The following is a 144179-nucleotide window of genomic DNA, read 5'->3' as shown; positions in this document are numbered from 1 at the left end:
GACTGTGATCAGGAGCAGGAACCCTGGCTGATTTCACCTCTCTCCTTAACCCAGGAGTCACTGGACAGTGATCAGGAGCAGGAACCCTGTCTGATTTCCCCTCTCTCTAACCCAGGGGTCAATGGACAATGAGCAGGAGCACGAACCCTGGCTGTTTTCCCCTCTCTCTCTAACCCAGTGGTCACTGGACAGTGATCAGGAGCAGGAACTCTGGCTGATTTCCCCTCTCTCTAACTCAGGGGTCACTGGATAGTGATCAGGAGCAGGAACCCTGGCTGATTTCCCCTATATCTCTAACCCAGAGGTCACTGGGCAGTGATCAGGAGCAGGAACCCTGGCTGATTTCCCCTCTCTCTAACCCAGGGGTCACTGGACTGTGATCAGTAGCATGAACCCTGGCTGATTTCCCCTCTCTCTCTAACCCAGGGGTCACTGGATTGTGATCAGGAGCAGGAACCCTGGCTGATTTCACCTGTCTCTCTAACCCAGGGGTCACTGGACTGTGATCAGGAGCAGGAACCCTGGCTGATTTCACCTCTCTCTCTAACCCAGGGGTCACTGGACAGTGATCAGAAGCATGAACCCTGGCTGATCTCCCCTCTCTCTAACCCAGGGGTCACTGGACAGTGATCAGGAGCAGGAACCCTGGCTGGTTCCCGCTCTCTAACTCAGGGGTCACTGGATAGTGATCAGGAGCTGGAACCCGGGCTGATTTCCCCTCTCTCTAACACAGGGGTCACTGGACATTGATCAGAAGCACGAACCCTGGCTGATTTCCCCTCTCTAACCCAGGGGTCACTGGACAGCGATCAGGTGCAGGAACCCTGGCTGATTCCCCCTCTCTCTAACCCAGGGGTCACTGGACAGTGATCAGGAGCATGAATCATGGCTGATTTCCCTCTCTCTCTAACCCAGGGATCACTGGGCAGTGACCAGGAGTAGGAACCCTGGCTGATTTCCCCTCTCTCTAACCCAGGGGTCACTGGATAGTGATCAGGAGCAGGAACCCTGGCCGATTTCCCCTCTCTCTAACCTAGGGGTCACTGGATAGTGATCAGGAGCATGAAACCTGGCTGATTTCCCCTCTCTCTAACCCAGGGGTCACTGGACTGTGATCAGGAGCAGGAACCCTGGCTGATCTCACCTCTCTCTCTAACCCAGGGGTCAATGGACAGTGATCAGGACCACGAACCCTGGCTGATTTCCCCTCTCTCTAACCCAGGGGTCATTGGGCAGTGATCAGGAGCAGGAACCCTGTCTGATTTCCCCTCTCTCTAACCCAGGGGTCACTGGACAATGATCAGGAGCACGAACCCTGGCTGTTTTCCCCTCTCTCTCTAAACCAGTGGTCACTGGACAGTGATCAGGAGCACGAACCCTGGCTGATTTCCCATCTCTCTAACCCAGGGGTCACTGGACAGTGATCAGGAGCAGGTACCCTGGCTGATTTCCCCTCTCTCTAACCCAGGATTCACTGGACAGTGATCAGGAGCAGGAATCCTGGCTGATTTCCCATCTCTCTAACACAGAGATCACTGGACAGTGATCAGGAGCAGGAACTCTGGCTGATTTCCCCTCTCTCTAACTCAGGGGTCACTGGATAGTGATCAGGAGCAGGAACCCTGGCTGATTTCCCCTATATCTCTAACCCAGAGGTCACTGGGCAGTGATCAGGAGCAGGAACCCTGGCTGATTTCCCCTCTCTCTAACCCAGGGTTCACTGGACTGTGATCAGTAGCATGAACCCTGGCTGATTTCCCCTCTCTCTCTAACCCAGGGGTCACTGGATTGTGATCAGGAGCAGGAACCCTGGCTGATTTCACCTGTCTCTCTAACCCAGGGGTCACTGGACTGTGATCAGGAGCAGGAACCCTGGCTGATTTCACCTCTCTCTCTAACCCAGGTGTCACTGGACAGTGATCAGGAGCACGAACCCTGGCTGATCTCCCCTCTCTCTAACCCAGGGGTCATTGGACAATGATCAGGAGCAGGAACCCTGGCTGGTTCCCCCTCTGTAACTCAGGGCTCACTGGATAGTGATCAGGAGCTGGAACTCGGGCTGATTTCCCCTCTCTCTAACACAGGGGTCACTGGACATTGATCAGAAGCACGAACCCTGGCTGATTTCCCCTCTCTAACCCAGGGGTCACTGGACAGCGATCAGGTGCAGGAACCCTGGCTGATTCCCCCTCTCTCTAACCCAGGGGTCACTGGACAGTGATCAGGAGCATGAATCATGGCTGATTTCCCTCTCTCTCTAACCCAGGGATCACTGGGCAGTGACCAGGAGTAGGAACCCTGGCTGATTTCCCCTCTCTCTAACCCAGGGGTCACTGGATAGTGATCAGGAGCAGGAACCCTGGCCGATTTCCCCTCTCTCTAACCTAGGGGTCACTGGATAGTGATCAGGAGCATGAAACCTGGCTGATTTCCCCTCTCTCTAACCCAGGGGTCACTGGACTGTGATCAGGAGCAGGAACCCTGGCTGATCTCACCTCTCTCTCTAACCCAGGGGTCAATGGACAGTGATCAGGACCACGAACCCTGGCTGATTTCCCCTCTCTCTAACCCAGGGGTCATTGGGCAGTGATCAGGAGCAGGAACCCTGGCTGATTTCCCCTCTCTCTAACCCAGGATTCACTGGACAGTGATCAGGAGCAGGAATCCTGGCTGATTTCCCATCTCTCTAACACAGAGGTCACTGGACAGTGATCAGGAGCAGGAACTCTGGCTGATTTCCCCTCTCTCTAAATCAGGGGTCACTGGATAGTGATCAGGAGCAGGAACCCTGGCTGATTTCCCCTATATCTCTAACCCAGAGGTCACTGGGCAGTGATCAGGAGCAGGAACTCTGGCTGATTTCCCCTCTCTCTAACCCAGGGATCACTGGGCAGTGACCAGGAGTAGGAACCCTGGCTGATTTCCCCTCTCTCTAACCCAGGGGTCACTGGATAGTGATCAGGAGCAGGAACCCTGGCCGATTTCCCCTCTCTCTAACCTAGGGGTCACTGGATAGTGATCAGGAGCATGAAACCTGGCTGATTTCCCCTCTCTCTAACCCAGGGGTCACGGGACTGTGATCAGGAGCAGGAACCCTGGCTGATTTCACCTCTCTCTCTAACCCAGTGGTCACTGGACTGTGATCAGTAGCATGAACCCTGGCTGATTTCCCCTCTCTCTCTAACCCAGGGATCACTGGATTGTGATCAGGAGCAGGAACCCTGGCTGATTTCACCTGTCTCTCTAACCCAGGGGTCACTGGACTGTGATCAGGAGCAGGAACCCTGGCTGATTTCACCTCTCTCTCTAACCCAGGGGTCACTGGACAGTGATCAGGAGCACGAAACCTGGCTGATCTCCCCTCTCTCTAACCCAGGGGTCACTGGACAATGATCAGGAGCAGGAACCCTGGCTGGTTCCCCCTCTCTGACTCAGGGGTCACTGGATAGTGATCAGGAGCTGGACCCCGGGCTGATTTCCCCTCTCTCTAACACAGGGCTCACTGGACATTGATCAGAAGCACGAACCCTGGCTGATTTCCCATCTCTCTAACCCAGGGGTCACTGGACAGTGATCAGGAGCAGGTACCCTGGCTGATTTCCCCTCTCTCTAACCCAGGATTCACTGGACAGTGATCAGGAGCAGGAACTCTGGCTGATTTCACCTCTCTCTAACTCAGGGGTCACTGGATAGTGATCAGGAGCAGGAACCCTGGCTGATTTCCCCTATATCTCTAACCCAGAGGTCACTGGGCAGTGATCAGGAGCAGGAACCCTGGCTGATTTCCCCTCTCTCTAACCCAGGGGTCACTGGACTGTGATCAGTAGCATGAACCCTGGCTGATTTCCCCTCTCTCTCTAACCCAGGGGTCACTGGATTGTGATCAGGAGCAGGAACCCTGGCTGATTTCACCTGTCTCTCTAACGCAGGGGTCACTGGACTGTGATCAGGAGCAGGAACCCTGGCTGATTTCACCTCTCTCTCTAACCCAGGGGTCACTGGACAGTGATCAGGAGCACGAACCCTGGCTGATCTCCCCTCTCTCTAACCCAGGGGTCACTGGACAATGATCAGGATCAGGAACCCTGGCTGGTTCCCCCTCTCTAACTCAGGGGTCGCTGGATCGTGATCAGGAGCTGGAACCCGGGCTGATTTCCCCTCTCTCTAACACAGGGGTCACTGGACATTGATCAGAAGCACGAACCCTGGCTGATTTCCCCTCTCTAACCCAGGGGTCACTGGACAGCGATCAGGTGCAGGAACCCTGGCTGATTCCCCCTCTCTCTAACCCAGGGGTCACTGGACAGTGATCAGGAGCATGAATCATGGCTGATTTCCCTCTCTCTCTAACCCAGGGATCACTGGGCAGTGACCAGGAGTAGGAACCCTGGCTGATTTCCCCTCTCTCTAACCCAGGGGTCACTGGATAGTGATCAGGAGCAGGAACCCTGGCCGATTTCCCCTCTCTCTAACCTAGGGGTCACTGGATAGTGATCAGGAGCATGAAACCTGGCTGATTTCCCCTCTCTCTAACCCAGGGGTCACTGGACTGTGATCAGGAGCAGGAACCCTGGCTGATTTCACCACTCTCTCTAACCCAGTGGTCACTGGACTGTGATCAGTAGCATGAACCCTGGCTGATTTCCCCTCTCTCTCTAACCCAGGGGTCACTGGATTGTGATCAGGAGCAGGAACCCTGGCTGATTTCACCTGTCTCTCTAACCCAGGGGTCACTGGACTGTGATCAGGAGCAGGAACCCTGGCTGATTTAAACTCTCTAACCCAGGGGTCACTGGACAGTGATCAGGAGCACGAACGCTGGCTGATCTCCCCTCTCTCTAACCCAGGGGTCACTGGACAATGATCAGGAGCAGGAACCCTGGCTGATTTCCCCTCTCTAACCCAGGGGTCACTGGACAGCGATCAGGTGCAGGAACCCTGGCTGATTCCCCCTCTCTCTAACCCAGGGGTCACTGGACAGTGATCAGGAGCATGAACTCTGGCTGATTTCCCCTCTCTCTAACCCAGGGGTCACTGTATAGTGATCAGGAGCAGGAACCCTGGCCGATTTCCCCTCTCTCTAACCTAGGGATCACTGGATAGTGATCAGGAGAATGAAACCTGGCTGATTTCCCCTCTCTCTAACCCAGGGGTCACTGGACTGTGATCAGGAGCAGGAACCCTGGCTGATTTCACCTCTCTCTCTAACCCAGGGGTCAATGGACAGTGATCAGGAGCACAAACCCTGGCTGATTTCCCCTCTCTCTAACCCAGGGGTCATTGGGCAGCGATCAGGAGCAGGAACCCTGGCTGATTTCACCTCTCTCTCTAACCCAGGGGTCAATGGACAGTGATCAGGAGCACGAACCCTGGCTGATTTCCCCTCTCTAACCCAGGGGTCACTGGACAGCGACCAGGTGCAGGAACCCTGGCTGATTCCCCCTCTCTCTAACCCATGGGTCACTGGGCAGTGATCAGGAGCAGGAACCCTGGCTGATTTCCCCTCTCTCTAACCCAGGGGTTGCTGGATAGTGATCAGGAGCATGAACCCTGGCTGATTTCCCATCTCTCTCTAACCCAGGGGTCACTGGACTGTGATCAGGTGCAGGAACCCTGGCTGATTTCACCTCTCTCTCTAACACAGGTGTCACTGGACATTGATCAGGAGCACGAACCCTGGCTGATTTCCCCTCTCTCTAACCCAGGGGTCATTGGGCAGTGATCAGGAGCAGGAGCCCTGGCTGATTTCCCCTCTCTCTAACCCAGGGGTCACTGGATAGTGATCAGGAGCATGAACCCTGGCTGATTTCCCCTCTCTCTCTAACCCAGGGGTCACTGGACTATGATCAGGAGCAGGAACCCTGGCTGATTTCACCTCTCTCTCTAACCCAGGGGTCACTGGACAGTGATCAGGAGCAGGAACCCAGGCTGATTTCCCCTCTCTCTAACCCAGGGGTCACTGGACAGTGATCAGGAGCACGAACCCTGGCTGTTTTCCCCACTCTCTCTAACCCAGTGGTCACTGGACAGTGATCAGGAGCAGGAACTCTGGCTGATTTCCCCTCTCTCTAACCCAGGAGTCACTGGGCAGTGATCAGGAGCAGGAACCCTGGCTGATTTCCCCTCTCTCTAACCCAGGGATAACTTGACTGTGATCAGTAGCAGGAACCCTGGCTAATTTCCCCCACTCTAACCCAGGGGTCACTGGATAGTGATCAGGAGCATGAAACCTGGCTGATTTCCCCTCTCTCTCTAACCCAGGGGTCACTGGACTGTGATCAGGAGCAGGAACCCTGGCTGATTTCACCTCTCTCTCTAACCCAGAGGTCACTGGACTGTGATCAGGAGCAGGAACCCTGGCTGATTTCACCTCTCTCTCTCTAACCCAGGGGTCACTGGACTGTGATCAGGAGCAGGAACCCTGGCTGATATCACCTCTCTCTCTAACCCAGAGGTCACTGGATAGTGATCAGGAGCAGGAACCCAGGCTGATTTCCCCTCTCTCTAACCCAGGGGTCACTGGACAGTGATCAGGAGCACGAACCCTGGCTGTTTTCCCCTCTCTCTCTAACCCAGTGGTCACTGGACAGTGATCAGGAGCAGGAACTCTGGCTGATTTCCCCTCTCTCTAACCCAGGGGTAACTTGACTGTGATCAGTAGCAGGAACCCTGGCTGATTTCCCGTCTCTCTCTAACGCAGGGGTCACTGGACTGTGATCAGGAGCAGGAACCCTGGCTGATTTCACCTCTCTCTCTAACCCAGGGGTCACTGGACAATGATCAGGAGCAGGAACCCTGGCTGATTTTCCCCCCTCTAACCCAGGGGTCACTGGATAGTGATCAGGAGCATGAAACCTGGCTGATTTCCCCTCTCTCTCTAACACAGGGGTCACTGGACTGTGATCAGGAGCAGGAACCCTGGCTGATTTCACCTGTCTCTCTAAACTAGGGGTCACTGGACTGTGATCAGGAGCAGGAATCCTGGCTGATTTCCCCTCTTTCTCTAACCAAGGGGTCACTGGGCAGTGATCAGGAGCAGGAACCCAGGCTGATTTCCCCTCTCTCTAACCCAGGGGTCACTGCACAGTGATCAGGAGCATGAATCACGGCTGATTTCCCTCTCTCTCTAACCCAGGGTTCACTGGGCAGTGATCAGGAGCGGGAACCCTGGCTGATTTCCCCTCTCTCTAACCCAGGGGTCACTGGATAGTGATCAGGAGCATGAACCCTGGCTGACTTCCCCTCTCTCTCTAACCCAGGGGTCACTGGACTGTGATCAGGAGCAGGAACCCTGGCTGATTTCACCTCTCTCCTTAACCCAGGAGTCACTGGGCAGTGATCAGGAGCACGAACCCTGGCTGATTTCCCCTCTCTCTAACCCAGGGGTCACTGGACAATGATCAGGAGCACGAACCCTGGCTGTTTTCCCCTCTCTCTCTAACCCAGTGGTCACTGGACAGTGATCAGGAGCAGGAACTCTGGCTGATTTCCCCTATATCTCTAATCCAGAGGTCACTGGGCAGTGATCAGGAGCAGGAACCCTGGCTGATTTCCCCTCTCTCTAACCCAGGGATCACTGGACTGTGATCAGTAGCATGAACCCTGGCTGATTTCCCCTCTCTCTCTAACCCAGGGGTCACTGGATTGTGATCAGGAGCAGGAACCCTGGCTGATTTCACCTGTCTCTCTAACCCAGGGGTCACTGGACTGTGATCAGGAGCACGAACCCTGGCTGATCTCCCCTCTCTCTAACCCAGGGGTCACTGGACAGTGATCAGGAGCAGGAACCCTGGCTGGTTCCCCCTCTCTACCTCAGGGGTCACTGGATAGTGATCAGGAGCTGGAACCCGGGCTGATTTCCCCTCTCTCTAACACAGGGGTCACTGGACATTGATCAGAAGCACGAACACTGGCTGATTTCCCCTCTCTAACCCAGGGGTCACTGGACAGTGATCAGGTGCAGGAACCCTGGCTGATTCCCCCTCTCTCTAACCCAGGGGTCACTGGACAGTGATCAGGAGCATGAATCATGGCTGATTTCCCTCTCTCTCTAACCCAGGGATCACTGGGCAGTGACCAGGTGTAGGAACCCTGGCTGATTTCCCCTCTCTCTAACCCAGGGGTCACTGGATAGTGATCAAGAGCAGGAAACCTGGCCGATTTCCCCTCTCTCTAACCTAGGGGTCACTGGATAGTGATCAGGAGCATGAAACCTGGCTGATTTCCCCTCTCTCTAACCCAGGGGTCACTGGACTGTGATCAGGAGCAGGAACCCTGGCTGATTTCACCTCTCTCTCTAACCCAGGGGTCAATGGACAGTGATCAGGACCACGAACCCTGGCTGATTTCCCCTCTCTCTAACCCAGGGGTCATTGGGCAGCGATCAGGAGCAGGAACCCTGTCTGATTTCCCCTCTCTCTAACCCAGGGGTCACTGGACAATGATCAGGAGCACGAACCCTGGCTGTTTTCCCCTCTCTCTCTAAACCAGTGGTCACTGGACAGTGATCAGGAGCACGAACCCTGGCTGATTTCCCATCTCTCTAACCCAGGGGTCACTGGACAGTGATCAGGAGCAGGAATCCTGGCTGATTTCCCATCTCTCTAACACAGAGGTCACTGGACAGTGATCAGGAGCAGGAACTCTGGCTGATTTCCCCTCTCTCTAACTCAGGGGCCACTGGATAGTGATCAGGAGCAGGAACCCTGGCTGATTTCCCCTATATCTCTAACCCAGAGGTCACTGGGCAGTGATCAGTAGCAGGAACCCTGGCTGATTTCCCCTCTCTCTAACCCAGGGGTCACTGGACTGTGATCAGTAGCATGAACCCTGGCTGATTTCCCCTCTCTCTCTAACCCAGGGGTCACTGGATTGTGATCAGGAGCAGGAAACCTGGCTGATTTCACCTGTCTCTCTAACCCAGGGGTCACTGGACTGTGATCAGGAGCAGGAACCCTGGCTGATTTCACCTCTCTCTCTAACCCAGGGGTCACTGGACAGTGATCAGGAGCACGAACCCTGGCTGATCTCCCCTCTCTCTAACCCAGGGATCACTGGACAATGATCAGGAGCAGGAACCCTGGCTGGTTCCCCCTCTCTAACCCAGGGGTCACTGGACAGTGATCAGGAGCTGGAACCCGGGCTGATTTCCTCTCTCTCTAACCCAGGGGTCACTGGACAGCGATCAGGTGCAGGAACCCTGGCTGATTTCCCCTCTCTCTAACACAGGGGTCACTGCACAGTGATCAGAAGCACGAACCCTGGCTGATTTCCCCTCTCTAACCCAGGGGTCACTGGACAGTGATCAGGAGCAGGAACCCTGGCTGATTTCCTCTCTCTCTAACCCAGGGGTCACTGGACAGCGATCAGGTGCAGGAACCCTGGCTGATTCCCCCTCTCTCTAACCCAGGGGTCACTGGACAGTGATCAGGAGCATGAATCATGGCTGATTTCCCTCTCTCTCTAACCCAGGGATCACTGGGCAGTGACCAGGAGTAGGAACCCTGGCTGATTTCCCCTCTCTCTAACCCAGGGGTCACTGGATAGTGATCAGGAGCAGGAACCCTGGCCGATTTCCCCTCTCTCTAACCTAGAGGTCACTGGATAATGATCAGGAGCATGAAACCTGGCTGATTTCCCCTCTCTCTAACCCAGGGGTCACTGGGCTGTGATCAGGAGCACGAACCCTGGCTGATTTCCCCTCTCTCTAACCCAGGGGTCATTGGGCAGCGATCAGGAGCAGGAACCCTGGCTGATTTCACCTCTCTCTCTAACCCAGGGGTCAATGGACAGTGATCAGGAGCACGAACCCTTGCTGATTTCCCCTCTCTAACCCAGGGGTCACTGGACTGCGATCAGTTGCAGGAACCCTGGCTGATTCCCCCTCTCTCTAACACAGGAGTCACTGGGCTGTGATCAGTAGCAGGAACCCTGGCTGATTTCCTTCTCTCTCTAACCCAGGGGTCACTGGGCAGTGATCAGGAGCAGGAACCCTGGCTGATTTCCCCTCTCTCTAACCCAGGGGTTGCTGGATAGTGATCAGGAGCAAGAACCCTGGCTGATTTCCCATCTCTCTCTAACCCAGGGGTCACTGGACTGTGATCAGGTGCAGGAACCCTGGCTGATTTCACCTCTCTCTCTAACCCAGGGGTCACTGGACAGTGATCAGGAGCACGAACCCTGGCTGATTTCCCCTCTCTCTAAACCAGGGGTCATTGGGCAGTGATCAGGAGCAGGAGCCCTGGCTGATTTCCCCTCTCTCTAACCCAGGGATCACTGGATAGTGATCAGGAGCATGAACCGTGGCTGATTTCCCCTCTCTCTCTAACCCAGGGGTCACTGGACTATGATCAGGAGCAGGAACCCTGGCTGATTTCACCTCTCTCTCTAACCCAGGGGTCACTGGACAGTGATCAGGAGCAGGAACCCAGGCTGATTTCCCCTCTCTCTAACCCAGGGGTCACTGGACAGTGATCAGGAGCATGAACCCTGTCTGATTTCCCCTCTCTCTCTAACCCAGGGGTCACTGGACTATGATCAGGAGCAGGAACCCTGGCTGATTTCACCTCTCTCTCTAACCCAGGGGTCACTGGACAGTGATCAGGAGCATGAACCCTGTCTGATTTCCCCTCTCTCTCTAACCCAGGGGTCACTGGACTATGATCAGGAGCAGGAACCCTGGCTGATTTCACCTCTCTCTCTAACCCAGGGGTCACTGGACAGTGATCAGGAGCAGGAACCCTGTCTGATTTCCCCTCTCTCTAACCCAGGGGTCACTGAACAATGATCAGGAGCACGAACCCTGGCTGTTTTCCCCTCTCTCTCTAAACCAGTGGTCACTGGACAGTGATCAGGAGCACGAACCCTGGCTGATTTCCCATCTCTCTAACCCAGGGGTCACTGGACAGTGATCAGGAGCAGGTACCCTGGCTGATTTCCCCTCTCTCTAACCCAGGATTCACTGGACAGTGATCAGGAGCAGGAATCCTGGCTGATTTCCCATCTCTCTAACACGGAGGTCACTGGACAGTGATCAGGAGCAGGAACTCTGGCTGATTTCCCCTCTCTCGAACTCAGGGGTCACTGGATAGTGATCAGGAGCAGGAACCCTGGCTTATTTCCCCTATATCTCTAACCCAGAGGTCACTGTGCGGTGATCAGGAGCAGGAACCCTGGCTGATTTCCCCTCTCTCTAACCCAGGGGTCACTGGACTGTGATCAGTAGCATGAACCCTGGCTGATTTCCCCTCTCTCTCTAACCCAGGGGTCACTGGATTGTGATCAGGAGCAGGAACCCTGGTTGATTTCACCTGTCTCTAACCCAGCGGTCACTGGACAATGATCAGGAGCAGGAACCCTGGCTGGTTCCCCCTCTCTAACTCAGGGGTCACTGGATAGTGATCAGGAGCTGGAACCCGGGCTGATTTCCCCTCTCTCTAACACAGGGGTCACTGGACATTGATCAGAAGCACGAACCCTGGCTGTTTTCCCCTCTCTCTCACCCAGGATTCACTGGACAGTGATCAGGAGCAGGAATCCTGGCTGATTTCCCATCTCTCTAACACAGAGGTCACTGGATAGCGATCAGGAGCGGGATAAGCTTGGGATTGATCCGGGGCTATGGGGAGTGAGCGTGGCAGTGGGATTAGTTTGTGATTGATACAGGGCTAGTGGAGAGAGCGGTGCAGTGGGATTAGTTTGGATATAACACAGGGCTATGGGGAGAAAGCGGGGCAGTGGGCTTACATTGGGGATTGATACAGGGCTATGGGGAGAGAGCGGGGTAGTGGGATTTGTTTGGATATAACACACGGCTATGGGGAGAAAGCAGGGCAGTGGGCTTACGTTGGTGATTGATACAGGGCTTTGGGGGAGAGCGGGGCAGTGGCATTTGTTTGGATTGATACAGGGCTATGGGGAGAAAGTGGGGCAGTAGGATTAGTTTGGGGTTTGATACAGTGCTATGGGGAGAAAGCGGGGCAGTGGGATTAGTTTGGATATAACACAGGGCTATGGGGAGAAAGCGGGCAGTGGGATTTGTTTGGATATAACACAGGGCTATGGGGAGAAAGCAGGCAGTGGGCTTACGTTGGGGATTGATACAGGGCTATGGGGAGAGAGCAGGGCAGTGGAAATAGTTTGTGATTGATACAGGGCTATGGGGAGAAAGTGGGGCAGTGGGATTAGTTTGGTGATTGATACAGGGCTATGGGGAGAAAGCGGGGCAGTGGGATTAGGTTGGGGATTGATACAGGGCTTTGGGGAGAGAGCGGGCAGTGGGATTAGGTTGGGGATTGATACAGGGCTATGGGGAGAGAGCAGGGCAGTGGGATTAGTTTGGGACTGAGACAGAGGGGTGTCAAGTAGCTGTTCCCAGTCCACTTTGGACAGATCCTGCCGTATCATATTAAAATCGGCCTGTTGTTTGCTAAATTTCCCCACTGAACTCATTGTTAATCTGCTTTATCAAAACGTGCCTGGTTCTCCTGGTATATTTCAATACTGAACCTCGGTAGAATAAATAAAAGTGTTACCGTGATTTGATTTAAATGCAGAGGAGGGATTCACATGCGAATGAATGTTGGTCTGCAGATATCTGGGTACACCTTAGAAAAATGAAGCAAATAAAAGACAATTAAAGTCTGTTCTGGGTATTCTTACTGAGATTTGAATGAATTTTAGGCCATGAGACTCACTGTCTTATTCACAGGAGTGAAGGATTATATCAAACAAAGATAATGGCCCTGAAATCACGGTCTCCGTACCAACGACTTAGGCCTTGGTAGAGGCCCCGCAAGTTCCGTGTTTCTGTCTGCGCTGTGTATGCGCTGAATCCCCGGACTTGCAATCTGTCAAGGTTTACTACAGAATCGATAGAGTAAAGCTCTCTTTAAACCAGCCCATCAAAAACTCCCAGGGCAGGAACAACACGGGTTAGATACAGAGTGAAGCTCCCTCTACACTGTCCCATCAAACACTCCCAAGGCAGGTACAGCACGGGTTAGATACAGAGTAAAGCTCCCTCTAAATTGTCCCATCAAACACTCCCAAGGCAGGTACAGCACGGGTTAGATATAGAGTAATGCTCCCTCTACACTGTCCCATCAAACACTCCCAAGGCAGGTACCGCACGGGTTAGATACAGAGAAAAGCTCCCTCTACACTGTCCCATGAAACACTGCCAGGGCAGGTACAGCACGGGTTAGATACAGAGAAAAGCTCTCTCTACACTGCCCCATCAAACATTCCCAAGGCAGGTACTGCACGGGTTAGATATAGAGTAATGCTCCCTCTGCACTATCCCATCAAACACTCCCAGGGCTATGGGGAGAGAACGTGGCAGTGGGGTTAGTTTGGGAATGATGCAGGGCTATGGGCAGAGAGTGGGGCAGAGGGATTAGTTTGGAATTGATGCAGGGCTATCAGGAGAGAGAGAGGCATTGGGAAAAGTTTGGGATTGAGGCTATGGGGAGAGAGCGGGGCTGTGTGATTAGTTTGGGATTGATACAGGACTATGGGGAGAGAGCGGGGCAGTGGGATTAGTTTGGGGATTGTTACAGGGCTATGGGGAGAGAGCAGGGCAGTGGGATTAGTTTGGGATTGATACAGGGCTATCGGGAGAGATCGGGGCAGTGGGATTAGTTTGGGATTGATACAGGGCTATCGGGACGGAGCGAGGCATTGGGAAAAGTTTGGGATTGATACAGGGCTATCGGGAGAGAGCGGGGCAGTGGCATTAGTTTGGGATTGATACAGGGCTAGGGGATTAACCGGGGCATTGCGATTAGTTTGGGATTGCTCCAGGGCTATGGGGTTTTGTATATTCCACATGTCCTGTGCTTGAAATCTCTGACATTGGCCAGACATTGTTTAAGCATTTCATTGTCTTGGTCTGTTTACTATGAACACCTTTACCTGTTACTGATCTACACAGGATGCAACAGATCAGAAAAACCTCCATCAACAATGCGACTTCCTGTCTCTGCAAAGACATCATACTGTTCCACAATGCAGGAATGTCGCAAACAGCTTTTGATCCCATAAACTGAGATCAACTTTATCCATTCAAACCTTTCAGGTAAAGAAGCTTCTAGATTCCGAGCCACAAATTGAATCGTTTAAGACATAAAGAATGTCACAGAAATGTGATTTATTGCTGTTATTTTACAATTTACAAATATACACACAATTTGTGTCACTGAATTATAAACAAAAAAAGCAGGCAAAGCTATGACTTAACAGAAATAAACACTTGATTTTCTTCCTGGACAGCAAAATCAGTCAGACTGACTTGCAAATGTTTACTGATATGTTGACGTAAAGATTTATAATTTACCAATTTCACTTCTAATGTTTTTCTCTCAAACATTCTCCACAATATTAGTCCCTGCTCTTGTCACAAGGAGTGTTGAATTATTTTAGGTACTTCGCAATTAAAAGCAGGAAACAAACTTCATTATACTCACAAATTTTAATCTCCTATTTCAAACATTCAAACCAAATCGAATTGTACGTTATGACTTTAATCAAAGTATTTTCTGTGTCTCTCTCAATAAACAAAGAGTGGTTTCTTCTAAAGTAGCTTCCTGCAATTTTTATCCATCATTACATAACTCTTGCTTCAATTAACACTCCACTAAATGTATAAGAGGAAATCTATATTTACGTTATTCCTGCGACTTGTTAGGACTATCGAACGACAGACAGTATAAAATGGTTTGTGTTTTTCCCCTTTCTTGGTTCTCTTCCTAAATGTCTTAATGGTATATTTTTTAAAAGTCATGAAAAAGTAATATGTAACTCCTATAAATCCTCCCCTACCTTCCCCCTCCTCAACACCATGGTTGCATGTTTGTGTAAAGCTACTCACTTCAGTCAATCACTCAAAATCAAATCTTGAGATATTTCAATTTTAAAACATTTTAACAATTTCAGAGCTCTTTAAAAGCGGTTGGACTTCAAGACCTGGTTGAAACTTGTTTAGGTGAGGGGAAAATTGGCTTTTGCTTCAGTCTCTTCCAAAATCATGTTCGAAACTTCGGGGGAAAAAGTGTTTTTCACACTCATTTTTGGTGAAAAGTTCATCCAAAATCTTTAAATTCTTTCAAGTCTCACTGCAGCTTTGACAGAAGAAGTTGCTCCATGTTTCTCCTTCCCCCTTCAATGCTGTCGTTAAACATACGACAAAATAAAGTCAAATTCCAAACGGAGCTCCAATCAGAAAGTGAATAAAGTGGTTAAACTTCCTAAGAAGGCGGCGAGGTTATCTATCCCCAGCCTTGGCGATGAGTTGGGATCAGTTTTTGGAGATGTTGTTTCCTCTTTTTCTGTTGCCGTTCCCGCCGTCTCTCAGATTCTGAGGTACAAACGGGGGCGCAAACTATTTCCCTTTCTCGCAACATGATTTAAATAACCCTGAATGATTTCCCCTCTCTCTCTAACCCAGGGGTCACTGGGCAGTGATCAGGAGCAGGAACCCTGGCTGATTTCCCCTCTCTCTCTAACCCAGGGGTCACTGGATAGTGATCAGGAGCAGGAACCCTGGCTGATTTCACCTGTCTCTCTAACCCAGAGGTCACTGGGCAGTGATCAGGAGCAGGAACCCTGGCTGATTTCCCCTCTCTCTAACCCAGGGGTCACTGGATCGTGATCAGGAGCATGAACCCAGGCTGATTACCCTCTCTCTCTAACCCAGGGGTCATTGGATAGTGATCAGGAGCAGGAACCCTGGCTGATTTCCCCTCTCTCTCTAACCCAGGGGTCATTGGGCAGGGATCAGGAGCATGAACCCTGGCTGATTTCCCCTCTCTCTCTAACCCAGGGGTCACTGGGCAGTGATCAGGAGCAGGAACCCTGGCTGATTTCTCCTCTCTCTAACCCAGGGGTCACTGGGCAGTGATCAGGAGCAGGTACCCAGGCTGATTTCCCTTCTTTCTAACCCAGGGGTCACTGGATAGTGATCAGGAGCAGGAACCCTGGCTGATTTCCCCTCTCTCTCTAACCCAGAGGTCACTGGGCAGTGATCAGGAGCAGGAACCCTGGCTGATTTCCCCTCTCTCTAACCCAGGGGTCACTGGACTGTGATCAGTAGCAGGAACACTGGCTGATTTCCCCTGTCTCTCTAACCCAGGGTTCACTGAACTGTAATCAGGAGCAGGAACCCTGGCTGATTTCACCTCTCTCTCTAGCCCAGGGGTCAATGGACTGTGATCAGGAGCAGGAGCCCTGGCTGATTTCCCATCTCTCTCTAACCCACGGGTCACTGGACAGTGACCAGGAGCAGGAATCCTGGCTGATTTCTCCTCTCTCTAACACAGAGGTCAGTGGATAGTGATCAGGAGCGGGATAAGCGTGGGATTGATCCGGGGCTATGGGGAGCGAGTGTGGCAGTGGGATTAGTTTGGGATTGATACAGGGCTATGGGGAGAGAGCGGGGCAGTGGGATTAGTTTGGGATTGATACAGGGCTATGGGGAGAGAGCGGTGCAGTGGGATTAGTTTGGATATAACACAGGGCTATGGGGAGAAAGTGGGGCAGTTGGCTCACGTTGGGGATTGATAGAGGGCTATGGGGAGAGAGCGGGGCAGTGGGATTTGTTTGGATATAACACAGGGCTATGGGGAGAAAGCAGGGCAGTTGGATTACGTTGGGGATTGATACAGGGCTCTGGGGAGAGAACGGGCAGTGGGATTTGTTTGGGATTGATACAGGGCTATGGGGAGAAAGCGGGGCAGTGGGATTAATTTGGGGATTGATACAGGGCTATGGGGAGAAAGCAGGGCAGTGGGATTAGGTTGGATATAACACAGGGCTGTGGGGAGAAAGCAGGCAGTGGGATTTGTTTGGAATTGATACAGGGCTATTGGGAGAGATCGGGGCAGTGGGATTAGTTTGAGATTGATACAGGGCTATGGGGAGAGAGCGGGGCAGTGGGATTAGTTTGGAAATTGATACAGGGCTATGGGGTGAGAGCGGGTCAGTGTGATTTGTTTGGGATTGATACAGAGCTATGGGGAGTGAGCATGGCAGTGGGATTAGTTTGGGATTGATACAGGGCTATGGGGAGAGAGCGGGGCAGTGGGATTAGTTTGGGATTGATACAGAGCTATGGGGAGAGAGTGGGGCAGTGGGATTAGTTTGGGGATTGATACAGGGCTATGGGAAGAGCACGGGGCAGTGGCATTAGTTTGGGGATTGATACAGGGCTATGGGGTGAGAACAGGGCAGTCTGATTAGTTTGGGATTGATACAGGGTTATCGGGAGCGAGCGAGGGATTGGGAATAGTTTGGGATTGCTACAGGGCTATCGGGAGAGTTTGGGGCAGTGTCATTACTTTGGGATTGATACAGGGCTATGGGGAGAGAGTGGGGCTTTGGGATTAGTTTGGGATTGATACAGGGCTATCGGGAGTGAGCGGGGCAGTGGGATTAGTTTGGGGATTGTTACAGGGCTATGGGGAGTGAGCGGGGCAGTGGGATTAGTTTGGGATTGATACAGGGCTATGGGGAGAGAGCGGGGCAGCGGGATTAGTTTGGGATTGATACAGGGCTATGGGGAGAGAGCAGGGCAGTTGGATTAGTTTGGGATTGATGCAGGACTATGGGAAGAGAGCACGGCAGTGGGATTAGTTTAGGATTGATGTAGGGCTATGTTGGGAGAGCGGTGCAGTGGGATTAGTTTGGGGATTGATACAGGGCTATGGGGAGAGAGCGGGGCAGTGGGATTAGTTTGGGGATTGATACAGGGCTATGGGGAGAGCGCGGGGCAGTGGGATTAGTTTGGGGATTGATGCAGGGCTATGGGGTGAGAGCAGGGCAGTCTGATTAGTTGGGGATTGATACAGGGCTTTGGGGAGAGACGGGGGCAGTGGGATTAGTTTGGGATTGATGCAGGACTATGGGGAGCGAGCGAAGCATTGGGAATAGTTTGGGATTGATACAGGGCTATCGGGAGAGATCGGGGCAGTGTGATTAGTTTGGGATTGATTCAGGGCTATGGGGAGAGAGTGGGGCTTTGGGATTAGTTTGGGATTGATACAGGGATTGACAGAGTGAGCGGGGCAGTGGGATTAGTTTGGGATTGATACAGGGCTATGGGGAGAGAGCGGGGCAGTGGGATTAGTTTGGATATAACACAGGGCTATGTGGAGAAAGCGGGGCAGTGGGCTTACATTGGGGATTGAAACAGGGCTATGGGGAGAGAGCGGGGCATTGGGATTAGTTTGGGATTGATACAGGGCTATGGGGAGAGAGTGGGGCTTTGGGATTCGTTTTGGATTGATACAGGGCTATCGGGAGGGAGCGGGGAACTGGGATTAGTTTGGGATTGATACAGGGCTATGGGGAGTGAGCGGGGCAGTGGGATTAGTTTGCGGATTGGTACAGGACTATGGGGAGAGCGCGGGGCAGTGGGATTAGTTTGGGATTGATACAGGGCTATGGTGAGTGAGCGGGGCAGTGGGATTAGTTTGGGGATTGATGCAGGGCTATGGTGTGTGAGCGGGGCAGTGGGATTAGTTTGGGATTGATACAGGGCTATCGGGAGAGATCAGGGCAGTGGCATTAGTTTGGGATTGATACAGGGCTATCGGGAGAGGGCTAGGCATTGGGAAATATTTGGGATGGATACAGGGCTATCGGGAGAGAGCGAGGCAGTGGGAAAAGTTTGGGATTGATACAGGGCTATGGGGGGAGAGCGGGGCAGTGGGATTAGGTTGGGATTCATACAGGGCTATGGGGTTTTGTATATTGCACATGTCCTGTGCTTGAAGTCTCTGACATTGGCCAGACATTGTTTAAGCATTTCATTGTCTTGGTCTGTTTACTATGAACACCTTTACCTGTTTCTGATCTACACAGGATGCAACAGATCAGAAAAACCTCCATTCAACAATGCCATTTTCTGCCTCTGCAAAGACATCATGCTGTTCCACAAAGTTCATTAAAAATCTTTCAAGTCTCACTGCAGCTTTGACAGAAGAAGTTGCTCCAAGTTTCTCCTTCCCCCTTCAATGCTGTCATTAAACATCCGACAAAATAAAGTCTAATTCCAAACGGAGCTCCAATCAGAAAGTGAATAAAGTGGTTGGACTTCCTAAGAAGGCGGCGAGGTTATCTATCCCCAGCCTTGGCGATGAGTTGGGATCAGTTTTTGGAGATGTTGTTTCCTCTTTTTCTGTTGCCGTTCCCTCCGTCTCTCAGACTCTGAGGTACAAACGGGGGTGCAAACTATTTCCCTTTCTCGCAACATGATTTAAATAGCGCTGGCTGATTTGCCCTCTCTCTCTAACCCAGGGGTCACTGAGCACTGATCAGGAGCAGGAACCCTGGCTGATTTCCCCTCTCTCTAACCCAGGGGTCACTGGATAGTGATCAGGAGCAGGAACCCTGGCTGACTTCTCCTCTCTCTAACCCAGGGGTCACTGGACAGTAATCAGGAGCAGGAAGCCTGGCTGATTTCCCCTCTCTCTAAATCAGGGTTCACTGGACAGTGATAAGGAGCAGGAATCCTGGCTGATTTCCCCACTTTCTAACCCAGGCGTCACTGGACAGAGATCAGGAGCATGAAACCTGGCTGATTTCCCCTCTCTCTAACCCAGGTGTCACTGGACTGTGATCAGTAGCAGGAACCCTGGCTGATTTCAACTCTCTCTCTAACCCAGGGGTCACTGGACAGTGATCAGGAGCACGAACCCTGGCTAATTTCCCCTCTCTCTAACCCAGGGGTCATTGGACTGTGATCAGGAGCAGGAACCCTGGCTGTTTTCACCTCGCTCTCTAACACAGGGGTCACTCGACAGTGATCAGGAGCAGGAACCCTGGCTGGTTCCCCCTCTCTCTAACTCAGGGGTCACTGGATAGTGATCAGGAGCTGGAACCCGGGCTGATTTCCCCTCTCTCTATCCCAGGGGTCACTGGACAGTGATCAGGAGCACGAACCCTGGCTGATTTCACCTGTCTGTCCAACCCAGGGGTCACTGGACTGTGATCAGGAGCATGAACCCTCGCTGATTTCCCTCTCTCTCTAACCAGGGGTCACTGGGCTGTGATCAGGAGCAGGAACCCTGGCTGATTTCCTTCTCTCTCTAACCCAGGGGTCACTGGGCAGTGATCAGGAGCAGGAACCCTGGCTGATTTCCCCACTCTCTAACCCAGGGGTCGCTGGATAGTGATCAGGAGCATGAACCCTGGCTGATGTCCCATCTCTCTCTAACCCAGGGGTCACTGGACTGTGATCAGGTGCAGGAACCCTGGCTGATTTCACCTCTCTCTCTAACCCAGGGGTCACTGGACAGTGATCAGGAGCACGAACCCTGGCTGATTTCCCCTCTCTCTAACCCAGGGGTCATTGGGCAGTGATCAGGAGCAGGAGCCCTGGCTGATTTCCCCTCTCTCTAACCCAGGGGTCACTGGATAGTGATCAGGAGCATGAACCCTGGCTGATTTCCCCTCTCTCTCTAACCCACGGGTCACTGGACTGTGATCAGGAGCAGGAACCCTGGCTGATTTCACCTCTCTCTCTAACCCAGGGGTCACTGGACAGTGATCAGGAGCAGGAACCCAGGCTGATTTCCCCTCTCTCTAACCCAGGGGTCACTGGACAGTGATCAGGAGCAGGAACTCTGGCTGATTTCCCCTCTCTCTAACCCAGGAGTCACTGGGCAGTGATCAGTAGCAGGAACCCTGGCTGATTTCCCCCCCTCTAACCCAGGGGTCACTGGATAGTGATCAGGAGCATGAAACCTGGCTGATTTCCCCTCTCTCTCTAACCCAGGGGTCACTGGACTGTGATCAGGAGCAGGAACCCTGGCTGATTTCACCTCTCTCTCTAACCCAGAGGTCACTGGACAGTGATCAGGAGCAGGAACCCAGGCTGATTTCCCCTCTCTCTAACCCAGGGGTCACTGGACAGTGATCAGGAGCACGAACCCTGACTGTTTTCCCCTCTCTCTCTAACCCAGTGGTCACTGGACAGTGATCAGGAGCAGGAACTCTGGCTGATTTCCCCTCTCTCTAACCCAGGGTTCACTGGACAGAGATCAGGAGCAGGAACCCTGGCTGATTTCACCTCTCTCTCTAACCCAGGGGTCACTGGACAGTGATCAGGAGCACGAACCCTGGCTGATTTCACCTGTCTCTCTAACCCAGGGGTCACTGGACTGTGATCAGAAGCATGAACCCTCGCTGATTTCCCATCTCTCTCTAACCCATGGGTCACTGGACAATGATCAGGAGCAGGAACCCTGGCTGATTATCCCCCCTCTAACCCAGGGGTCACTGGATAGTGATCAGGAGCATGAAACCTGGCTGGTTTTCCCTCTCTCTCTAACACAGGGGTCACTGGACTGTGATCAGGAGCAGGAACCCTGGCTGATTTCACCTGTCTCTCTAACCTAGGGGTCACTGGACTCTGATCAGGAGCAGGAATCCTGGCTGATTTCCCCTCTCTCTAACCAAGGGGTCACTGGGCAGTGATCAGGAGCAGGAACCCAGGCTGATTTCCCCTCTCTCTAACCCAGGGGTCACTGCACAGTGATCAGGAGCATGAATCACGGCTGATTTCCCTCTCTCTCTAACCCAGGGGTCACTGGGCAGTGATCAGGAGTAGGAACCCTGGCTGATTTCCCCTCTCTCTAACCCAGCGGTCACTGGATAGTGATCAGGAGCAGGAATCCTGGCTGATTTCCCCCTCTCTCTAACCCAGGGGTCACTGGGCAGTGATTAGGAGCAGGAACCCAGGCTGATTTCCCTTCTCTCTAACCCACGTGTCACTGGATAGTGATCAGGAGCAGGAACCCTGGCTGATTTCCTCCTCTCTCTAACTCAGGGGTCACTGGATAGTGATCAGGAGCAGGAACCCTGGCTGATATCCCCTCTCTCTCTAACCCAGAGGTCACTGGGCAATGATCAGGAGCAGGAACCCTGGCTGATTTCCCCTCTCTCTCTAACCCAGGGGTCACTCGACAGTGATCAGGAGCAGGAACCCTGGCTGGTTCCCCCTCTCTCTAACTCAGGGGTCACTTGATAGTGATCAGGAGCTGGAACGGGCTGATTTCCCCTCTCTCTAACCCAGGGGTCACTGGACAGTGATCAGGAGCACGAACCCTGGCTTATTTCACCTGTCTGTCTAACCCAGGCGTCACTGGACTGTGATCAGGAGCATGAACCCTCGCTGATTTCCCTCTCTCTCTAACCAGTGGTCACTGGGCTGTGATCAGGAGCAGGAACCCTGGCTGATTTCCTTCTCTCTCTAACCCAGGGGTCACTGGGCAGTGATCAGGAGCGGGAACCCTGGCTGATTTCCCCTCTCTCTAACCCAGGGGTCACTGGGCAGTGATCAGGAGCAGGAACCCTGGCTGATTTCCCCTCTCTCTCCAACCCAGGGGTCACTGGACTGTGATCAGGTGCAGGAACCCTGGCTGATTTCTCCTCTCTCTCTAACCCAGCTATTCACAAAATATATTAATGATATAGACGAGGGAACTAGATGTAATAGCCCCAAGTTTGCAGATGACACAAAGCTGGGTGGGTGTGTGTGCTGTGAGGAGGATGCTGAGAAACTCCAGTATGATTTGGACAGGTTGGGTGATTGGGCAGAAGCATGGCAGATGCAATATAACGTGGATAAATGCGAGGTTATCCACTTTCGTGTCAAAAACAGGAAGGCAGATAATTATATGAATGGCAATAGAGTGGGAGAAGGGGAAGTGCAACGAGACCTGGCTGTCCTTGCGCACCAGTCGCTGAAGGTAAGCATGCAGGTGCAGCAGGCGTTTAAGAAGGCAAATGGTATGTTGGCCTTCGTAGCGAGAGGGTTCGAGTACAGGAACAAGGATGACTTGCTGCAGTTGTACAGGGCCTTGGTGAGACCACATCTTGAGTATTGTGTGCAGTTTTGGTCGCTTTATCTGAGGAAGGATGTTCTTGCCATGGAGGGAGTGCAGCGGAGATTCACCAGGCTGATACCTGGGATGGCAGGAATGACGTATGAGGAGACATTGGGTCGATTGTGCTTATACTCGCTGGAGTTTAGAAGAATGCGAGGGGATCTCATTGAAACTTATAAAATTCTAAAAAGACTAGACACACTAGATGCAGGAAGGATTTTCCTGATGGCCGGGGAGTCCAGAACCAGGGGTCACAGTATAAGGATAAGGGGTAAGCCATTTAGGACAGAGATGAGGAGGAATTTCTTCACCCTGTGAACCTGTGGAATTCTCTACCACAGAAGGCAGTAGCGGCCAATTCATTAAATATATTCAAGACGGAGTTCGATATATTTATTAAGGCTAAAGGGATCAAGGGATATGGGGAGAAAGCAGGGACCGGGTACTGAATTTGAATGATCAGCCATGATCTCATTGAATGGCGGAGCAGGCTTGAGGGGCCGAATGGCCTACTCCTGCTCCTATCTTCTGTGTATCTATGTATCGATGTATTCTCCGTGCCAGATTTACCTTCCGGTGCCCCGCTCAGGTGATACTTAACGTCCAAGCAGTAAAAGCAAAAACACATTTTACAACAATTTATTTAGAGCAGAATTAACTTCCTGGAGGACACTCCAGCAGTAAAGGAGATGGCAAAGATGCTCATGAAATTTCCTGATCTATTCTAATTTCCCTAAAGTGAGATCCGTTCTTTAATATGCAAGCTTAGTAAGAAGGTTCACTTTACTAAAAGTACCGCTTCTACCCTCCTGCTGCAAGGTGGGTCCAAAATTATTCGCAAAATTGACAGCCCCCAATCTCGTGGTTAATCGATTATACAAATTCATGGACTGGGGTCCAATTTTGCATTTTGCACCCGGATACGCAGAAGCAGCAGTTCAGTCACAATTATCTCATGGAACATGGTAAAACAGGTTGGAATTTAAACCTGAGTTGTACAAATCCTTGGGCAGACCCTGTCTGGAATACTGCGGACAGTTCTGGGCACCGCTCTTCAGGAAGGAGATATTGGCCTTGGAGGGGGTGCTGCGCAGATTCACCACAATGTTACCGGGGCTCAAATGGTTAAAGTGTGAGGATAGATTGGAGATATTGGCCTTGGAGTGGGTGCAGCGCAGATTCACCAGACTGTTACCGGGGCTCAGAGGGTTAAAGTGTGAGGATAGGTTGGAGATATTGGCCTTGGAGTGGGTGCAGCGCAGATTCACCAGACTGTTACCGGGGCTCAGAGGGTTAAAGTGTGAGGATAGGTTGGAGATATTGGCCTCGGAGGGGGTGCAGCGCAGATTCACCAGACTGTTACCGGGGCTCAGAGGGTTAAAGTGTGAGGATAGATTGGAGATATTGGCCTTGGAGGGGGTGCAGCGCAGATTCACCAGACTGTTACCGGGGCTCAGAGGGTTAAAGTGTGAGGATAGGTTGGAGATATTGGCCTTGGAGGGGGTGCAGCACAGATTCACCAGAATGTTACCGGGGCTCAGAGGGTTAAAGTGTGAGGATATGTTGCATTGACTTGGATTGTTTTCCCTTGAGTACAGGAGATTATTGTGTAAATTAATCAAGGTTATTAAAATGTTTAAACTCTCTGATAGGTTTGGATACAGGTGAACTATTTCTTCTGTTAATGAAATCTATAACAATGTACTTTTAAAATTAGAGGTAGGCCGCTCAGAAGCAAATTCAGGCAGCATATTTTTGCACAAAGTTTTGTATAAATTTAGAACTTGACCCGCAAAAAGGCTCTGTTTGCTGTGGGACAAGAGGTGATTTCGAGATTGGGATTGAAAAGTTTTGTTAGGTCAGGGTATCACAGAATTAGGTGGAATCTGGGTAAATGGAGTTTAGGTTCAGACCAACCAGGATCTCATTCCATAGTGAAGTCTCGAGGGGCTGAATGGCCTGCTGCTGTTCCAAAATAGTCGTTTAAATTACGCACAAAGTAAACTAAATACGAAGAGTGGGGTCGGACATTTCTCACATAATACATTTCTATAGATGGCTACTTGCAAACACAAAGTCTCTCTGAATAATATGTTAATGGGTGAAATGCTGATGACCATCACTTTGTCCGGCACTTTTGAGATGGACGTGCCTGGTGTTCTAGAGCTTCACCACTGTGTAGAGGATGGAGTCCTCACCGAGGGTTTAGACGGTGTCTCGCTGACGCTGAAATGAATGGTGCAAATGGTCAGAAAAGCAATCGAACATCTACACGCTGGTAACAGTTCAGCGAAATTCTATCAGCAGATGCTTCACGGCAGAAGCCGAAAAATGTCAAAAGCGGTGTTGTTCCAGTGAGCAGCAGTAAATGGGGAATATTGCGCTGCTCTAAAGGGTATTAACAGTCTGCTAACGGTTACATTTGCAGATGAAGTTATCACTTCAGGTAAAGCTGTTTGTTTAAAAGCAAGAATGGACTCTTGAGCAGCAGCAGGGCAACAGGACATGCTGGAAACAGAGAGCGGGAGGAACTTTCTACTTGATCAGAGGCGCTGGAGGGGCGATAAGGGTTCGGCCACCGATCACATTGACTTCGATGGAAAGGGACATCAGTAAGGTGTAAAATGGGCGGCTGAATCCAGGTCACTGTTTTACGCACACTCTAAGCCAAAAGTTCCAGCATCAGAAAATGAACGGACAACTTAACTTTCCAGGTGGGATACTAGGATGTTGTGTGTAAGACGTGGACACCGCACGTTGATTCAGTGGGAGAAATAGAAAAGTGTATTCCACAGATTAACCAACAGTTAAACTGTAACTGCTGTACACTGTCTAGACTCGGTTGTACAGGACAGTATTCCACACATTAACCAACAGTTAAACTGTAACTGCTGTACACTGTCTAGACTCGGGTGTACAGGACTGTATTCCACACATTAACCAACAGTTAAACTGTAACTGCTGTACACTGTCTAGACTCGGCTGTACAGGACTGTATTCCACAGATTAACCAACAGTTAAACTGTAACTGCTGTACACTGTCTAGACTCGGCTGTACAGGACTGTATTCCATACATTAACCAACAGTTAAACTGTAACTGCTGTACACTGTCTAGACTCGGCTGTACAGGACTGTATTCCATACATTAACCAACAGTTAAACTGTAACTGCTGTACACTGTCTAGACTCGGGTGTACAGGACTGTATTCCACACATTAACCAACAGTTAAACTGTAACTGCTGTACACTGTCTAGACTCGGCTGTACAGGACTGTATTCCACAGATTAACCAACAGTTAAACTGTAACTGCTGTACACTGTCTAGACTCGGCTGTACAGGACTGTATTCCATACATTAACCAACAGTTAAACTGTAACTGCTGTACACTGTCTAGATTCGGTTGTACAGGACTGTATTCCATACATTAACCAACAGTTAAACTGTAACTGCTGTACACTGTCTAGACTCGGCTGTACAGGACTGTATTCCATACATTAACCAACAGTTAAACTGTAACTGCTGTACACTGTCTAGACTCGGCTGTACAGGACTGTATTCCACACATTAACCAACAGTTAAACTGTAACTGCTGTACACTGTCTAGATTCGGTTGTACAGGACTGTATTCCACACATTAACCAACAGTTAAACTGTAACTGCTGTACACTGTCTAGACTCGGCTGTACAGGACTGTATTCCACACATTAACCAACAGTTAAACTGTAACTGCTGTACACTGTCTAGACTCGGGTGTACAGGACTGTATTCCACACATTAACCAACAGTTAAACTGTAACTGCTGTATACTGTCTAGATTCGGTTGTACAGGACTGTATTCCACACATTAACCAACAGTTAAACTGTAACTGCTGTACACTGTCTAGACTCGGCTGTACAGGACTGTATTCCACACATTAACCAACAGTTAAACTGTAACTGCTGTACACTGTCTAGATTCGGTTGTACAGGACTGTATTCCACACATTAACCAACAGTTAAACTGTAACTGCTGTACACTGTCTAGACTCGGGTGTACAGGACTGTATTCCACACATTAACCAACAGTTAAACTGTAACTGCTGTACACTGTCTAGATTCGGTTGTACAGGACTGTATTCCACACATTAACCAACAGTTAAACTGTAACTGCTGTACACTGTCTAGACTCGGCTGTACAGGACTGTATTCCACAGATTAACCAACAGTTAAACTGTAACTGCTGTACACTGTCTAGACTCAGCTGTACAGGACTGTATTCCACACATTAACCAACAGTTAAACTGTAACTGCTGTACACTGTCTAGATTCGGTTGTACAGGACAGTATTCCACACATTAACCAACAGTTAAACTGTAACTGCTGTACACTGTCTAGATTCGGTTGTACAGGACAGTATTCCACACATTAACCAACAGTTAAACTGTAACTGCTGTACACTGTCTAGATTCGGTTGTACAGGACAGTATTCCACACATTAACCAACAGTTAAACTGTAACTGCTGTACACTGTCTAGATTCGGTTGTACAGGACAGTATTCCACACATTAACCAACAGTTAAACTGTAACTGCTGTACACTGTCTAGATTCGGTTGTACAGGACTGTATTTGCAGCTTCATTCGTGGTAATTGAACTCTGTCATTTCCCTTCAGTTCCTATAGCGGGAGAACATCTACACCTCGCCCCTCAAAGATATGTGTTCTATTGGAAATACAATTGTTCAATCCGCTTCGACAAATAGAGATCCGTTATCTATTCTTTATTGGACATCTTTCTGTCGTCGTTTTAAGACATATTGAAGTTTGATCATAAACGTTTTTGGCCTCATGGATTTTAATTACTGGACAAGGCAAATGTGATATTTCAAAAGAACCAGAACTCTGTGAGAGAATGCAACAAAATATTTGGACACACCTTTATGGAGCTGGAATGGGCGTTTTAAAATTCAACATCAATGGAAAAAGTAAAATCGCAGTGCATCTGTAACTTACAGCGTTTACTCTCGGCAACGTTTGCAGGTTAAGAACAGCGTCTAAATAAAACAAGACACAAAAAATGGATTGATGCTTAAATACTAAGAGCATTTTCCTCTTATATTAAAGAGTTTTATGCCTATGGAGGTTTTGCTTATCATCATATGGATGTGACACCATCTCCACTCTCAATTTTGGGAACTAGCTGGTCATTGACAACCACCAGTGGGTATTTGTCTATCCACTCGGAAGTGAATGGGCCTCCTATGCTGAGCTTCCCTTCTCAGTTCCTCTCCGTCTCCAGGAAGTGGATGGGTTGGCCGAAGTTTCTCTCGACATGGGCAGTAGATTTGCACCGTATGACGTGATGTTTCTCGGACTATCACTGATGCAGCGATAGCTTGTCTAGTCTTGAGTTGTCCTGTGTTAAATGAATGCTAAACTGTATCGATTGTTCAATATTAATGCATTTGTATCCATGATAATAATTTTAGCAATTTCAATAAGGAAACAATTGATACCGAAATATTTACATGGCATTAACGTATTAATATCATACACGCATGTTGCTACCTGTCTAGAAAATCTTACTTCCTGTTGTAAAGATTCTGTCATCCATTTTGTTCAATCACTTCTCATTATAATAACCTATGTGAACCTTTATTCTGGAAACTTTCTATGTAAATTTCTCACACTGTTGTTACACCGTCTCACCACTGGCGGCACTAAAGCACATTAACCTATACTGTAGAGGAAGATCGATGCTCCACCCGACCTAATGAGTTAGCTTCACAACTTGGCAAGGGTTTTGCTATTTAACTTTAAATAACAATAAAATGTGAAGTATTGTATAAAAGGGAATGACTGCCAATATTGGAAGCTAATTATATCTGTGTACCCTGGTCCAGTAATCCACTATCCTACAATAGCAAAAAGTGGAAGGAGCACACGTCAACCCAAGCGATCCACCCACCCGCCCCTTCAACCAACGTCTGTAATACCTGTGACATAGAAACATAGAAGGTAGGAGCAGGAGTAGGCCATTCGGCCCCCCGAGCCTGCTCCAGCATTCAATGAGATCCTGCCTTCTCTCCATATCCCTTGATCCCTTTAGCCTTAAGAAATATATCCAACTCTTTCTTGAATATATTTAATGAATTGGCCTCTACTGCCTTCTGTGGCAGAGAATTCCACAGGTTCACCACTCTCTGGGTGAAGAAATTCCTCCTCATCTCTGTCCTAAACGGCTTACCCCTAATCCTTAGACTGTGGCCCCTGGTTCTGGACTCCACGACCAGCGGGAACATCCTTCCAGCATCTGGTCTGTCCATCCTGTTAGAATTTTATAAGTTTCGATAAGATCCCCTCTCATTCTTCTAAACTCCAGCGAGTACAAGCCCAATCGACACAATCTCTCCTCATACATCATTCCTGCAATCCCAGTTATCAGCCTGGTGAATCTTCGTTGCACTCCTTCCAATGCAAGAACCTCCTTCCTCAGATAAGGCGACCAAAACTGCACACAATACTCAAGGTGCGGTCTCACCAAGGCCCTGTACAACTGCAGCAACACACCCTTGCTCCTGTCCTCAAACTATCTCGCTACAAAGGCCAACATACCATTTGCCTTCTTAACCGCCTGCTGCACCTGCATGCTTACCTTCAGCGACTGGTGCACAAGGATGCCCATGTCTCGTTGCACTTCCCCTTCTCCCAATCTATTGCAATAAAGATAATAATCTGCCTTCCTGTTTTTGACACCAAAGTTGATAACCTCGCATTTATCCAGGTTATATTGCATCTGCCATGCATCTGCCCAATCACCCAACCTGTCCAAATCATGCTGAATGTTCTGAGCATTCTCCTCACAGCACACACGCCCAACCAGAGAATGTAGGTCCCGCATTGGACTCTTCATTCACCTGAGAACTCATTTTCAATGTGGAAGCAAGTCATCCTCGGTTCTGAGTGACTGCCTAAGAAGAAGAAGACCCTGCAATACTGCACTTGAAGAATCTACTTAGCCCAGACTCCACATGCCTAATGCACTGCGAATTCGATGAGCAATAAAATAAAAAATTTATTTGTGCTCTTTATAAAAACGCACTTCTGATTGCAATTGGTTGCTTCACATTGTCCATTATAAATTCCTCTGCTCTATTCATTGTAGAATCAAAATCTGCCGACAGTAATTTGCTATGCTGTAATTACAGCTATTCACCAGTGGTGGCGCGTTGCAGCTTCTCAGCATGTTTGCAAAAACCCGTGATGCTATCACCGACTCTACCTGCTTCAGCAATTGCCAATGATATACTATACTGTAAATGTATAAATATTTTGAACAACGCATGATCAGACTTCCTATTAAAAAAGATAAGCACAGTGGGTCGGAATTACAAAGGGGTTTGGTTTACATCTATGTGCCGGGTGCAACAATCTCTTTCTGACTATCCTCTCTGCATCTGTGACTACACGCGCTTATCGCTCCCTGTCTGAAACATCACTTTAATTGAATGATGAAAATATAAATTCAGAGTTTATTTTGATTCTTGGTCAGATTTACTAAATGTTTCAGATTGATTGACACTGTATGTCATTCACAGTTGTGTTGCTAAATACAGCAAAATTCTACAAACGATTACTAGAAATGTAGCAATAACATAAGTAAAGGAATATGTACATACATACATATACGTAAAGGAATATATACAGACATACATACATAATTACTTAAAAGAATATATTTCTGATGAAAAGTTTCTTTCTTAAAAATGTTGGAAATGTTACATTATTCATTTTAAAACAGTCATTTTCACATTTAATAAACACAGCAAATTCAATTAGGCCTTGCACACAGCCACAATTGCTCCTTATACCTACATTACTCAAAACCCGTTTTAAAAAAAAATTGAAGTTGCAAACTTACCTCAGACTTTCTTAAAATAACTTTTCTCCCTTTCCCAAGCAAAAATAGTGCCTTTCAGAAGCTCCACTGATGAAAGAGTTCTTCCTCCACAGCTTCTCGGGTGCTTTACTCCTGCTTTTTTTATGTGTAAGTTGTGAGGACTTACCCTCACTCAAACCATGAATGAAAACGCCGAATTTTACTGCGCACGCGCTGCCTGTGCAGTCCCACGCGTTCCGCCTCTTAACACCTTGGGTCAGAGGAAAGGAAATGCCGGTTTTCCCCGCATGCGCTGTGTACCCCGTCCGTACTCACGCGTTGGGACAGGAATTACTGGGCCATTGTGTTCCTTCCTTTTCGTTAACTGCAAAAAAAGCTAAATGCAAAGGAGAATTTTGGATGCACGATTACAGAACTGAACTTACATGTTAGGGTCTCACTGCTTTGGTCACCAGGAGGCGCTCTGTTCCTTTAAACAACATAAATCATCAAATAATCATTTTATTTGCGATGGCACAGGTCAATAAATTCTTGATACAGGAATTGATTGACTTTCAGACATGGATCGCGTGTTATATGTAAAAGTGAGAGAGACATCCTGGAACATGTGCTTATCCAACTGTTCCAGGCCAGGTTATTACTTGTTACCCTGGAACTAACGATTTGTTTGAAGCCTAGGGCGATTAATGACGACCGATCTCCTGCTCTCACAATGTGGAGCGGCAGCGTTAAATAGTTTGTTAATATTTCCTCCCGTTGGACCTTTTTGTCCAGCATAGTTTCCATATGGGCTAAAAATAAGAATTTCATCAAATCGTCACAAACGGATTCGCAATATCGTTTCAGTTTGCACACAGAGGGATTTCTTCTCTCATTGACCTGTCGCTAATATGTGATCCCCAGATGAGAAAGGCTATAGCTTAATGAGAGATTGAATAAAAACACATTTAAAGGGATATAGAGCAGGTGCAAGCAAAATTATTGAAGTAAGTGAAACCTGCCTGGATTAGTGTTTGAGTGTGTTTGAGTGTGTGTGATTGTGTGTGTGTTTGAGTGTCAGTGTTTGAGTTTTAATATGTGTGTGTGTTGAGTGTGTATTTGTTTTTATGTGTGTGTGTTTGAGTGCGAGTGTATGCTTTAGAATGAGTGTGTGTCTGTGTCTTTGACTGAACGTATGAGAAAATATATGTGTTCGTGTGCGTGAATGTTTGTGATTATGTATACAAGTCTGTGTGCATATGTATATGTATATGTATTTGTGAGTGTGTGTATGTATTGTGTGTTGGAGTGAGTGCGTGAGTGTGAGTGGGGGAGCTTCTTTCTGATATGTAAAGGAAGTGATGTATTCGGGGTACAATTTTTCCTGAACGTTTGCATCTGAGTTTTATCTTGGCCAGGTGTGGTTGAAATTGACAATTCAACAGTTAATGCTCTCACCTCATTTCTCTGCTGCTTCTCCACTTCCCTGAAAAGATAATGTAAGTGTTAGAAATCTGAGCCAAATACTGGATTGCAAAATAGGAATATGAGAAAAGTCAAAGAGCAGAAAATGTCTTTTAGACACAAAAACCTGTGCCCCAGCACCATTACTGTCCCGACACAACCACCAAATGTTTTATGAAGAAACATGAAGGGTGTAATTTTAACCTAACCCGCCGGTGGGAAACGGGCAAATCCGGCAGGACCTCCTTTGTACACACCGCCCATTTTCCGCTCCGCTGAACTATAGTTTTATTCCATGCCGTGTTCCAGATTTTCCACTTCCATATTCATGTGCCACCCTAACCACCTCCACAACATCACCTCTCAGCCGTCTCCTTCCAGTCTGATAATTCCGAGTTTTTCAATTCATTTTTTCAATGTGACACTGTGGGTTGGAATTCCACTTGACTGGTAAAGCAAAGTGGGCGCTATCGCTCGCTCTGCCTGTTGTACACCCCACAGGACATTCAGTTCCACACATGGGAAATATCATAGATGGCCAATGTGATATCATCCACCTTGCACTATCAAGCAAGACAGATTTGTACAGCAGTAATGCAATAGCACAAAAGTAGTGGTAGCTTTGAGCCGCCCATTCTACGTTAACATCTATATTCTATTGAAGTCATTGGTACTAACTATCGGATGGTGCATTTAACAGGCGGCCAATTAAAGTCCTCCCATTATGTGCTTCCACCAAAGACACATTTCTACCCAGGTCGCTTTCAGCTTCGACCCTCGCTACTTCACCTGTCAGTCTATGATTTCCAAATATATACAGTCCGAGCTTATGGGTGGAGTAGAAGATGGTTGGAGGAGCTTGTCAGTGCCGGGTAAGTACAGTGGTGGCAGTAAGCTTAGTCTGTGTGCCTGTAATGAACGGATAATCCACATTGTTTAACCTACCTTTCTTCCAGAAGCACACACCCAACAGAGCAAGGATGAGAATTAGACCCACAGCAGAGCCAACACCAGCCTCCAGCGCAAAGGATTTATCTAAGTGAGATAAAGGGACACAGCGGAACCAAGATAAACAACAGTTTCTACACAAAATAGATACTCTGCAGCTTAACGGAAGCCAGCAATAGGCAATGGATCCGGAGTGAATTCCAAAACAGAAAAAATACGTAAGAAATAATATAAAATCAGAGAATTGCACAGGACGGTATGAGGCCACTTGCCTTAAGGGTGACCCCAAGCTTCCGGTCGCCTGTCATTTTAATTCACCGCTCCATTCCCACTCGGACCTCACCGTCCTTGGCCTCTTGTATTGTTCCACGGAAGCTCAACGTAAACTCGAGGAAGAGCACCTTATCTTCCGATTAGGCACTTTGCAGCCTTCCGGACTCAATATTGAGTTCAACAATTTCAGATCATAACCTCAGCCCTATTACATTTTTATTATATTTTTTTCCACCCCTTTGTTTTGGGTCTTCCCTTCCCCTTCCTTTCCTTTTTTTTCTCTCTCCCACATGGCAGCTGTCTCTCATCCTGCCAGTACACTTCACACCTAATCTTGCCGTCTTTTGCCTCACTTGTCCTATTATCATCTCGTCTGGTTTTGAATACCTCTTGATGTCTCTTTACCTCTTTTGTTCTATCACAGCCCTGCCTTCGAACTATTTCATTTCCTGTCCAGTTTTGAAAAAGGGTTTTGACCCGAAACGTTGACTCTATTTCTCTCCACGGATGTTGCCTGGCCTGCTGAGTTATTCCAGCATTTTCAGTTGTTATTTCGGATTTTCAGCATCTGCAGTATTTTGCTATCATGGAAGGGAATGAAATTGTATTGAAACAGAGGGTTGAAAGTTAACATATGGAAACTAGAGGCAATGGGGAATGAGAGAGTGCACAGAAATGGGACAGGCGAGAGGAATCAAAAAGAAATGGAAAGGGGGAATGAGAGAGAGGAAGAAAGAGACAGAAGATGGACCTTTGACCCCGTCCCTCAGCTCTCGGTGTCGATGATTGGCTCGCTTAGCTACCCATCTACCTAGCACGAGAAACGTCACCCATGTTGGTTTGGGAGCTACTGCAAGCATGTTGTTGGTTGAGCTGAGAATTAGCGAGGAATCTCTTCACACAGGGAGTGCTGAGAATGTGGAACTCGCTGCCCCGTGGAGTGATTGAATCAGGTGGCATTGCTGGCTCTTAACCGAGGCTAAAGGTGTATACGAGGGAGGAAGGAATAGAGGCTGGTCGGGGCAGGACGGTAGGAGGGAATTGAAATGTGTATTAGGAACACCGGTGTGGAGCAGCAGAGCCAAATGTTCTCTTTCTGTGCTATAAATTCCATGTAATTCTATATAATCCGCACCCCACTGAGCGCTTCTGAATAAAAACTATTGAAACTTTAAAGCTGTGAATATCTGCTCATAGCATTATACAGCGCAGATGGAAGCCATTCGATCTATCTTTCCTGTGCCAGCTCTTTGAATTAGCAATCGTATTAATCCCTCTAACCTTTGCTCTTTCCCCAAAAATCTGCAAATCTGCCACTTTGAAGTACTTATCCAATTTACTTTTGAATGTTAATATTGACTCTGCTTCCAGCACCCTTTCAGGACGTGCAGTCCACAACATAGCAACTCACTAATAATAATTCTCCTCATCTCCTATTGTCTGCTGAAAGTGTTGGGCAAACTCCTAGTGGGGCAGTAATTCGGGTCGGTGGCTTGCCGCGCGTGCAAGCCCCTGATATGCACTTACCCGACGCGCTGACATTTCACCTCCAGGGACGCCTGGAATTCCATTTTGAAACAGAAGAATCCCGGGCAGCGTTTGACGTCACGCCGCCCAGGAGTGCAGCCAGCGCGAAGCCTAGAGCGCGCTGTGCAATTGATACACGCCCCTTGAGGTCTCAGTTTAATAGGACACGCCCCCAATGTTTCTCACAAGCTGCTAAGCATTTTTACATGCAAAGCAGCATTTTAAATAGGTTTTTGGTATTTTTATGAAGCTTTTGGTAACTTTTATAAACTTTTAAAAACGTTTACATTATTTTGAAGAATCTGAAGTAGTTTTAAACAGGATTAAAGCAATTTAAAGACTTTTTAAAGCCCTAAAATAATTTTTTTTATTCCATTTATTTATTTAGCAATGTCGTCGTCATACGTGCCTTCACACTGTTCCCTTTGGGGAACTGTATGAAGTGGTGGAAGGATTTATGGCCGTGATTAACGCTCATTCCGTGACTGTAACCATCTTTGAGCCAGCCATTAGAGTGGTTAGTCCTATGGCGGGAGGGTTTTACAGGCTCCCACAAGCTATACAAGGAGGGGGGCCACCCACACCCACGGACGCAAATATCCCACTGGATGTCAACCCAGAATTTAGAGCCGGAGCTCCGACTCCACTTGCTGGGACTGTTTGGAGCGGGGTTCGAAACCCTACCCTGATCTGGCCCAGCGGCGGGGATCCTACCGCTACGCCAAAGGCCCAATCCAATTGGCAACGTGAAATGGCTGGAATGAGCACAATTCACGGCATTAAAAGAACTCACAATTGAACTGATGATGACCTCAGCAATCTCCTCAACGAGGTGGAGGCGCAGCGCCTGCTCATCATTGGTAATGAGAAGTCAAAGGCGCCGCAAAAAGGACAGATGATAGCTTTGTCTTTCAAGTGGCAGCATAGGGCTCCAGTCACGGGGAGGGAAAAGGTGCAGGAAACGTATGGGTGTCACCTTTTGCGCGGAGTGGGCCTTTTGCATAGCGGTAAGCATCCCCACCGCTGGGCCAGAAGGAGTAGGGTTTCGAACCCCGCTCCAGACAGTCCCGGCAAGTGGAGTCGGAGGTCCAACTATAAATTCTGGGTGGACATCCAGCGGGATACTTGCGTCCGCGGGTGTGGGTGGCCCCCCCCCCCCCCCTCAGATGGGTTGTGGGAGCCCGTAAAACCCTCACGCCATAGGACTAACCACCCTAATGGCTGGTATGAAGATGGTTATGGTCACGGAAGGAGTGTTAACATGGCCAGAAATCCTTCCACCACTTCATACAGTTCCCGAAAGGGAACAGTGTGAGGATACGTACGACGATGACCTGTTGCACAATGCACCTCCTTGGACCCTCAGTCGCAGATGCGAGGGGGCAAATCATGCAATTGTTAAATTTTTCATTTTATTGACATGTAAAATGTTGGCCCAGTAATTCCCTTCCAAATGCGCGAGTACGGTCGGGGTACTTACGCGTCTGTCCGGAGGAAATGCCGGTTTTCAGCATGCACAGCGCATGTGGGGAAAACCGGCATTTCCTGTCCTCTGAACGAAGGGGTTCAGAGGCAGAACGCGTGCGACTGTACAGGCAGCGCGTGCGCAGTAAAATTCGCCGCTTTCATTCATGCTTTCAGTGAGGTCAAGTCCTTACAACTTACACATGAAAAAAGCATGAGTACAGTTGCTCCAGAGGCTGCGGTTGTTTGGGAAAGGGAGGAAAGTAATTTTAAGAAATGCTGAGGTAAGATTTAAAGTTTATTTTTGTTTTTTAAAACGGGTTTTCAGTACTGTAGGTAGAAGGATCAATTGTGGCTATGTGAATTGAATTTGCAGTGTTTATTAAATGTGAAAATGACTCCAACATTTTTAAGAAAGAAACTTTTCATCAGTAATATATTCTTTTAAGTAATTATGTATGTATGTCTGTATATATTCCTTTGCGTGTATGTATATATTCCTTTACTTATGTGTATGAATGTATGTATTTAATTATGACTTTCAGAGAAAGTAACTTATTGGAAAATCATAATTAAAAACATACATTCATACACATAAGTAAAGGAATATAAAACATACATACATATACGTAAAGGAATATATGCGGACATACATACATAATTACTTATTACTGATGAAAAGTTTCTTTCTTAAAAGTGTTGGAAATGTTACATTACTCATTTTAGAACACTCATTTTCACATTCAATTCAAACAGCCACAATTGCTCCTTCTACCTACCGTACTGAAAACCCGTTTAAAAAAAAAATTTAAACTTTAAAACTAACCTCAACATTTCTCAAAATAACTTTCCTCCCTTTCCCAAACAAAAATATTGCCTCTCAGAAGCTCCACGATAAAATATATCTTCCTCCGCAGCCTTGGAGCAACTTTACACATGCTTTTTTCAAGTGTAACTTGTAAGGACTTACCCTCACTGAATCCATGAATGAAATCGACGAAGTTCACTGCGCATGCACTGCCTGTGCAGTCCCACGCGCTGTGCCTCTGAACCCCTTCGTTCAGAGGACTGGAAATGCTGGCGTTCCCCGCATGCACGGTGTTTCCTGAACGCCGGCATTTCATCCGGCCAGATGCGTGAGTACCCAGACCGTACTCACGCATTTCGAACCGAATTACTGGGCCATTGTCTGAAAGTAATGTGCTCTGTGAGAATGCACATTTCTGAGATGACCGGTACTCCAGCTAATTTTCCCTAAGCAACATTCCATACAGCGTCTGCTTGTCTGGGAGTTAAAAGTTTCTGAACTAATTCTAACAAATAGGTATTATAATATTATATCTTAATTACTGTGAAGAAGTAAAACCGTTGATGCAATAATTTCATTGCTGACCTAATTATTTCACGATTCAGTATCACTTCTCATTGTCGAGTGTATGTGATGCGGCCCACAATACAAATTGCAATGGTGAACGGATGTACTTCAAACTGGAGAGCAGAATGCAATAGAGTCCGCCTGGGGCGGTATTAGGACCATTGCTTTCATGGTTACATATAAATAAACTAGTAACAATACTGTGGAGGAGGAATTCCTGGAGTGTTTATGGGATGGTTTCCTGGACCAAAATGTCGAGGAACCAACCAGAGATCAGGCCATCTTAGACTGGGTATTATGTAACGAGAAAGGATTAATTAGCAATCTTGTTGTACGAGGCCCCTTGGGTCGGAGCGATCATAATATGATCGAACTCTTCATTAAGATGGAGAAAGAAGTAGTTGACTCAGAAACTAGGGTCCTCAATTTAAATAAAGGAAACTACGATGGTCTGAGGAGTGAGTTGGGTAGGATTGATTGGGGAATGGCACTCAAAGGGTTGACGGTGGATAGGCAATGGCAAACATTCAAAGACCGAATGGATGAACTACAGAAGTTGTTCATCCCAGTTTGGCATAAAAATAAAACAAAAAATGTGACTCAACCGTGGCTAACGAGGGAAATTAGGGATAGCATAAGATCCAAGGAGAGGACATACAAATTGGCCAGAAAAAGCAATAATCATGAGGATTGGGAGCAGCTCAGGATTCAACAAAGGAGGACAAAGGGATTAATTAAGAAAGGGAAAATAGAATATGAGAGTAAGCTTGCAGAGAACATAAAAACGGACTTTAAAAGCTTTTATAGATATGTGAAGAGAAAATGATTGGTGAAGTCAAGCGTAGGTCCCTTGCAGTCAGAATCGGGGGAACTTATAATGGGGAACAAAGAAATGGATGACCAACTAAATTCATACTTTGGTTCTGTCTTCACAAAGGAGGACACAAATAACCTCCCAGAAATACCGGGGAACATAGGGTCTGATGCTAGGGTGGAACTGAAAGAAATCAGTATTTGTAGGGAAATGGTGTTAGGAAAATTGATGGGACTGAAGGCCGATAAATCCCCAGGGCCTGATAATCTACATCCCAGGGTACTTAAGGAAGTGGCCCTAGAAATAGTAGATGCATTGCTGGTCATCTTCCAGAACTCACTAGACTCTGGAACAGTACCCATGGATTGGAGGGTAGCTAATGTTACCCCACTATTCAAAAAAGGTGGCAGAGAAAAAGTGGGGAATTATAGACCGGTAAGACTGACATCGGTAGTGGGGAAAATGCTAGAGTCCATTATGAAAGATGTAATAGCAGAGCACTTGGAAAGCAGTGACAGGATCGGACAAAGTCAACATGGATTTACAAAAGGCAAATCATGCTTGACTAATCTACTGGAATTTTTTGAGGATGTAACTGGTAAAATAGATAAGGGAGAACCAGTGGATGTGGTGTATTTGGACTCTCAGAGGGCTTTCGATAAAGTCCCGCATAAGAGATTAGCGTGCAAAATAAAGGCACATGGGATTGGGGGCAAGGTATTGACTTGAATAGAGAACTGGTTGGCGGACAGAAAGCAAAGCATTGGAATAAACGGGTCGTTTTCCGAGTGGCAGGCAGTGACTAGTGGGGTACTGCAAGGATCGGTCCTAGGACCCCAACTGTTCACAATATATATTAATAATCTGGACGAGGGAATTGGATGTAATATCTCCAAATTTGCAGGCGACACAAAGCTGGGTGGGAGGGTATGCTGTGAGGAGGATGTCATGAAACTCCAGTACGATTTGGACAGGTTAGGTGATTGGGCAGAAACATAGCAAATGCACTATAAGGTGGATAAATGTGGGGTTATCCACTTTGGTGGCAAAAACAGGAAGGCAGATTATTATTTGAATGGCAATAGATTGGGAGAAGGGGAAGTGCAAAGAGACCTGGGTGTTCTTGTGCACCAGTTGCTGAAGGTTAGCATGCAGGTGCAGCAGGCGGTTAAGAAGGCAAATGGTATGTTGGCCTTCGTAGCAAGAGGGTTCGAGTACAGGAACAAGGATGTCTTGCTACAGTTTTACAGGGCCTTGGTGAGACCACACCTTGAGTATTGTGTGCAGTTTTGGTCGCCTTATCTGAGGAAGGACGTGCTTGCCATGGAAGGAGTGCAGCGAAGATTCACCAGGCTGATACCTGGGATGGCAGGAATGACGTATGAGGAGAGATTGTGTCGATTGGGCTTATACTCACTGGAGTTTAGAAGATTGAGAGAGGATCTCATCGAAACCTATAAAATTCTGTCAGGCCTGGACAGACTAGATGCTGGAAGGATGTTCCCGATGGTCGGGGAGTCCAGATCCAGGGGTCATAGTCTAAGGATAAGTGGTAGGACATTTACGACTGAAATGAGGAGGAATTTCTTCACCCAAAGAGTGGTGAACCTGTGGAATTCACTGCCAAGAGGGCGGTTGGAGGCAAGTTCATTAAATATATTCAAGAAAGAGTTGGATATATTTCTTAAGGCTAAAGGGATCAAGGGATATGGGGAGAAGGCAGGGACTGGGTTGTGAATTTGGATGATCAGCCATGATCTCATTGAATGGCGGAGCAGGCTCGAAGGGCCGAATGGCCTACTCCTGCTCCTATCTTCTATGTTTGTATGTTTCTATTCGAGATGGACTTTGTTACACGAAGTAAAATTTCAAATTTTATTGATGATACAAAACTTGTTAACATACAAAATACTGAGCAGGGTAGTAGCAGTCTACAGGAGGACATAAACGGACTGGTGAAATGTGCAACACATGGATGATGCCATTTATAGCGGATAAGTGTGAAGGGATGCAATTTGTGAGGAGTGGCACTGAGAGGCAGTATAATCTAAGTGGTAATATTTTGAGAGGGTTTTTAGAGCAGGGCACCTGGGATTGAATATTCACATGTCTTTGAAGGTGACAGAGTAAGTTGATAAGGTGGTTAAAGAAGCGGAGGTGATACTTGGCTTTTTAAATAGGGGCTTTGAATATAAAAACGAGATATTCATGCTAAGCATTTATAAAGCACTGGCTTGCTCGCAGCTGAAGTATTGTGTCGTGTTCTGGGCACCAAACTTTAAGAAGGATGTCAAGGACTTGGACAGGGTAAAGTGGAGGTTTACCAGGATGATACGGGGGTGAGGGACTTCAGTTATGTGGAAAGATTGGAGAAGCTGCGATTGTGCAGAGAAGGTTACGGGAGAACCTAATTGGTGCATTCTAAATTAAGAGGGGTTTAATAGAGCAAATAGGGAGAATCTGTATTGTCTGGCAACTGGGTCCATAACCAGAGCTCAGTGACTTAAAATAATTGGGAAAGGAACAAGATTTTAAGATCGGAAAAGCACTTTCTACCGAAATAGAAAGGGATTAATGTTAGTCATCTGCTTTTGTGATGACATTGTTCGCAGACAGAAGGCGCTAATGCACTTTTCAGGGCATCCAAAGTTGCAACCAAATGGAGGGTTAACACATCAATACGAGTGGAGAGACATCTCAGTATTCTCCGTCTTTGTGATATGCGAAGTTCAGTGCAGTAAAGTAAAAGAGAAGAGATTGGCTTTGCTCAATGTGTATCACTCTCTCGTCTCTGAGTCAAATGATTGTGGGTTCCAGCCCCATTCCAAACACTGGAGCTCAGAACCAACACGTCCAGTGCAGTACTGAGGGAGTGATACACTGTGGAGATACCAACCCTTGGATGAGACTTTAAACTGAGGTCCTTACTTTCCTCGCTGGTGAATGGTAAATATTCCCTGGCTCTTTCAGAATAGCAGGGAGATCCCTTTGTTCTCTTGTGTCCAGGGAGCAGGAGGTGGTGTCCGCTCACAAGACGAGTTCAGGGAGGGCATGAGGGGAGATCTGAAATAAATAAAATGCAATTCAAGTCTAGGGCAGGGTGAGCAGGCTAAGGGGATGGTTTCTTTTGTAGGGCAAGGGAAGCAGTAGAACGAGCAGAGGCAGCTGAGCGGATGACCTTAGGAACTGTACTGAGATGAAAAGTTCCAGGGGAGGTGATAGTGAGTTTGGGTAGTAGAGGAGGGAGAAGTTTAGGAACACAGCCAAGCTCCGAACACACGGGGTGGGGAGAGAAGCTCACATGGGAATTGAAACCACTAAGGACAAGGAGTCGCTCAATGAACAGGCCCTGGGATGAAATGGTGAAAGCATATTTTAGTAAGAGACTTGGATGGGACTGAAGTTTGGTCGGCACCTATGTCTTGTGGAGAGACCAGAAGCGTGGACCTCTAAGGATAAGGGGTAAGCCATTTAGGACAGAGATGAGGAGGAATTTCTTCACCCAGAGAGTGGTGAGCCTGTGGAATTCTCTACCAAAGACAGCAGTAGAGGCCAATTCATTAAATATATTCAAGAAGGAGTTGGATATATTTCTTAAGGCTAAAGGGATCAAGTGATATGGAGAGAAGGCAGGAACAGGGTACTGAATTTGGATGATCAGCCATGATCTCATTCAATGGTGGAGCAGGCTCGAGGGGCCGAATGGCCTACTCCTGCTCCTATCTTCTATGTTTCTATGTTGAAGAGGTGACTGTAAGTGTAGGTATTAGAGGAGCAAGAGCAGAGTCTGCGTTGAGATTTGGTGATTAGGGCCACAGTGCTACCAGAGGTGGTAGAATGTGTAAGCACGCAGGGAGGCTTCAGCGTGGTTGAAAATTTTGCCATTGTGTGCCAAGTCTCAGGCAATGCCAATAGATCAAAGCAATCCCACAATCACCCACATAGATGGCAAGTGCCTTGTTTGTGAATATTACATAACACGGCAGCACAGGAACAGGTCATTCGAACAAATAGGTCCATGTGTGCAGTTATGCTCTACACGAACCTCCTCCTGCCCTCTTCTTCTGACCCCATCAACATATCCTTCTCCTCAACTAGTGAGCTTCATATTCTAACTACTCTCTGGGTAAAGAGGGTTTTTCTGGATTCCCTATTAGATTCATCAATGACAAACTTATATTGATGGACCTTAGAACTGGCCTCCCGCGGAAGTGGAAACATTTTCCCTACAACTGCCCTATAAAATCCTTTCATAATCCTAAAGACATCTATCACATCATCCCTCAGTCTTTACATACCTAGCGAAAGGAGCCCGAGCCTTTTCAATCTTTTCTGATAGTTACAGCAATTCAGTTCTGTTATCATTGTAGTAAATATACATTGCTCCTTCTCCAGTGTCTCTGTATCCAGTTTATAATATGGAGACCAGAGTGTTGACAGTACTCCAAGTGTGGTCTGCCTTAACAATTGAACCCCAAGGCATTCTTTGTTTTGTTATGTCTTTATTAACTTGTGTCTCAAATTTTAGCGAGCTGTGCCTGTACCCCTAGATTCCTCTGCTCTTCTACCCCATTAAGGCAATTCGTTTCTAAATAGTAAGTGGAATCCTGATTTCACTTACATATGTTGTTCCACTTATATCCTTCCACTTCACACTTTGTACATATATATACGTGATGATAGTGAGCAATCAATCCGGATGGAAATTGGTAGTAGCGCTGGTTGATACATTGAAGAATCCAAGGGGATAGCAGAGAATTACTTGACTGGGCCGGTAAAAAGATTGTGAGATTAGGCTCCAGCAAGAGTGATGGGTGTGGAGATCAGCAACAGAGAAGCAGTGGGAGTTGGCGTTGCTGCTCGTATGAAAAGATTGACAGAGCTCTCGACGGATATTTCAGAGAATGCCAGGGGAGGCACAGAAGGTCGCTGTGGATTGTTGACCAATAATTCAATCGTACAAATTAAGGAGAGTGGAATGCCAGGGAAGCTGGCCAAAAGAGACTTGGTTGTTAACAAAAGTATACACAGGTTAGATCAAAATAATCATCGTAATATTAAGTAGAGCATTTTTTCCTGTAAAGTGCATGGAATTGAAGACAACTTAGCGACATTGGTAGTGAATTGACAGGCAGTTAGTAAACATAGAGCAGCGATAACGGGTCTGTAATCTAACTGGCTGGAAGTGACAAGTGGTGTCCCCAGGATTCTGTAATGGGGCCTCATGTTTAACTGCATTGATCTATGAGTTACAGGAATGAATAAAGATCCAGATGTCCAAGTTCACTGACGGCACTAAGCTAGGAGGCACTGTAAATTCTGGAGATAGCAGCAGAATGTGGTAATGGGATATTGGTAGATTAATGAGTGGGCAAAACTCTGGGCAATTTAGTTCAGTGTCGGGGAGTGTTTGGTCAACCAACTTGGACCTAAGCAAGATATATATTCCACCCTGAATGAGGTAAGCACTTCAGCAAACCAGACCAGAATTGGATATAGGAACACAGGAATCTAACTAGGCCATTCAGCCCCTGTTTCTGCCATTCAATTCGATCATTGCTGATCAGTATCCTAACTCCATCTACTCGCATTGGTTTTGTAACTGTTATTACACTTCATTAATAAAAATCTATCAATATCAGTTTTGAAATTTTCAATTGACCTGTCCTCAACAGAATTCTGGGTGAGAGCTCAAGGTTTTCACTAACATTTGTGTGAAGAAGTGCTTCCTGACATCACCTTTGCGGGCCTAACACAAATTTTAATGTTAAGCGAACTTGTTCTGTACTCTCCCACGAGACAAAATGGAATGGGCCTTTGGCGTAGCGTGTAAGCATCCCCACCACTGGGCCAGAAGGTATAAGGTTTCGAACCCCACTCCAAACAATCCCGGCAAGTTGAGTCGGAGCTCCGGCTCTAAATTCTGGGTTGACATCCAGCGGGATACTAGCGTGTGTGGGTGGCCCCACCCCTCGTATGGGTTGTGGGAGCCCGTAAAACCCTCCCACCATAGGGCTAACCACCCTAACAACTGGTATGAAGATGGTCATGGAGGAGCATTAACGCAGCCAGAAATCTTTCCGCCACTTCACAGAGTTCCCCAAAGGGAACAGTGTAAAGACAGACAGACCAGACGAAATAGGTCCTTTCTTTCTACCTGATTAATTCCTGTAATCATCTTAAACAACTCAATTAGATCACCCCTTAACCTTCTGTACTTGATGAAATGCAAGCCAAGACTATAGAACCGCTCATCATAGTTGAACACCTTTTGAAACGGTATCATTCTAGTGAATCAGCGCTGCAACCCCTCCAAAGCCAATGGGGCATATTTTGCAGTGGGGGTGACGGCGTACTGTGAGAGCCCTCCGTCATAACGCCTTTGAAATTTACCGCAAGGTCGGGATTTCCACATGTGCCTGCGCATGCGCTAAATTAACATTGAAAATATGGCTAGGAATCTCTATCTGAAGTTCAGCAGCCTTACCTATAGGAGATATAAAACATTGTTAGACTTTTACTGAGTGTCACAACAGGAGGTTATATACATGGGGACTAATATATTGTTGTTTCGATAAAAAAAAACTAAAACAAACGACTGATATATAAAAAAGTCCAAGCACCAGTTATGTTTTTAGAAGTTTGGAACGTTTTTTAAAATGTAATTACAATGGAAGAGGCTGAAAGAGGTTAATGTGGGCGTGGCTTAGTTTTCCCTGCTTTTGTGGGCGTGTCTTCCCTTCTGCATTGGCTGTAGGCTGCACTCCTGGCCTCAGTGATGTCATATGCTGCGCACAACTAAGCAGCGCTGAAGAGCAAGTCTCTGTTCTCTGTAGCTCCATCGACACTGACTGCAATTTTTAGGCCATCATATCATTCCTGTGGTCCGGTGCCCAGAACTAAATGCAGTTCCACCAGACGGGGTCTATCATAGCAACATAGAAAAATAGAAGCAGGATTCGGCCATTCGGTCTTTCGAGCCTGCTCCACCATTCAATGAGATCATGGAAGATCCTCTATTTCAATAACATATTCCCGCTCACTCCCCATGCCCCTTGATGCCTTTTGTTTCTAGAAATCTATCTATTTCCTTCTTATATATATTCAGTGACTTGGCCTCCACAGCCTGCTGTGGTAGAGAATTCCAGAGTTTTACTACCCTCTGTGTGAAAATATTTCTCCTTATCTCAGTTCTAAATGTCCTACCCCGTATCCTCAGACTGTGACCCTTCGTTCTAGCCCTCCCAGCCAATGGAAACATCCTCCCTACATCCAGTCTGTCTAACCCTGTCAGAATTTTATACTTTTCAGTGAGATTCCCACTCATTCTTCTAAACTCTAGTGAATGCATGCCTAGTCAACCCAATCTCTCCTCATACGACAGTTCTACCCTCCCAGGAATCAGTCTGTTTAACTGTCGCTGCACTCCCTCTAGTGCAAATATATCCTTCATTAGGAAAGGATACCAAATCTGCACTCAGTACTCCAGCTGTTGTCGCACCAAGGCCCTGTATAACTGTAGGAAGGCATCCTTGCTCCTGCACTCAAACCGCTTGCAATGAAGGCCAACATGCCATTTGCCTTCCTAACAGCTAACTGCACCTGAATGTATTCTTTCAGTGACTGGTGTACAAGGATACTCAGGTCCCTTTGTACATCAACATTTCCCAATCCATTACCAGTTAAGTAATACTCTGCCTTTCTGCTTTTCATACTGAAGTGGATAACTTCACATTTATCCACGTTATACGGCATCTGCCATGTATTTGCCCACTCACTCAGCTTTTCTAAATCGCCTTTAAGCCTCTTTGCATTCTCCTGAGAACTCACAATCCAACCTAGTTTTGTGTCGTCAGCAAACGTGGGAATATTAAATTTGGTTCCCTCATCCAAATCATTGATATTTTTTGTGAATTGTTGGGGCCCAAGCACTGATCCCTGCGGTACCCCACCAGTCACCGCCGGCCACCCTGCAAAAGACCCATTTATTCCTACTCTCTGTTTCCTGTCTGTTAACTAATTTTCAATCAATGCCAGTATATTACCCCCAATCCCATGTGCTTACTTTTACACATGAAACTGTTATGTGAGACTTTATCAAAGGCATCTAGAAAAGTCAAATACACCACATCCACTGGTTTTCCTTTATCTATTCTACCAGGTATATCCTCAGAAAACTCCAGTAGGTTTGTCAAACACGATTTCCCTTTCATAAATCCATGTTGACTTTTTCTAACCCCATTCACATTTTCTAATTCTCCTGTTATCACATCCTTTATAATAGACTCCAGCATTTTCCCTACTACTGATGTTAGGTTAACCAGTCTGTAGTTCCTGGATTTCTCTCTCCCTCATTTTTTAAATAGTGTGGTTACATTTGCCAAACCTCCAATTTGCAGGAAGTGTTCTATAATCTTTGAATTTTGGAAGATGACAACCAATGCATCCATTATTTCCATGGCTACCTCCTTTAGTACTCTGGGATGCAAATTATCGGACCCTAGGGATTTATCAGCTTTCAGTCCCTTTAATTTCCCCAGCACTATTTATTTAATAATACTAATTTCCTTTAATTCCTCATTCTCCATAGACCCTTGGTTCCCTAGCATTTCTGGGATGTTATTTCTGTCCTCTTCCGTGAAGACAGAACCAAAGTATTGTTTAAGTGCTCAGCCATTTCCTTGTTCCCCATCATAAATTCTCCCGTTTCTGACTTTAAGGGACATACATTTTTCGAACCCTAATCTGTTTCTTTTTACATACTTGTAGAAGCTTTTACAATCCGCTTTTATGTTCCTTGCAAGTTTACTCTCATACTCTATTTTTCCCCTCTTTATCAAACTTTTGGTCCTTTTTTGCTGAACTCTAAACTGCTCCCAATCCTCAGACTTGCTACTTCTGCTGGCAACTCTATATGACCTCTCTTTGGATCTAATGCTATCCTAAATTTATTTTGTTAGCCATTGCTGGGCTGCTTTGCCTTTTCTGTTTTTGCGCCAGAAAGGAATTCATAACTTTTGCAATTCATGCATTCGTTCCTTAAAATTTAGCCATTGCAATCCACAGTCATGCCTTTTAATGAAGCTCCCAAAGTTATTATAGCCAACTCCTTCCTCATACTTTCGTACTTTCCTTTTTTTAGATTTAGGACCCTAGTTTCGGATTGGACCTGTTCACTTTCCATTTTAATGAAGAATTCTATCATGTTATGTTAACTCTTCCCTAAAGGATCCCGCACAACAAGATTATTAATAAACCCCTTCTCATTGCACAACACCCAATCTAGGATAGCCTGTTCCCTGGTTGGCTCCTTAACGTACTGGCCCAAAATATCATCTAGCGCACACTCCAGGAATTCATCCTCCACAGTATTAATGATAATTTAGTTTGGCCAGTCTATATGTAGATTAAAAACACCCATGATTAATGTAATAACCTTGTTGCATGCATCTCTATTTTTTGGTTTCATGCCATCCCCTACATTTCCACTACAGTTTGGAGGGCAAAAGACAACTCCCACCAATGTTCTCTGCCCCTTGGTGCTTCTTAGCTCCACCCAAACTGATTCTACATCTTGATTTTCTGAGCAAATATCCTTGCTCACTATTGCACTGATTTCATCCTTTACTAACAGTGCCACCCCACCTCCTTTTCCTTTTTGTCTGTCCTTCCTAAATATCAAATACCCCTGGAGAGTCAGCTCCCAGTCTGGGGCACTGTGCAACCATGTCTCCTTAATCAAGTGCTCTATAGAGCTGCAACTAACTTCAACCACTTCGTATTCCAGCTATCTTGAGATAAAGGCTAACATTCCAGTAATCTTTGTAATTATGTTCCAACCTTTCCACTAGATTTTACTAATTTTTGTACTTTGATTCCTAAATCTCTCCGATCCTCCACTTTCCCCAGTTTTTCACCAATTAGGATATACAGGAATCTTGTTTAACGTCAAAAGTGGAAGAGCTCACACTTTTTCACTTTAAATTCCATTTTCTTTATTTTTTCCACTCACCCAATCCATCAATGTCCCTTTACAACTTTCTGCTCAAGTGTGCATTACTTACTGCGCCACCTAACTTAGTTTCACCAGTACACTTAAATATACGACTCCGTATTACTTCATTCAAGTCATTGGTAAATTTACTGAAAAGCTGAGATTCAGTTCAGGTCCCCGGGGGACACCACTAATCACATCCTGCCACTGTGATTACAGAGCCATTATCCCTACTATCTATCTCCAACCATATAGTGAATTGCCTGTCCAAGTCAGTAGGTTGCCTCCAATTCCATGCACAAGCTAGTGGAATGCCTTCTGAGATTCCATATAAATAACATCCTTAGACAGTCCTTTATCTACCACATTAGGAATCTCCTCAAGAAGATCAACTAGTTTCCATAGAGGTGAATTACCCTTTACAAATCCATGCTGGATCTCACTGATCAGCTGATATCTGTCCGAATGCTCAGTCACTCTATACTAATAATAGATTGTTGTACATTCCCCACAACTGACAGCAGACTAATGGGCCCATAATTTCGTAGTTAATCTCTCCTTCCCTCTTAAATAATGCCCTGCCTCTGGCTATTTTCCAATCCAATCGGTCAATTCCTCAATCGAGTAGCTTTTGGAAGATCATGACTATATAGCATTACATCGGATAACATCGGATATACGACACAGAAGCATTCCATTCAGCCAAACCAGTCCATGCCGCCGTTTATGCTGCACTCGAACCACCTCCTGCCTTTCCTCATATAAATCTGTCAGTGTAACCCTCTATTTCCTACTGCCTCATCTTCTTGTCCTGCCTCCCCTTAAATGCATCTATATTTTTAGGTTCAACTACTCCGTTTGCAAGCGAGTTCCACATTCTCACAACAATTTGGGTAAAGAAGATTCTTCTCAATTAGCTGGATTTCTTGGTGTCTATCTTCTACTGACGGCCTCTAGTTATGCTCTTCCCCATAAGTGGAAACATTCTCTCTGTATCCACTCTATTAAAACTTTCATAATTTTAAAGACCTGTATAAGATCACCCCTCATCCTTCTTTTTTCCAAGAAGAAAGAGACCCAGCCAGTTCATCTTTTCCTGATTTGTATACCATCACATTTCTGGTATCATCCTTGTAAATCTTCTCTGTGCTTTCTCCCGTAACTCTTTATCCTTTTTATAATATGGCGACCAGATCTGCAAGCAGTACTCTAAATGCAGTCCGACAAAGGTTCGATACAGGCTTAACATAACTTCCCTACTTTTCAATTACATCTCTCTTGAAATAAGTGCTTAATTTGCTTATTAATTGCCTTGCTAACCTGTGACGCAAATTGAAGTGATTTTGTGTATTTGTATTCCGAGATAACTTTGTTCCTCTACCCCACCTAGATTCGCGCTTTCCAAGTGAGAAGTGACCTCCCTATTCTTCCTACCCAAATGTATTACCGTGTATGTGATGTTGAAATAAATTTGCCAATTATTTGCGTATTCCTCAAGTATATTAACGTCCACCTATAATGGATTGCAGTCATCCAGATTATTGATTATTCCCCCAATTTGTTATCATCTGCAAATTCAGAAATTGTGTTGTTGATTGAAAAGTCAAAATCGTTAATGTAAATTGTGAACAGCAGTGATCTCAACACTGATCGTTGTGGAACACCACTACCCACCTTCTGCCACTGTGAATAGCTAATCGTTACACCCACTCTCTGCTTTCTGCCTTGAAGTCAGCAAGCAATCTTTTCTGCTACTTGTCTCCTGACTCCACATTCTCTGACCTTATTCATTAGTCTATTGATTGGACAATTCAAATTCGCCAAGGTAGCCTTGAGGAGGAGTTCATCGAGTGTATCTGGGATGTTTTCAAAAAACAGTATAGCAACATAGAAACATTGATGATGGGAGCAGGAGTAGGCTATTCGGCCCCTCGAGCCCGCTCCGCCATTTAATGAGGTCAAGGATGCCTGTCCCTGCTTTCTCCCCATATCCCTTGATCCTTTTGGCTCAAGAAATATATCCAACTCCTTCTTGAATATATTTAATGAATTGGCATCAACTGCCCTGTGTGGTAGAGAATTCCACAGGTTCACCACTCTCTGGGTGAAGAAATTCCTCCTCATCTCTGTCCTAAATGGCTTACCGCTTATCCTTAGACTGTGACCCCTGGTTCTGGACTCACCCACCATCGGGAACATCCTTCCTGCATCTAGTCTGTCTAGTCCTGTTAGAATTTTATAAAGTTCAATGAGATCCCCTCTCATTCTTCTAAACACTAGCGAATATATGCATAATCGACCCAAAATCTTCTCATACGTCATTCCTGCCATCTCAAATATCAGTCTGGTGAATCTTCACTGCGCTCTCTGCATGGCAAGAACATCCTTCCTCAGATAAGGCGACCAAAACTGTACACAATACTCAAGGTGTGGTCTCAACAAGGCCCTGTACAATTGCAGCAAGACATCCTTGCTCCTGTGCTCAAATCCTCTTGCTATGAAGGCCAACATACCATTTGCCTTCTTAACCGCCTGCTGCACCTGCATAATTACCTTCAGCGACTGGTGCACAAGGACACCCAGGTCTATTTGCACTTCCCCATTTCCCATTGTATTGCCTTTCAGAAAAAAATCTGCCTTCTTGTTTTTGCCAACAAAGTTGCTAACCTCGCATTTATCCACATGATACTGCATTTGCCATGCATCTGCCCAATCACCCAACCTGTCCAAATCGTTCTGGAGTTTCTCTTTATCCTCCTCATAACACACACGCCCACCCAGCTTTGTGTCGTCTGCAAACTTAGAGATATTACATCTAGTTCCCTCGTCTAGATCATTAATATATATTGTGAATAGCTGGGTTCCTAGGAACGATCCCTATGGCACCCCACCAGTCACTGCCTGCCACTCAGATAAAGACTCGTTTATTCCAACTCTTTGTTTCCTGTCTGCCAACCGGTTCTCTATTCAAGCCGGTAACTTACCACCAATCCTATGTGCTTTAATATTACATGCTAATCTCTTATGCGGAACCTTATCGAAAGCCTTCTGAAAGTCCAAATACAGCAAAAACAATGGTTCTCCCTTATCTATTCTACCAGTTACATCCACAAAAAATTCCAGTAGATTATTCAAGCTTGATTTACCTTTTGTAAATCCATGTTGAATTTATTCGATCCTGTCACTGTTTTACAAGTGTTCTGCTATTACATTTTTATAATGGGCTCTAGCATTTTCACTAATACCGATGTCAGGCTTACTGGTCTATAATGCACCGTTTTCTCTCTACCACACTTTTTAAATAGTGGGGTTACATTAGCTACCCTCCAATCTATGGGAACTGTTCCAGAGTTTGTTGAATTTTGGAAGATGACCAGCAATGCATCTACTATTTCTAGGGCCACTTCCTTAAGTATCCTAGGATGTAGATTATCAGGCCCTGGGGATTTATCGGCCTTCAATCCCGTCAATTTCCCTAAAACCATTTCCCGAGAAATACTGATTTCATTCAATTCCTCCCTCTCATTCGACCCTATGTTCCCCGACATTTCTGGGAGTTGTTTTTGTCCTCATTTGTGAAGACGGAACCAAAGTATGTATTTTATTGGTTGCCATTTCTTTGTCCCCATTATAAATTCCCCTGATTCTGACTGCAAAGGACCTACACTTGACTTCACCAAACATTTTCTCTTCACATATCTATTGAAGTTTTTACAGTCAGTTTTTATTTTCCCTGCAAGCTTACTCTCAGTCTAATTCCCCCTCTTAATTAGTCCCTTTGTCTTCCTTTGCTGAATCCTAAACTGCTCCAAACCCTCATGATTGCTAAATTATATGTCCTCTCCTTGGATTTTATGCCATCCCTAATTTTTCTTGTTAGCCGCTGTTGAGTCACCTTTTTTGTTTTATTTTTGTGCCAAACAGGGATGAACAAATTCTGTAGTTCCTCCATGTGCTCTCTAAATGTTTGTCATTGACTATCCACCTTCAACCCTTTAAGTAACGTTCCCCAATCCATCCTAGCCAACTCGTGCCTCAAACCATTGTAGTTTCCTTTATTTAAATTCAGGACCCTAGTCTCTGAGTGAACTACTTCACTCTCCATCTTAGTGAAGATTTCTATCATATTATGATCGCTCTGCCCCAATGGGCCTCGCACAACAAGATTGCTAATTAATCCTTTCTCATTACATAATACCCAGTCTAAGATTGCCTGGTCTCTAGTTGGTTCCTCGACATATTGGTCCAGGAAACCATCCCATATACACACTAGGAATTCCTCCTCCATCATATTGTTTCTAATTATTGGTTTGCCCAATCTACATGTAGATTAATGTCACCCATGATAACTCTGTGCTCTTATTGCACGCTTCTCTAATTTCCCGTTTAAAGCCATCCCCAACATCAGCATTACTGTTTGGGGGTCTGTATACAACTCCCACTGACGTTTTCTGTCCCTTGGTATTCCTCAGCTCTGCCCATACAGATTCCACATCATCAGAGCTAATATCCTTCCTTACTATTGTTTTAATCTCCTCTTTAACCAGCAATGCTTCCCCACCTCCTTTTCCTTTTTGCCTGTCCTTCCTGAATATTGAAGAGCCCTGGATGGTGAATTCCCAGCCTTGGTCACCTTGGAGCCATGTCTCTGTAATCCTATTTGTGCAGCTAATTCATCCACCTTATTATGAATGCTCCTCACGTTCACAAAGCCTTCAGGCTTGATTTTTTAACACTCTTAGTCCTTTTAGAATTCTTATTTACTGTCGGCCCGTTGGATTTACACCCTTGATTTCTCTGCCTTCCACTTTCGCTTTGCTCCTTCCTGTCTTTTGTTTCCATCCTTGCTTCCCTTTCCTCTGTCTCCCTGCACAGGTTCCCAACCCCCTGCCATTTTAGTTTAAACCCTCCCCAACAGCATTATCAAACACTCCCCCTAGGATATCGGTAATGGAACCAAGCACGCTATCTTGGATCTGGTACTGTGTTATGTGACAGAATTAATTAATGATCTCATACAAAAGGATCCTCTATGAAAGAGTGATCATAACATGGTTGAATTCCAAATTCAGTTGGAGGGTGAGAATGTTGTATCTCAAACCATTGTCCTGATCTTAAACAAAGGCAACTTCAATGGCATGAGGGCATAACTGGCTAAAGTGATCTGGAAAATATAAATTAAAAGCTAAGACAGTTGAAATACAGTGGCAGACATTTAAGGAAATAATTTATAACTCTCAACAAAAATATACTCCAGTGAGAAATAAATACTTTAAGAGAAAGGAACACTATCCATGGCTAACTAAGGAAGTAAAGGATAGTATCAAATTGAAAACAAACGCAAACAAGATTGGAGGGAGGCCAGAGGATTCGGATTTTGTTAAACCAGCAAAGGATGACTCTAACAATAATAAACTGAGAGAAGATGAATTATGAGAATAAGCTGGCAAGAAATATTAAATCAGAAAATAAGAGCTTCTACAGGTATTTAAAAAGGAAGAGACTAGCTAAAGTAAATGTTGGTTCCTTAGAGGAAGAGAATAGGGAATTAATAATGGGGAACGGGACTCTGAACAAATATTTTTATCCGTTTTCATGGTAGAAGACACTAACAACAATAATGGTAAATCAAGGGACCACAGGGAGGGGGTAACTAAAGTCTATCACTATCACTAAGGGAAAGGTACTTGCTAAAATAATAGACTAAAAGACGACACTTCCCCTGAACCAGAAGGCTTGCATCCCGGTGTCTTTACATAAGTGGCTGCAGGGATAGTGGATGCATTGGTTGCAATATAGCAACATTCCCTGTACTCTGCAGAGGTCCCAGCGGATTGGAAAACCTCAAATATAACACCCCTATTTAAGAAAAGAGGGAGGCAGAAAGCAAGAAACTATAAACCAGTTAGCCTAACATCTGTCGTTTGGAAAATGCTGGATTCCTTCATTAAGGAAGCAGTAGCAGAGCAATTGGAAAATCATAACGAAGTCAAGCAGAGTCAGCATGGTTATATGAAAGGGAAATCATTTTTAGCAAATAGAAACATAGAAGATAGGAGCAGGAGTAGGCCATTCGGCCCCTCGAGCCTGCTCTGCCATTCAATGAGATCATGGCTTTGCTGCTGTTCTTTGAGGATGTAACGAGCAGGGTGGATAAGGGTGAGCCAGTGGATGTGGTGTAATTGGATTTCCAGAGGGAATTCGATTAGGTGCTACATAAAAGGTTACAGCATATGATAAGAGCTCACAGAGTAGCGGATATTAAATTATCATGGATAGATAATTGGCTAACTAACTGAAAGCAGAGAGTCGGGATGAATGGGTCATTTTCCGGTTGGCAAACGGTAACTAGTGGGGTGCCACAAAACTCAGCTCTGGGGCCTCAACTATTTACAATCTACATTAATGATTTGAATGACGGGACCGAGTGTAATGTAGCCAAGTTTACGGAGTATGCAAAGTTGGGTGAGAAGTTGTGCAGAGGACTCAAAGAATCTGCAAAGGGATAAAGACAGGCTAAGTGAGTGGGCAAACATTTGACGGATGGAGTATAATGTGAGAAAGTGCGAGTTTATCCACTTTGGCAGGAAAAATAAAGTGTCCTGTTATCACATCCTTTATAACAGACTCTAGCATTTTCTATACTACTGATGTTAGGCTAACCAGTCTGTAGTTTCCGGTTTTCTCTCTCTCCCTCCTTTTTTAAATAGTGGGGTTTCATTTCACACCCTCCAATGTGCAGGAACTATTACATAATCTATAGAATTTTGGAATGTGACAACGAATGCATCCACTATTCCATTCTCCTGGTGTCCCCATCGCATCTGCTCTGATGGTGCCACCTTCCATACTAGTGCTTCTGATATGTCATCCGTTTTCCTCAGCCGAGCATTCCCCTCTACCATGATTGACACGGCCCACTGCCGTGTTTGTTCCAGTTCCCGCACTCCTGCTTTCATTCAATCCCATCCCTCCCAGAACCACACCACTGTTCCCCTTGTCCTCACCTTTCACACCACCAGCCTCCACATTCAACGGATCATCCTCCGCCATTTTTGCCATCACCAGCATGATCCTATCCACCAAACACATCTTCCTCTGACCTCCACTTTCTGCATTCTGAAAGGCACCACTCCCTCCTCGACAACCTGGTCCACTCGTCCTCACCACAACACCCCTCCCCCTTCGCCCGGCACCTTCCTGTGCAATGGCAGGAGATGCAACAGCTGCCCTTTTACCTCTTCTCTTCCCCCTGTCCAGAGCCCCAAACACTACTTCCAGCTGAAACAAGAATTTACTTGTAGGTCTTGCAATTTAGTATATTGTATTCGCTGCTCATGATGTGGTCTCCTCCACATTGGGGATACAAAACGCAAATTGGGTGACCGTTTGCGGAACACATCCATTCAGTCCACATGGGTGACCTGAGCTCCCGGTTGCCTGTCACTATAATTCTCCACTTCACTCCCATTCTGAAATCTCCATCCTCGGCCTCTTACACTGTTGTCGTGAAGCTTGATGTAAGCTCAAGGAACATTACCTGATCTTTCGATTAGGCACTTTACAGCCTTCTGGACTCAACATCGAGTTCAGCAATTTCAGATCATAACCTCTGCCCATATCAATTTGTTTCTCTCCCTCACATGGCAGCTGTCTTTCATTCTGCAATTGGCATTTACTTTTCATCTAGAGCCATCTTTAAAATATAAGAGTAAAATATTTTACAGGCACCTCCATAAAAACAGAGGATTGGGTTGGGAATAGGGCCATTAAGGGGTAGATATGATAATACCAGAGGTAACGATAGAGAGATGCCAGATACATTAAATAATTATTTTGCTTCAGTATTTACCAGGGAGATAGAACAGGTGGACATCTCATTTGATGATGAGATTAGTAATGAGATAAGAGCATTAAAAAAAAAAAGGAATTATTAAATAAACTAATCAAACTCAAAAAGGATAAATACCCTGATCTGGATTGCATCCACACATTTTAGTAGAATATAGGGAAGAGATAGCAGAGGTATTACAACAAACATTTAATAATTCGTTAGGAAAAGGTGTTGTGCCTGAGGATTGGCAGATAGCTAACGTAACACCGATATTTAAGAAGGGGAATAGAACATGTCCAGGGAATTATAGACCAGTCAGCTTAACATCGATATTAGACAAAAATGGAATCCTTTCTAAAGGAGAAAATAGAATAGCATCCAGAAACAGAAGACATAGAAATGAATAGTCAGCATGGATTTCAAAAGGGAAAGTCTTGCTTGACCAATATCATTGAAATTTTTGAAGAGACAGAGAGTGTAGACAACGATAATGCAGTAGATGTAATATATCTAGATTTTGAAAAGGCCTTCGATAAGGTCATCCATAATAGACTGACAAACACGATCAGAAAATGTGGAGTCAGGGAACAAGTAGCAGAATGGATAGGTAGCTGGCTTCAAGACAGAAAGCAGAGAGTGGAAGTAAAGGGTACCTTTTCCCAGTGGCAGAAGTGGGTAGTGGTTTCCACAAGGATCAGTGCTGGGACAACTGTTGTTCACAATTTATATTTTCGATTTAGATTTGAAATAAAAAACACAATTTTTAAATTTGTGGATGGCACCAAATTGGGGGGGGGGATAGCGAACACTAAGGAGGACTACAACAAATTACAGGATGACATTAATAAACTTGCAGAATGGGCATATAATTTGCAAATGAACTTAAACAGTGAGGTATTACATTTTGGTAGGAATAATAGGGAAGTCAATTATTACTTGGATGGTGCGAGTCTAGATGGATTAGAAGAGCAAAGAGCAGAGGACAACTACACAAATCACTAAAAGTTGCGACACAGGTTAGCAAATCCATCAAAAAGCAAAACAAGGATTAGTGTTTATTTCTAGAGGTTTAGAGTTCAAAAGTAGGGACGTTTTGCTAAACCTGTATCGAAACTTGGATAGACCACAGTAACTGCGGTCAGTTCTGGTCGCCATATTCTAAAAAGAATAAATAGGCACTGGAGATGGTGCAGAGAAGATTTCCAAGGATGATGCCAGAAATGCGAGGGGATACATATCAGGAAAGGATGAGCAGGCTGGGTCTCTTTTCTCTTGAAAAGAGAAGATGGAGGGGTGGCCTAATAGAGGTCTTTAAAATTATGAAAGGGTTTGATAGATTGGATAAAGAGAGAACGTTTCAAATTGTGGGGAAGATCATCAATAGAGACCATTAATATAAGATAGTCACCAAGAAATACAATAGCGAATTCATAAGAAACGTCTTTACCCAGAGAGTGGTGAGAATGTAGATCTCGCTGCCACAGGGTGTGGTTGAAGCGAAAAGTATAGAGGAATTTAAGTGGAGGCGAGGTTAGCATATGAGGGGAACGGGAATAGAGGGTTATGCTGATAGATTTAGATGAGTTAAAACGGGAGCAATCTCGAGTAGAGCATAAACGTCATATATCTGTGTCATATATCCTACGTAATCCTATGTAATCCTATGTAAAGAAAATCTCCTCCCAAACTTCTCTGCTCTCAGCTGAACAACTCCAGCTTCTATGGACTATCCGCGTAACTGATGTCATTCACTCCTTGAATCATTCTCGTAAATCTTTTATGCACCCTCTCTAAGGCCTTCACATCCTTTCTAAACTGCGGTGCCGAGAATTAGAAATAATAATCGCGGTGAGGCGAACTTCCTTGCTTTTGTACTCTATGCCTCGATTTATGACGTTCAGGATCCTGTATGATTTTTTAACCGATTTCTCAACCTACCCTGACACCTTCAACGATCTGTGGACATATACCCCCTGGTCTCTCTGTTCATGCACACATTTAGAATTGTACCCTTTATTGCCTCTCATCATTCTTCCTGCCAAAATGTATCACCTCACACTCTTCTGCATTAATATATTTGCTGCTGTTAGCAAATCTGTGGTAAAGTAAATGAAAAGAGCAACAGAAATCGATTTCTGCGTTTTCTTGTGCCATGAAAAGTTGGTAACTCAATTACCATTGTGACGTGAAAAATTGAACGTTTCGCATCGGCGATTGAGATTCTACAAAAGGGGAACTGACGGTTTCAAACAGGAGTTGGACATAAAATAAACCAGCTGGTGATCCAGTTCCATAACTTGGGCTTATCGCTGAAATGACCCTCTTTGATAACAGGAGAAGAAGGGTTGGTTTGAAATTCACATTTCTACTAATTTTGTGGAGCCATAACCTGATTAACCGGAGTAAACAACTCCCATGAACCATGGGGATTTGAGTTTCATATAAAGGAGTTAATTTATGCTGGACTCTGGGACGTAGGCGTCATTGGCAAGGCCGATATTTAATGCCCAACCCAAGTAGCACTTGACATGACTGTCAGCGCTCTTCTTGAATCCACTTGTGCTCCCACAATGCTGTTCAGTACGGACTTACAGGCCTTTGAGCGAGCGACGCTGAAGGTACACCAAATGTATTTCCCAGTCAGGATGGTGTGTGACTTGGATAGGGAACTGGGAGGTCTTGCTGTTCCCATGCAACTGCTGCCATCATCCTTTCTGATGATGGAGGTCGCGGGTGTGCGGAGTGCAGTCAAAATTCATCCATTGAGAGATACGGAATCCTACAAAGTGCTTAAGTTAAAATATTTCACATATCAGGATGATTTTGAAAATCTCGTTCTGCAGTTTCTGTTATCTGACTGAGAATCTATAATCTGACAAGACAAGCCAGTCTGGCGGTGCCTCGTAAATTGATCATACATTCAGTGGAATAAACAATAGTCAGGATGATGCCATTTTGCATTAAACATTTCGCTGTGGTAGGCCCAGAGATTTAGGGAGTAAAATTGGAAATCAGGGACATAGATTGTATGTTAACAGAAAGCCTGCAATTCCCCTGTCAGAAGGTCTGGTCTTCAGCTTTCAAATTATCGGGTCTCTCTGCTCCATAACACAGAATTCCCTCAGTACTGAGTTACAGCGGCAATTGTAATCTAGCACGATATTACACTCCATTCAAATCAATGCAGGGTACAATTGGGCGGAGAGTAAAGCGGGGGGCCGGTCCCTATCCCCCTCTTTCCCGCCTGGAGAATGTGGTTAAAGTTACTCTCCAAGTTTTGCCACCGGCTGCACTCTCATGTTTCTTCGGCAGGATTGAATTAACAAAATTCTGACGCAATGGGGTATAAATCAGTCTTGTACAGTAGCCTAAAACAAGCGATAGCCCCATCGTCAGCCCCCTTTACACCCCACCGGCTTTTCGTTCCCATTCCCTACAATGGAATCAGAATTCGGTGTGGTGTGAAACGGGAGGTTGATTCACTTTCGCCCGTTTTGCACTTCCGCCCTTGACGATTTTGATCCCCTTATCTCCAGTGACAACCTTTGCCGCTAATAGATTCAAAGCATTTGAATGCAGGTTCAGTGTTACTGGGATCCTGTCAAGAGTTGAGCAATAGTAACAAAACTTAACCCCACTATTTAAGAAAGGAGGGAGAGAGAAAACGGTGAACTATAGACCAGTATTACAGAAAAAGCTAGAAACTATTATTAAGGACTTGGTAAAAGGGCAATTCGAAAATAAAAATAGGATTGGGCAGAGTCAAACATGGATTTATGACACGTTAAATGTGATTGAGGAATCTGTTGGAGGTTGTTGAGGTTATAACTAGCAGAATAGATAAGGGGGAACCAGTGGATAATGGTGTATTTGGACTTTCAGAAGGCTTTCTATAAGGTGCCACACAAGAGGTTATTAAACAAAATTAAGGATCATGGGATTGGGGGTAATATACTAGCATGTATCGATGATCGGTTAATGGACAGAATACAGAGAGTAGGAATAAACGGGTCATTTTCGGATTGGCAGGCTGTAACTAGTAGGATACCGCAAGAATCAGTGCTTGGGCCTCAGCTATTCACAATCTATATCAATGATTTGGATGAGGGGACCGAATGTATTATATCTAAGTTTGCTGATGATACATAGCTGGGTTGGAGCATAAGTTGTGAGCAGGATGCAATGAGGCTTCAAGGGGATATAGGCAGGCTATGTGAGTGGGCAAGAACATGGAAATGGAATATAATGTGCAGAAATGTGAGGCTACATCCAGGGTTCACGGTCTCAGATTAAGGGGTCGGCCATTTCAGAATGAAATGAGGTGAAATTTCTCCACTGTGAGGGTGCTGATTCTTTGTAAATCGCTACCCCAGAGGGTTGTGAAGGCTCAGTTGTTGAGTATATTCAAGACAGGCAGAATTTGTTTTGAATATTAAAGGAATCAAGGGATATGGGGATCGTGCAGGGGAGTAGAGATGCTGTAGATCATTAGCAATTATCTTATTGAATGGCGGAGCAGACGTGAAGGGCCAAATGGCCTACTCCTGCTCCTATTTCTTAAGTTCTTAAATTCGTAAAACCAATTATGTTATATTCCTCTCTCCTAATATTAAACCATTAATTCTGTCACAGTGATTAAAGCAGGATTTAATAAACATACCAAGAGTGATGAAAAAACATATGAAAATCCTCTCTCCCTGTCACTCACCTGCTACAGTGACCGTCACAGACGCACTTCGTTGGGAATTTAACCACCTCCCATTTACGTAGGTTGTATATCGGCACTGGTACCGCCCTCCTTGGTCTGTACTGGTAACCATTGTTCCAATGTTGTTCTTTGTGTCAATTTGTTCGGATTGCAGATATTGATCATCTTTGTAAAAGTAGAAGGTATTATCACGACTATCTCCAGTCACAGTGCAGGTAATGGTGACCGTCTCTCCGACTACATATACCCCAGTCGGTTGATCAAGAGATATCACTGGTGTTGTTAGCGGATCTGTGGTAAAACAAACAGAAAGTACAATGAGGAATGGATCTGCGGATTTTCGTGTGCAGTGCAAGGTCGGGAACTCAATGATGACTCTGCGGTGTTCAAGTGCATATTCACATCGGATACAGAGATTCCACAAAAGGGGGGTTCGGGGTTTGATTACAAAGAAAGAAAGACTTGCATTTCTATAGCGCCTTTCATGACCTGGGGACGTCCCAATGCGCGTTACAGACAATTTAGTACTTTTGAAGTGTAGTCGCTGTTGTAATGTGTGAAATCAGATGGGGGAGCCAAATAACCTAAATCAACTCGAGTTCGATGTCAAAAGTCCGGTTTCAGGCCGTAGATTTGAGTCTGGGATACGAGCGGAACAAGGAAATGGTTGCTTTGAAATGCCCAGTGCATCTAATTTAGCCCAGGTGAAGATGCGATCAGTAACAGTGAAAGACTCGATTATACCCGCACCGCGACTGCTACCAGTTCAAGTATGAAACCTCTGCCAAATGAAGGCAGTTAGAAACCAATCTCAGCGAGGCTGAGATGGTCACACATTTCAAATAATTGACATGCTTTGGTGGGCCCGAAATTATTGTTATCAGTACCGCTGTGATAGTCGCTGGCATGGCCAGCAACTACTGTCCATCACTAGTATCCCCTTCAGAAGGTGGTCGTTGGTCTTCTAATTGAATCCGTTCAGGATGGTGTGTAACTTGGAGGCAACTTGGAGGTGATGGTGCACCCATGCACCTGCTGCCCTTATTTCGAAAAAAAGGAGTGAACATCTCCGTTACACTCCGCGGATTCACATTTGAAACAGTGGGCCCATGAAAAACTCTTTGAAAGAGCGTTCCAATTAGTCTCACCCGCTGCCCTTTTTGCAGATCCATGCAGTTATTCCCTTTTCAAGTATTCATTCACTTCCACTTGGAGGTTAATATTCAATCTGTTTCAACCACCAGTTCAGGCAGTTCGAATCCGGCCCCGGGTGACTGTCTGTGTGGAGTTTGCACATTCTCCCCGTGTTTGCGTGGGTTTCCTCCGGGTGCTCTGGTTTCCTCCCACAGTCCAAAGATGTGCGGCTTAGGATGATTGGCTATGATAAATTGACCCTTAGTGTTAGGGGGATTAAATACGTGGGGTTACGGGGATAGGGTGGGATATTGGTTAGCACTGTTGCCTCACAGCGCCAGGGACCCGGGTTCGAATCCGGCCTCGGGTGACTGTCTGTGTGGAGTTTGCACATTCTCCCCATGTTTGCGTGGGTTTACTCCGGGTGCTCCGGTTTCCTCCCACAGTCCAAAGATGTGCGGGTTAGGTTGATTGGCTATGATAAATTGACCCTTAGTGTTAGGGGGATTAAATACGGGGATAGGGTGGGATATGTGTTGGTGTAGGGGTTACGGCGATCGGGTGGGATATGTGTCGGTGCAGGCTCGATGGGCCGAAATGGCCTCTATCTGCACTGTGGGGTTTCTGTGATTTCTGTGAAGAGTAGGCCAATCGGCCCTTCGAGCCTGCTCTGCCATTCAAGCTGATCATGGCTGAACCTCTACCACAATAACATATACCCGCACTCTCCCCATACCCCTTGAAGCCTTTTGTCTCTAGAAATCTATCTATCTCCTTTTTAAATACATTCAGTGACTTGGCCTCCACAGCTTTCTGTGGCAGAGAATTCCATAGGTTAACCACCCTCTGAGTGATGAAATTTCTCCTCATCTCAGTCGTAACTGTCCTACCCCATATTCCGAGACTGTGACCACTCGGTCTAGAGCCCCCAGCCAGGGGAAACATCCTCCCTGCATCCAGTCTCTCTAGCCCTGTCAGAATTTTATATATTTCAATGAGATCCCCTCTTATTCTTCTAAACTCTAGTGAATAAAGGCCTAGTCGACCCAATCTCTCCTCATTCGACAGTCCTGCCATCCCACGAATTAGTCTGGTGTACCTTCGCTGCACTCCCTCTATGGCAAGTATAGCCTTTCTTAGGCAAGGAGACCTAAACTGCACACAGTACTCCAGGTGTGGTCTCACCAAGGCCATGTACAACTGTAGTAAGACATCCTTGCTCCTGCAATGAAGGTCAACATACAATTTGCCTTCCTAACTGATTGCTGCTCCTGCATGTTTGCTTTCAGTGACTCGTGAACAAGGACACCCAGGTCCTTTTGTACATCAGCATTTCCCAATTTTTCAAAATTGATATAATACTCTACTTTTCTGTTTTTACAACCGAAGTGGATAATTTCACATTTATCCACGTTATACCGCCATGTATTTGCCCACTCACTCAACTTGTCTAAATCGCCTTGAAGCCTCTTTGCATTCTCCTCAGAACTCACAATCCCACCAAAATCGTGTCATCAGCAATCATGGAAATATTACATTTGCTTCCCTCATCCAAATCATTAATATATATTGTGAAAAGCTGGGGCCCAGGCACTGATCCCTGCGGTACCGTACTAGTCACAGCCTGGTACCACCAAAAAGACCCCTTTATTCCTACACTCTGTCTCCTGTCTATTAACTAATCTTCAGTCCGTGCCAGTATATTACTCCCAATCCCATGTGCTTTAATATTGCACACTAACCTCTTATATGGGACTTTATCAAAGGCCTTCTGAAAATCCAATTTCACCACATCAACTGTTTCACCCTTATCTATTCTGCCAGTACATCTTAAAAATCTCCAGTAGATTGTCAAACACGATTTCCTTTTCATAAATCCATGGTGACTTTGTCAAATCCAGTTGATAGTTTCTAAGTGTCCTGTTATCACAACCTTTATAATAAACACTAGCATTTTCCCTACTAGTGAAGTTAGGCTAACCGATCTGTAGTTCTCTGTTTTCGCTCTCGCTACCTTTCTAAATAGTGTGGTTACATTTGCCACCCTCCCATCTGCAGGAACTGCTCCATAATATATAGAAATTTGGAAGATGACAACCAATGCATCCACTATTTCCATGGCTAGCACTTTCAATACTCTGGGATGCAGATTATCAGGCCATGGGGATTTAAAGTCATAGAGTTATACAGCTCAGAAAGAGGACCTTCGGCCCATCGTGTCGACACTGGCCATCAAGCCCTGTCTTTTCTAATCCCATTTCCCAGCACTCGGTCCGTAGCCTTTTATGCTACGGCATTTCAAGTGCTCATCTAAATGCTTCTTGAAGGTTGAGGGTTCCTGTCTCTACCATCCTTTCAGGCAGTGAGTTCCAGATTCCAAAAAACCTCTGGTGTATCACAGGGATCGGTGCTGGGTCCTTTGCTGTTTGTAGTATGCATTAATGATTTAGATATGAATGTAGGAGGTATGATCAGTAAGTTCGCAGATGACACGAAAATTGGTGGAGTGGTAAATAGCGAGGAGGCAAGCCTCAGACTACAGGACGATATAGACGGGGTGGTGAGATGGGCAGAACAGTGGCAAATGGAATTTAACCCTGAAAAGTGTGAGCTGATGCATTCTGGGAGGACTAACAAGGCAAGTGAATATACAAAGAATGGTAGGATCCTAGGGAGGAAAGAGGATCAGAGAGACCTTGGTGTGCATGTACATTGATCCGTGAAGGCAGCAGGACAGGTAGATAAGTCGGTTAAAAAGGTATATGGGATAATTGCCTTCATTAGCTGAGGCATGGAATAAAAGAGCAGGGACGATATTATGGAGCTGCACAAAACGCTAGTTAGGCCACAGCTGGAATACTGTGGGCTGTTCTGGTTGCCACACTATAGGAAAGATGTGATTGCATCAGAGAGTGTGCTGAGGAGATTAACCAGGATGTTACCTGGGCTGGAGCATTTCAGCTATGAAGAGAGACTGGACAGGCTGGGTTTGTTTTCCTTACAGCAGAGAAGGCTGAGGGGGGGACCTGATTTGGGTGTACAAAATTATGAGGCTTATAGATAGGGTAGATAGAAAGGAACTTCTCCCCTTAGTAGAGGAGTCAATAGCCAAGGGGCATAGTTTCAAGGTAAGGAGCATGAGATTTGGAGGGGATTTGAGGAAACGCTTTTTCACCCAGAGGGTTTTTGGAATCTGGAAATCTCTGCCAGAAAGGGTGGTAGAGGCAGGAACACTCACAAAATTCAAGAAGCATTTAGATGAGCACGTGTAACACCATAGCATACAAGGCTACGGACCAAGTGATGGCAATTTGGATTAGAAAAAATAGGGCTTGATGGCCGGCATGACACGATGGGCCAAAATACCTCTTTCTGTGCTGTATAACTCTTTGACTCTCTGACTAATTTGTTCAATTATATCACAATCCCCCTGCCTGATTTATATGTCTACATCGTCCTTCACCATAGTGAACACAGATGCAAAATATTCATTTTAAACCTCATCTACATCTTCTGGCTCTACACACAGATTGCCACTATGGTCCCCAATGGGCCCTACTCTTGCCCTGCTTATCCTCTTGCCCATAATATACTTCTAAAACATCTTTAAGTTTTCCTTTATGTTGCCCACCAGTGGTTTTTCATGCCCCCTCTTCGCTCTCCTAATCTCATTTTAAGTACGCCCTGCACTTTCTATACTCCTCTAGGACTTCCACTGTTTTCAGTCCTTTGTATGTGCCATAAGCCTGCCTTTTTTGTCCTAATCAATTCTTGTATATCCCTTGACATCCAGGGATCCCTGGGCTTGTTGGTCCCACCCTTGACCTTTACAGGAACATGTTGGCGTTGTACTCTATTTCCTTTCTGAAAGACTCCACTGCTCTGATGTGGATTTTCCTACAAGTAGCTGATGCCAGTCCACTTTGGCCTTTTCATATTGAAATCGGCCTTCCCCTAATGTACAACCTTTATTTCCGGTCCATCTTCGTCCTTTTCCATGACTACCTTAAATGTCACTGAATTATCGTCACTGTCACCAAAATGCTCTCCTACTGACACTTCGACCACTTGCCCGGCTACATTCCCTAGAATCAGATCCGGTACCACCCCCTCTCTTGTAGGACTTTCTACATGCTGGCTCCAAAAGCTCCCCTGGATGCACTTTAAGAATTCCCTGCAAGCCTTTCACACTCTGACTTTCCCAGTTAATATTGGGGAAGTTGAAATCCCTTACTCTTATTACCCTAATATTTCTACACTTCTCTGAGATTTGCCTACATATCTGTTCCTCTATCTCCCCCTGACTGCTTGGGGGCCTATAGTACATTCCCAGCAAAGTGCTTGCCCCCTTTTTGTTTTTAAGCTCTTCGTATATGGCCTCGTTAGAGGAACCTGCTAAGATATTGTTAGGGTGAAAATTAAATTGCTCAAAGCAGCAACACGAGTTTTAAAGATTGTATTGTAAGAAATGAGAAATATAGGTACAAGTTAAAATGGCTGCGCTTATGAGTGTGATGGGTAATGCCAAACATCAGAATGAGTACGTGCAGGACAACCTGAAGCCCACCAAAGAGGAACAAACGACTACAATAATAGAAACATAGAAGATAGGAGCAGGAGTAGGCCAGTTGGCCCCTCGAGCCTGCTCTGCCATTCAATGAGATCCATGTTCAGTACCCTGTTCCTGCCTTCTCTCATTATCCCTTGATCCCGTTAGCCTTAAGAAATATATCCAAATCCTTCTTGAATATATTTAATGAATTGGGTTCCACGGCCCTCTGTGATAAAGAATTCCACAGGTTCACCACTCTCTGGGTGAAGAAATTACTCCACATTTCAGTCCTAGATGGCTTACCCCTTATCCTTAGACTATGTCCCCTAGTTCTGGGCTCCCCGGCCATCGGGAACATCCTTCTTGCATCTAGTCTGTCCAAGACTGACAGAATTTTATAGGTTTCGATCAGATCCCCTCTCAATCTTCTAAACTCCAGTGAGTACAAGCCCAATCGACCCAATCTCTCCTCATACGTCATTCCGGCCATCCCAGGTATCAGCCTGGTGAATCTTCGCTGCACTCCTTCCATGGCAAGAACATCCTTCCTCAGATAAGGTGACAAAAACTGCACACAATACTCAAAATGTGGTCTCACCAAGGCCCTGTACAACTGCAGCAAGACATCCTTGTTCCTTTACTCGAACTCTTTTGCTACGAAGGCCATCATACCATTTGCCTTCTTAACCGCCTGCTGCACCTGCATGCTTACCTTCAGCGACTGGTGTACAAGAACACCCAGGTCGCTTTGCACTTCCCCTTCTCGCAATCTGTTGCAATTCAAATAATAATCTGCCTTCCTGTTTTTGCCAACAAAGTGGATAACCTCACATTTATCCACATTATAGTTTGTTTGCCATGTTTCTGCCCAATCAACCAACCTGTCCAAATCGTAGTGGAGTTTCACGAAATCCTGCTCAGATCATACCCTCCCACCCAGCTTTGTGTCGTCTGCAAATTTGGAGACACTACATCTAATTCCCTTGTCCAGATCATTAATATATATTGTGAACAGCTGGGGTACTAGGACCGATCCTTGCAGTACCCCACTAGTCACTGCCTGCCACTCGGAAAATGACCCATTTATTCCAACTCTTTGCTTTCTGTCCACCAACCAGTTCTCTATCCAAGTCAATACCTTGCCCGCAATCCCATGTGCCTTAATTTTGCACGTTAATCTCTTATGCGGGGCCTTATCGAAAGCCTTCTGAAAGTCCAAATACACCACATCCACTGGTTCTCCCTTATCTATTTTACCAGTTACATCCTCAAAAAATTCCAGTAGATTAGTCAAGCATGATTTACCTTTCGTAAATCCATGTTGACTTTGTCCGATCCTGTCACTGCTTTCCAAGCGCTCTGCTATTACATCTTTTATAATGGATGCTAGCATTTTCCCCACTACCGATGTCAGGCTTACCGGTCTATAATTCCCCACTTTTTCTCTGCCACCTTTTTTGAATAGTGGGGTAACATTAGCTACCCTCCAATCCATGGGTACTGTTCCAGAGTCTAGTGAATTCTGGAAGATGACCAGCAATGCATCTACTATTACCTGTAAACATCTGATATTATTCTCTGACTATATAAGCTGTGTCTTTATGCATCTCTCCACTTCACCTGATGAAGGAGCAGCGCTCCGAAAGCTTGTGATTTCAAATAAAGCTGTTGGACTATAACCTGGTGTTGTGTGACTTCTTACATTTGTCCACACTAGTCCAACATCGGCATCTCCTCACCATGACCTTTATTGAATAGTGGGGTAATATTAGCTACCCTCCAATCCATGGGTACAGTTCCAGAGTCTATCATGTTCTGGGAGATGACCAGCAATGCATCTACTATCTCCAGGGCGAAATCCTTAAGTACCCTAGGATGTAGATTATCAGGCCCTGGGGATTTATAGGCCTTCAATCGAGTAAACTTCCCCAACACCATTTCCCTACAAATACTGATTTCTTTCAGCTCCTCCCCCCCCCCCCCCATTAGTCGCTATGCTCCCCGAAATCTCAGGGTGGTTATTTGTGTCCTCCTTTGTGAAGACAGAATCAAAATATGTATTTAAATGGCCTGCCATTTCTTTGTTCCCCATTATAAATTCCCCTGATTCTGACTGCAAGGGACCTACGCTTGACTTCACCAATCTTTTTCCCTTCACATCTGTATAAAAGCTTTCAGTCCGTTTTTATGTTCACTGCAAGCTTACTTTCATAATCTATTTCCCCCCTCTTAATTAATCCCTTTGTCCTCCTTTGCTGAATCCTAAACTGCTCCCAATCCTCAGGTTTTCTGCTTTTTTGGCCAATTTATATGTCCTCTCTTTGGATCTTATGTTATCCCTAATTTCCCTTGTTAGCCACGGTTGAGTCACCTTTTTGATTTATTTTTATGTCAAACTGGGATAAACAAATGCTGTAGTTCATCCATGTAATCTTTGAATGTTTGCCATTGCCTATCCACCGTCAACCCTTTGAGTGACATTACCCAATCAATCCTACCCAACCCGCGCCTCATACCATCGTAGTTCCCTTTATTTAAATTCAGGTTCTTTGTCTCTGAGTCAACTACTTCACTCTCCATCTTAATGAAGAATTCCAGCAGATTATGATCGCTCCGACCCAAGGGGCCTCGCACAACAAGATAACTAATTAATCCTTTCTCATTGCATAATACCCAGTCTAAGATGCCCTGATCCCTAGTTAGTTCCTCGACATTTTGGTCCAGGAAACCACCCCGTATACACTCCAGGAATTCCTCCTCCACAGTATTGTTACTAATTTGGTTAGCCCAATCTATATGTAGATTAAAGTCACCCATGATGACTGCTGTGCCCTTATTGCACGCTTCTCTAATTTCCCTTTTAATGCCATCCCCAAGCTCTGCATTACTATTTGTGTGTATATACACCACTCCCACTAATGTTTTCTGCCCTTTGGTATTTCTCAGTTCTACCCATGCAGATTCCACATCATCAGAGCTAATATATTTCCTTATAATTGTGTTAATCCCCTCTTTAACCAGCAATGCTACCCCACCTCCTTTTCCTTTTTGCCTATCTTTCCTGAATATTGAATACCCCTGGATGTTGAGTTCCCAGCCTTGGTCCCCCTGTAGCCATGTTTCCGTAATTCCAATCATATCAGATTCATTTACCTGTATTTGTGCTGCTAATTCATTCACCTTATTGCGAATGCTCCTTGCATTAAGACACAAAGCCTTCAGGCTTGTTTTTTAACGGTCTTAGACATTTTAGAATTATTATTTACTGTGGCCATGTTTGATTTAAACCCTTCATTTCTCTGATTGCCACTTTTTTTTTGTCCTTCCTGTCTTTTGCTTCTATCCTCGTTTCCCTTTCCTTTGTCTCCCTGCTCAGGTTCCCAACCACCTGCCATTTTAGTTTAAACCCTCCCCTACAGCACTAGCAAACACTCTCCCAAGGACATCAGTCCCGGTACTTCCCAGGTGCAGACCGTCCGGTTTGTACTGGTCCCACCTCCCCCAGAACCGGTTCCAATGTCACAGGAAATTGAATCCTGCCCCCTTGCACCATTCCTCTAGGCACGTATTCTTTTGAAGTATCCTTCTATTTCTGCTCTGACTAGCACGTGGCAATGGTAGCAATCCTGAGATTACTGCCTTTGAGGTCCTATTTACTAATTTACCTCCTCACTCCCTATATTCAGCTTTTAGGACCTCCTCCCGTTCTTTACCTATATCGTTGGTGCCTATAAGCACCACGACAACTGGCTTTTCACCCTCCCTTTCCAAAATTTCCTGCAGCTTCTCTGAGACATCATTAACCCTTGCACCAGGGAGGCAGCACACCATCCTGGAGTCTCGTTTGCTGCCGCAGGAAGGCCTATCCATTCCCCTTACAATAGAATCCACTATCACTATAGCCCTACCCCTCTTTTCCTCCCTTCCTGTGCAGCAGAACCACCGCCGGTGCCAGCAGATTGGCATGATGGTTGCACCTCAGAACCAATCATTGTAAGACAACTCCAACCGGCCAAGCAGTGTGATGCAACACTCTGCGTATTTTTAGTTTCAGAAGGGAAGTAACGAGAAAAACTTAGCTTAAAGCACAAAGTATAATTAAACCAGTAGAGAAGGAATGTGATTGGAAAAAGGACTTGTTGCTATGGGAATGTAATTGGACGAAGACCTTTGTATGTAATGAATTGCTTATCCGGACTGATAATGTATAAAAGAAGCTCAGTAGCTATTGCAAAACCGAGAAGGTGGTCACTAGACTGCGGGGTCTATGACTCTTCTCCCAGAGCGCTCTGAGTAATAAACTGTGAACTTTTACTTTGAGACAGACTCGAGTGAATTTATTTTTCACCAACAATTGGTGTAGTCGGCAGGATGCTACGGAACTGAATGACCGCCCATACCAGTGAACCCGCACGAGAAGTCAATTTTGACCATCCAGAAATTGAGTCACCTGGGAAGGCGGAGTGACAGTGCTGTAGCATCACAAATCAAGTGAAAGTCTGTGAGAGGTAGGGGAACACAGTTGTGAGAGTGTGGATCACATGTCCTAAGGGAACACTATGTAGCGAGAAAGGTTGCAAAGGAATGAGTGATTGACTGATTGACATGGAGAAGGAGGGCGCCTGTCTTATACACCTAGCCTGAGCCGGAATTAGGAGGGTGATTGGGCCCCACGTGATGGCCAGGATGAAGTAGGCGTAGAGGCTCCAAAACACCCTGGGATCGTGAAGTCAATAAATATATGTGTGTGTTGTGACTAAGTAAACACTTAAAGTCTTTTAAGGTGTCAAGAATTAACCCAAGTAGAGGAACTCAGCATTTGGTAAGACTAAGTTGGACTACAAAATGGCATCGGGGAATGAAACAGAATGGGGACCAGCGGGGTCCCTTACTGGGTTCTATGCAGACGAACAGAAGGGTATAGTTGATAAGATGAGAAAGGAGGTGCGGGACCCGTTCTAGAATCCGAGAGCTCAAAGATAATGGTGGGAAGGTCAGAAACAGAAAGAGGGAAAGAAGGCGGGGGTGATACTAGTTCACCAGTTAGTCGCAATAACTAACAAAGTACAGCAACTCCACGCTAGACTTGCAAGTGAAAATGAAAGAATTCTTGAATTGGAACAAGAGTTATAGTTATACAAAGGAGGTCAGACAAACATTGACAGATACCGGTTGGATAGATCTGAACAATGGAATGAGAACCAGGCACATTTTTGTGCCCCGGCAAGGGTTCATAGTCCCAGGGGGTAAGGGCCATGCCACAAGATTGACAGAAGGTGATCCAAGAGATGCCGAGATTCGTCTCAGTGAGGGGAGTTAGGGAAGTGTTAGGACTTTTTAATTACAGTCGGAGTTACATAACAAATTTTGCCAATATAGCAGCGCCTATACAGAAATTAATAAGAGGAGGCAAACCAGCAATAGCACCCATTGAGTGGGGACCCGAACACAGAGCTGAAGCAAGCTCTAATAACAGCGCCAGGGTTAGGCTTACCTGATATGATGAAACCGTTCCACATACATTGTGAGAATGAGGGTGGATTTTATGCTGCAGTAGTCACCCAAAATCACGGTGATAGACGAAGTCCTGTCACCTATTATTCTACCCAACAATCACCCGTGGCAGCTGGGTTATCGCGATGTGTGGCAGTCCTTGACTGTGCCACCTGGGCAATCAAGGTCAGTCAGCCCACAGCGATGATAGGAGAGAGTATTCTCCATACCAAACACACGCTGGTAGAAATGCTGAATAAGGGAAAATTGCAAACGGTCTCTGACATACGCCGGGCTAGATAGGAGGCGGTACTGCTCCCAATGGATCAGTCATACAAAATAGTACGCAACACTGGGGAAAACCCAGCAGAAGGATTGCTAGGACAGGGAGATCCCCACAGATGTTGCGAACCGCAAGGGAAAAACAGCAAATATCTACACAGATAGTAGATATGCGTTTGGGGTTGTGCACGATTATATGACAGCCTGGGGAAGGAGGGCGTTTATAACAACAGGAGGGGATCGTATAAAACACCAGGAACAAAGAGAGGCCCTCTTGGAAGCTGCAAAGGCCCCAGCACAAGCAACAGTAATAAAAATAAAGGCACACCAGACAATACAGAATCAGGAACAAAGAGGGAACCATGCTGCTGATTCAGCAGCACAGCAAGCTCTTGAACAAGACATTTTTGAAGAAAACGTAGCCAGTGCACAGGTGGAAGAGATAGATATTAGTAAATTACATAAAGATACCTCAGGAGGAGAAAGACAGAAATGGTACCGAGTAGGAGGTTGACCAGACAAAGAGGCCATATGGTGGGAAGATGGGAAGGTGATAGCCCCCGCATGTATCAGACAAATACTCTTAGAACTACACCATGGAAGCGCCCATATGGGAAGGGGGCCAAAGACTGAACTAACAAGTAAAGAATGGTGGTGGCCTGGGCTAGGAAGAGATGTGGCAAAACATTGCCAACGCTGTATCGCGTGTGCACAGCACAACCCAGGACGACCCGTTAAGATACGGATGGCCCACCAACCACGGACAAGGGGCCCATGGGAAGATATACAAATAGACTTCACTGGACCCCTCCCCACGTCAAGGGGTAAGAAGTATTGCCTGGTAATAATAGACCAGTTTACCAGGTGGGTCGATGCATTCCCCACCCAGAACTGTACTGCCACCACCGTGGCACGAATAAAGGTAGAGGAAATAATTCCCAGATGGGGAATACCGACCCAAATTAACTCAGATCAAGGAAGTCACTTTACGGGAGCAGTCGTGAAACATATATGCAATTGGATGGGCATAAAACAAAAATTCCACATTCCGTACCATCCCCAAAGTTCTGGAATGGTGGAACGAATGAACTGAACCTTGAAAACAGCCTTAGCCAAGGCTTTAGGGGAAAAACATCAACAGTGGGTAGATGTGTTACCAGCAGTCGTAATGAAACTAAGAGCCACCCCAAACCAAACGACGGGCTTATCACCCTATGAGCTAATGACGGGGAGGGCAATGCAACTTCCCTATGGCATAATAACTGGAGGAGAGGATGTGGGCCTGCTAAAGGACAAACTCCGTAGGTATGTCCTGGAATTAAGCAACAAATTAAAGGAAATGATGCAACAAACCCGGGAAAGACAGGAAGAAAAAGATAAAGATTTAGAATTGACCGCATTCCCATGTATTCCGCCAGCGAGAACTAAGGTAGTGGTTAAAGGTTTACCAGGAAAACCCGGGTTTGCTCCAAAATGGTCAGGGCCCTATCAAGTTCTAATTAGTGGAGATACGTGTGCTTGCATTGATATGAAGGGCATGTGACGATGAAAGCACTGGACACAGCTGAAAGTCTATGACCCTTCGCCAGTTCAAAATGGCTACACGAGAACAAATATCTTTCGTAGAAAATGAAGAATATGCTAGACAATATAAAGAATGGAAATGGATGCTGGTGCAAACGCTTGTATGGACAATATGTATTATTTTAATGGGATACACCATGGGGAGCATCCTGATGTATGTGTGGGAGCAATCCCATCGACCACAACCGGTCGAGCAGGAGGAGGAAATCCAAATGGTTATGATCGAGGGTCCAACCTAATGAAGATATTCTATCCGCCCCTACAGGAAAAATAGAATCTACAAGCAACACGATGGCTAGGTTGGTGATATAGCCTTTGGGACATTGTTAACATTAAGTGATCAGATGAAATTGTGTATGCTTATAAGTATTATCACAGGATTCGTGATAAATGTCGTCTCGTTGGAATATAAAAGTCTCCCTCGACGATCCATTCGGAAAAGAGAATTGCACGTGAATACTTTCCTGTATATGGCTTATACTTATGCTTAGAGATGCAATGTATCTAAATGCTGGGTATGCGCTCATGTACCCATATATGCAAAAGGGGGAATTCCTTTAATAAGACCCATCCCCTTTAATGCCTCTGAGATGGCGGAATGGTTTATCAGGAGAAATAGAACCGGGAGCAATCTTAATGACCACAATGAAAGATTAGATTTCACAGCTGACGAATGGAGCTCAGCAGGTTATAATTTAATGACGTTCCAGGGGTGGTACCAGCCCAATTACAACCAAAGCATGTAGCCTCCCTCCCTCGCCCTGACCAATGCATCAAGAATAGGGAAACCTAAGGGAGAAATATGTTTGGTTTGGAACGAAACTGGAGGACAGGAGATGGGATAAAGTAAATTTACCCCAAATTTTACTATGCACAACACGCAGGAAGGAGTAGATCTGGGTTTCACAGAAATCACAGAAACCCCACAGTGCAGATAGAGGCCATTTCGGCCCATCGAGCCTGCACCGACACATATCCCACCCGATCCCCGTAACCCCTACACCAACACATATCCCACCCTATCCCCGTATTTAATCCCCCTAACACTAAGGGTCAATTTATCATAGCCAATCAACCATAACCCGCACATCTTTGGACTGTGGGAGGAAACCGGAGCACCCGGAGGAAACCCATGCAAACACGGGGAGAATGTGCAAACTCCACACAGGCATTAACCGAGGCCGGATTCGAACCCGGGTCCCTGGCGCTGTGAGGCAACAGTGCTAACCACTATGCCACCGTGCCACCGTTTCTTCTAGGGTACATTCGATTAGCAACAAGTTAATGGATTATACTGCTTATAATGGCACATACTTTATATGCGGCCACAAGGCGTACCCCTGGTTGCCCCAATCCTGGGCAGATCGTATTATATGGAGTATGTGATCCCATACACCAGGTCTACCACATCCCTAAAGTTATGTACGAGGAGAGCTATCATGGAAACCGAAAGGTTCTTTGCTATTGCCTTTCCCTGGAATGTAGAAGGGAAACTAGCAAGGGAATCGATTAATTTGGCAGCTGTGTTGGAACAGGTAGCTAACGATATGGCCGAGGCATTGGTTAAGATCGATGCTGAAATGGTAGCCTTACGGACGGTGGCATTGCAGAACCAAATGGCCTTTGAATATCTGCTAGCTAAAGAAGGCGGCACTTGCGCCCTCATAGGTGCAGAATGTTGTACCTACATACCAGACAGCTCGGAAGAAATAAATAATTTGGCAGAACACATACAGGAAGAAGTAAAAAAGTTAAAACAACCTCCGGCATCCACCCTTTGGGGTTGGACAACGGGAGGGTTGGGATCACTCGGGACGTCAGTAGTACAAGGATTGATTTTGTTCTGTGTCATAATATTAGTAATGTATGGTTTAATCCTATTGTTAAAATCTAGTTGTGCTCAAATGTCACAGCCTTCTGTAAGTGTCATGGTGGTTAACCACGTGGCACCTGGAGAGCAAGATGTGTGGCTATAGGTCCCATTAAAAGGATGCCGCGGTCTGACTAGCAGACTGCGGGCCCCTGGAATGCAAACATAAAGGACATCAGGCACGAACACTGAGAAATATTGCCAAAGGCTGTATCAAAGACCCACTTACATTACCAGAAATCTTTATGATGATGCTTCCCTGTCACAAAAGGAGTTTTGATCAGGGACCAACAGGAGGGACTGTTAGGGTGAAAATTAAATAGCTCAAAGGAGTTTTAAAGATTTTATTGTAAGAAATGAGAAATATAGGTACAAGATAAACTGGCTGCGCTGATGAGTGCAATGGGCAATGCCAACCATCAGAATGCGTACATGCGAGACAACCTGAAGCCCAACAAAGAGGAACAAACGACTACAATAATGGCACGACGGTTGCACCTAAGAACCAATCACCGTAAGACAACTCCATCCAGCCAAGCAGATGTGATGCAACACTCCGCGTTTTTTTAGTTTCGGAAGGGAAGTAACAAGAAAAACTTAGCTTAAAGCACAAAGTATAATTAAATCAGTAGAGAAGGAATGTGAATGGATAAAGGACTTGTTGCTATGGGAATGTGATTGGACGAAGACCTTTGTATGTAATGAATTGCTTATCTGGACTGACAATGTATAAAAGAAGCTCAGTAGCTATTGTAAAACCGAGAAGGTGATCATTGGACTGCGGGGTCTATGACTTTTCTCCCAGAGCGCTCTGAATAATAAACTGTGGATTTTTACTTTGAGACAGACTCGAGTGAATTTATTTTTCACCAACAATACCATCCCTCCTTACAGCAGTAATTGACTCCTTGATTAATATTGCGACAACCCCTCCTCTTTTACACCCCCCTCTGTCTCGCCTGAAGATTCTATACCCCGGAATAATGAGTTGCCAGTCCTGCCACTCCATCAAACATGTATCTGTGATAGCAACAATATCAGTCTCCCATGTGTTCATCAACAACATTAATTCATCTGCCTTACACGCAAGACTCCTTCAAGGGAGAAATTCGGTTGGTAGCGCCACCGATTAGCGCATAAAGAGGCTGAGAAGTGGGTTGCTAACCAACTAGTGCCCAGGTGCAGCGAACCCAGTGCCTCTCCCCATATTGAGCAGACACTTAGCACCGGCGCTAAATCTTAGCGCCCGCTCACGGGCGCCGGTAGATTATGACATCAATTGAGTGAGCAACGCATTTTGGGCGCCCCGGACTGGAAATTCAGTGGTGCCCCCCTCCGTACCGCCTGGTGCTAATAAGGACAGCTTACCTGGAGCCTTTCCCAGTCGCTCTCAGGCTGGAGGGGCGTTATTTAAAGGGCACTGGTGTGGTTTAAAAGCGGCAGCCTTTTTGGCTCACAACTTCTTCGAGAGTTACAGAGAGTTGCTGGGCTGCACACTGCAAGCCATTTCACCACTGAGCCAGCGTTGGCAGAGGAACTTCAACCTTCTGACCATCACCTTGCTGTTGGTGAGCATTTACAACGGGAAAACTTCTTGTGCGCACTTATTATGGGGGCTGTATTGCAGGGGAACGTCTGCTGTTGAATCATCGGGAAAGTGCACAGAGAAGCATGGAGAGAGGGGCAGGCATGGCCAGATGGAGGAGGGCCAACAGACGTCGCCACAGCAGACCTTATTCTGGCAGGGTTTTCCGACAGCAGTTTTCCTACATGAACATCTCGGAGGAGCAGTGTATCAGAAGGCTGTGCTTTAGAAAGGAGGTGGTGACTGAGCTGTGCCACGTGCTTCAGCCAGATCTGCAGCCTCAGATAAGGTGCAGGACATTTCTGTCGGTGGCTGTGAAGATGACTGTTGCCTTGAACTTCTATGCGAGCGGCTCTTTTCAGGCTGCAACTGGGGACATAGCCAGCATCTCGCAGTTTGCGGTGCATTGTTGCATCCGTCAAGTGACTGATGCCCTGTTTAAAAGGAGGCGGCAGTACATCTCCATCGCAATGACCCCGGACAAGCAGCGGGAGCGCGCAGGGGGCTTTGCTGCAATAGCGGACTTCCCCATTGTCCAGGGTGCCATTGACTGCACGCACGTGGCTTTGTGGATGCCTGTATTCATTCTGGAGGAGTTCCGCAACTGCAAGGGGTTCCATTCCTTGAATGTCCAGCTGGTCTGTGACCACCCACAGCTGATCCTCGCAGTGTATGCGCAGTTCCCAGGCAGCAGCCAGGATGCCTTCATCCTGCGCCAGACTTCTGTTGTAGACCATTTTGAGGCCCCGACTCACCCAGGAGGCGGACTTCTCTGTTCCATAGAAAACAACCCGAGCAAACCCACCTTAGTTGTGGCCTTTGTGCGCTATGGGGGCGGTTTACTGGTCGATGGACGGTATGTGGCCACCAGATGGAGACAAAGTCCCCCTCTCACTCCAATTCAGGAAGGCCACACCCACCTCCAACACACTCGAGGCAAATCTACCCATTAGCTCACTAGTTTAAAAGGCAAACTAGTGCATCTCTTCAGGGCCAGGGGATCGGGGCCTGTGCGCCAGTGCCTGAGGAGAAGGCTTTTGTAGCCATGGCCAGTGCCTGGAGAGAAGGCCAGTGACTGAGGAGAGAGCCAGGACCGAGCCAAGACTGTTGTTGAAGACCGGTTGGTAGCTGCCACAGAGAGGGTTGATGAGTCCGTGTGGAATATTGTTTGGTTCTGAGAGCCTGGTGTGATCCCTGGACCGGCTGAGAAAGATCCAGTGGTCAAGTAACCCTGGCTTATTGTTTTTGGAGCAAATGGATTTATTCTATTTGAACGTCATATGTTTTTATGATTTTGCCAGACGTGAACCTTATTTCCCCGTTTGCTAAAATAAAACACAGCTAATTGCCGTTTCTCATAGACCAGTCTTGTGACTGCGCTTGTGTTCTCCTGTTCCCGCATCAACACACCCTTCGGTCTAGGGGGTGGTTGATCACACCATATTAACTTGTGTCTCAACTATAAGTGATTTGTCTGCCTGTACCCCCAGTTTCCTCTTCTCCTCTACACCATTTAGATAATAATTTTCCAAGGAGTAAGTGCCATCCATATTACAATTATATAGGTTATTCCACTTATATCGTTCCACATCAGACTTTTTATAGAAATACATATATAATACTGAACTATCATTCTGCATGGAAATTGGCAGGGACGCTAGTTGATCCATTGAAGAGTCCAAGGGGATAGTGGAGAATTCATTGACTGGGACGGATCAGTATTTTGTGAGATTAGGCCTCAGCAGGAGCGATGGGTGTGAAGATCAGCAGCAGAGAAGGAGCGGGAGTTGGTTTTGCTGCTTGCATGAAACGATTGACAGAGCTCTCGATGGGCCTGTCAGAGAAATTCAGGAGAGGCAGAGAGGGTCACTGTGCACTTGTTCACCAATAATTCAATTCTAGAAATGCAGGGAATTGAAAATCTAGTGGAGTAGTGAAGTGTTGGGATATTGGCTGTTCAATAAGGGCAGGAGAGAAAATACAGAAAAGAGAGAATTCGTAAATGGATATGGGACTGGTGAAATATTGACCCTTGAACTCTTTCAGCTCATTTCTGGCTCAAGCCAAATGTTAGGATATGGGTTGCTAACAAAATGATACACTTGTGTGATCAAAATCAGTAATCGTGACATTAAGTAGAACATTTGTCCTGTAAATCACATGGAACTGATGGCAACCTATTGACGTTGGTAGCAAATTAATTAGGAGTTAGGAGACAGAGAGCAGGGATAACGGGTATTTAATCTAATTGCAGGATATGACAAGTGGTGTCCCCAGGATTCTGTAGTGTTGCCTTATGTTTTCACTGCATTGATCTATGAGTTACCGGAATGAATACATTTCCATATATCTAAGTTAATGACGACACGAAGTTCGGTGGCACTGTCAATTCAGGAGATAGCAGCAGAATGTCGCAAGGGGACTGTGCTAGATTAAGTGAGTGGGAAAAACTCAGGTCGATTCAGTTCAGTGTGGTAGGAGTGTGTGGTCACGCACTTTAGACCTAAGCAAGACATACATTCCACTTGGAATGCTGAGTGAACCTTTTAAACCCAGACCAGATTAAGGATATAGGAACATATGAATAGAATTAGGTTATTGAGCCCCTCGAGCCTGTTTCACCAATCAATTCGATCATCGTTGACCTGTATCGTAACTCCAACTACCTGGCTCGGTTTGTAACATTATTACACTTGCTTAATAAAAATCTATCAATCTCTGTTTTGTAATTTTCAATTGATCTAGTCCCAACCGACTTTCGGGTGAGAGTTCAAAGTTTTTCTCTACAGTGTGTGTATAGAAGTGATTCCTAACATCACCCTTGAGTGCCTCTCTATAACTTTATGGTTATGCACCCTTGCTCTGTACTCTCCCACCAGAGGAAATAGTTTCTCTCTTTCTACCAGATCAAACCCTTTAATGACAGCTGAATTAGATCACCCCTTAACCTTCTGTACTCGAGCGAATACAAGCCAGACTATGGAACCAGCTCTCATAATTAACCCTTATTTACCCAATATCATCCTGGTTAATCTGTGCTGCACTCCCTCCAAAGCCAATGGGGCAGATTTTGCAGCGCGTATGATGGCGTACTCTGAGAGCGCTCCATCACACTGCCTTTGACATTTACCGCTAGTTCGGTATTTCCACAAGTGTTTGCGCAGGCAGTAAATCCTGAACTTGCGATCGGTCCAGGTTCGCCTTAACACACGGTCCACACTGACGGGGAAATTATAATTAATGGCGCAGATTTGGGCTAATTTCCAGCTGCCGAGCAATTAGGTCTGCAAATTTTACGGTTACTTAAAGCAGGCGCAAGAGGCTGTGTCACATCTTAAAAGGTCTGTGTGTGTAGATTGTGGACGTTTTGGTGGAGGAGACTTCTTTGTTGTTTGAGTTTAATGTTACTTATTTGGGAAGTTGAAAAAGAAATTTAAATAAAATGAACATCTAACAGATTTCAGTGAAATAAAAATAATTTCAAATCAAAAATGAACAAGGTAACAATTTATATAATGCTTCTTTATCATGGAGAATAGATTTGTTTATTACCAGCCTAAATGACGTGTGAATACTATATTTTAACACTGAAAATTATCACTGAATATTAATATGGTTGTGATTCTCTTTCTGAGGTTCAGGAACATTGCCTGTAAGAGATAAAATTCAATGTTAGACATTTACCGAGGGTCAACGAAGGAAGTTATAACCATAGCGACTGATAAATTATGGGTCTAGATGAAAAAATAAAACTAATGATTGATATATGAAATAAGACCAGATTAATTAAAAGTTTTTAGAAGATTTGCTGAATTTAAAAAAAAAAATTTCAATGGAAGGGACTGAAAGAGCCTTATCTGGGCGTGGCTTATTTTTGACAGATTTCATGGGCGTTTCTTCCTTTATGCAGTGGCTGTTCACTGCGCTCCTGGACTTAGTAATATCATATATGGCACACAACTCTGCAATGCCGAGGAGCAACTACCCATTCTCTGCAGCTCCATACTCTGTATCTACGCGACCGATGCAATTATTTTGCCATTCTATAATTCCTGAGGTCCGGTTCCCTGAACATAATGCAGTTACTCCAGACAGGGTCTAGCCAGAGCTCTGTACAACTGCAACTTAACTTCCACCACTTCGTATTCCAGCTCTCTTGAGATCAAGGCCAACATTCCATTAACCTTTGTAATTATCTGTACCTGGCCACTATATTTTAGCTATTCCTGTACTTGGACCCTTAATTCACTAGGTTCCTCCACATTCCCGAGCTTTTTAGCAATTGGAAAATACAAGAATCTTGTTTGTACGTCGAAAGTGAAATAAATCACAATTTCTTTCTTTACATTCCATTTGCTACTGTCTTCCCACTCACCCAATCAAACAATGTCCCTTTACAACTTTTTCCTCACGTGTGCATTATTTACTGTGTCACCTAACTTAGCTTTGCCAGCAAACGTAGATATATGGCTCACTATTCCTTCATCCAAGTCAGTTATAAATAAACTGAAAAGCTGAGGTCCCAGTACACATTCCCGGGGGACACCATTGTTCACATCCTGCCAATGTGAGTACGGAGCCATTATCCCTACTAACTATCTCCAACAAATAACAATTTCATATCCAATTCAATACGCTGCCTTCTATTGCATGCACTGCTAGTTGAATGCTTTCTGGATGTCCATATAAATAACATAGAAACATAGGAGATAGGAGCAGGAGTAGGCCATTCGCCCCCTCGAGCATGTTCCGCCATTCAATGAGATCATGGCTGATCATTCAAATTCTGTACCCTGTCCCTGCCTTTTCCCCATATCCCTTGATCACTTTAGCCTTAAGAAATAATTCATAGACAGTTCTTTAACACCAATTAGGTACCTCCTCAAAATAACAATTGGATCGATAGACGTGATTTACCCTTTTACAAATCCATGCTGGATCTCTCTGGTCAGTTCATGCCTCTCCAAATGCTCAGTCACTCTGACCCTAATAATATATTGTAGTGCATTCCCCAAAACTAAGTAGACTGATGGGCCTACAATTTTCAAGTTGGCCTCTCCTCCCCTCTTAAATAAAACAGTGCCTGTCAGTTTCCAATCGAATTGGCCAATTCTTCAATCGAGAGACTGAATGGCAATAGATTGGGAGAAGGGGAAGTGCAACGGGACCTGGGTGTCCTTGTGCACCAGTCGCTGAAGGTAAGCATGCAGGTGCAGCAGGCGGTTAAGAAGGCAAATAGCATGTTGGCCTTCGTAGCGAGAGGGTTTGAGTACAGGAACAAGGATGTCTTGCTGCAGTTATACAGGGCTTTGGTGAGACTACATCTTGAGTATTGTGTGCAGTTTTGTTTGCCTTATCTGAGGAAGGATGTTCTTGCCATGGAAGGAGTCCAGTGAAGATTCACCTGGCTGAATACCTGGGATGGCAGGAATGACGTACGAGGAGAGATTGGGTCGATTGGGCTTATACTCGCTGGAGTTTAGAAGAATGAGAGGGGATCTTATTGATACTTATAAAATTCTAACAGGACTAGACAGACTAGATGCAGGAAGGATGTTCCCGATGATCGGGGAGTCCAGAACCAGGGGTCACAGTCTAACGTTAGGAGGTAAGCCATTTAGGACAGAGATGAGGAGGAATTTCTTCACCCAGAGAGTGGTGAACCTGTGGAATTCTCTACCAAAGAAGCAGTTGAGGCCAATTCATTAAATATATTCAAGAAGGAGTTAGATATATTTCTTAACGCTAAAGGGATCAAGGGATATGGAGAGAACGCAGGGGCAGGGTACTGAATTTGGACGATCAGCCATGATCTCATTAAATGGCGGAGCAGGCAGGAGAGGCCGAATGGCCTACTCCTGCTCCTATCTTCTATGTTTCTATGGAAGTTCTTGACTAACACATCAACAATTTCCTCACCTAATTATTTAACCGCCTCTACCCCGACTGCCACCCACCCATCGAGTGGAAACCCTCGGCTCCTGGAAATTTTTCTATCTTTGATCTCATTATCTTCTCCATCACCATTTATTTTACGTCTATTGAACCTAGATATTTCTTCCTAGATTAATTCTTGTTTTCCTTGTATCGCTGACCAAAATGTTAGAAAACAAAGACATCTCTTATAGTACCTTAGCAATGAAAGCTGCTGAGATGCAGACATGCATTACTGCTACAAACGTCACAACACGATGCATTAAAGCAATGAATTTCAATTACATAATAACAAATTCAGTTATTTAACAGTTTGAAAATTAATTGCTAAATTTCCTTATTTTAGAGAAAAGCGTCGACACTAACCTTGAGAAACGATTCTTCGTGCCCCAAAAACCACTAAAAAGAGAAAATATGAATCAGTTATTCGAACACCAAGAGCTTTAGCGGATGAATATACAGACTGACTGCCGTGCTTTGCTGTATGGACATTTCGCAGTGTGACTGAGTTGGTGAGATTCTGGCTCCTTTTATTTTAACTCCCGCTCCAGAACATGACATCATAATGTAGGCAGACACTAAACACAGAGATTTCCAGATTTTCACTACACTTTGTGTAAGAAAGTATTTCCTGGTTTCACTCCAAATTATCTGGCACCAGTTTTAATATACTTCCCTCCTAGTCACAGATTCACCCACCATAACTGAAGAAATTGTACCGAGATGTTCATTTGCATACAATTCCAATAATCCACAGCAATTATCAAAATGTGCCCTTGGGCCTAATGACAGAAAACACGTGAAATGATAACAGATCCATTTTGTGGCTGAGAGAAAAAGTCCCTGAAAGTCAAATGAATGCAAATGCATGGAGTGTGGGTGCAAACACTGAGCATCTTTACAGATCTCAGCATGCGGCTACACAATGAACCAGAATGGCAATGGCAGCGCGGGAGCTCCGTTATTGAAAGGATGGAGGCATTACTTGTTTCAATTGTGTGTGAGACGTTGGTGATTAAGAGGTTACTGCAGCTCTGTGTCTTTGTAGCGGATTAGTCTCCGCCCACTGTGCAGATCTGTATGTCAGCTCTTGTATACTGAATGAGGAAGTGGAGTTTAAATAAGTAGAACCAAATGGTGTTACAATTCACTGGAAACCGGAACTTTAAAGCCAGTTTGCGCACTGTCACAAATATCACAATGCGTGTGCAATCAGCAAGGAAGAATGAAGAAACATTTAATAACAATAATTAAATAATATGAAAACATTTCAGGCTGATGTTAACAATTAGAACAAATGCTTAGAACGGAAACCTGTGGGTTCAGCTCAGAAACTCTTCACCTCAGACAAACAGGAAGTTTACCCCGACAGTAAAATCAATGCCTGAGAACCAAGAATGTGTTTAAATATAGTGGCCTAGAAATTCAGTATAGCCACTTTTGGGGCGGTAAAGTCGGGCAGCCGCTAAAGTTTGCGCCCGGCGCAAAGTCGAGCCCCATTCGCCGATATTCAGTCGCATCGCCCTAAGAGGTTGCTGCTGCGCTAAAACAGGCGATGCACAACTATCATTAGGCGCTAAGCCGGCGGGCCGGGGCGCTAACACCGGAAGTTGGGTGCAGGGCAGGGCGGCGAGCTGCTGATTGACGGCAGACACTCTGGCTCCGGTGAGCTCTTAAAGGGGCAGGGTGGAGTTGTTTTTTTTGAAAGGCCGAGGTTGTATTTCTGTTTGTGGGGAGGTCTTCTCTTGTTATGTGATACCGGTCCTCCTCCTCCTCCTCCCAGAATCTACCTTTGTCTCTCACACAAAAGGAGTGTTGCAAAACGGCTGCCTTTTCAACTGCAGGAGTGCCCTTTAATTTGCGCTCCCCACGGCCCGCATCAGCTGAGCACCGTTCGACTCAACAGTTGCTAGGGCCGCCAGGTGCACAATGGGCCGGCGTGACTGAAGATCCAGTTCGGGGCGCACAAAGGGCATTGCACGAGGAAATGACATCATGATCTGCGCTCGCAGCTGAGCGCGCGCAAACACTTTGCGCCAGCGCTAAATGTCTACTGAAGTTGGGGCGAGGCGCAGATCGTGCTGCGCCCAGGCGCTAAGTGCCTAGCGCTCGACATCTACTCCTCCTAAGGCGCTAATGGCTGGCGCAGCCAACTGAATTTCTAGGCCAGTGAATGTAAATACATTGGGAGAAATTCTGTTGGTAGCGCCACTGATTAGCGCCTAAAGAGGCCGAGAAGTGGAGCGCTAACCAATTTCCGCCCCGGCGCAGTGAGGCTAGTGCCTCGCCCCATATTGGGCAAAACATTTAGGCCTAGAAATTCAGTTTGGGCCCGCCAGCTGGCGTGCGCCCAAAAGTTAGCGCTGCGCGTGGAGCCAGTTGCGCCCGTGAGTTATTCAGTTTTTGCACCCCAAGTCGGAACCGGGCGCTGTTCCAGGGTGTGCCCGCCCCCGCTTGGGGCGCTGAAACTGAATTTCAGCGCTCTAGGTGCCGCTGCGCCACCCGATGCGGTGCGGCAGGCTGCGGTACTGCAGGCCTCCTCCTTCTCTTAAGGGGGAGGTGCCTGCAACGGGGAGATCGCCGCTGGATTGTGCCGGCAAATGAGCCCGGCACCACGGAGAATTGCCGGGCTCGTGGAAAGCAGCTGGCAATGCCGCGGGGGGAGGTGGTGGAGGAGGCCGGGGAAGGAGGTGCGGGCAGGCGGCCGCCGAAAAAGCGGCCGGCCGCACCTCCACCTTTATGCGCCCCACTAAGGCTGCAGGAAGGCCCTGGTCTCCGGATGTTAGTAGCGGCCGCCACGGAGGAGGCGGCCGCTACTGAAGATGGGGGTCGGGGCGGTAGCGGGGCGGAACCGGGGCACTGCGCACACCGATGACGTCATCGGTGCTGGCGCAGCGCTACCGGCTACCGCCGCCATTACCGCGGCACTGAATATCAGCGATACCACCCCTACTGGCGCAGAGGCCTTCTTTGGGCACAAACTGGTGGCGCAGGCCACTGAATTTCTAGGCCTTAGTGCCAGCGCTAAATCAGCGCCCGCTCACGGGCGCAGGCAGGTCATGACGTCATTTGAGTGTGCAACGCATTTTGGGCACCCCGGACCGGAAATTCAGTGGTGCCCCCCTCCGTACCACCTGGCGCTAATAAGGACAGATTACCCGGAGCCTTCGCCAGTCGCTCTCGGGCTGGAGGGGCGTTATTTAAAGGAGACTGGTGTAGTTTGAAAGCGGCAGCCATTTTTGGATCACAACTTCTTCGAAAGCTGCAGAGAGTTGCTGAGCTGCACACTGCGAGCCATTTCACCACTGAGCCAGCGCTGGCAGAGGAACTTCAGCCTTCTGACCATCACCTTGCTGTTGGTGAGCATTTACAATGGGAAAACTTCCTGTGCGCACTTATTATGGGGGCTGCATTGGAGGGAAATGTCCTGCTGCTGTATCATCTGGAAAGGGCACAGAGATGCAGGGAGAGAGGGGCAGGCATTTCAGTGTGCAACGCCTTTTGGGCGCCCCAGACCGGAAATTCAGTGGCGCCCCCCTCCGTAGCACCTGGCGCTATTAGTGACAGCTTACAGGGAACCTTACCCAATCGCTCTCGGCCTGAGGGTGGGGCATTATTTAAAGGGGACTGGTGTGGTTTAAAAACGGCAGCCATTTCTGGAGTACAACTTCCTCGAGAGCTACAAGGAGTTGCTGAGCTGCACACTGAGAGCCATTTGACCACTGAGCCAGCGCAGGCAGACATTGTAAACTCTGGATTACTCCCGGTGCCACGTGCTACTGATTATAGGAATAGCAGGATAGAGCAGGTGAATGCGTGACTAAAGAGTTGGTGCAGGAGGGGGGGCTTTAGTTTGCTGGATCACTGGGTCTGCTTCTGGGGAAGATGGGACCTGTACAGAGCTGGGGTGCTAGTCCTGGCGAAGCGAAAAGCCTAGCGCCAGTTGCGATTTAGCGCCACCTGGCGCGATATTGGATCGTTGCGCCCGTGACGGTGATTGCAGCGATAAATCAGGAGCTGCATGAGGCTCTTAAGGCGCCAACCCGGGGGCGCAACCCAATTTAGCAGCGGCGGGGTGCAGTGCAGGTACTTTCAATAATCACTTTCCCTGAGACACACTGGCGCCGGCCAGCTCTTAAAGGGGCAGGTCAATTGGCATCACCAGACACATTCACTGCCTTGTAGGCCTTCAAAGTGGTGGGAGCCTACCTGTGGCGCGCCAGCCTAGCAAGAAATGGAAAGGGTGAGGCAGAGGGCGGATCGCCTCGCTGATGGGGCATTGGATGCTTTGGTTGGTGCAGTGGAATCAAGGCCAAGGAAGATGGTCGGAATGTGATTTATGTTTTGGACAGTCTCCCGGGTGTGAGAGGCAGTTATGTGTCAGTGCATTACTTTGCTTCCTATTGCTATTGCTTTCTCATGTTTGAAGGAACCACATTTTGTGTAATGAAACACTTTCTTCATTTACAATGGCCATGCCTTCTATTTACATGCATCTTGCCCTTCACAGGCTTGGGGGTATCAGGCCGGTTCCATTCCTGTTCTTGGAATGGTAGCAAGCATTCCATGAGAGGGGCCTAGAAGCTACTTCTGATCAGCCTCTGACGCGCAGCCTGAGAAGAGCCGCTCGCGTAGAAGTTCAGGCCAGCAGGCATCTTCTCAGCCACCGACAGAGATGTCCTGCACTTTATCTGAGGCTGCAGATCTGGCTGAAGCAGCTGGCACAGCTCAGTCACCACCTCTTTTCTAAATCGCAGCCTTCTGACACACTGCTCCTCCGGCATGTTCATGTAGGAAAACTGCTGTCGGAAAACCCTGCCAGCGTAAGGTCTGCTGTGGCGACGTCTGTTGGCCCTCCTCCATCTGGCCATGCACCCCCCCCTCTCCCAGTGCCCTTTCCAGATGATTCAGCAGCAGGACGTTCCCCTCCAATGCAGCCCCCATAATAAGTGCCCACAGGAAGGTTACCCGTTGTCAAGGCTCACCAACAGCAAGGTGATGGTCAGAAGGCTGAAGGTCATCTGCCTGCGCTGGCTCAGTGGTCAAATGGCTCTCAGTGTGCAGCTCAGCAACTCTTTGTAGCTCTCGAGGAAGTTGTACTCCAACAATGTGTGCCGCTTTTAAACCACATCAGTCCCCTTTAAATAACGCTCCTCCAGCCCGAGAGTGACTTGGTAAGGCCCAGGAAAGCTGTCAATAATAGCGCCAGGCGCTACGGAGGGGGGCGCCACTGAATTTCCAGTCCGGGGCGCCAAAAATGCGTTGCAGACTCAAATGACATCATAATCAGCCTGCGCCCATGACCGGGCGCTAAGATTTAGCACCGGCACTAAATGCATGCTCAATATTGGGTGAGGCGCTAGGCGCCTTGCGCCCGCCCGGAAATTTGCTAGCGCCCAACTTCTCGGCCTCTTTAGGCGCTAATCGGTGGTTCTAACAACCGAATTTCTCCCCCTAAATATATAACAGCACAAGGGAGTATGGCAATGCTACGAGTTTGCGCCGGCGCTAAATGCATGGTCAATATGGGGTGATGCGCTAGGCACCCTGCGCCAGCCCAGAAATTGGCTAGTGCCCCACTTCTCCGCCTCTTTAGGCATTAATCAGTGGCGCTACCAACCGAATTTCTCCCCCATAGAGTCATAACGGCAGAGAAGGTGGCCATTCGGCCCACCGAGTCCATGCCGGCTCTCTGCAGAGCAATCCAGTCAGTTTAATTCCCCCGCTCTATCCCTGTATCCCTGCAGCTTTATTTCCCTCAAGTGACTATCCAATCTCCTCTTGAAAACATTGAGTGTCTCCCCATCCTCCAATTCCTTTGGCAGTGAATTCCAGGTCATCACCACTCGCTGCATAATATTTTTTCCTCTCATCACCACTCTCTCAATAAGTCCTGCCACCTTCGGGGACCTTAAATATTAAATCAGTGTCCCGTAGTCCAGTTAATCCATCAACTAGTGAGAACAACATTTTCCCATATAGCCCATCCAAACCCATCATAATAATGCACACCTCTGTCAAATCACTCCTCAATCTCGTTTGCTCTAATGAAAACAAAACCTCTATTTATGAAGCCCAAGATCCCATATGCTTTGTTAACCAAACTCTCAATAAGTCCTGCCACCTTCAGGGACCTCAAACAGTAAATCTGTGTTCCCTAGTCAATGTAATGCATCAACTAGTGGGAACAACCTTTTCCTGTCTAGCATATCCAAACCCATCATAATAGTGTACAACTCTATCAAATCACCCCCAACCTCCTTTGTTCTAATGAAAACAAATCAAGCTTCTCCAACCTGTCCGCTTAGTTAAGACCCCCGTCCCCGGAACCGATCCGGTAAATCTCCTCTGCACCTTCTCATGGGCCTTCACATCCTTCCCAAATTGTGGTGAATTGATTGGATGCAATACTCCAGTTATGGCCTAATCAGCGCTTTATAAAAGTTAAGCATAACTTCTCAACTTTTGCACTCAATACCACTATTTATGAAGCCCAAGTTCCCATATGCTTTGTTATCCACTCTCTCAATAAGTCCTGCCACCTTCAGTGACCTATGGACATTAACCCCCAAGTCCCTCTCTTTAAAACTGTGATATTAAGTATATATTGCCTCTCTCTATTCCTGCTGCCAAAATGCATCAACTCACACTTCTCTGTATTAATTCCATCTGACACTTGTCTGCCCATTCTACTAGCCATTTGATGTCCTGTTGCAGTCGATTGATACCATCATCACTGTTTGCCACATAACAACTCCTATAAATAAGGGGACGTGTTTAGAGACACGGTGCAAACCGAATGGGTGAAATAAGAGCACTCAAACTGCATTATGGTAGTTTTGCTGGAGGGTGAAACAACATGAGGAGACTGACTGGTCCCAACGTCGACTGTTTTATCCCCCCAGAAAGGAAGTTGTGTGATCAGTTGTCTACTGGGATAATGTCGAGGGAGCAGGAGGTGGATTAGATGGACAAACTAAACACAAAAATTGCATGTGTAGATCTAGGAGAGCAACTAGAAAAGATTCAGGATCAGGGCAAGGAGTTGGGAGAGCCTCCGGGGATGGTTGGGTTGCTGGCCAAGGGATTTGTGAGATACAGCAGGGGCATCCAATTAATGAAGGATGTGAAGGCCCTTGAGAGCGTGCAGAGGAGATTTACCAGAGTGGTTCTGGGGACGGGGGTCTTAACTACAAGGACAGGTTGGAGAAGCTTGATTTGTTTTCATTAGAGCAAAGAAAGTTGAGGAGTGATTGATAGAGTTGTGCACTATTATGATGGGTTTGGATAGGCTAGACAGGAGAAGGTTGTTCCCACTAGTTGGTGTATTACATGGACTAGGCGAAATGATTTGACGCACAGGGTGGTTCAGATCTGAAACACACCACCTGAAAGGCTGGTGGAGTCAGATTCCATAGGAACTTTCATAAGACCATTGGTAATGTACTTGAAGAGCATTAGTTTGCAAGATATTTGGTGAAAAGCTCGAGCCTGGTACGAAATGATCTCCTTCTGCACTCTAAGATTCAATTACTCGAACTAAAAGAGTTCGATCGAGACGGCCATGTGTAAACAATTCCAATAATCCATGGCTAGGAACAAATTGTGCCTTTGCCTTAAAGAAACAAAGCACCATTAAATGATGCACAGATACACACATGGTCCATTTTGTGAACCAGTGAAACCATCATTGAAAGACAAAGGAAAGCACCTGGGTGGAGTCTGTATTCAAATTAAGAGCAGATTTACAGATCTCCACATGCGACCATACCACGAAAAACAATGGCAAGGCTATCCTGGAAACTCCATTACGGAATGTATGGTGGCAGTAACGGTAGCAATTGACATTGAAAACATTGGAGTTTAAGAGATAAATTCTGAGCACCAAAGGCAGCTGCAGCACTGTGTTGCTCGAAGGACATCCATCTCCACCAACTAAGCAGATCTATATCTCAGTGAGATGTTCAGCTCCAGCACACTGAATGAGGAAGTGGAAGTAAAATAAATTCCTAGATCAGAAAGCTGCCTGAATTATTCACCAGAAAGCATTAGTTACACAGACAGTACACAAACGTTCAATTATACCAAAAAGCCCCTAAAATTGAGATGCAAGATGGAAAAGAGGAAGAAAAATAAGCAAATAAAGGGAAAATTGTCAGCACTGCAGAGAACAGTAGCAGCAGTTAGGTGTGAAAATGGAAAGGAGCGGTTTCAACTCGAAGGAGCTTTTGTTCAAAGAATCACAGAATCACAGAATCCCCACAGTGCAGATAGAGGCCATTTCAGCCCATCGAGCCTGCACCGACACATATCCCACCCGATCACCGTAACCCCTACACCAACACATATCCCACCCTATCCCTGTAACCCCCCTAACACTAAGGGTCAATTTATCATAGCCAATCAACCTAACCCGCACATCTTTGGACTGTGGGAGGAAACCGGAGCACCCGGAGAAAACCCACGCAAACACGGGGAGAATGTGCAAACTCCACACAGACAGTCGCCCGAGGCCGGATTCGAACCCGGGTCCCTGGCGCTGTGAGGCAACAGTGCTAACCACTATGCCACCGTGCCGCCCTCAAGCGGCACTTAGCTGCTCACAGAAAGAACAAAGTCGCAGAACCAACGAAACAACTAAAATATATTTACTAAATAATATACAGTGACTCTGTTAAAATGCTCTCATCCAATTTCTCTCTCGAAATCTCCAAAAAAACCCGCATTATCTGTTCATGTTTGAGTGCAGATACTGATTGGATAGCTTGACATGAGGTCAGCAGTGGTGTGGCCGGCAGAACTTTCCCCTCCCACCGTGCATGCTTGCTCTGCAGCAGGCAATAGATATCAAGGAGCTACTTAATGACATTAGGCCGAGGCTTCCTTCACTGTCCTCGGAGCACGGAGCTGAATGGTAGCGCCAGTACCTCCCCTTGATGGAGATCAGGGAACTCACCACGATCGGACGTTGGTCATTCGGTCTTACTTTTATGTATTTTTTAGCTCTGCACTGCAGGCACTAATTGAGCTATCGGGAGACAAATATGCTCCACTATACTGCTGATAAAATGCACTATTCTCCAAATCCAGTCCAGTAACAAATTAAACAGTGCCGTATAAAACTGAGAGATGATCATTTAGTTCAACTTTTCCAAAAAGGAGATTAGAAGACACTTCTTCACCCAGAGAGTGGGCAGAATGTGGAAAATGGCACCACATGGTGTAGTTCCGGCGAATAGCATAGATGCATTTAAGGTGAAACTAGTTGCTAACATGAGGGAGAAAGGAATATGAGGATATGCTGATAGAGTCATCTGAATTCGATTGCGAGGTGGCTGGTGTTGTTTATAATCAACGGCATAGACCTGTTGGGGCCGAATGGCCTAGTCTCTGTGCTGTTATTTCCAGTAATTCTATTTAATTTCAGGCTGAAATTAATAGTGACAGCAAATGCTGTAAACGGAAGCCTGTGGTTTCAGCTCTGAAGCGCTTCACCTTGGACAGGGAGTAATTTAACCCCTGACAGTAAGAACAATGCATCAGAACCAAGAATGTTTATAACCACAATGAAAAAAAGATATTGTGGCAATCTTTCTTCTACACTTTCAACCGAATAATTATTTAATTCTTGGATAAACCATCACCATGAGTGCTGCAGTAGCAGACTGAAACTCTACACTGTCAGTTATTAATACAATTCAATTCAAGTCAAGTTATAAAATAAAAAAGGTATTTCATATTCCACTAGCATCTTCTAAACTATATAAAAGGAGATGTGTTGAGGGACATCACAGAAAAAAATGGGATAAATCGGATGAAACTATCAGGCAAAATGCAGTTTTGCAAGAGAAGTACATTAACTGAGGAGAAAAGAATTCAACACTTCAGCTTGTTTAAGGTCTGAAAGGAAGTTAGATGGTCAGCTGTTTACCAAAATATGTTCAAGGCCAAGGTGGCGAGTTTCACAGGCAACATAAATAGGAGAAGAGCATGTGTGGGGATAGGAGCGAGATTGGGGAAAGACTCAGAGTCAGAGCTCAGAGAATGCGGAGTGTCAGAGCTGTTTGAACGTTGTGACCACGGGAACTGTGTGATGTAGCAGCTGAACTGATGGACTTGATCTTAGAGACTTCAGTTATGTAGAGAGACTAGAGAAGCTGGGACTGTTCTCCTTAGAGCACAGATGTTTTTGCGGAGATTCACCAGAATGACCAGGGCTGAGAAACTTCAGTTATGCGGAGAGATGAGAGACACTTGGATTTGTGTCATTAGAGCAGTGAAAGTTAAGGGGCGATTTAACATAAAAATACCGGGAATGACGGACTTCAGTTATGAGGAGAGACTTGAGATTTAAGTTGATCTCCTTAGAGCAGAGAAGGCTAGGTGGAGATTTACCAGTATGGTACCTGGGGAGATGGACTTAGTTATGAGGAGAGATGATAGAAGCTGGGGTTCTTCAGGTGGAATCTGTGTGGAACTAATAAGTGGACTTAAATACAGTTAAAATAGTTTTTCAAAATGTTTCAGGCTGAAGCTAACACTGACAGAAAATACTGACGACAGAAACCTATTGTGTCAGCTCAGAAACACTTCACCTCGGACAGTGAGGAATTTAACCCCCGACAGTAAGAGCCAGGCATCAGAGCCAAGAAGAGGCTAAACATACTAAATGAACATCCATTTTGACAATATTTCTTATATGTTTCAGGCCGTATAATTAATTAATTCTATGTTTACCACCACAGATAGAATCAGCAAATCAGAGAACGTTTCAACAGCGCTGGAGGCCACAGGACCACCGGGCCTGTGCTGACTCTTTGACAGACCAATCACATTAGTCCCTCCCATATGATTTTTCTTCAAAGCCCTGCAAGTTTTTCACTTTGGATCATTTACCCCATTCCATTTTGACAGTAACAATTAGAGTTGCACTAACAGACTGATTCTCAGACATTCAATTACTAATAAAATTGAAATCAAGTCTCTTAATGCAATTTTAAATGGCGTTGGTGAGACCAAACCTGGAGCATTGTTTACAGTTTTGGTCTCCTTACCTAAGAAAGGATATACTTGCCATAGAGGGAGTGCAACGATGGTTCAAAGGACTGATTCCTGGGACGGGGGGATTGTCCTATGAGTAGAGAATGAGTAGCCTAGGCCTATATTCTCTAGAATTTAGAAGAATGAGAGGTGATCTCATTGAAATATACAAAATTCTTAAAGGGCTTGACAGGGTAGATGCAGGGAGGATGATTCCCCTAGCTGGGGATTCTAGATCCAGGGGTCACAGTCTCAGAATAATGAGTTGATAATTTAAGACTGAGATGAGGAGAAATGTCTTCACTCAGAGGGTGGTGAATCTTTGGGTTTCTGTACGTCAGGGGGCCGTGGAGGCTCCATCGTTAATTATATTCAAGCCGAAGATCGTTTAATCTTTGGATATTAATTGAATCAAGGTGTTTAGGGATAGTGCGGGAATGTGGAGTTGAGGTCGAATATCAGCAATAATTTTGTTAATTGGTGGTCCCACTGGAAGGGCAGATTTCCTACTCCTGCTCCTATTTCGTATGTTTTTATGTTCTTAAAATACATTTAGAGATAATATTCCACTTTACATCTCGTAAAATATAAATGTAGGGGTATTATGTACAAACACAATGGAAGAAATAGAATCATACAATCCGCCTAATAACCCTGCATTGTGCTGCAAATGTAACTGTGTATTGAAATCAATGTAGGTTGTTTCTGAGTCCAAATAATTTAAACTGATTAACCGACTTTGAAACAACAAGAATTAAATTGAATTTGGACGTGAAGCAAATTCATGGCCCAGAAATTCGGGTCGGGGACTTCTCGCGGGTGCAAGCCCCCGACCTACACTTACATTGCGCGCAGAAAGTTGAGGCCTGGGCCTGGCTGTGCGTGGATTTCCGCTCTGTGACCCGCTCCAGCTCCCGGCGCGCTGTGCTTGTGTGACCCAGGGGCGTAGTTAGTTTGATGCGTCGGCTGGGATCACGTGAGCACTGGGCAACCAATCGGAGGATGCAAAAGTCCATTCATGTGTTCGACATAAGACCTGTCAAACTCATGAAAACTCAGGCGCCCAGAACAGTACATAACCTTAAAATAATTTTTTTTAAACATCACACTATTCAAATCAACTATAAATAACATTAAATAACCATTTTAAACAATAATTAAAATTTTTGAGAAAAATAATTTTATAAAAAATCGGAGCTAAAAATACACTTACCTTACTGCAAAGTATTTAAAAATAATAAACCTGTGGAAAAAATGTTCTAATTTTAATTAATTGACCACTTACCTTTTAAACTTAAGTCCTTACAGTGTAAAACGTGGAGGCCTTCACGCACGGGCAAACCTGTCAAAAAACCGGAAGTTCAACGCACACGCGCTGCATTTCACCTCTTAACCCCTCCTTTCAGGGGACCGGAAGTGCCGTTTTCCCGCGCATGCGCTGTGCATGCAAGAAACTGGCACTTCCATCGGGTCCACACGTGGGTCCTCCATCCGTATTCAGACTTTGGGACCCGAATTACTGGGCCCATGTGTTTTATATTCGCCATTTCATTCAACTGAAAAGCAAATCAGCTTGGAGCATGATTGAAGATGTATTAAACTTGAAACTGTATTAAACCATGAGGGGGATAGCAGCAGACTTCGGAATGAAAGAGGCAGAATCGTGAAATGGGCAGGTGCATTACAGCTGACATTTCATGTAGAGAAATCTGAGGTGATGGAATTTAGGTAGACGAATGAAGAGAGACAATGTATAGGAAATAAAAATATGTTACAGGGTGTTCCGAAACAGTGCGCACATTCATAAATCTTTAAAGGTGGCAGGACCTGTTGATCAATATGTTAAAACAACCTTTAAGACCTTTAGCATTAATAGTAGAGACATAATGTACAAAAGGAGGAGGTTTGCTGAACCTTTGTAAATCACAGGTTAGGCCTCAGCTGGAGCATTGTGTCCAATTCTGGCCACCACACATTAGGAAGGACCTCATGACCTTGTAAACGGTGTGGAGGAAATTTACCAGAATGGTAGAAAGATTGACAGAATTTAGTTATGTGGAGAGACTAGTGAAGCTGAGGTTGTTCATTTTATAGCAGTGAAGGTTAAGGGAAGATTTACCGGAATGGTAGCAGGGAAGATGGACTTCAGTTCTGTGGACAGATTGGAGAAGCTGGAATTGTTCAGCTTATGGCAGAGAAAGTTCAGGGAAGAATTACTAGAATGGTAGCAGGGATGATATTCTTCAGTTATGTGGAGGGATTGGTGAAGCTGGGATTGTTCACCTGATGGTAGAGAAGGTTAAGTGAAGATTTACCAGAATGGTACCAGGGATGATGGACTTGAGTTATGTGGAGAGACTGGAGAAGCTGTGATTGTTCTCCTCGGTACAAAGCAAGCATGTACCCATAAGGAGGAACTATGGGGCTTCCAAAGCTGCAACGCTTGGAAGAGAACGAACACAGAGGTTAAATTAAACAGAAAGTAGGAGGTTTATGACAAATGTCAATTGCAGAATACAGCAGAACACCAGGTAGAATAGGGAGAGTGCAGGCGGAAATTGAAAAACGATATAAGAAGGGAAAAGGGACGTATGGAAGCAATTAGCGGGTAAAATGTATCATTTATATGCATTAAAGGAATAATGTCAGAAGAGGAAATATTCTTGTGGAGGCAGAGAGCATGATTGAGGTACTGAATGTGTAGTTTGCATCTGTCTTCACATAGGAAGAGGATGAAGTTAATTTTGCCATAGATCTACTGGATTGGATAAAATGGATTGCAATGATGTGTGAACTAAGTTGCCATTATTAAATTAATAATTCGCCCTATCCGTCTGGAATGTATGCTACATTGCTGAGGGAAGTGGTGGAAGATTTAGCTGAAGCTCTGACAACAATTTTACAAAACTCCTTGGAAATGGGGGTGGTGCCAGATATTGCATGACTGTTCGGAAAATGGGAGAGCGTTATAACTGTTAACGGCAGGCTATTCAGTCTAACCTCAGTGTTGGGAAAACTATTGGAGACCATTGTCAAGCACAATATTAATTCTCACTTAAGAAGCATGCTTAAATAAGGGACAGTCAGCTAGGACTTGCAAAAGAAAAATCATGTTTGACTAACCTGACTGATTTTTTTAATGAAATAACAAATAGGTCGTGCAGCCGATTTTGCATATCTGGAATTACAATTAATATCTCATAACAGACTCACTCGAAAAGTAGAAGCACATGACAGTATAGGCAGGATGGTAAATTGAGTTCTTAATTGGCTAAGGAATAAGAGGCAGAGAGTAGTGATGGACGGATGTTTCACTGACTGTGTGGAAATGCACAGTGTTATCCCCCAGGGGTTGGCAATAAGACCATTGATTATCTTATTATATATAAATTACCTGGGCCTGGGTGTAAGGGGTAACATTTCGAATATAACGTTTGATGCAAAATTTAGCAACGTTGTAAGTAGTGAGCAGGATAGCAGCAGATTTCAGGAGTTTATATTGAGTGTGGTGAAATGGGTGGACATTTGCCAGGTGCAATTTACTGCGGCTAACTGTGCAATGAAGCACTTTGGGAGAAACAACATGGCGAGGCCGTATAATATAAATGACATTATCTTCAAGAGGTAAAAGAGCAAAATTTTATTGGCGGAACATACTCAAACATCATTGCAGGTGGCAGGACAAGTAGATAAGGCCGCTAAGACTGTGTGTCGGATAGTTGGCTTTGATAAAAAGAGGCATTGAATAGAAGAACAAGAAAGTCATGCTAAATACTTACAAACAGGCCTCAACTGGAGTATTGTGTACAATCCTAAGCACCGCACTTTAGGAATGATGTGAAGTTCTTCGGGAGGGTAAGATACATTTTCCAGGATAATTGTATGCATGAGGGCCGCCCATTGCAGAAACTGGATTTGCTCTCCTAACAGAAACGTTTTAATGGGAGACGCAATAGAGGTATTGGCAATTATATAGGGATTTGATAGAGCAAGCAGCGATAAACCATCGACAAGCACAGTTCAACGATTTCAGATAATTTGCTAAAGGCCCAGAGGGGAGTTGAGGTGAAATGATTTGGTTCGGAGGGTTGTTAAGACTTGGAGCACACCAACTGAAAGCCTGGTGGAATAAGATTCCATTGGAACTTTCATAAGCCTATTGGACATGTATTTGAAGAGCACTAATTTGCCTGTTTATGTGTTAAAAGCTCGAGCCTGGGACTAATGTCCTCCTTCTGCACTGTAAGATTCAATGACTGTAACTAAATATGTTCTATTGGGACGACAATGTGTAAACAATTCCAATAATCCATGGCTAGGATCAAGATGGGTATTTGCCTTAAAGAAACAAAACACCATTAAAGGATGCACAGGTACAAAAATGGACCATGAGTTTAAGAGATAACATCTAAATTCTGAGCACAAAAGGCAGCTGCAGCATTGTGTTGTTTGAAGGACATTTGTCTCCGCCCACTGTTCAGATCTGTAACTCAGTAATGAGCTCAGCTGCAGCGGACTGAATGCTGAAATTGAATTGAAATACATTCCTAGATCTGAAAGCTGCCTGAAATATTCACCAGAAAGGTTTAGTTGTACTGACAGTACACACACGCTCAATGATATCAAAAAGTGCCTTACTTTGAGATGCAGGATGCAAAAGAGAATTAAAAATAAGCAAACAAAGGGAGAATGATTAGTACCGCAGAGAAGAGCAGCAGCAGTTAGCTGTGAAAACAGAAGGCTGCGGTTTCAACTTGAAGGAGCTTCAGTTCAAGCACGGTGGCATAGTGGTTAGCACTGTTGCCTCACAGCGCCAGGGACCCGGGTTCGAATCCGGCCTCGGGCGACTGTCTGTGTGGAGTTTGCACATTCTCCCCGTGTTTGCATGGGTTTCCTCCGGGTGCTCCGGTTTCCTCCCACAGTCCAAAGATGTGCGGGTTAGGTTGATTGGCTATGATAAATTGACCCTTAGTGTTAGGGGGTTAAATACGTGGGGTTACGGGGATAGGGTGGGACATGTGTTGGTGTAGGGATTACGGGGATCAGGTGGGATATGTGACGGTGCAGGCTCGATGGGCCGAAATGGCCTCTATCTGCACTGTGGGGTTTCTGTGATTCTGTGAAAGAGGAACTAAGCTGCTCACAGAAAGAACCATGTCTCAGATCCAACGTCAGACCTAAAAATATATTTATTAAATATACAGTGTCAGTATTTAATATCATTCCCGTCCAGTTTCTCTCTCGAAATCTCCAATACCCCCGGCATTATCCGTTCATGTTTGAGTGCAGGCAATGATTGGGTTGCTTGACCTGAGGTTAGCAGTGGTGAGTCTGGCTGAACTTCACCCTCCCACCGCGCATGCTTACTCTGCAGCAGGCAGTAGATATCAAAGAGCTACATAACGACATTAGGCCGAGGCTTCCTTCACTGTCCTCGGAGCACTGAGCTGAATGGTAGCGCCAGTACCTCCCCATGATAGAGATCAGGGAACTCAGCAAGGAGCGGATGTTGATTATTGGGCCTTACTTTTACGTACTTCTTAGCTCGCACTGCAGACATTGACTGAGCTAACGGGAGATCAAACTGTGCCACAAATCTCCTGATGAAATGCACTATTCTCCAAATAATGTCCAGTAACACATTTAACAGATCGTTATAAACCGAGAGATGACCATTTAGTACAATGTATCTAATAAGGAATTTATAAGGCACTTCTTCACCCAGAGATTGGTCAGAAAATTTCCACATGGTATTGTTGGGTCAGTAGCATAAAAGCATTTAAGGTGAAATTAGTTGGGAACAAGAGGGAGAACGGAAGAGGGGGATATGCTGATAGCTTCAGATGAATTAGAGTGGGGGAGGCTGGTTTTGTGTATAAAGAACGGCATCAACATGTTGGGGCGAATAGCCTGTGTCTTTGCTGTAAATTCTATGTCATTCTATTTAAGATCAGGCTGAAGTTAACAGTGACAGAAATGGCAGAAAAAGCCTGTGGTTTCAGTTCCGAAGCCTTCAACTCGGACAGAGAGTAATGCAACCCCTCACAGTCAGAACAAAGCATCAGAACAAAGAATGTGTTTAAACTCATTGAAAAAAAATACATTTTCCCATTCCTTCTTAGAAGCTTTCAACCGAATAATTAATTAACTTTTAGATAAAACATCACCACGTGTGGTGCAGTAGCAGACTGAAACTCCATATATTTATTTATCAATACAATTCTGTTGTATCCATGTGTTAATGGAGACACGGAATGCAGGAGTTGGTTTAACAGGTGTTTATTGTACAAAGTCTGGAGGTGAACTAAAAGATACAAGACACTATACAGGCTTATATGGCCCGAGTGGCCATTACCGGCATTACAGTACACAGGGGCTCTTAAAGGCACATACACCACAATTCCTCCCTTTTTAGACAACCAGTACATAATATTTTAAGTAATCCTTAATTAACATGTTTACAAGAACAATAATCTACACATTTGCTGCAGTTAATCAATTATAAGTCAGTCTCTCTGGAGGCTTCCTGGCTCGGTCCGGATAACGCCTCGGTGGTGTAGTAGTTTTCGGTGGTGTAGCAGGTTCTTTTGGCAAGGTCGATTCGGCTTGAATGCCAGTGTCGGGTTCATCTGGTTCCAGTATCACCGGATCGGAGGTAGATACTATGGGTATCTCTGCTTCATCATTAGGCATATAGAGTTGTGGTGTAGGTTGTCCCTTTTCGGATGACTCTTTCATTCGGTCAGCATGGTGCCTTATTATGCTTTCTCCAATGTCCACGGTATACATCAGCGGTCCTAGTCGTGTGCAAATAGTTCCAGGCTGCCATTTCTCGGTACGGTAGTCCCGGGCCAAAACTTGTTGACCTATCTGGAAGGTTCTAGTTGGCCTTTCATTCATACCTTGAAACTGCCGGTTCTCTACGTCCCTTCTGATGTTTGGCTTGATCAAATCCAGCCGGCATCTTAGTCTTCTATTGAAAAACATCATGGCGGGAGTTTGATTTGAAACCACGTGTTGCATTCCTGTATGCAAACAAGAAGTTATCTACCTTATGTTGTAGATTTATGTCTTCATTACCCATGGCCTTTATGGCCTTCTTGAAGGTCTAGACAAACCTTTCACCTAATCCATTGGTGACAGGATGGTATGGGGCGGATGTGTAGTGCTTAACCCCATTGTTTTTTAAGAACTTCCTGAATTCTTCGGACACAAATTGCGGTCCATTATCAGAACAGATCTGTTCAGGCAGCCCATTCCTGGCAAATATGGTCCTTAATACTGTGATGGTTTTTCCGTGGTGGTGGAGGACATCTTTATTACCTCCGGCCACTTGGAGTGTGCATCAACTGCAATTAAGAACATTGAGTCCATAAATGGACCAGCAAAGTCGATGTGTACCCTTTGCCATGGAGATGAGGGCCACTCCCATGGATGTAGAGGGGCTTGTGGTGGGGCGTTTTGGACCTTCTGGCATCCTAGACAGCTCTTGGTCATTTCTTCGATGTCTCCATCGATAGCTGGCCACCACACAAACGCTCTGGCTAGGTTCTTCATTTGCACTCCACCCAGATGCCCCTCGTGAAGTTCCTTTAGCACTTTATCCAGGAGTTTGGGTGGAATCACCTCTCTGGATCCACACATCAAGGTTCCTCGGCACACTGACAGCTGTTCTCTTCTTTGCGAGAATGCTGGCAACAGTGGTTTGCCATGTGCTGGCCATCCCTTCACCATTAAATCATAGACTCGTGAGAGAGTCGGGTCATTTCTCGTTTCCTTTTCAATGGTAGAATTTGTTACTGGTAGACATTCCACTATGGTTGAGTGGAACATCTCCACTGGGTCTACTGTAGGCGCCTCTTCCACCGTTGGCAACGGTAGGCGCGATAAACCGTCAGCATTCCCATGCTGTTTTGATCTTTTGTATTCTATGTCATATTGGTGTGCCCGTAGGAAAAGGGACCACCTCTGTAGCCTTTGCGCTGTCATAATGGGAACGCCCTTTTTAGGGTTGAATATGAAGACGAGGGGTTGATGGTCAGTCAACAAGGTAAAATTTTGTCCGTGTAGGTAATGGTTGAATTTCTTCACCCCCCACACCAGGCTGAGTGCTTCCCTGTTGATCTGGGCATAGTTACGCTCAGCTGAGTTCAATGAGTGTGACGCAAAAGCTATCGGCCGCTCCGAGCCATCAGGGAATCTATGCGATAATACCGCTCCTACGCCGTAAGGGGATGCATCGCACGCCAGTCTGATTGGCAGTGATGGGTTGTAATGAGCCAACACTTCCTTGGACGTGATCAAGCCTTTGCATTTATGGAAGGCACGTTTACAGTCTTCGCTCCATTTCCAAATTACTCCCGTTTGTAGCTGTGCGTTAAGAGGTTGCAGAAGAGTTGACAAGTTCGGTAAAAATTTATGATAGTAATTTATCAATCCCAGGAACGACCTTAATTGTGAGACATTTTCAGGTGCTGGGGCTTTTATGACCGCTTCAATTTTTTCAGGGGACTTATGCAACCCTTCTTCGTTAATTATATGGCCACAATATGATATTTGTTTCTGGAAAAATTCGCACTTGGGGCGATTTGCTCGTAGGCCCCGTTCTCTCAGCCTAGTGAGCACCTGCTTCAAATTGGCAAGATGCTCGTTGTCGTTTCCTCCTGTTACAAGGATGTCGTCTAGGTAGCATTGAGTCCCCGGAATCCCTTGCAGGACTTGCTCCATAGCTCGTTGCCAGATAGCTGGAGCTGATGCTACTCCGAAAACCAGTCGATTGTACTGGTACAGGCCTTTGTGTGTGTTTATCGTGAGATACTTTTTAGAGGCCTCCTCAACCTCCATCTGTAGATATGCCTGTGCCAAGTCAATTTTTGTGAAACGTTTCCCTCCGGATAGTGAGGCGAAAATATCTTCTATCCTCGGAAGAGGATACTGAACCGTGTGAAGGACCGGGTTTACAGTCACCTTGAAGTCCCCACAGATGCAAATTTTTGTCTGTTCTTCAGATTTATCATTATTCAACGTTTTCTTCATGACCGGGACGATGGGTGTTGCCCACTTGCTCCAATCTATCTTGGATAACACGCCTGCCTTTTCCAAATTCTCCAGCTCTGCTTCGACTGCTGGACGATTTGTGTATGGCACCGGCCTTGCCTTAAAAAACTTGGGAATTGCCGCATCTTCCACTTTTATTGAGGCGGTGATGCCTTTCAAGGTTCCTAGTTCCTGTTGAAACAGTTCTTTGGCGTTGGCCAAGATGTCTTTTAATCGTTCAGGTTTGACGTCATCATCATTTTTTTTCTTACTGGTCACCGTCAGTGCCTGAATGGTGTAAGATTCGCAATTTTCAGCAAAAATCACGCAAGAAAACTGGATAAAATAAGACTGTTTATTGACCAAAGTAAGCTTGCACAGAAAAACCTTTGATAAAAGGGCATACAAAATGGCCGCCAGGCCCCGTGGTCAGTTTATGAACCATTTTATTTCTGTTACAGCAAGCCAGACAGGCTTGTGGATTGAAGACAGTGAGCCCACGAAAGCCAGTCTCTGGGAACCGAAACTCAGAGCAACAGCATACATATTCAATGGATTATAAGTACAGGATGGGGCCCATCAAGATATGGGCGGACAATGTAAAAACACTTATACCCATTTATCGTACAAAGGAAAAACCGTTTAGCAGCCATCAAGGAAAATGTCCGGACCGATCAATATGCGAACCGAGCCACGGTGACAATGCAAAAGACATTGAAAGACATTATCGGCCAGGAAGGCCAGTTTAAGTTATCACCAGCTCCGTTACAAGACAAAGCGCCCCTGCAGAGATTTCTGCCCGCCAAAATTAATACAAAGACAGGACTATGATTTGGCGGGAGATAAGACTGTCCCAAAAGAGTATAACTATGGATTGAAAGTCCATCTAAGTTACTTCAGACTTCGGGTTACTTGAACAACTTCTTCTTCACTGCCACGGCTTCTTGTTGGGCGACTTCAGGCTTCCATTTCTTCAAGAACTTTCTTCTACGAGGAACGAACGAAGGGCGGACGGTGCCCGGATCGGCGCCTCTTCCACTTCGGCAGATCGATGAAAACGTTTTCGTCTTTTTAAAGACGGACGGTTTCGGTAAAAGGACAACGTGGTCGGTGTTCAGCCAAACAAGGCTCGGCCACGACGAGAAGACGACGAGGGTGGCCCGGGTACTGGGGTCGGGAGATCATCGACGACCCAGGCCGACGGAGAAGAAACCCTCTGGAGGACTGGCGATCTAGGCCACAAGATTCTCCCAAGTGCATAGCCTGCATCTGGGTCTGCTCCATGAACCCAAATCGACCTAGTGGATCTCAACCTTAATGAGCGCTCATCGAGGCTGGGTCTACCCCACCGCCTCGAGGGAGGAGAGAATATCGACTGCGCCAGAAGTTTCCAAATCCACGTGACGACGGAAAGCGGTGCCAAAAAGGCTGCGAACCCCCTTTCTCGCGATTTCGAGAGTGGTGAGCATGATCCCAAGTTCCCCAGGTCGAAACTTAGTTTAGGTATAGGGGAGGGAGTTAAGGGAAATCGTAATGTGTTTCCCCTTTTACGATGTGCCGTGTGTTCCCCATTTCCATAGAGTCAAGTTCATAAATTTGTGCATGATTGTAGTAACTTTAATCTGTGCCTATGACATGTATTTTGTAATGCTTCAAACTGTTTAAAAATAAAAGCATCCATTTCGTGCTATTCAACCTGGTCTATTGAGTTCTTTCTCTGCACTACTGTTCTCTGCACCTAAGTCCAAGCTCTAGAACCGTAGGGGGAGTGGGTCGAACCACTCAAGGGTAATTATTGCACGAAGCCTGGCAGGAGACCAGAAAGAGCAAGAGAAACCCCCTACAGAAATGGCGACCGTGGCAGGACCTTGGCAGCAGGAAAGTAGTGTGTTAGATCAAGATCTGAATAAACGAAATGTGATGGATGAAAGAATAGCAGATTATGTTTTCGGAAAAGTCAACCTCACAAAACAATGGATATCTGATCTACTAAGGGATAGGCGCCCGCTAGACGCAGCCATTAAGTGGACAGCGGGTAGAGAGCATAAGAAATCTGTAGAAAAGGCGGGCTGGCTGATGTGCTACAAGAAGCAAGTCCAGCTTTTGGACCAGGTAGTTGCAGCACAGACAGTCCAGATCAACGGCTTGCTTAAAGGCGTAGAGGAAAAGGTTGCGGGAGGTCAAAAACTGATTGAATTGCTTGACGCGCTGAACCAGGAATGCCGCTCTGTAATTCGCTGCCACGAAACCCGGGTAGAATATTTAAAATGTCAGGTCGTTGAGGCCAAGGCTAGTGAAGGTAGAATGAGAGAGAGGTGTTCCCGTCTAGCCAAACAAGTAGATGCCCAAGAGGAAAAGCTCCTGGGAGCCAGGGCAGCATATAAGATGGCCATGGAGGATAGATCTGAGAACACCGACCACAGCACTTGCCGCCGGGAGCTAGAGGACCTGAGAAAGGCCCTAGCGAAGGCAAACGGGTTGGTGTGTCTCATAAATCCACCAGCGAGTCAGCTGTTGCTAGCCAAGGAATCCAAAAGACCGATTCCACAAGAGACAGTTGGGGCACCAACCCCCGAACCTTCTGCGCCTCCTGCCTATGAGGAGTCTTGGACTCCGGGACAGGAGACGGAGACGGTAGAGGAAGAGAGCCCTGAGGTAGAGCAACCCCAGACAGTAGAGTCGGGGTCGGCGCCAATGTGTCCAACGAGACACCGGAGGATCGGTCCAAATGAAGAAAATGGCGATGACGGACCCCTTGAGAGTCAGATCATAATGCCTCATAGCGCACGACAGCTAAGAGAGATGATAAGTCACATCCCAAAACTCTCCAAGTCAGGAGATCCCTCCGTGCATTTCAGGGACGTGGAGCAGACCGCAGCAGTCAATGACTGCGACGGGGTTGAACAGTCTAAAATGCTGCTGTTCTCCCTGGACAGTTCGCTCCTCCAGTGTCTCCCTGACGAGAGCAAGAGAGGGCACAGGGACTATGAGTTGCTATGGGATGAGATTCTGGAGATCATGGGAGAGGGGGACGGAACTCCGTTCCTCCGTTTAGAAAAGACAGTGCAGCTAGAGGGAGAACCCCCACGGGTTTTCGCCGACAGGTTGTGGCCAGTGTATCGGCGCAGCTGCCCGGGCGGGCCGGCCCGGGCCGGGCTGGATGGCGAACAAAGGGCTCACTGGCTTCGGTGCCTGGTAGCAGGTTGCCTGCCAGTAGTGAAGGAACAGGCCAAAGCATGGTTTGACCCCACTAACGCCCGCTCCACGGAGGAAGTAGTACTAGATCAGCTCACGATCAGTTATAGAAACAACAAGGGCAAGAAAACGCCTGTTGTGAAAGGAAAGGTGCATGAGGTGAGACCCGCAGCCTCTGCTAAAAAGGAATGGCGTCAGGAGGGAAATCGCCATCCCCAAGCAAATAGCAGTTGTTACGGGTGTGGGAAGGAGGGTCATTGGCGCAAGGACTGTAGGAATCCTTGGAAGGATAAGAGGGAGAGAGCGTTCGCCGCAGCCCAAGATCAAGCCCAAGCCCGAGTCGCCAACGGCCCGAGAGTTTACCCAACACCAGCACAACCACAAGTGCAGGCCGCTGCCCCAACACCAGTCCAGAACCCAACCGTAGCCTCTGCCCCGAATAAAGGGGGTGGTGCGGTTGTGGACCCCGCTGCGATCGAGTCAGTCTTGGAGACTATGCAGTCTCTGATGACCTGGCAGGGGAAGGTAGCGGTTGCTAACAGCCCTATCGCCCCCGAGACCCCAGCCGAAACACCTAAATGACTGACGCCCGCGCAGCCCATCTACTTGTGTCCGCTCCGCTATGACGCTTGGAGAAGACCTGTGGTGGAGATGGAGGTGGAGAAACAAAGGGGTAGTTACCTGTTGGATACGGGAGCTTCGTGTACCGTGATCCACACGGACAAACCTTTTGCCTCACCTCTGTCCGCCCAGGCTCCATATTTAGTAGCGGGTTTCACAGGTAGAGCACAGGCTGGCGCGCACTCCCTCCCGCTCTCCATTCAGTTGGGAGTGCTCCACACCACATGGACGTGCATCCTATTGAAGTGGAAAGAGGGGGGGGGGGAAGGCATCCTCGGGGCTGATTTCTTGGTGGAACACGGGATCCTCGTGGACCTGAGAAATCACTGTCTCTGGGGAGCCGAGGGCGGTTTAGGTAAGGTAGTCGTAATCCCGGGGAAGGAAGAAAAGGGGGCCCTGTGCACTATGAAGCCATCAGGAGGTTACGATCTCGAGCTCATGATAACAAACGTCCCAACGGACTTGCAGGCGCGTGTGTCAGAAAATCTGACCGCGTTCGCCACCCACAAGCACGACTGCGGGAGAGTCACTGGGTTCGAAGTCAGCGTAGACGGGGACCCCATGATCCGACCCCAAAAGCAGTATAATTTCCCCAAGGAGGCAGAACCCGACATGGAGACAGCAATATCTTCATTGGTACAGCAGGGCGTGTTGAGGACGATAGCCACCCACGTGAACTCCCCATTATGGCCGGTAAAGAAACCGGACAATTCGTGGAGAGCCACGGTGGACTATAGAGTCCTCAATAGTAATATCCCAGCCTGCGCGCCCACGGTAGCAGCAGTTGCAGACTTAATAGGGAGTATTCCAGCATCGGCGACCACATTCACGGTGCTGGACATCTCGAACGGTTTTTGGTCCATTCCGCTGCGGCGGGAGGACCAGTACAAGTTTGCCTTTACTTTCAAAGGGCAACAGTACACCTGGAACTGCTTACCACAGGGTTTTCACAACAGCCCCAGCATTTTCCATCAGTGCATGGCGGGGAGTTTGAAAGAGTTCAGCCAGCCCAACCAGATAGTGCAGTATGTGGACGACTTACTCCTGTTCACAGATACAAGGGAGCAGCACGGCCCACTGTTAGCCGAATTGTTGGAACTGTTAGAAAGGAAGGGTTTCAAAGTAAACCCAAAGAAAGCCCAGATCGGCCAGCAGGAAGTTAAATTCCTGGGTCTGGCCATCCGCGCTGGGGAAAGAGCCATAGATAAGGCCAGACGGGAATCTATACAAGATCTGCCGATTCCCAACACAGTAACGGGTGTAAGGTCCTTTTTGGGATTGACCGGTTACTGCAGAGATTCCATCGAGGACTATGCTGCCACAGCGGCCCCGCTACTTCGACTCTTACACAAGGGAGTCGAGTGGTCTTGGGACGAGGGGTGCCAGGCAGCATTCGAGAAGTTGAAAAGAGATCTGCAGACCGCGCCAGCCCTAGGGGCCATAGATGGGGGAGAGGAGTTCTTTCTGGAGGTAGCCGCTAGTGGGGACAGCCTGAGCACAGTGCTGCTCCAAGAGCAGCACGACAAGCTAAGACCAGTAGTTTATTCCTCCAGGGTGCTCACGGATGTGGAGAGGAGTTTCTCCAATTGCGAACGGCATCTCCTGGCCACGCATTGGGCTGTGAACAGATCAGTGATCTTCACAGGGACCTCTCCCATTACGCTCCTCACCCATCACACCCCCACGAAGATGCTTCTGGACGGGAGGATTAAGGATGGGACCATAAGCAGCGCTCGGATTGCGCGCTGGACCCTCCTCCTTTCCCAGATGGATCTCAAAGTTAAAGGCCTCTGCGCGCCAAGGCTCGCAGCCAATATGGCATATCCCGGGACAGCCCATCAATGTTCCGTAGAAGGGGTATGGGAAGTTAACATAGGTTTACGGGCCGGGATACATCCCACGGGCCGCGAGATCTACGTAGACGGTTCTAGCACTGTAGCTGACGGCAAGCGACTCACAGGGTGTGGAGTTTATGACCCTGCGGCAAACATTGCCCTGGCAATTAAGCTCCCCAGCACTATGAGCGCGCAGCAGGCTGAACTGTCCGCGGTGGCGTACGTGGTTACCCACCCCGAGATTTTCCCAACCCCATACACGATTTGCTCAGACAGCATGTTCACGTGCAATTCGTGTACAGAGTACCTCGCCATCTGGTCCCGACGCGGGTACACCTCCGCGGACGGGCGGCCTTTAACAGTTAAGCCCTTGCTGGAGAAGATCCTAGCAGCTGTGGGGGAGAAAGGAGAGGTGTTCATCCATAAGGTGAAGGCTCACTCCATTACAGAACCCCGCAGTCAGGGCAACCAGCAGGCGGATGCGCTAGCCAGGGAGGGTGCCCGCAACGGCATTCTCTGGGACCCATACGAACCCGGACCCGTGGCGGCGATCCAAGGCAGGGAGGGAATTCCCGGGAACACAGGGGTGACACCGCCCCCAGACCTAAAGACCGTCCAAACCCTGGATCCCGCCCTAAAAGCAGTCCTAAAAGCCATCACAGAGGGCAAACAGGTAGAAGGTCCGTACAGTACGGCAGCCCTCACAGTCAAAGAAGGTATGCTGTTCCGAAAGGAGCAGTGGGTTGTGCCGCAGCAGCACCGAAGGGAATTCCTGCAATTGGCCCACGAGGGTCCAGGAGCGGGACACCCCGGACCTGAGGTCACCTGGCAACGGGTGGAGCAGGCGGGATGGTGGCCGGGACTTCGGGACGATGTCCGCGAGTTCTGCGCAAGCTGTCTTGTGTGTGCTGCTAACAACCCAGACCCCCACAAAAGGAAGGTGCCCATGGGGCACATCAGGAGGGTAGAGGGACCATGGCAGTCGATTCAGGTCGACTACATAGGGCCCCTGCCCGCCGCCCAGGGAGGCTATAAGTACTGCCTTGTCCTGGTAGATGTGTTCACCAAATGGGTAGAAGCCTTCCCGTGCAGAACAGCTACGGCACTGGGTACTGCTAAGATCTTGATTCAGGAAGTGTTCTCACGGTGGGGACTCCCCCGTTTTGTAGAGTCCGACCAAGGGAGTCAGTTCACCGGTCAAGTAATGCAGAACGCCCTCAGGCTCTTGGGCATTGAGGGAAAGTGGCACGTAGCATACAATCCCCAGTCATCCGGGATTGTTGAGCGTATGAATCGGACCCTCAAGGAAAAGCTGAGGAAAGAGACAATGGGCTCGCCCCAGAAATGGGCGGAGGTCCTGCCTTTAGTCCTCATGGGGATCCGAGCCAGCCAGTCCAAAAGCATGGTGTTAAGTATGTGTATTGTATTGAACAATTAACACAAAGACTTAAACGTATAACTCAAACAGGTCTTTACTGGTTGGAGGTAGGGACTATACATAGGTCTTTACTTCATGCCCACAGGCGGGAACTGAGGGGGATCAGTACCCACAGTACTATTTATACCCCTATGGCCAGGAGTGGTACTGCGTATCACTACGCCCAACAAGTAGTGCAGTCCTGTCCATAGGTTCAAAGTAACACACATATTACATACACAACATTCCTCCCTTCCTAGCTTTACAGTCATCTCCCCATTTAACATAACGTAATAACATATATACATATATAACTTCAGGTTTACATAACAGAATAACATAGATACATAGATAACTTCATGTCAAAACAGATCACAGATTCAGTCTCTGCGGAAAACAGTTCACAGATTCAATCTCTGTGGTGTAGTCGGTTCACGTTGCTGGAGTGACTCATTCAATAGTCCTTCCATGGATTTAACAGTTTGAACTTCCGAACTGAATTGGCTCCGTTCGGAGGGACCACGTGTGTGATCTGGTAGAGGTGATAATGGTTCAGATGGGTCATCTTCTGTTTTTACTTTTCCTTTTCTGCTTCTTGGAGACTCTCTGGGCTCCATTGCCAGCTGCCACAGCTGCCAGCTGCATGCGCAGTTCCTCCTTCTCTTCCTCCTGTTTCCGTCGTAGAGCCAGCTTCTCCCGATGTTCCGTAGACTTTTGGTGCTCCTCCATGATTTCTGCACTTTGGGAGTCGAAGTTACAAGCTGGGCAGGACAGGACATCGTAATATTCGGTGTCGTCCTGAGCTAGACCAGTGAGAGGGTCGTCTATTTCCTCCATACCCAGCTGGACGTTAGCCAGCTCTTGTTCCAAATCCAGACATCTTTCCTGAAGAGACTTCTTCATGTGTACCTCTGCATCCAGCTTTTTCTGGGCTTTCAGCAAGTCGTTTACTAGTGACCTCATTTGTGATTTTAATACTTCAACTTCCTTTGGAGATTGATTGATCGGACTATGCAATCCTTCTACCGGAGCAGCTGTTTCAGCGGTCTGTTGTTCTACGTTGACGTGAGTCAGCGTACTTTTGGCATCCAAGGGCTGCTCTGTTGCAGTCATCTCAGTCTGTGTTGCCACCTCAGCTCTTCCAATAACCTTTGAGAGCTCCGAACCCCTTTCGTTTGAATATTGAAGTTCATGTTCAAGTTTTTCCCATTTCAGAGTCCTGTCCTTCAGCATATGCAGGAGTTGGCTGACCGTTAACTCCTCTGACATCAGACGTTTTGTGTGCTCCTGCTCCATTTTCTCCATCAGCTGCTTCTGTTGTCTTTCCAGATTCTCCAACTCTATATCAAAGAACTCTTTCGTTGCATTCAACTCTTGCTCAAAACGGCGAAGCATTTGTTCTAATTGCTGTTGTAGTTTGAAATGGAGTTGAGTTCGAGCCCGGTGTCCCTCAGAAATGGGCACATCAGTAGACTTGCCAGACTCAGAATCCACAGTTAAACTATGTTGTTGTTGCTCAGTGGAATTCTGTGCTGAAACTTTGTCTTTTGCACCTGAGTTGGGCTTACCATCATCCGTTCCAGAGTCTGGGCCGACTATCTTCACCGAGTTCTCACTCGTTATTGTTTGTAGGAAATGCCAGTCCATATTCATTTTCCTAATCCACTCCCGTCCTAGTAGTGGAGGACCTCCTTCAGATATCACATATAAGTCCATTATTTGACTGTCTTCGCCCTTGTGGACCACTGCAACCTCTATTTTCCCGATGGGGTACACTCTTTGCCCCGTGTATGTTTTCAATATAATCCCCGTATCCTGTAGGGGAATATGTTGGAATAACTTTCTGTAATCTTTCTTATTTATGACCGTCAATGCCGATCCAGTGTCCAATTCCAGTTTTACTTGGACTCCTTCTATCTGAAGAGTGACCCAAATTGTCTGGAGGTCTGCACCCTTACCAGCGTTGAGTACTCTTAAGCTAGCCAGTTCATTACAGCTTAAGCTAGCCAGTTCATTACTGCTAGCGTCTGAATCGGACTCCTGTTCGGTCACCTTGTGTACCTTTGCGTATTTTCCTTGCGGTGACTTCTTGTTGCTGGTCTTCTTCCCTGACCTGCATACTCTAGCTATATGTCCAAGCCTACCACAAGTTCTACATTCTTGGTTTTTAAACCAACACTGGTTCTGATCATGCGTTGTCTTTCCACAACGATAACATTTGCCAGAACTCACACCCAATTTGTGTGCACTGAGCTCCGGTGACCGTAGCTGCATTACTGCCGTGCCTCTCGCTGCGGCTTCGTGTGCTGCTGCCATAGTGACCGCCTTCTCAAGCGTCAGCTCATTCTCCTCGAGCAGTCGCTTTTGTGTATCCTGTTTAAATAAACCACACACAAATTTGTCTCGAAGTGCCTCTGTCAGTCCTGTTCCAAACTGGCAATATTTCGCTAATTTACGCAATTCCAGCAAATAATCAGCATTGCTTTCATGCTGTAGCTGCCTTCTGTCATAAAATTTAAATCATTCCGCTAGCATCAGCGGCGTGGGGTTTAGATGATCTTTCAGGACAGTAACAATCTCATCGAACGTCTTATCCGCCGGTTCATCTGGTGATAACAGGTGTTTCAATTGCCCGTATGTCTTCGCACCCATTAAATTTAATAATGTTAGTGCTTTATCAGCCTCACGAATTTTATTGGCCTTACAATAATTTTTAACTCGTTCAACATATATGGCCCAATCTTCGATGTCACTATCAAAGTTGCTAATATTCCCGTGTTTAGGCATTGTAGTACTTTATCAGATTTGCAATTCTCAGATTTTTTTTTTACTGTTATCCAAGATGGCGGCTTCCCGCTCTTGCCGTCGTCCTCCGCCCACAAAATGGCGGTTTTCCCGCTTCTGCCTTCTTCCCCAGCGGTTTTCCCGCGAAAAATGGCGGCTTTCCCACGCTTCTCGCTCTCCCCGCCCACTTCAATGGCGGTTTTCCCTCGCTTCTCGTCACTGACTTTCAGCCCAACTGCGGCTCTTATCTCCTGTGTGATCGCTGGTGCGCCGCCCGCCCGAAACGGTTCTCAGCCCTTATCACCGGTGCGATCGCTGGCCCGCGAAGCGCCTCCCACTTGAAGCGGCTCCCGGCCTCTGGCTCACCCGCTCGGCGGCTCTTGCTCACTCACTCCCGGGCTCTGGCTTACCCGCTCGCGCCCACCCGGGCTCTGGCTTACCCACGAGGTTATGGAGGCTTCAGGGTCCTAATGCCTGTCGCTTCCAGTCGCTGGAAGCTGTCAGGATTTCTGCTGCCCTTCAGTTTTCAGTGGGGTGTTGAGGATTGGAACCTCTCTTCAACGTCCTGTCTTTGGACGAAGCCGCTGTGGAATAACTGCCGCAGGGTTCGAACCGACTCGTCGCCAGTGTTAAGTATGTGTATTGTATTGAACAATTAACACAAAGACTTAAACGTATAACTCAAACAGGTCTTTACTGGTTGGAGGTAGGGACTATACATAGGTCTTTACTTCATGCCCACAGGCGGGAACTGAGGGGGATCAGTACCCACAGTACTATTTATACCCCTATGGCCAGGAGTGGTACTGCGTATCACTACGCCCAACAAGTAGTGCAGTCCTGTCCATAGGTTCAAAGTAACACACATATTACATACACAACACACGGGGTATTCCCCGCACGAGTTAATGACTGGAAGGATCATGCGAACACCCACCCATGTGCTAGCCCCGGTGCTCACTGAGGGCCAGCTCCGAGAGGTGAAACGGGACAAATTCGCCCAAACCCTCTTGGAGCGCCTGAGACAGATTTATGGGCAGGCGGCTGGGAACATGGGAAGACAGCACCAGGGAAATAAACTGTTGTTGGAACCTCGGAAACAACAAGAGTGGGTAGTCGGGGACCAGGTCATGGTCCGAAACTACGCCAGGGTAGGGAGTTTTGAACCACTGTACATGGGGCCATACAGCATTGTAGACAAAGCCAGCCCCATGGTTTATGCAGTGAAGACGCCCCGACGTACCAAATGGTTTCACATCAACCAGTGTAAACTGTTTAAACCGGGTACACAAGGGCCACCAAAGGGGACCAGGTCTGAGAACAAAGATCCTCAGCCTGTAACAGAGTCACAGACCACACAGGCTGGAGCAGTAGCCTGCGTGAAGGGAGAGGCCATCCCATTGGAGTGGGAGGTCTCATCTTTTGAATGGGATTTAGGCAGGGGAGAGTCCGAACAGCTCAACCTCGCTTTAGACCCAATCACGGAGGAGGAAGAGTCAGAGGACGGCAGTCCCGCCCTCGACTCAAGCTTGGGGGAGGTAGGGAGTGGGGGTGGAGACTCGTTACCTGTAGGGACAGGTGAGGTGGAGTCGGAAGCCACAGATCCCGACCCCGGGGGGGCGGAGCCTGAGGGAGGGGAGCTGGAGCCGGCAGCTGTGGAGGAACCACAGGCTGTAACGGTAACAGTCACGACCCCAGGTCCATCGGCCCCGGGAGCCCAACCCAAAGCAGCCCCTCGTAGGTCGGCTCGAGCGCCCCAGCCCAGGAAATTTTGGCCAGATTCTCCCCATCCTCCCCAACCACGGTTTAAAGCAGCCCCAGGAAGATATGATCCCCGTTCAGCAGCGACAGGCTGCGGGGGATCAAGGCCAAAGATCAATGCAGCCCCACCGCAGGGTGTGGCACACGACAGACCTCACAGGGATTCGGAAAGCCGCCCCACGGAGGGCGGCGCTGTACATAAGTTAAGATAGGTAATTATGGTCATAGTTTAAGGAATGTAAAGTATATGGTGTTAAGAGTACAATTTTGAGGTCTGCCCGGTATGTGTGTTTGTTAGGGAGCGGGGTCCAGGAACCCGCGCGTCCAATTAATTTAGGCCAGCACCTATCGGGAGCCCGGCTACATCATTTTGTTGGTTACAGAAACCTGGGATACGATGGAAAGGATTGTCGTCGCGTTCATGGCGATCGGGTGCGGGTGGGCCTACCGAGGCCGCACCAAGGACGTCATCATTTTCAGGTGCTCCGGGGACACGGCCCCCATCGCAACGGATGGGACGGGGGAGCGAGAGGTAGAGGAAACCGCCACCTACTTCCACCAAGGGAGATGGCCAGGTTGGCTGGGAACGAATTCTACGGAATATTCCAGCAATTTCGGTTTTGCCTACCAAGAGACTTCATTAACGTGCCCTCGAGTGAGGATCCTAGCGCCCAGAGTCAGCGTCACCGTGGGAAAGAGGATTTGTCTGGTGTGCAATGGCAACGTACCACCAAGGCGATGGTGGTGGCTACGAAAGCTGGGAAAGGACATGAGAAACTCTACGGTCGAGTGGGAGCGACTGGGTAATAATACCCATCGGACTATTACGGGAACTCACGGACAATTACGTGTGTGTTGGGACAAATGGTGGGAACCGGATGAGGGAATATATGTCTGTATGTGGGGTTCGAGACACGTCTGCCCCAAGGGCGTGTCCATCTTCTTCCAGAGGCAGTGGCAGGATGAAGGGAAGGGGATGAGATGGGATGTTAGCACTCGAGCGTGCGGAGCCCCATACTCCCCTATTCCGGTGAACGCCACTGAACTCATCACCCGCCCACGCAAGCCCCTGCCCACGCTTCCGGTAGCACTAGCCCAGAAAGGAGGGTGCCCAACCACCACCAAGGGACCCGGGAACGGTTTAGTATTGGTACCCACCGGTCAGGTGCTGTACCAAGGGGTACACTACGCGGTGGCCTCAGTGATTTTAAATCTCACTGAGGTAAGATTGCCGGAGTGGTGTCCCAAAGAAACGGAACAATTATACCAGGTCCTGTTAACCAGTATGTTTAGACAATTTTACGAATTTGACTTTGCCGACATCGACAGAGACAAATTATACACCACACCGCCAGAAGTTTTGGATCGAGTCGGGAGGCAAAGAAGGGGTACTGTAAATGACATATTCACTGCTTTTAATACCGGGACATCTGTTGTCAACGCTCTAGATAACGTGGAGCTGCAGACACAGATCAACGGTTTAAAAGCCCAGTTAAGGAACATATTGACAGACGAAAACAAGGTCGTGGGTTCTGAGTTGCATGAGGACCAGGCCATGACACTACACTTTAAGGACATAATTGCTGAGCTGGAGAAACACACGAGAACGGTAAATGCACTCATTAAGGAGGATCGGAATGCGTCCGATCAAGCTGCGCAAAACGAGGCCTGTGTGCTGTACGGGGCGTGGTTATTGGGCGAGGGCCGCAGTAATCTTGAGGATTTAAAACAGGGTTTGGTCCCGTCCTGGATCAGCAACAAGCACTTGCAAGCACTCCACCCTTTTGAGAATGCATTAAGCCCGTGCCAGCTCAGGCTAGCCGCAGAAGCATACCCAGTTCCAGTGGACTGCGGACATTCGAATCACACTATTATGGGAATAGTAGTAAGAATGCCGGTGTTGGGTCCCGCAGCAAAGCCCGCCCCGGTATACAGAGTAGAGAACATTGGAGTCATTCAGGGGGGCGCACACATTCGTTACGCAGTGGTCCCGCCTTACGTCATCAGATGGGAGCGTACGATGACAGGCACCGACCTCTCGGGATGTCGGAGCCGGGGAGCACACATCATGCTGTGTCCCCAGCACTTGAATGCCTTTTTGAAACCACAGTGCGGGTTCAGAACCGCTAGTGCGAAGCCGGTGAATTGCACCATGGAGGCAATGGCAGAGGACCATGTGCCCCCACAGGTAGCATATATCAGGGGTGGGACATACTGCGTCACCACTGCAGCGCCTCAGTACCGATATGGACAACACGAGTGGTGTTCGGTCGGTGATAGCAGTTTCTGTTTCAAACCCAGGGCCGAGGTTCAAGTGGCACAACAACGAATTGTTCCCATTCCTGCGCCCTCCACCGTACACATCACTATCAAAGAGAATTTCACAGACTTACAACGATTTGTCGCGCATTTTGGTTATGTCATTCCCCCTCTTCCCGAACACCTCACCAAGATTTTAAAAGCTTTTATAATTTCGCAGAAACATTTCTACACACTGGAGCAGAAGACTTTAGAGATAGGAAAAGACATATTGGACATAACCATCCCACCATGGTGGGACTTGTTCACCAACATAGAGGTCCCCGCCTGGATTAGAATAGCATCCCATATCCTAGTAGTATGTCAGGTTTTGATTGTGATATTTTTGCTCTTCGTGCATTGCAAAAGAGGCAAACGCCTCCAGAGGCACGAGAACACAGGAGAATGGAGAGAACGCTATGTGCGAATGGGGGAAGCAGATACCCCACTCTAAGCTGCTAGTATAAGATTAAGCGTCCCTCCATTTAAAAAATTTTTTTTTTTTGATTGTTTTGGGTTATAAGGAAATAAGTATTGTTATGTTATTAGTTGTTCTTAAGTTTTTTTGGATTAATAAAAGATGCATGCAGATGGCGCAAAAGGGTATCAACCCCTGCCCATCTGACAGGTGAAGGTGTTATAGTTTAAGTTTTGCTGTCTATGATTCCAAATGTGCATGAGGTAATTTTCATTTTCTCCGGAAATGGGAACTGCATGTGTCGTGAGGGGCATAGATAGTTAAGTGCCAGGAATGTTTGGATGTGGGGAATCAGGGAAAATTTGCTCATCAAGGATTATTGATACTTTAAGCAAGCTATCAGTATCACAGGGAGGCCTGTAAGATTCGCAATTTTCAGCAAAAATCACGCAAGAAAACTGGATAAAATAAGACTGTTTATTGACCAAAGTAAGCTTGCACAGAAAAACCTTTGATAAAAGGGCATACAAAATGGCCGCCAGGCCCCGTGATCAGTTTATGAACCATTTTATTTCTGTTACTGCAAGCCAGACAGGCTTGTGGATTGAAGACAGTGAGCCCACGAAAGCCAGTCTCTGGGAACCGAAACTCAGAGCAACAGCATACATATTCAATGGATTATAAGTACAGGATGGGGCCCATCAAGATATGGGCGGACAATGTAAAAACACTTATACCCATTTATCGTACAAAGGAAAAACCGTTTAGCAGCCATCAAGGAAAATGTCCGGACCGATCAATATGCGAACCGAGCCACGGTGACAATGCAAAAGACATTGAAAGACATTATCGGCCAGGAAGGCCAGTTTAAGTTATCACCGGCTCCGTTACAAGACAAAGCGCCCCTGCAGAGATTTCTGCCCGCCAAAATTAATACAAAGACAGGACTATGATTTGGCGGGAGATAAGACTGTCCCAAAAGAGTATAACTATGGATTGAAAGTCCATCTAAGTTACTTCGGACTTCGGGTTACTTGAACAACTTCTTCTTCACTGCCACGGCTTCTTGTTGGGTGACTTCAGGCTTCCATTTCTTCAAGAACTTTCTTCTACGAGGTACGAACGAAGGGCGGACGGTGCCCGGATCGGCGCCTCTTCCACTTCGGCAGATCGATGAAAACGTTTTCGTCTTTTTAAAGACGGACGGTTTCGGTAAAAGGACAACGTGGCCGGTGTTCAGCCAAACAAGGCTCGGCCACGACGAGAAGACGACAAGGGTGGCCCGGGTACTGGGGTCGGGAGATCATCGACGACCCAGGCCGACGGAGAAGAAACCCTCTGGAGAACCGGTGATCGATGCCACAAGATTCTCCCATGTGCATAACCTGCATCTAGGTCTGCTCCATGAACAAAAACCCACGATTGTGGATCTCAACCTTAACGAGCACTCATCGAGACTGGGTCTACCCCACCGCCTCGAGGGAGGAGAGAATATCGACTGCGCCAGAAGTTTCCAAATCCACGTGACGACGGAAAGCGGTGCCAAAAAGGCTGCGAACCCCCTTTCTCGCGATTTCGAGAGTGGTGAGCATGATCCCAAGTTCCCCAGGTCGAAACTTAGTTTAGGTATAGGGGAGGGAGTTAAGGGAAATCGTAATGTGTTTCCCCTTTTACGATGTGCCGTGTGTTCCCCATTTCCATAGAGTCAAGTTCATAAATTTGTGCATGATTGTAGTAACTTTAATCTGTGCCTATGACATGTATTTTGTAATGCTTCAAACTGTTTAAAAATAAAAGCATCCATTTCGTGCTATTCAACCTGGTCTATTGAGTTCTTTCTCTGCACTATTGTTCTCTGCACCTAAGTCCAAGGTCTAGAACCGTAGGGGGAGTGGGTCGAACCACTCAAGGGTAATTATTGCACGAAGCCTGGCAGGAGACCAGAAAGAGCAAGAGAAACCCCCTACAATGGAGTGCCAGTCTAAACGTATCTTCCTGATCCATTCACGTCCCAACAGCTGTGGACCACCATCTTGCAGAACGTATAAATACAACTAACTGTATTTCCTTGCCGTTGTATACAACAGGCACCCTTATTTTCCCTCTGGGGTATACTTTCTGCCCCGTATATGTCTTCAAGATAATGGATGTGTCTTTCAAAGGTATATGCGGAAATAGCCGCTCGTAATCCCATCGACTTATGACGGTCAGAGCTGATCCTGTATCTAGCTCCATTTTAACTGGGGACCCAGCTATCGTGAGGGTAACCCAAATGGTCTGGTAATCTTCTTTGGCAATTAAATTATGTAATTTGAGACAGCTTAGTCTCTTGTTTCCGGAGTCGCTATCGCGCTTCTGGTCTTCAGAGCTACTGTCCGTCATCATTTGTACCTTTCTGTACTTTTCCTTATTGATTTTTTTTCTGTCAGTGGATTTTTTGTTTCCAGATCGGCATACACGTGCAATGTGTCCCATCTTTCCGCATTGCCTGCATGCTTTGTCCTTGAACCAGCAGTCCCTCTGGTCATGGGTGGATCTGCCGCAGCGATAACATCTCTCGAAACCCCGTGTCATTTCATGGGTGCCGATGTCCTGTGGCTTTTGCTGTATCTCTGCAGCTGCTCTTGCTGCTGCTTCGTATGATACAGCCACACTGAAAGCCTTGTCCAGTGTCAAATCTTTCTCAGAAAGTAGCCTTTTTTGTGTTCCTTCACTTAGGAGACCGCAGACGAATTTGTCTCATAGAGAATCTGCCAGTCCTGCCCCGAATTGGCAGTGCTTTGATAGCTTTCTTAATTCGGTGAGGTAATCAGCGTTACTTTCATTCTTGTGCTGATTCCTCCTGAAGAATTTGAATCATTCCGCTATCAGCAGCGGTGTTGGGTTTAAGTGCTCCTGTAGGGTATCAACAATTCTTGTCCATCGGTTTGGCTAGAGTAATTAAGTTTCATAACAGCCCGTATGTCCTTGCGCCCATCAGATTTAGAAGTACCGATGCCTTTTTATCATCCTCTATTTCATTCGCTGTGCAATATACCTCCACTCTTTACACATATGTGGTCCAATCCTCTATATCACTATCGAAAGCAGTAATATTGCCAGTCTTAGGCATCCTGAAAATCAAAAATGGCGCCTCCCGCGCTTTCCTTTCTTCCCTGCCGAGAAAAAATGGTGCCTCCCGCGCTTTCCCGCTGCTGCCGCTGCTGACAACGCTGTTCTCCACGGTTTTTATTTGCACAGATATTTTTAATAGTTGGAGACTCATTCCCGCTGGACTCTTTGGGACTTTTCCCTCCGTCTGCTTGGTCCGAACGCTGACCTGCTTTGCAGCGCCGGCCGTCTCCCGAGTGCTCCACCCTCCGTCTCTGTTTGCCTCTGCCTTCCGGCTTGCTGCTTGGCCCCGCTGCAGAGCCACCCGATCGAGCCCCAGCCCGCCGTCCAGGAAGGATTAGTGCAGTACCTGCCACCAGCCCGGCTAGCAGGTGAAACCACAGTTTTTTTTTTTCTTCGACCTTCGTCTGAGGAATCGATCTCCTTGAGGTGCTGCCGAATTGCAGGTAAGTCCGTTTCCAATTCGTCACCACTGTTGTATCCGTGTGTTAATGGAGACACGGAATGCAGGAGTTGGTTTACAGGTGTTTATTGAACAAAGTCTGGAGGTGAACTAAAAGATACAAGACACTATACAGGCTTATATAGCCCGAGTGGCCACTACCGGCATTAGAGTACACAGGGGCTCTTAAAGGTACATACACCACAAATTCAATTCAAATTATTTAAATACAAAAAATTTAATTCATATTCCAGTGGTATCTTCTAAACTAAAAAAAGGGATGCGTTTAGGCACATCACACAAACAGAATGGGGTGAATCGGAGAACACTATCAGCCACAATGCAGTTTTGCAAGGGAATGACAGTTACTGAGGAGACTGATGATTCCTATTTCAGCTTGGTTCAGGTCTGAAAGGAAATTAGATCGTCAGCTGTTTACACAGAATATGGTCAACCCAAGATAGTGGCTTTCATAGGCAAACTAAAAAGCAGAAGAGCATGTGTGGGGATAAGAGAGATATTGGGGAAAGACTCAGAATCACAACTTGGAGAGGGCGGAGCATTAGAGAAGATTGGACTTGGTGGTCAGGGGAATTGTGGAACGTAGCAGAGGCATTTGAAAGGATTGTCCTAATCTTAGTGAATTCAGTTATGTGGCGAGAGTAGAAAAGTTGGGATTGATCACCTTATATCATATAGGTTTAATGGGAGATTCATCAGAATGGCACAAGGCCTGAGCAAATTCAGTTATGTGGAGAGATTAGAGAAACAGGGATTTTGTTTTTCCTTAGAGCAGTGAAGGTTAAAGGGTGTTTTATGATTAATATACCGGGAATGATGGATTTCAGTTCGGGGTAGAGGCTAGCGAAGGTGAGTTTGTTAACCTTAGAGCAGTCGAGGGTTAAGTTGAGATTTACCAGTATGGTACCGGGGATGAGGGACTTCAGTTCTGTTGAGAGGTGAGAGAAGCTGGGGTTGTTGTGGTGTAATCTGCATGTAACAAAGAAGAAGAATTATATACCGATAAGCAAAGAATATGAAAATATTGCAGTCAACAGTGACAGGGAATGCTTACAACGGAAAGTTGCGGTTTCAGCTCAGAAACGCTTCACATCGGCTAATGAAGAATTAAACCCCTGAACTTAAGAACAGGGCATCAGAATCAAGATTCAGGCTAAACATATTGAAGGATAACGCATTGTGGGAATTTCTCTGATATGTTTTAAGCCGTATAATTAGTTAATTATTTGATTAGCAGCACAGTTAGAATCAGACCTTTATAGAACCTTAGAGCAGAGAATGAAGTCACTCGGTCCAACCTTCCTGTGCTGCTCTTTGAAAGACCAATCCAATTAGGTCCGTTCATAGACTTTATAGAATCATAGAAACATAGAAGATTGGAGAGAAACATAGAAGATTGGAGCAGGACTGGGCCATTCGACCCCTCAAGCCTGCTCTGCCATTTAATGAGTCCATGGCTGATCATCCAAATTCAGTACCCTGACCTGCTCCCTCCCCATATCCCTTGGGCCCAGTAGTCTTAAGAAATATATCCAATCCATCTTGAATATATTTAATAAGTTGCCATCAAATGCCTTCTGTGGTAGAGAAATCCACAGGTTCACAACTCTCTGGGAGAAGAAGTTCCTCCTCATATCAGTCCTAAATGCCTTACCCCTTATCCTTAGACTGTGACCCTTGGTTCTGGACTCCCCCTCCATCGGGTACATACTTCCTGCATCCAGTCTCTCTAGTCATGTTAGAATTTTATAAGTTTCAATGAGATCCCCTCTCATTCTTCTAAACCCTAGCGAATATAAGCCTAATCGACCCAAACTCTCTTCGTACTTCATTCCTGTCATCCCAGGTATCAGCCTGGTGAATCATCGCTGCACTCCCTCCATGGCAAGAACATCCTTCCTCAGATAAGTCGACCAAAACTGCACACAATACTCAAGGTGTGGTCGCACCAAAGCCCTGTACAACTGCAACAAGACATCTTTGCTTCTGTACTCGAATCCTCTCGCTCTGAAGGCCAACATATCATTTGCCTTCTTAACCACCTGCTACACCTGCATGCTTACCTTTAGCGACTGGTGCCCAATGAGACCCAGGTCTCGTTACATTTTTCCCTTTTCCCAATCTATTGTCGTTCAGATAACAATCTGTCTTCCTGTTTTTGCCAGCAAAGTGGATAACCTCGCATTTTTCCACATTATACTGCATCTGCCATGCAACTGCCCAATCACCCAACCTGTCCAAATCATACCAGAGTTGCTCTGCATCATCCTCACAGCACACACGCCCACCCACCTTTGTGTCGTCTGCAAACTTGGAGGTATTACATCTAGTTCCCTCGTCTAGATCATTAACATATACTGTTAATAGCTGGGGTCCTAGCACCGATCCCTGTGATACCCCACCAGTCACTGCCTGCCACACGGAAAAAGACCCATTTATTCCAACTATTTGCTTCCTGCCTGCCAACCAGTTCTCTATCTAAGTCAGTACGTTACCCCCAATCAAGCATGATTTACCTTTTGTAAATCAGTGTTGATATTGCCCGATCCTGTCAATGTTTTCCAAGTGCTCTGCTATTACATCTTTTATAATGGACTCTGGCACTTTCCCCCTACCAACATCAGTCTTACTGGTCTATAATTCCCCATATTCTCTATACCACCTTTTTTAAATAGTGGGGTAACATTAGCTACCCTCCAATCAATGGGAACTATTCCAGAGTCTATAGATTTTCGATGATGACCAGCAATGCATCGGCTATTTCTAGGGCCAGTTCCTTAAGTCCCCTAGGATGTAGATTATCAGGCCCTGGGGATTTTCCGGCTTTCAATGCTGTCAATTTCCCTAACACCATTTCCCTACAAATACTGATTTATTTCAGTTCCTCCCTCTCATTATACCGTATGTTCCCCGAGATCTCTGGGAGGCTATTTGTGTCCTCCTTTGTGAAGACAGAACCGAAGTATGTGCTTAATCGTTCTGCCGTATATTTTTCCCCATTATAAATTGCCCTTATTCTGACTGCAAGGAACGTACGCTTGACTTCACCATTCTTTTTCTATTCACTTATCTATAGAAGCTTTTACATTCAGTTTTTCGTTCCCTGATAGCTTACTCTCATACTCTATTTTCCCCCTCTTAATTAATCCCTTTGTCCTCCGTTGCTGAATCCTAAAATGCTCCTAATCCTAAGGTTTGCTGCTTTTTGTGGCCAATTATTATGTCCTCTCCTTGGACATTTGCTATCCCTACTTTCCCTTGTTAGCCACGGTTGAGTGACCTTTTTTGTTTTATTGTTATGCCAAACAGGAATGAACAAATTCTGTAGTTCATCCATGTGATCTTAAATTATTGATATTGCCTAGCCACCGTCAACCCTTTAAGTAATGTTGCCCAATCCATCCTAGCCAACTCGCACCTCATATCATCAGAGTTTCCTTTACTTAAATTCAGGACCCTAGTCTGTGATTCAACTAATTCACTCTCCAACTTAATCAAGATTTATATCATATTATGATCGCTCCTCCTCAAGGGGTCTCCCACAACAACATTGCTAATTAACCCTTTCTCATTACATTATGACCTGTCTAAGATGGCCTGATCTCTAGTTGGTTACTTGGCATATTGGTCCAGGACGCCATCCCATATACACTCTAAGAATTCCTCCTTAAAGTGTCGTCACTAATTTGGTTAGCCCAATATATATGTAGATTAAAGTCACCCATGATAGCTGTTGTGCCCTTATTGCACACATCTCTAATTTCCCATTTAATGCCATCCCCAAACTCAGCTTTACTGTTTGGGGGTCTGTATACAACTCCCACTAATGTTTTCTGCCCCTTGGTATTTCTCAGCTCTACCCATACAAATTCCTCATCATCGGAGCTAATATCCTTCCTTACTATTTTGTTAATCTCCTCTTTAATCAGCAATGTTACCCCACCTCCTTTTCATTTTTGCCTGTCCTTCCTGAATATTGAATACCCCTGGGTTTTGAATTCCCAGCCTTGGTCACCCTGGTGCCAAGTCACCATAACTCCAACTACATCATATCCATTTACATCTATTTGTGCAGCTAATTCATCTGCCTTATTATGAATGCTCCTCGCATTATGACACAAAGAATTCAGGCTTGTTTTTTTAAAACACTTAATTGTTTTTCAATTATTATTACTGTAGCCCTGTTTGCTTTAAACCCTTCATTTCTCTGCATTCCACTTTTGCTTTTCTCCTTCCTGTCTTTTGTTTCTATCCTTGCTTCCCTTTCCTCTGTCTCCCTGCACAGGTTCCCAACCCACTGCAATTTTATTTTAAACCCTCCCCAGCAGCAGTAGCATACACTCCCCCTAGGATATCAGTCCCAGCCCCGCCCAGCTGCAAACCATTCAGTTTGTTCTGGACACAACACCCCCAGAAACGGTTCCAATGTCCCAGTGATTTGAATCCCTCCCCCTTGCACCATTCCTCTAGCCATGTATTCAGCTGAAATATCCTTCTACTTCTACTCTGACTAGCATGTGGCACTGGTAGCAATCCTGAGATTACTACCTTAGAGGTCCTTTTTTTAAATTTACCTCCTAACTCCCTATATTCAGCTTTTAGGACCTCATCCCGTTCTTCACCTATATCGTTGGTACCTATATGCACCATGACAACTGGCTGTTCATCCTCCCCTTCCAGATTGCTTTGCAGCCGCTCCAAGACATCCTTGACCCTTGCACCAGGGAGGCAACATACCATCCTGGAGTCTCGTTTGCAGCCGCAGAAACTTCTATCTATTCCCCTTACAATAGAACCCCCTATCACTATAGCTCTCCCACTCTTTTTCCTCCCGTCCTGTGCAGCTGACCCAATCATGGTGCCAGAAAGTTGCCTGCTGATTCCTTCCCCCGACAAGCCATCTCCCTCAACAATATCCAAAGTGGTATATCTGTTTGAAAGGGGGATGGCCACAGTTGACCCCTGCACTACCTGCTTGCGCCTACTAATGTGTTTGGTGGTCACCCATTCCCTTCCTGCCTGTGCAGCATTTGGCTGCCATGTGACCATTTTCCTAAATGTGCTATCCACGATGTCCTCAGCATCACGAATGCTCTATGTATCCATGCGCAGCTCCAATGCCACAATGCGGTCTGTCAGTAGCTGCAGCTGGATACACTCCCCACACACATGGTCGTCAGGGACACAGGAAGTGTCCCTGATTTCCCAAGCAGTGCAGGAGGAGCATGCCTCGGGGCCTAGCTGTCCTGTCATGACGTACACTTTAATTAATTTAAATTAAATTAGATCAAATCAATACCACTAATTACACTATAATTAAATTATATACTCAAGGGCCCTTGGTTACTAGCACTCCCCAATACACAACAGAGACCTTAGAAACTATAACTACAATAACTAAGTCCTTCTAAATTTTATAAACTATTAACCTTAACTATCAAGCTATGGAGTAGCATAAATACTCAACTGGCTGTACTCACCCAATCAGCTGCTTCCTCTTGTCTGCATCACTTTTAATCCATCTAGCCCTGCCATTTTTCCTGTTCTAGCATTTACCCAATTCCCTTTTGACAGTTACAAATAATGGTTCAGAAATAGATTGATTCTCAGACATTCATTATTAATACAATTGAAGTCCTGTCTTTTACATTGCATCAGGGATAATATTCCACCTAGAATCTCCTAATCTACAATAAGGGGCAGTGTACACAAACACAATGTGTCAATTAGAAACATACAAACCACCTGTTAGCCCTGTATTATGCTACACATGTAAATGTGCTTTGAAATCAATGTAGCTTGTTTCAGAGTCCAAAAATTATAATAAGAAAACAGCATCGGAACTATAAGATGTAAATCCACTTTGCAGGAAAATGAAACCCATGTGTTTCACATTACCTTTATCTAAAAAGCAAGTCTGCTTGGAGCATGGTCAGAATAGTAGTAAACTTGAAATTGTAGTAAGCTGTGAGGAGGATAGCAGCAGACCTCAAGAGGGCAGAGACAGACTGTTGAAATGGGCAGGCACGTTGCAGATGATATTTAATGCAGAGACATGTGAATTGATAATTTTTGCGAATACAAATGAGAAGAGACAATAGAAAGGACATTAGTGGTTAGCACTGTTGCCTCACAGCGCCAGGGACCCGGGTTCGAATCTGGCCTCGGGTGACTGTCTGTGTGGAGTTTGCACATTCTCCCCGTGTTTGCGTGGGTTTCCTCCGGGTGCTCCGGTTTCCTCCCACAGTCCAAAGATGTGCGGGTTAGGATGATTGGCTATGATAAATTGACCCTTAGTGTTAGGGGGATTAAATACGTGGGGATAGGGTGGGATATGTGTTGGTGCAGGCTCGATGGGCCGAAATGGCCTCTATCTGCACTGTGGGGTTTCTGTGATCTGTGATCTGGGATTATAAAATGTTACAGGGCATTCAGGGTGCACATATCAAGATAGGTTGATCAATATTTAAAAAAAAACTTGATGATCTTTGGCTTTAAAATTAGAGGTATAAAGTACAAAAGTAAGGGGATTTGCTAAACCTTTGTATATCACTGGTTAGGCCTCAGCTGGAGCATTGTGTCACATTCTGGGCACCGCACTTTAGATAGGATTTCACGACATTGTAAATGGTGCCAAGGAAATTTACCAGAATGGTGCCAGGGATGGGGGAATTCAGTTATGTAGAATAACTAGAGAAGCTGGCATTGGTTTCCTTATGGCAGAGAGGTATAAGGGAAGATTTACCAGAATGGCACGAGGCCTGAGCAACTTCAGTTATGTAGAGAGATTAGAGGAACTGGGATGTATTTTTTCTCCTTAGAACAGAGAAGGCAAATGTGTGATGTATCAATAATATACCGGGAATGAGGGACTTCAGTTATGAGGAGAGATGAGAGAAGCTGGGTTTGCTCTATTGTAATCTGCATGGAACAAAGAAGAGGAATAAATTACGGATAAGTAAAAAATATTAAAGTATTTCAGGTGTCAGTTAACAGTGACAGGAAATGTTTACAACGGAAACCCGTGGTTTCAGCTCAGAAGCACTTCACGTTCAACAATGAAGCATTTAACCCCTGACATTTACAACAGGACATCAGAACCAAGACTCAGGCGAAACATATTGAGGCTATTGCATGGTGGGAATCTCTCTGAAATGTTTCAAGCCGAATAATATGAATACCACCACAGTTCGAATCAGACAAACTTAGAGCAGAGAAGGAGGCCATAGGCCCAACCTGCCTGTGTGGCTCTTTGATGGACCAATCCAATTAGGCCCATTCATAGGTTTTTCCACCTAACCCTGCACATTTATCCTTTTCAAGTATTTATGCAATTCCCTTTTGACAGTTACAATTAGAGGTTCAGAAACAGATTGATTCTCAGACATTCATTTATTAATACAATTGAATTCCAGTCTTTTAAGTTACATCAGGGATAATATTCCACCTAGAATCTCTGAAACAATATATTAGGATGGACTTGTACACAAACGCAATGTGTGAAGTAGGAACATATAAACCGCCTCTATGCCCTGTATTGTCCTACAACTGGATCTGTGCCCTGAAATCATAGTAGTTCATTTCAGCATCCAAAAAAATAAAATGAATGAACGGCATCGGAACTATAAGATATAAATCCCCTTTGCAGGAAAATGAAACCCATGCATTTCACATTTCTATTATCTAAAAAACAAGTCTTTTTGTATCACGGTTGGAAATGTAGTAAACTTGAAATTGTAGTAAGCAGTGAGGGGGATAGAAATAGACTTCAGGAGGGCAGTGAGAGGCTGGTGAAAAGGCAGGTATCATTTAAGGCAGAGAAATGTGAAGTGATGATTATTGGGAAGACAAATGAGGAGACAATATAAATAAAATAATAAAGTGTTACAGGGCATTAAAGGTGCACAAAAACAAGATCATTTGTTCAATATGTAAAAAAAACTTTAAGAACTTTGGCTTTAAATGTAGAGGCATAAAGTACAAAAACAAGGATATTTGCACAACCTTTGTATATCACTGGTTAGGTCTCAGCTGGAGCATTGTGTCCCATTGTGTGCACCACACATTTGGAAGGGTGTCACGACCTTGTAAAGGGTCCAAAGTAAATTTAGCAGAATGGTGCCAGGGATGAAAGAAGCTGGGATTGGACTCCTTATGGCAGAGAGGTATAAGGGAAGATTTACCAGAATGGCACGATGCCTGAGCAACTTCAGTTATGTAGAGAGTTTAGAGAAAGAGGGATTTTTTTTCTCCATCGAGCAGAGAAGGTTAAGGTGCGATGTATCAGTAATATACCCAGAATGAGGGACTTAAGTTCCGTGGAGAGACTAGAGCAGTGAAAGTGAAGTGGACATCTACCAGTACGGTACGGGGATGAGGGACTTCAGTAACGATGAGTGACTAGAGAAGGTGGGATTATTCTGCTTAGAGCAGTGAAGGTGAAGTGGAGATTTAACCATTTGGTACCGGGAATGGGGGACTTCAGATTGGAGGAGAGATGAGAGAAGCTGGGGTTGGTCTGGTGTAATCTGCATGGAAGAAAGAAGAGGAATTAAATACCAATAAGCAAAGAATATGAAGATATTTCAGGCTGCAGTTAACAGTGACAGGAAATGCTTACAACGGAAACCTGTGGTTTTAGCTCAGAAATGCTTCACCTCGGGCAATGCAGCATTTGACGCCTGACCTTAACAACAGGGCATCAGAACCAAGACTCTGGCTAAACATATTGAAGGCTAATGCATGGTGGGAATCTCTCTGATATGTTTTAAGCCGCATAATTAGTTAATTCTTTGAACACCACCACAGTTAGAATCAGTTATTTATAGAACCTAAGAGCGGAGAGGGGGCCACTAGGTCCAACCTGCCTGTGCGTCTCTTTGAAAAACCAATTCAATAGGCCCTTTCATAGACTTTATCCACCTAGCCCTGAACGTTATTCCTGTTCAAGCATTTACCCAATTCCATTTTGACAGTTACATTTAAAGGTCCAGAAACAGATTGTTTCTCAGACATTCATTTATTAATACAATTGAATTCCAGTCTTTTAAATTACATCAGGGAATATATTCCACCTAGAATCGCCTACATTATAAATTAGGGTCGTGTACACAAACACAATCTGAGAAATAGGTACATATAAGCCGCCTCTTAGCCCTGTATTGTGCTACAAATGTAACTGTGCATTGAAAAAAAATGTAGTTTGTTTCAGAGTCCAAAAAATTTAAATGAATAAACGGCATCGTAACTATAAGATTTATCTCACCTTTACAGGAAAATGAAACCCATGCATTTCACATTTCTTTCATCTAAAAATCAAGCCTGCTTGTAGCATGGTTGGAAATGTTGTAAACATGAAATTATAGTAAGCAGTGAGGAGCATAGCAGCAGAAGTCAGGAGGGCAGTGGCAGGCTGCTGAATTTGGCACAGAGGTGGCAGATGACATTTAATGCAGAGAAATGTTAAGTGAGGATTATTGGGAAGACAAATGAGGAGACAATATGAAGGAAATTATAAAATGTTATAGGGCATTCAGGGTGCACACAAACAAGATAATTTGGTCAATATGTTAAAAAAAACTTTAACATCAGTGGCTATAAATATAGAGGCATAAAGAACAAAAGGAAGGATGTTTGCAAAACCTTTGTATATCACTGGTTAGGTCTCAGCTGGAGCATTGTGTCCCATTCGGGGCACCACACTTTAGGAAGGATGTCAGGACCTTGTAAAAGGTCCCAAGGAAACTTACCAGAATGGTGCAGGGATGGGGGAATTCAGTTATGTAGAATAATTAGAGAAGCTGGGATTGGTCTCCTTATGGCAGAGAGGTATAAGGGAAGATTTACTAGAATGGCACGAGACCTGAGCAACTTCAGATATGTAGAGAGATTAGAGAAACATGGATGTTCTTTCTCCCTCAGCAGAGAAGATTAAGATGTGATCATTCTGTAATATACCAGGAATGAGGGACTTCAGTTTCGTGTAGAGACTGGAGATGTTAGGATTGTTATCCTTAGAGCAGTGAAGGTAAAGTGAAGACTTACCAGTACGGTACCGGGAATGAGGGACTTCAATTTTTCGGAAACATGAGAGAAGCTGGGGTTGTACAGATGTAATATGCCGGGAACAAAGAGGAGGAATTAAATACCGATAAGCAATGAATATGAAAATAGTTCAGGCTGCAGTTAACAGTGAAAGGAAATGCTTACAGCGGTAACCTGTGGTTTCAGCTCAAAGCACTTCACATCAGAAGATGAAGCATTTAATACCTGACATTAACAACAGGTCATCAGAACCAAGACTCAGGCTAAACATATTGAAGGTAATGCATGGTGGGAATCTCTCTGATATGTTATATGCCGTATAATTAGTTAATTCTGTGAATACCAGCACAGGTACAATCATTAAATTATAGAACCTTAGAGCAGAGAAGGAGGCCGCTCGGTCCAACCTGCCTGTGATGCTCTTTGAAAGACCAATCCAATTAGGCCCTTTCATAGACGTAATCCAATTAAACCTGCACGTTTGACCTGTTCAAGCATTGACGCATTTCCACTTTGAAAATTACAATTAAAGGTTAAGTAACAGATTGATTTTCAGACATTCAGTTATTAATAGAATTGAATTCCAGTCTTTCAAATTACATCAGGGATAATATTCCACCTAGCATCTCCTAAACTATAAATTAGTGGCGTGTACACAAACACAATGTGTGAAATAGGAGCATACAAACCGACTCTTAGCCCTGTATTATGCAACAAATGTAACTGTGCCTTGAAATCACTGTAGTTTATTTCAGAGTCGGAAAAGATAAAGTGAGTAAACAGAATTGGAAATATAAGGCTTAAATCCCCTTTTCAGGAAAATGAAACCTAAGTCTGCTTGGAGCACGGTTGGAAATGTATTAAACTTGAAATAGTAATAAGCAGTAAGGGGGATAGCAGCAGACTTCAGGAGGGCAGAGACAGGCTGGTGAAATGGGCAGACAGGTGGCAGATGACATTTAATGCAGAGAAATGTGAAGTAATGATTATTTGGAAGACACATGAGGAGACACTATGGAGGAAATTATAAAATGTTAAATGGTATTCAAGGTGCACAAACACTAGATAATTTCGTCAATATGTTAAAAAGTATAAAGATCATTGGCTTTAAAAGTAGCGGAATAAAGTACAAAAGAAAGGATGTTTGCAAAACCTTTGCATATCACTGGTTAGGTCTCAGCTGGAGCATTCTGTCTCATTCGGGGCACCACACTTTAGGAAGGATGACAAAACCTTGTAAAGGGTCCCAAGGAAATTTACCAGAATAGTGCCAGGAATGGGGGTATTGAGATATGTAGAATAACTAGCGAAGCTGGGATTTGTCTCCTTATGGCAGAGAGGTATAAGGGGAGATTTGCCATAATTTCCCGAGGCCTGGGCAAATTCAGTTATGTAGAGAGATTAGAGAAACAGGGCTGTTTTTTTCCCCGTCAGCATAGCAGGTTAAGGTGTGATATATCTGTAATGTACCTGGAATGAGGGACATCAGTTCTGTGGAGACACTAGAGAAGGTGGGATTATTCTCCTTAGAGCAGGGTAGGTGATGTGAAGATTTACCAGTACGGTACCGGGGGTGAGAGACTTCAGTTTTGAGCAGAGACTAGGGAAGGTGGCATTATTCTCCTTAGAGCAGTGAAGCTGAAGTGGAGATTGAACAGTATGGTACCAGGAATGAGGGACTTCAGTAATGAGGAGGGACGAGGGAAGGTGGTATTATTCTCCTTAGAGCAGTGAAGGTGAAGTGGAGATTGAACAGTATGGTACCAGGAATGAGGGACTTCAGTAATGAGGAGGGACGAGGGAAGGTGGCATTATTCTCCTTAGAGCAGTGAAGGTGAAGTGGAGATTGAACAGTACGGTACCAGGAATGAGGGACTTCAGTAATGAGGAGGGACGAGGGAAGGTGGCATTATTCTCCTTAGAGCAGTGAAGGTGAAGTGGAGATTGAACAGTACGGTACCAGGAATGAGGGACTTCAGTAATGAGGAGGGACGAGGGAAGGTGGGATTATTCTCCTCAGAGCAGTGAAGGTGAAGTGGAGATTTAACAGTATGGTACTGGGAATGAGGGACTTCAGTTTGGAAAACAGATGAGAGAAACTTGGGTGGTTCTGGTGCAATATGTAGGGAACAAAAAAGAGGCACTAAATACCGATAAGCAAAGAAAATTAAAAAAAATTCAAGCTGCAGTTAACAGTGACAGGAAATGCTGACAATGGAAACCCGTGGTTTCAGCTCAGAAAAGCTTCACGTCTGACAATGAAGCATTTAACCCTGACATTACCAACAGGGCATCAGAACCAAGACTCAGGCTAAACACATTGAAGGATAATGCATGGTTGGAATCTCTCTGATATGTTTTAAGCCGTACAATTAGTTAATTATTTGAATACCAGCACAGTTAGAATCAGATATTTATAGAACGATAGAGCAGAAAAGGAGGCCTGTGCGGCTCTTTGAAAGACCAATCCAATCAGGCCCTTTCATAGACTTTATCCACGGAAACATGCACCTCAAGCATTTATCTAATTCCATTTTGTCAGTTACATTTAAAATTTCAGAAACAGATTGATTCTAAGATATTCAATTAATAATACAATTGAATTCCAGTCTTTTAAATTACATCAGGGAGAATATTCCACCTAGAATCTACTGAACTTTAAATTAGTAGCGTGTACACAAACACAATGTGTGAACTAGGAACATACAAACTTCTTCTTAACCCTGTAGTGCGCTACAAATATAACGTTGCCTTGAAATCAATGTAGTTTGTTTCAGTGTCCAAAAAATTAAAATGGTAAATGGAATCGGAAATATAAGATTTATATCCCCTTTGCAGGAAAATTAAATGTATGTGTTTCACATTTATTTTCTCTGGAAAGCATGTCAGCTAAGAGCACGATTGGGAATGAAGTAAACTTGAAATTGTAGTAAGCATTGAGGAGGTTAGCAGCAGACTTCAGGAGGGCAGAGATAGGCTGATGAAAGGGACAGATACGTGGCAGATTACATTTAATGCAGAGAAATGTGAAGTGATGAATTTTGGGAAGACAAACGAGAAGAGACAATATAAAGGAAATTATAAAATGTTACAAGGCAATCAGGGTGCACACAAACAAGATAAGTTGGTCAATATATTTTAAAAACTTTAAGATCTTTGGCTTTAAAAGTAGAGGTATAAATTACAAAAGGGAGGAAGTGAAGCTAATCCTTTGTTAGGCATTACTAACTGGTTAGGCCTCAGCTGGAGCATTGTGTCCCATTATGGGCACCACACTTTAGGAAGGATGTCAAGACCTTGTAAAGGGTCCCAAGGAAATTTACCAGAATGGTGCCAGTGATGGGGGAATTAAGTTATTTAGAATAAATAGAGAAGCTGAGATTGGTCTCCTTATGGCAGAGAGGTATAACGGAAGATTTACCAGAATGGCACGAAGCCTGAGCAACTTCAGTTATGTAGAGAGATTAGAGAAACTGGGTTGTGTTTTCTCCGTTGAGCAGAGAAGGTTAAGTTGTGATGTATCTGTAATATACCAGGAATGCAGGACTTCAGTTCCTTGTAGACACTAGGGAAGGTGGGATTATTCTCCTTAGAGCAGTGGAGGTGAAGATTTACAAGTATGGTAGCGGGAATGAGGGAATTCAGTAATGAAGAGAGACAAGGGAAGGTGGGATTATTCTCCTTAGAGCAGTGAAGATGAAGTGGAGATTTACCAGTACGGTACCGGGAATGAGGGAATTCAGTAATGAAGAGAGACAAGGGAAGGTGGGATTATTCTCCTTAGAGCAGTGAAGATGAAGTGGAGATTTACCAGTACGGTACCGGGAATGAGGGAATTCAGTAATGAAGAGAGACAAGGGAAGGTGGGATTATTCTCCTTAGAGCAGTGAAGGTGAAGTGGAGATTTACCCGTATGGTAGCGGGAATGAGGGAATTCAGTAATGAAGAGAGACAAGGGAAGGTGGGATTATTCTCCTTAGAGCAGTGAAGGTGCAGTGGAGATTTACCAGTATGGTAGCGGGAATGAGGGAATTCAGTAATGAAGAGAGACAAGGGAAGGTGGGATTATTCTCCTTAGAGCAGTGAAGGTGTAGTGGAGATTTACCAGTATGGTAGCGGGAATGAGGGAATTCAGTAATGAAGAGAGACTAGGGAAGGTGGGATTATTCTCCTTAGAGCAGTGAAGGCGCAGTGGAGATTTACCAGTACAGTACCGAGGATGAGGGACTTCAGTTATGAGGCGGGACTATGGAAGGTGACATTATTCTCCTTAGAGCAGTGAAGATGAAGTGTAGATTTAACTGTTTGGTACTGGGAATGAGGGAATTCAGTTTGGAGGAGAGACGAGAGAAGCTGACGTTGTTCGCATGCAATCTGCATGGAAAAATGAAGAGTAATTAAATACCGATAAGCAAAGAATATGAAAATATTTCAGGCTGCAGTTAACAGTGACAGGAAATGCTTACAACGGAAACCTGTGGTATTAGCTCAGAAAAGCTTCACCTCGGATAATGAAGCATTTAACCCCTGACATTAACAACAGCGCATCAGAACCAAGACTCAGGCTAAACACATTGAAGGATAATGCATGGTGGGAATCTCACTGATGTGTTTTAAGCCGTATAATTAGTTAATTCTTTGAATATCAGCTCAGTTGTTTCATAAAATTATAGAACCTTAGAGCAGAGAAGGAGGCCACTAGGTCCAAAGTGACTGTGTGGCTCTTTGAAAGAGCAATACAGTTGGACCCTTTCATGGACTGTTTCCACATAGGTCTGCACGTGTTTCCATTTCAAGCATTTATCCAATTACTTTTTGAAAGTTAAAATTAGAGGTGCAGTAACAGATTGATTCTCAGGCACCATTTATTAATAAAATTGAATTCCAGTGTATTAAATTATATCAGAGATAATATTCCACCTAGATACTCCTAAATTATAAATTAAGGGCCGTGTACACCAGCACAATGTGAGAAAAGCAGCATACAAACCACCTCTTAGACCTGTATTGTGCTATAAATTTAACTGTCCCTTGAAAGCAATGTATTTTTTTCAGACTCCAAAAAAGTTAAAATGTGTAAACGGCAGCGGAGCTATAAGAGTTAAATCCACTTTGCAGAAAAATGAAATCCATGTGTTTTACATTTATTTTATCTAAAAAGCAATCTACTTACAGCATGGTTGGAATTGTAGTAAACTTGAGTTAGTAGTAAGCAGTGAGGGGGATAGCAGTAGCCTTCAGGAGGGCCGAGACAGGCTGGTGAAAAGGGCAGACACGTGGCAGGTAACTTTTAATGCAGAGAAATGTGAAGTGATGATTTTTGGGAAGACGAATGAGAAGAGACACTAAAAAGGAAATGATAAAACGTTGCAGAACATTCAGGATGCACATCAATAAGATAAGTTGGTCAAACATTTAAACCATCTTTAAGATCATTGACTTTTAAAGTAGAGGTGTGTGGATGAGGGTAGTGCAGTGGATGTGGTTTACATGAATTTCAGTAAGGCTTTCGATAAAGTCCAGCATAGGAGACTGGTCAAGAAGGTAAGCCCCATGGGATCCAGGGTGCCTTGGCACATTGGATCCAAAACTGGCTTAGTGGCAGAAGGCAGTGTGATGGTGGAAGGTTGTTTTTGTGACTGGAAGCCTGTGTCCAGTGGGGTACCGCAGGGATCGGTGCTGGGTCCCTTGCTGTTTGTGGTCTACATTAATGATTTGGATGTGAATGTAAAAGGTATGATCAGTAAGTTCGCAGATGACACGAAAATTGGTGGGGTGGTAAATAGCAAGGAGGGTAGCCTCAGTCTGCAGGACGATATAGATGGCTTGGTCAGATGGGCGTAACAGTGGCAAATGGAATTTAACCCTGAAAAGTGTGAGGTGATGCATTTTGGAGGGACTAACAAGGCGAGGGAATACACAATAAATGGTAAGACCCGAGGAAAGACAGAGGATCAGAGGGAATTTTGTGTGCATGTACATAGATCCCTGAAGGCAGCAGAACAGGTGGATAAGGTGGTTAAAAAGGCATATGGGATACTTGCCTTCATTAGCCGAGGCATAGAATATAAGAGCAGGGAGGTTATAATGGAGCTGTACCAAACGCTGGTTAGGCCACGGCTGGAATACTGTGTGCAGTTCTGGTCGCCACACTATAGGAAGGATGTGATTGCTTTGGAGAGGGTGCAGAGGAGATTCACCAGGATGTTACCTGGGCTGGAGCGCTTCAGCTATGAAGACAGACTGGAGAGGCTGGGGTTATTTTCCTTGGAGCAGAGAAGGCTGAGGGGGGACCTGATTGAGGTGTACAAAATTATGAGGGGCATAGATAGGGTAGATAGAAAGGAACTTTTTCCCTTAGTAGAGGGGTCACTAACAAGGGGGCATAGATTCAAGGTAAGGGGCAGGAGGTTTAGAGGGGATTTGAGGAAGAACTTTTTCACCCAGAGGGTTGTTGGAATCTGGAACTCACTGCCTGAAACGGTGGTAGAGGCAGGAACCCTCACAACATTCAAGAAGCATTTGGATGAGCACTTGAAATGCTATAGCATACAAGGCTACGGACCAAATGCTGGAAAATGGGATTATATTAGACAGGGCCTGATGGCCAGTGCAGACGCGACAGGCCGAAGGGCCTCTTTCTGTGCTGTATAACTCTAAGACTCTAAAGTAGAGGTATAAATTACAAAAGGAAGGAGGTTTGCTAAATCTTTGTATATCACTGGTTAGGCCACAGCTGGAGCATTGATCCCATTCTGGGCAGCACACTTTAGGAAGGATTTAATGGCCTTGTAAAAGGTGCAGAGGAAAGTTACCAGAATGTATCAGAGATGAGGGTATTCCGCTATGTAGAATGACTAGAGAAGCTGGGATTGTTTTCCTTATGGCAGAGCGGTATAAGGAAAGATTTACCATACTGCTTCCAGGGATGGTGGACTTTGGTTATGTGGAGAGACTGGAGAATCTGTGTTTGGTCTCCTTGGTACAAACCAGACTTGTGCGCATAAGGAGAAAAGATGGTGTTTCAGAAGCAAGAGTGCCTGGATGAGCAAGGGAATAAGGGTTAAACTGATCAGAAACAGCAGGCTTATGACAGATGTCAAGTGTACGAATACAGCAGAACAACTCATCTGGAGCGTGCAGACAGAAATTGAAAAACGATATAAGAAGGGCAAAGAGAGATTACGAAGACAGATTAGCGGGTACAATTAACAGGAATACAACAGTTGTTCATATATAAAAGCTGAAAGTGTAGTTAAAGGAATTGCGGGGCCGAGCAGGCTATAAAGGGCAAAATTCTTGTGGAGGCTGATGGTATAAGTGAGGTACTGAATGAGTATTTTGCATCTGTATTCACAAAAGAGGATGAAATTGCAGTAGAAGATGGGAAGTATATATATTGGATAGGACAAAAGTAGATAGAAAGTGGCGATAAATGTGTTGGAATCATTCAAAGGTAACAATTCTGCTGGTCCATATGGGATGCAACCTACGTTGCTTGTTGAAGCTATGTTGGAGATAGCAGAAGTTCTGACCACCGTCTTGCAACCCTCCTTGGAAATGGGAATGTTGCTAGAGGACTGAATGATTGCAAATGTCATTGAATGTCCAAAAACGGGGAGAATGATTAACCTTTTTTAAAAAAAGATAATCAGTCTACATTTGGCAGTGGGAAAACTATTGGAAACCAGAGTTATTGACAACATTATTTCTTATTTAGAGAAGCATGGTTTAGTAAGGGAGAGCAATTGTCCCTTACTAAATTATATTGATCAAGATTAATCGTGTTGGATTGCCCTGATTGAGATCTTAGTTGAAGTAGGAATGAGGGTTGACGAGGGTAATGCAGTAGATGTTGTGTATCAGGAATTTCAATAATGTATCACATAACAGACTCACTAGAAAAGTAGAAGCACGTGGTAGTAAAGGGACGGTGGTGAATAGTGTTCTTAAATGGCGAAGGGAAAAGAGACAGTGTAGTCGTGAACAGATGTTGTATCGACCATGTGGAAGTAGGCAGCGGTGTAACCCAGGGGTCATTGTTAAGACCATTGATTTACCTATTATATAAAAATGACCTGGACTTGTGTATAAGGGATAAAATTTCGAATATTGCGTTTGATGCTAAATTTGGCAAAGTGTAATGAGTGCGCAGGAGAGCAGCAGACTTCAGGAGGATATATTCTGAGTGGTGAAATGGACAGACATATGCCACATGCAATTTACTGCGGCTAACTGTGCAGTGAAGCTCTTCGGGAGAAACACCATGGAGAGGCCGTATACTGTAAATTACAATATCTTCAAGGGGTAAACGCGCAAAGAGAACATACTCACAAATCATTGAAGGTGACCGGGCAAGTAAATAAAGCAGCATAGAATGTGTATGGGATAATTGGCTTTCAAAAAAAAGCCATTGAATACAACAACAAGGAAGTCATGCTAAACATTTACAAATCACTGGTTAGGCCTCAGCTGGAGTATTGTGTACAATTCTAAGCAGCACAGTTTAGGAACGATGTCAAGTTCCTTGGAGGGTAGAGAGAAGGTTTCCAGTATGTTAGTAGGGATGAGGGACCTCAATTGGAGAGGATGAACTTGTTCACCTTATAACAGAACATGGCAATGGGAGAGCAGATAGAGGTACTCACAATAATATGGTGTTTTGATAAAGCAAATAGCGACAAACTCGTTCCCCTTGCAAGTGGGTCAGCAACCAAAGGTCACAGATTTAAAAATAATTTGAAAAACGCCGAGAGGGGACATGACAGGAAATTATTTGACACGAGAGGTTGGTAATATCTGGAGTGCACCACCTGAAATGGTGGTGGAATCAGGTTACATAGGATATTTCCTAAGGCCATTGAACATATACTTGAAGAGCACTAATTTGCATAGTTACGGGTAAAATGGTCCAGGCTGGGACTAATTTGGACAGATCATTCAAAGAGCCGACACAGCTCCTTCTGCACTGTAAGATTCTATGATCCTAACTAAATAACGTCAATTGAGATGAGCGTTTGAAAACAATTCCAACAATCCATGGCTAGGATCAAGATGTACTTTGGGCCTAATGACACAAAGCAGCTTTAAATGATGATCAGATACACAAACGGTCCATTTTGTGACTAAGTGAAAGTATCAGTGAAAGCTAAAGGAAATCAGCTGGATGGAGTGTGTGTGCAAACATTGAGCATCTTTACAAATCTCCACATGCGAACATACCATGGAACAGGATGGCAATGCAAGCAACGTAGCTCCATTATGGAATGGCTGGAGACATTAACGGTAGGAATTGAGATTCACCGTGATGGAGATTAAGAGATAAATTCTGAGCACAAAAGGCAGCTGTAGCATAGTGTTTGTTGAAGGACATTGGTCTACACCCACTGTGCAGATTTCTATCTCAGTCAGATGCTCAACTCTAGCAGACTGAATGAGGAAGTGGACTTATCTAAATTCGTAGATCTGAAAACTGCCTGAATTAATCACCAGAAATGTTTATTTTTAGGCAGTACACACACGCTCATGAATACCACAAGGCGCCTTAAATTGAGATGCAAGATGGCAAAGAGAATGAAACATAAGCAAACAAAGGGAAAATCGACTGTGCTGCAGAGAACAGTAACAGCAGATAGTTGTCATAATGGAAGGCAGTGGTTTCAAATCGAAGGAGCTTTAGTTCAAATAAAGAGGAACTGATCTGCACACAGAAAGAACAGTGTCTCTGCACCAACTGCAGAGCTTAAAATATATTTTATGGAATATCCACTGACTGTTAATAATTTTTACTGCTGATTATCTCTGCAAATCTCCTGAACCATACAATCATATAAGCGTACGGCACAAGAGCAGATCATTCGGCCCGTTGTGCCTGTGCCGGCCAGAAAGGTTTTTCCTTTGCCCACTGATCACATTCCTGTTCTGTTCAGCAAATTACCAGGCTTTACAGAACCGAGAGAATGACATTTATTTCAAGTGAACATCTTTGTGAAAGCTCAAACCTAATCAGCTGAAATTGTGAGTTATCATACACAAATATAACCGTTTTATTTCAATTAGTCTAATCTTTCCCTTTCTTTTATAAAGGAGGCGACTCTCCCTGGAACATGGTTGTAAGGGCAGCGCTTTTCTGTTTTGCCCTTGGGTGGAGCGGACACTTTCCATGTCTGAGCTCAGACGCTGTGTGTACTTGAACAGTCTGATTACACAAGGTGTGAACATGGACCCTGACAGTGTCCTCAGTGGACATCCACTAATCAACACTTTACAAAGGAGACACGCGGTAATGATCAGCAGTGGGCACTCTCTCTACTTCACTCTCCACCGCAAATCACTCAACGCTCCCGAAAACTGATACCAGTTGCACTCGCTCAACGTTACCAACTGAGAATTCTGAATAAACAAGTATCCGCTCCGAAAGCTTTCCAATCTAAACTGCTTCAATCCAAACGAGGAGTTACTTTCATCCACTGAGCTACTGGACATCGGGCACCGCCGGGCTCAGTCCTGCTCTACAGCTTACAACTGCCCACTCAGTTACTTCACAGAACTGGAATGCAGTAATGTAGGTATAAAATTGTTTTGCGACTCACCAACCATCAGTAACAAGGCGGCTGTGTCCATGTTCTAGAGTGAGCTACTTTAAGACATGAGAGCTGTAAGGAACGGCGACTGAGCCTCTTGCTACACCTCCCAGAAGGCCATACCTTGAAGCGTTCAGAGACGGAGAGCCGAAACAGAGGTTGAGAGGAAGTGATGTGGCCCCACAATTAAATGAACTGCACCACAATAAAATAAGGATTGGAACTTTGCAAGGTCCAACATGGGAACATTTTCATTTTGTAAGATTCGCAATTTTCAGCAAAAATCACGCAAGAAAACTGGATAAAATAAGACTGTTTATTGACCAAAGTAAGCTTGCACAGAAAAACCTTTGATAAAAGGGCATACAAAATGGCCGCCAGGCCCCGTGATCAGTTTATGAACCATTTTATTTCTGTTACTGCAAGCCAGACAGGCTTGTGGATTGAAGACAGTGAGCCCACGAAAGCCAGTCTCTGGGAACCAAAACTCAGAGCAACAGCATACATATTCAATGGATTATAAGTACAGGATGGGGCCCATCAAGATATGGGCGGACAATGTAAAAACACTTATACCCATTTATCGTACAAAGGAAAAACCGTTTAGCAGCCATCAAGGAAAATGTCCGGACCGATCAATATGCGAACCGAGCCACGGTGACAATGCAAAAGACATTGAAAGACATTATCGGCCAGGAAGGCCAGTTTAAGTTATCACCGGCTCCGTTACAAGACAAAGCGCCCCTGCAGAGATTTCTGCCCGCCAAAATTAATACAAAGACAGGACTATGATTTGGCGGGAGATAAGACTGTCCCAAAAGAGTATAACTATGGATTGAAAGTCCATCTAAAAAACTTCGGACTCCGGGTTACTTGAACAACTTCTTCTTCACTGCCACGGCTTCTTGTTGGGCGACTTCAGGCTTCCATTTCTTCAAGAACTTTCTTCTACGAGGAACGAACGAAGGGCGGACGGTGCCCGGATCGGCGCCTCTTCCACTTCGGCAGATCGATGAAAACGTTTTCGTCTTTTTAAAGACGGACGGTTTCGGTAAAAGGACAACGTGGTCGGTGTTCAGCCAAACAAGGCTCGGCCACGACGAGAAGACGACGAGGGTGGCCCGGGTACTGGGGTCAGGAGATCATCGACGACCCAGGCCGACGGAGAAGAAACCCTCTGGAGGACTGGCGATCTAGGCCACAAGATTCTCCCAAGTGCATAGCCTGCATCTGGGTCTGCTCCATGAACCCAAATCGACCTAGTGGATCTCAACCTTAATGAGCGCTCATCGAGGCTGGGTCTACCCCACCGCCTCGAGGGAGGAGAGAATATCGACTGCGCCAGAAGTTTCCAAATCCACGTGACGACGGAAAGCGGTGCCAAAAAGGCTGCGAACCCCCCCCTTTCTCGCGATTTCGAGAGTGGTGAGCATGATCCCAAGTTCCCCAGGTCGAAACTTAGTTTAGGTATAGGGGAGGGAGTTAAGGGAAATCGTAATGTGTTTCCCCTTTTACGATGTGCCGTGTGTTCCCCATTTCCATAGAGTCAAGTTCATAAATTTGTGCATGATTGTAGTAACTTTAATCTGTGCCTATGACATGTATTTTGTAATGCTTCAAACTGTTTAAAATAAAAGCATCCATTTCGTGCTATTCAACCTGGTCTATTGAGTTCTTTCTCTGCACTATTGTTCTCTGCACCTAAGTCCAAGGTCTAGAACCGTAGGGGGAGTGGGTCGAACCACTCAAGGGTAATTATTGCACGAAGCCTGGCAGGAGACCAGAAAGAGCAAGAGAAACCCCCTACAGAAATGGCGACCGCGGCAGGACCTTGGCAGCAGGAAAGTAGTGTGTTAGATCAAGATCTGAATAAACGAAATGTGATGGATGAAAGAATAGCAGATTATGTTTTCGGAAAAGTCAACCTCACAAAACAATGGATATCTGATCTACTAAGGGATAGGCGCCCGCTAGACGCAGCCATCAAGTGGACA

The 144179-nt window shown here is 45.8% G+C and overlaps 1 protein-coding gene across 2 annotated transcripts; it reads right to left on the bottom strand.

Annotated features, from left to right (window-relative positions):
* Nucleotides 1-23509: 23509 nt before the first annotated feature.
* Nucleotides 23510-142291, bottom strand: LOC147084983 (uncharacterized). Of its 2 annotated transcripts, none has more exons than XM_085979695.1 (8): nucleotides 142195-142291; nucleotides 83946-83978; nucleotides 61146-61436; nucleotides 33154-33243; nucleotides 32203-32230; nucleotides 31191-31234; nucleotides 27802-27919; nucleotides 23510-25112 (listed from the first exon to the last, which is right to left on the bottom strand). In XM_085979695.1, exons 1-7 carry the CDS (start codon nucleotides 142223-142225, stop codon nucleotides 27804-27806), a joined length of 633 nt encoding a protein of 210 aa, XP_085835821.1. In that variant the 5' UTR covers nucleotides 142226-142291; the 3' UTR covers nucleotides 23510-25112; nucleotides 27802-27803. The 2 variants fall into 2 exon arrangements, with proteins under 2 accessions (XP_085835821.1, XP_085835822.1); XM_085979696.1 differs by having other exon boundaries at nucleotides 27879-27919.
* Between the last annotated feature and the right edge of the window lie 1888 nt (nucleotides 142292-144179).

Source organism: Somniosus microcephalus, unplaced genomic scaffold (genome assembly GCF_052327205.1).
Source record: "Somniosus microcephalus isolate GS21.2 unplaced genomic scaffold, FLI_Smic_1.0 unresolved_chr9, whole genome shotgun sequence".
Lineage (NCBI taxonomy): Eukaryota > Metazoa > Chordata > Chondrichthyes > Squaliformes > Somniosidae > Somniosus > Somniosus microcephalus.
Note: the sequence above shows the minus strand (reverse complement) of the source record. Positions and strands in the feature narration are given on the sequence as shown.

What these genes read in the sequence shown, in the direction of transcription:
- LOC147084983 (XM_085979695.1), bottom strand. Translation starts at nt 142,225, where the DNA reads ATGGACACAGCCGCCTTGTTACTGATGGTTG. An exon ending in ACGAAGAATCGTTTCTCAAG is followed by an intron (nt 61,437 to 83,945) that starts GTTAGTGTCGAC and finishes GTTTTACCACAG; the next exon opens with ATCCGCTAACAACACCAGTG. An exon ending in AGAAGCAGCAGAGAAATGAG is followed by an intron (nt 31,235 to 32,202) that starts GTGAGAGCATTA and finishes TGTTGTTTAAAG; the next exon opens with GAACAGAGCGCCTCCTGGTG.